Source organism: Poecilia reticulata, chromosome 13, assembly GCF_904066995.2.
Source record: "Poecilia reticulata chromosome 13, P_reticulata-male-v2, whole genome shotgun sequence".
Classification (NCBI taxonomy): Eukaryota; Metazoa; Chordata; class Actinopteri; order Cyprinodontiformes; family Poeciliidae; genus Poecilia; species Poecilia reticulata.
The window spans coordinates 29,848,230-29,969,952 of record NC_088842.1 but is presented as its reverse complement, the minus strand read 5'-3'; the positions used below and the strand labels follow the sequence as shown (position 1 = coordinate 29,969,952).

General features: G+C 39.6%; 3 protein-coding genes and 3 long non-coding RNA genes across 10 annotated transcripts; 3 read left to right on the top strand and 3 right to left on the bottom strand.

Annotated features, from left to right (window-relative positions):
* Window positions 1-1,257: 1,257 nt before the first annotated feature.
* aplp2 (amyloid beta (A4) precursor-like protein 2) lies at window positions 1,258-82,794 on the top strand. Of its 5 annotated transcripts, XM_081614243.1 has the most exons (18): window positions 1,259-1,598; window positions 40,836-41,009; window positions 44,205-44,334; window positions 50,259-50,371; window positions 55,046-55,263; window positions 58,403-58,611; window positions 59,313-59,486; window positions 61,686-61,819; window positions 62,748-62,822; window positions 63,005-63,163; window positions 63,690-63,818; window positions 66,615-66,714; window positions 68,079-68,252; window positions 69,768-69,803; window positions 73,947-74,029; window positions 75,946-76,023; window positions 79,481-79,639; window positions 80,591-82,794. In XM_081614243.1, the coding sequence occupies exons 1-18, from the start codon at window positions 1,527-1,529 to the stop codon at window positions 80,690-80,692; spliced, it is 2,319 nt and encodes a 772-aa protein (XP_081470369.1). In that variant the 5' UTR covers window positions 1,259-1,526; the 3' UTR covers window positions 80,693-82,794. The 5 variants fall into 5 exon arrangements, with proteins under 5 accessions (XP_081470371.1, XP_081470369.1, XP_081470370.1 ...); XM_081614245.1 differs by lacking the exon at window positions 75,946-76,023 and having other exon boundaries at window positions 1,258-1,598; XM_081614244.1 differs by lacking the exon at window positions 69,768-69,803.
* LOC145554472 (uncharacterized) lies at window positions 40,771-50,010 on the bottom strand. Its single transcript, XR_014090436.1, has 2 exons — window positions 49,671-50,010; window positions 40,771-41,063 (listed from the first exon to the last, which is right to left on the bottom strand). It is a non-coding gene; the product is annotated as an uncharacterized LOC145554472 (long non-coding RNA).
* LOC103475071 (uncharacterized) lies at window positions 61,168-62,167 on the bottom strand. Its single transcript, XR_535280.2, has 3 exons — window positions 62,080-62,167; window positions 61,487-61,868; window positions 61,168-61,408 (listed from the first exon to the last, which is right to left on the bottom strand). It is a non-coding gene; the product is annotated as an uncharacterized LOC103475071 (long non-coding RNA).
* A 2,522-nt stretch (window positions 82,795-85,316) lies between the features above and the next one.
* st14a (ST14 transmembrane serine protease matriptase a) lies at window positions 85,317-105,394 on the top strand. Its single transcript, XM_008426464.3, has 19 exons — window positions 85,317-85,809; window positions 89,675-89,825; window positions 93,415-93,545; window positions 94,156-94,226; window positions 94,314-94,477; window positions 94,600-94,635; window positions 96,052-96,286; window positions 98,023-98,165; window positions 98,367-98,470; window positions 98,545-98,660; window positions 98,763-98,899; window positions 98,982-99,086; window positions 99,189-99,299; window positions 99,376-99,492; window positions 100,771-100,893; window positions 101,033-101,219; window positions 102,482-102,753; window positions 103,071-103,207; window positions 104,597-105,394. Exons 1-19 carry the CDS (start codon window positions 85,765-85,767, stop codon window positions 104,753-104,755), a joined length of 2,544 nt encoding a protein of 847 aa, XP_008424686.1. The 5' UTR covers window positions 85,317-85,764; the 3' UTR covers window positions 104,756-105,394.
* Window positions 105,395-105,428: 34 nt separating this feature from the next.
* LOC103475069 (uncharacterized) lies at window positions 105,429-106,703 on the bottom strand. The gene is made up of 3 exons (XR_535279.2): window positions 106,556-106,703; window positions 106,338-106,477; window positions 105,429-105,612 (listed from the first exon to the last, which is right to left on the bottom strand). It is a non-coding gene; the product is annotated as an uncharacterized LOC103475069 (long non-coding RNA).
* Window positions 106,704-121,092, top strand: dhx34 (DEAH (Asp-Glu-Ala-His) box polypeptide 34). Its single transcript, XM_008426463.3, has 16 exons — window positions 106,704-107,844; window positions 108,959-109,270; window positions 110,435-110,689; window positions 110,766-110,868; window positions 112,281-112,498; window positions 112,570-112,744; window positions 114,100-114,293; window positions 114,380-114,481; window positions 114,564-114,827; window positions 115,979-116,152; window positions 116,260-116,365; window positions 117,077-117,183; window positions 118,441-118,698; window positions 118,785-118,976; window positions 120,068-120,212; window positions 120,305-121,092. The coding sequence occupies exons 1-16, from the start codon at window positions 107,152-107,154 to the stop codon at window positions 120,445-120,447; spliced, it is 3,441 nt and encodes a 1,146-aa protein (XP_008424685.1). The 5' UTR covers window positions 106,704-107,151; the 3' UTR covers window positions 120,448-121,092.
* Window positions 121,093-121,723: the final 631 nt, after the last annotated feature.

Below are 121,723 nucleotides of genomic sequence, written 5' to 3'. Positions count from 1 at the left end.
TATATATGTATTTTCATATTTTTTTATTTTATGGAATGCTTTTATGCTTATGATTGTGTTTCCTTTGACGTCCTGTTAAGCACTTTGGTTTGCCTTGTGTCTGAATGAAGCCATATAAATGCATTTTTCTTGCTTATAACTGTGAAAGCAAATAAAAACCTTGCAACTAATAAAAACAAGGCTGAATGAGGGCATAAGTTTATTGTCATACAGCATGAGGAGAGGACATAAGGCAGTTAAAAAAATTAAATATCAGAGAAATACAGGATTGATAGATATTTTTGTGTCACTAAGCCTTGCCAAAAGTGAAATTAAATGAGAAACATATTTGTTTTTATTTAGCTTAGCTAAAATACAGAAAACTTTGTTGTTTGTTCTTTATTTGGACTCTTCTGGGCGGTAAGATGTAACATTTCTATTGCAATAATGAATGTAAACGATGACTTTAGCAACACTAGGTTAACAAAACACAAATAGCAAGTACACTGCTACACACTATTAAGTGAGAGTTGATTTTAGAAGAAAGAGTGATGTGCAACCCTTTATAACTTTATGTTTAATGTACAAGGAAACAATAATTTGTAGTATTATTATGTATTGAATTTATAATATAATAATTCTCATTTAAAAGGTAGCTTAATGTTTTTAAGGTCTTTTATTTTAAGTCCATTCAGGGAGACAAACACCTAAATGAAAAGCTAATGACTCAATGTGATTTACCAAACACCATGAAGCAAGTTTAATGCTCAGAAAATCTGATCAGATGGACCAAAATAACCATCGTTTTGATATTTTAAGGACAAAAATGACAGTAATTTATATAAGTAACAAACAAAAAAACAAAATCAAACAAAAAAAAAGTTTCCAAATCAGCTTCTTTCAATAAAAAAACGTATAAAACTTTAACAAAAACTGCAGCTGTGTCTCTGCGTCTGGTGAATTTTTGGTTAAAACTTGTTCGTTTTTTATTCAATGAAGTTAATGAATCCAAAAATTATACTCACTAGAGCAATGATATGTAAAAAATAAAATTACTCAAGTAAAAGTAAAAAGTACAACTTAGTAAAAATATTCCTAAAAGTACATTAATTTTAAAGAACTTACTCAAGTAAATGTAAATTCTTGCATATTCGGCTGCAATTATTTGTTGGGCCGTTTTAAAAGGCAGTGAGATTACAACGCTGGCCGCCTGGTGGCGCTGTTCCCTCTCCAGCTGCTCAGGTCGGATAGAGGGGAGGCGTAAACGAGGGAGGAGGCAGGAAAGGGAGAGAGGAACCACAATTTCCCCACATTTCCACAGCAGTCCGACACCGAGGCGCTTTCCAGTCGAGCTCCGTGGTCCGAAACAAGCAGAAACCTTTTTATTTTGACCCGTTTGGTTGAGTCGGTTGGGGGGGGGAAACTCCTGAAATATCCCCGGGACCTGGTTTGTTTGCTCTTGATTCCTGCGGACGCCTGCGCGCAGGAACAGCTGAGGGGGATATAAGTTATTTCCAGCAGATCAGCGGATCAGGAGAGCCTGGAAGATGGGTTCAGTCCCTGCGATTTCTGCCCTCGTTTTGGGCATTGTGGTTCCAGCCCTGGCCGGATACATTGAGGTAAATGTTCCCGATTTATCACTGTGATTTAAAAGCACATTAAATCTGTGGAGCCATAATAATAAGCGACCGCGTCGTTTATTTGCGCATTATCTCGCTTCATGTGAACTGTATTGATCGGGCTTTTTGCCAACAAGTAGCCGATCTGATCGCCTCCGTTTGTTGTTTACAGATTTCTTACTGCGTTTTTGCTTCATTTAAGATCACAAAATGGTACGAGAGGCGGTTTAATAATTAATCAGCTCGCTTTCCAGGTCATTCTCCGCCTCATTCCTGAGCTGTGATTGCAGTTTTGTCTGCGAGTCAGTGGACAATGTGCGGCCGGGGTGTCCTATAGTAGGAGGTTGAATAACAGCAGAGTTTTGCTGCAGAGATCAAATGAAAGACGCTCAGAGGGGCCTTCAGGGGACACAATGGCTTCTGCAGCGGATCATAAACCCTGAACAGAGGAAATCCTTCACCTCGGGTCCACAATGTGGCTTTACCTGCCTCTCCAGGACGACCTCCTTCCTTCAAAGTGTCTAATTATGATTAACTTCGGCGCTATAATACATTTACGGATGGTGGGAATTAATATACTGCATAATTCAGTTTATTTATATAAATAAATGTAATTTTAACACTTAGAATCAGATCGGTCCAAACACAGACACATTTTAGTTTGATTTATTAGTCATATTCAAATGTAATCTCTAAATCAATAGACGTACCATGAAATTGCGCAAAATCAAATTCGTTTAATTGAAACGCATCAATTTTGAAAAAATCTTGTTTTTACGTTAAGATGGAGCGTTTTCTTGGATCAAAACTGCAACGGAAACACTTTTTTTCCCGCATCACGAATCTAGTGTTCAACATCCGGATGTTTACTACTTGCGAAAACAACGAAGAAGACAACCGGAAGTGGGAGGAGAATGACGGCGCCATATGACTTATCACATCAACACATTCAGCGTGACTTTAACTGTGTTTCTTATTCAGTCGAAACACCACAATTGTAAAATTGTTGAATGTTTTTAGACATAAATTTGCAAACGCAGATATTGACTGTGCAGGCATCTCTGGACCTGAGCAAGCATGTGGCGACCGTGGGAAGGCGTGACTCTCTTTTCACAGAATCTGCAAGCAGCATTACTGACAGAAACAGCAAACGGAACATGAAAGAACAATGTTAGGAATAGTTTCCATGAAAAAGAAACAGGAGGACGCAGCTGAAACCTCCAGTCAGAGATGATGCTGAGAATGTTATTGGGGCAGCCATGTTGGATTAGTATTGGAAGAAATGGTCACAATATTACTAAGTTTTGGTGGGGGGGGGGTGTCATTTTTTGTTCCAAAGTTCTTGGTACACTTGAAATAAGATAAAAATAACTTATAAGTAGCGTTTTACTTGGTTAGAGTAGCTTATTTTAAGTAAATGATTCCTTCATATTAATGAAAACGTTCTAGTTCCACTGGCAGGAATAATCTGCCTGTGGAACTAGAACGTTTTCATCAATATTAAGGAATTATTGACTTAAAACAATCTCCTAAGTTAACTGTTAGTCAGTTTTGTCTTACTTCAAGTGTACTAAAATATTTACACTAGAAACTAAACCAAAAATACTTTGCAAGATTTTGTGTTTTTGCAGTGCAGATAGCAACACAAACAAACATTTTAGCCTCAGTCAGATAGCGGCTTTGGTGCTGTGAGGTGCAGAAGCTTCTGAAGGGCAGAAATGTCAACATTTCATGTGTTTATGATCATATCTGTCATGTTATGATCTTAGGTCACGTCTGAACCTGAGCAGTTAACAAAGTCATCCTCACTGACTGACTTTAATATATTCAGCAACTTTTCAGACAAAACAATCAGAATCCGATTCGGCAAATCAGGCTGTTTAAAAATCGGTGATCGGACAGAAAACTGCAATCAGTGCAAATAAAATGTCTTTGAATATTTTACACTGTCAGAGTTATCACACCCAAAGCTGAACAATATGATTTTAAATCTAGAATAAACACAAAATAAACACGTTATTGCGTAGAAATAGATCCAATGTATCAAAAAACAAATTCTGTAACCATTTGAAGTTTGAAAGTTGATCCTGCTGTAAAATATGGTTGAATTATGGAGCTCAAAAGGTGCCATGGTTTTCTCACACGTTTTGCCAGATTGTTGTTCTGCTCTGTGGAGGAAACGTTCTGCTAAATGAGCGTTTTCTGCTCATTTAGACGAGGAAAATATAAACATTTTACCAGAAAAATTTACACACGGTGAGGAAAGTTGAGGTGGAAACAGCTTAAATTAAAATGTTTGTTTGTGAATATTTTAAACTTGGAGTGTGTGACGTTATAAAACACACAAGTTGTAGCTTTTTTTAGTCAAATTACAGAAAAAGCAGTGATGTATATCAAAACGTTAATTCAATCACATGAACACCAACTTGGTGACCCTTTAAACTTTGACAGGTGTTGCTGTGGTAAAATATCATAGAGATGTTAATTTTTTAAGAGGATTTTGTCAAAAACCCCTTAAAATAAAAGTGGAAATATTCAAATTTTTTTACAATCTACCATTAGTGAGTCATTCACTTTGTTTTAAATTTATTTTTGCCTCTTTTAATGATCAAGTGGAATAAAGAAGCAGAAATTGTTAGCTAACAAAATAATTAAAATAGTCAACTGATGGAATAGTTATGATGCTGGAAACAACTTGGGAAAATAGATACTTTTTTTCAGTCTTGATGAATAAATAAAATCTCAGTGTCCTGTTTTCCTGCTGCCTCATCACTGCAGACTCTTGCAGAGTTTCATGTGTGTCTTGGTGCAACAAAGCTGCCATTTCCACAACAAACAGCCCCCAACCGAGGGCAAACAGAATCCTTTTTCTGCTCAAACGTGACAAACATTTTCAACAAGATGCCTCCTCCTGACTCTGCTTATCAAGCTTCTTCCACTACGAAAAAATAGAAAAGTTAGCGGCTCAGCAATTTTGAGGCTGTGGAGGTGAAGATTGTGTTTGGAGGCAGCGATGCTGATTATTACGTCCACAATAAAATCCGTGTGCTGCTCTTTCAGAAAGGCCACAAACCTCCAGGTCGATGCTGCGGCTTCTCCTGAAATGAAAAATGGTGTAAAAGTCACATTACTTGTTGGCTGTATGATACAAATTCATTTGATTGTATCAAAAACAAGACTTTTTCTTTTGTTTTTACTTTCCAAGGTTATGCATTCCTTCCTTTTAATGATATGGCAGCCATTCAGCTCAGAGTTGGAGATGGTAGAGAGAAAAAATCTGATATTTAGGAGGCTTTGGGTTACAAAGTTACATGTCTGATTGTGTCAAATGTTAAAAAAAACAAACAAAAAAGCTCAAATTTAAGTTTTAGGTTGTTTTCACACTTGATAGTCCGATAGATTCAGTTCACTTGGGACTAAAGTTGCATCATTTTCGACATTTTCAGCTGGCTTGGTTCCCTTTCACACTGCAAACAATCTAAACTCTTTAAAAACCAGTTCTCCTCCTCACCTGTGGTGGCGCTGCATCAAAAACCAGTGAAGAAGACACTGAGCGCAACTTCCTTCTTCACAAAATGTAAACAAAAATGGAGTAGAGTCAGATTTTAGCATCTGTAGGATTTGTCTTTTGTCTTTGGTGAAAGACCATGAGCCATTTCTCCTGCTAGCGCTACTAGTTTGTTTGTTTTGGTTTTATTTACCCAGAATGCCTTGTGTTGTAGTCCACTTCCTGCTTTCGGAGCTGTCTCCAGGCCACCTGGCGTTCACGTATGCATTCGAACTGCACCAGAGTTGGTGTGAACGCAACGTAAGGGTGAATCCAAAAGCAGGAAGCAGATTAAATGCAACCAAAACAAACATGTGAATCTGTGAAGAAAAACAGTTTGTGGGTTTTTTTAACCAAATATAACAGATGCTAAAATCTGATGCCACTCCATTTTATTTCTGTTTCATGAAGAAGGAAGTTGCACTCGGTGTCTTCAGAGATTTTTATGTTTTTGGCGGCTGGAAAAAAAACATAAAGTAGCATTACTCCCACCACCGCAACACACACACACACACACTCACTTATACCAACTGAATAAATAATCTGGTTTTCTTTAAAAATTGAATAATGACTTATATGCGCTTACTACCCACATTCTTATTCAATTTATCTAATAAATTAACCTTTTAATGTTTTCAAAATTTCTCCTCATACGTCATCTTTTCTTTTCAATATTCATGGTTTTCATGTTGTGTCCTTCTGTGGTTTGTGATGCAGCGCCCCCACAGGTGAGGAGGGGAACAGCTTTTTCAACTAGTTTGGTTTGTTTGACTCGGTGCAGCGTGGAAGCAAACCTCAGCAGCTGAAAATGTAGCAAATGTTGCAACTTTGGTCCAGAATCGAACCGAATCTACCAAAATATCAGGTGTGAAAATGCAGAAAATATAAGATTACTGAAGCTGTTAAAAGATCCAGCTTTTGTCTGCAGAGATGTTTCTGCTCCGTAAAGCTTCAGCCTGTCGTAGATCCTGCTTTTCGGGTTGAGATTGATCCAACTTCTTCAGCTGCCTAAACAGTTTGGTTGTGGCTGCTATCTGTGAAGACCGACCTGAACTTTTGTTTCTGCAGCTGGAGGTTTTAACGCTCAGCTATGACAACATCTGCGCTGGATTTCTCTATCCAAAAAACCCAAAAACGGTGCAACAACCACTGATGTTTAGTTTAATCTGGCTTTCTTGTAGCAGCTGGATCTCTGCGGGATGCAGGCTGGTGTTGGCCATGCGGTTGCATCACTCTGAGGCATGCGGCTCCAGCGGCTCCAGCAGCCCAGACAGAACATTTGGAACGATTAATGCAGGCGGCACATTTTATTTTGTGCTGAGTTAAGCTGCCAAGGATTAGCTCCAACATTCCTGACTCTTATGCAACATAACATCACATTTTTCTGCTGAATAGTTTTGAAAAACAAATCCTCCCAACTGCTTTTTTTTCATATAAACATAATAACATCTGCAAACATTTAAAACCACATTTTGCTTCATTATGTGTTGTATCTATTGGATGATCAAGCTAAAAAAGTTACATTTCACCAATCAATCGACTGGTTTTCTTGCTTGGCTTGGTGAAAAATCACCAGATCTAAAAGACAGCTAAAATGCAAACCAAATTATTTACAAGTATCTTTTCAGAAAGATACTGGAGCTTTTTTAAGTAAACAATTCCTTGATATTGATGAAAAAGTATTGGTGACACTGTCAGATTATTTTACTGATGAAGACACATTTTTCCCATGTTTTAAGTCATATAATGTGACAGAACATTTTTTAATCAATACTAAGGAATAGTTTACATAAAACAAGATTCTGTATCTTGCAGAAAAGCTACGTATGAGTTAGTTTTGTTTTATTTTAAGTCTACTTGGATATTTGTGTTTTTGCAGTGTAGTCAGTCTAGTATGACAACAATCGGTTGCATTTTTTATTTTTTTTATTTTAATACAATCTTACAAAAGGTCAGAGGTTATGCTTTGGTGCATCAGTGACAACAGTTTTATGACTTTATTCCCATAAGTTTATGACTTTGTTCCCAAAATGTTTTGACTTTAAACACAAGTTTTATTCCCGTAATTTCATGACTTTATTCTCGTAATTTCATGACTTTATTCCTGAGAAGTCGTAACATTGGCAGGTCGGGTTTTTTCACATCGGTAATCTGCGATCGGAGCGCCCCTGTCCTCCATGTTTAGGTTTCCCGTTCCTGGTGTTGGCTTGCTCTCCAGCAGCAGAGAATCGGCCTCTCCGCCTCCTGAATCAGTAGATTAGAGCCCAAAGCGTTGCTCCCGTCGTTGGGTCGTTCTTCTGAATCCTCTTAGCAACAAGAAGTGCAGGCAGCTCATGGATTTGCCAGGAGAAAGCTACTAATCCCAGTTCCCTGATACTCCCCTCTCATTCCCGTTTTCCACTCCCAGTGGAGGAGAGCCGACTTCAAACCGGTGACTCAGCCGACATCGGCCTGATCCGATCGACACCAAGAAGGAATGTCTGATTTTAATCTGTAATCTGGCTGCTTTCATGTCTCCTCTCTGCCTCATCTAACCTGAAGTTTGTGTTTAAGATAAATATAATTTAGTTTCCCTCAGTGATTACAAACTCTGCTTCAGTAAACCATCAGGATCGCAGCAGCTGCTTCAGAGAAAATCCGGATAAAACGGGAAATAATCTGGATTTTTTTGTCTCTTTTGGCATATAAATCGTTCAGAAATATAAAAAATAAGGCTGAAAACTTTTAGAAGTCATGGATTTGCTTGTGGAGATCATCTGGGTAAAGATGGAAACCGAAGCAAATTTATGGAGGTTTTAGTAAATAAATGCCGAGACGTTTTGCCTTTTATTTATTTTTTTTTGCAATAAAACTTGTGTGTTTTTACTGAAAACACAAAAAATATATTTTTACATGCTTGAAATAACTTGTTTATGATATTGCAACATTATTCTGGCACAATTTCTATTTTATTCCTGTAATAGAGTAGAATATTCCTCTTTGACTTTCAGGAGAAATCGCTTATTAGTTGACAATCTTCTCTAAACAAGTTGTTGAATGTTAATATTTCAAATATAATGTAAGGACATTAATTTGTTGTCATTTTGATTTTATTTTTGTACGACTTAACTCTCAACTTATAACTTTATTTTCGTGATATTATGACTTGTATCGTTTTGATTTTTATTTTCATCCGACTTTATTCTCATAATATTATAACTTTACTTTCATAATACGACTTTAATCTGTGATTTTTTTTGTTGTATTTCAACAAAATTCTTGTAATACGACTTTATTCTTGTATTCCTCCTACTTTAATCTCGTAATTTGGTCAATCTGGTCGTAGCCTCGCCTTAACACTCTTGTCAGGAGCATTAATGATGAAATCGAACATCGCCTCCTGCGGCGTCTCATCGACCGGCGCGCTCTCCTCATCCTGAGGGTTTAAAGATGGCGGCCTCATCAGGCGGTCCTTGTTCTCACGACGGCAGCCTTTGTCTCCCAGCTGTGCATCGGCTCTAATTATCTCTCCAGTTTATCTGTGTATGTAAGTGTGTGTAGGTGTGTGTGTGTGTATATGCTGATGTTTTGTGAATCTTCTCGCAGCTCATGACATATTTAGTTTCTTCTTCTTCTCATCGGTGAGTCGCTGCGCGGTGGGGAAGGAGTGAGCGGGTTCACATCAGCTCATCCATGGCTGCACATCGCTTCAGCCGCCTCCTGAAAAATGGAGCACGCTTCCTTCACAAGACGAGTTTCCTGCTTCGATGTCTTCACTTCCTTCTGTCCTTTGTCCCTCCCTGATGTCCTCACTTGGGTTGTTTCTTTTATTTTCTCTTTCACTCCTGACTTTCTTCGTTTCTTTCTTGAATCCTTCATTTTTTTCCTTCAAATTATCCTTCCCTTCCTGTGTCCTACCTCCTCTACACCCTTCTTGTTCTTCCTTCCTTCCTCTCTCATCCCTCTATCTTTGTTTTCTTTCCTTACTTTTTTATTTTCATTTTTTTCTTTCTGTGCCCAAAACAGCTTTTGTGTCTCCTTTAACAATGAGTTTGTCCTTTTCTTTGTTTCCTGCCTCCTTTCTTTGTTTCCTCTCTCCTCTTCCTTTCCTCTCCTCTTCCTCTGGAGAATCCATCGCCTGCTGCCTTCCTGCGTCTCTTTCCTCGCTCAGCGTTCAGCAGATTTCCTTTAACCTCCAGAAAACCCTTCCTTCAGTCCCTGCTGTTATTGTTTTCTGTGTTGTTGTCGCCAGGTGAAACTCCGTCAGCTCTGCTCTCAGCGTTTCTCTGAGTCTCTTCGGCTCCTTCAGGTTTTCGTTCCATCAATAAAATATTCGCTCTGCTGCCGGTTGCACCGCCGCCTCTCTCGGTCGGCCACCTGCGCAGAGCGGACTTTGTTCCCACCTGGCCGTCTTGTCCAGGTGTGCAGCTGCTGCTCTGGGGAGTTTAATAACTCCGAACGGGGCGAGGCGTTTCCACCGAATTACACAAAATGGATCTGGCGAATCACAAGAATAAAATAAAATAAAAATTATAGCAAAATCTAGACTTATTTCATGTGACTGAGGTCAAACTGTTGTGTTCACAACAGACTTTAAAAAGAAACTGGAAGAAGTTAAAAGGAAATAAACAATATAAAAAAAATAAATAAGAAAGAAGTGGCAACAATTTTTCCAGAAGTTAATATAAACAAACCTCTATAATTATAATATTTATTTTAAAAGACAAGGAAAATGTCACATCCAAAACTCAGAATAACCAGAAAAACTAAAATGAAGTCTAATTTAAGTTCAGGAGTCGAAATAAATGTTTTTTTTCTACAATCCTGCCGTTAGCAGAAAATCTATGAAGATAAATTACTCAACTCTAGAGTTACGTTTACTTGTTGGAGAAAATATACTTTGTACTTTTTAGTTTTACTCAATTTATTTTATTAAGTATCTATACTCTTACCAGAGTAGGGTCAACATATAGAGGAGCACATTTCTGTCAAAAAACTCATGAGATTAATTTTTTTAAATTTCTACAAAAAATCTAAACTTTTTTTTAGTTTAGATTTTTTTGACATCTCCAAAAGTCAAAAATCTTCTAGATATAACTCAGAAAATTTTAGATTAATCTCACACATTTTCAAGAAAAAAAATGTTGGAATTTCTTACTTTCAAAATTTTAAATTTTCTAAAATAAAAAAATGTGAACTTCTGAAACTCTGAGACTTCAGAATGTTTTCAGGAAAAATCCTGAGATTAATCTCAAAATGTTCTTATTTTCCAGCAAATTTTCAACAGTTTGAGCTAAAAATTTCTTCATTTTTTCAAGATTCAGAAATTTAGTTATTCCAATTTTTTTCTAGAAAATTCCTGAGATTAATCTCAGAAATGTTCTAGAAAAAACAAGGAAACTTCTGAGCCTCAAAAGTGAAAAAAATTTGCCAGAAAATTTTCTGAAAGTTTGAAGTTAATCTAATAAATTTCTCAGTTTCAAGTCAGTTTTAGCTGTAAAGTTGAAAATTTTCAACCGTTGCAACTTTGAAATTTCAAACTTTTTTCTATTTTTGGGATTACTCAGGAATTTTCTGGGGGTTTTTTTGTTTTTTTTTCTGCTCCAGCTCAGACATTTTCACATTTTTTCCCTAGAAAATATCTGAGATTAATCTCAAACTTTCTAAGTTTTTGGACAGAAAAGTCCTCCCTTCGTTCCGGTCTATAATGTCCCCAATGCGCCGCCGTCTGTCCTGGAGGTCATTATTGTTTGCTCTTTTTATTCTTGTCGTGGGCGGAGTGATGAATGAAGCAGCAGCAGAAGATGGAAGCGCTGCAGTGTAACTGAAAACCCCCAGAGAGGCGACGGCTGCTGCTGTTTCTGCTCCTGGCGGTGATCAGGATGTGTTATTGCCCATTAGCAGCCTGCCTGATGCAGCGTTTTCTCAAGGAGAAGGTGGCCAAGGACGCGGCGCCCCCCCTCGGTCGGCTCATGTGGGACAAACGGACACAACGCCTGTTTGTCCGCCATCATTAAAAAACTAGATGGAAATGTCTCCGCTGAGCTTTTCTCCCTAATTACGTTGAAGCTCCCTCCTTCGTTCGCCACATTTTGTTCAATTATAGGTGTTGGTGCGAGATGAGGAGGCTGCAGATCTCCTCCCAGCGGCAATAAACTCGGCATGTTTTGTGCGCCGTGTAATTTAGGGAGGAAGAAACGAGAGTTTTCTCAGACTGAGGGAAATTAAAGCTGCTTCAAAGAGAAAACGCTGACAGACACACAGGATCGTTTCCTCTATAGGCAAACGTGTTGAGTTTCTCTTAAAGAATAACAGTTAAATATGGAGAGAGTATTAAAAATATTCAACAATATCTAAACAAACTAGAACGACAAGAAAGCTCAAGCCCAGGATGTGACATCTACCAGTCGAACTAAAACTTCACCAATATCCAGGAGTTATTTTCTTAAATAAAGTTCATCAAGTTAGTTTTGTCTTAATTCAAAGATGAAGATATTTGAAATTAGATAAAAAAAATACTTGGTAAGACTTTGTGTTTTTGCAGTGCAGAGCAGATGTTAACCAAGATTGTGCAAAAATAAATATGGCTCAATACCACTTGAAGGTGCAGCTGGGCGGCCGCACAAACTCAGCCCAAGGACCACAATTGGCCCCCGAGCCACACTTTGGACATCCATTATATGTGGGCCAAAATTGTAGACTCAAAAGTCGTCGCAGGCCAAGAAAAAAACAAAACAAATTAAGTAGCTCAATATGTCCAAAACTTGAAAAGGAATTTATGACGGTGCGTCAGGACCATTGCAGATGGAAAAAAAAGAGTAAAATTCTGCCAAAAACTCAGAAATTTTGATTAATTTATGAAATTTTCTAGAAAACTTTGACATTTTCTAGAAAAAATCAGAAATTTTCAAGTTTTTTTTGTAGAAAATATCTGAGATTATTCTCCAAATTTCAGAGTTTTTTTCTTTTTGGCAGGAACTTACAGCCACTTTAATTTTGTGTGTTTGATGTATAAAAAGAAAGACATCTAGTTTTCAGTTTCTTTTGGGCTCGATTGAATACATTTATTTTCAGTGGTAAGAGCAGGATCTGGGTCACTTTCTTTCGAAACGTTTGCTATATTTAGTCAAGTTTAAGAAGAAATGAAAACTGATTTGAGTCAAGTAAAGTCGGCTTTTCAGTAAATTACGTTGGCAACAATTTTTATCCTGATTACAAATTCAGTTTGGCATCTACGGGCCAAACTTGTATCATTTTTGAATTATAGTTGGGGGCCACACAAAATCAATCCAGAGGCCACAAATTGGCCCTCAGGCCACAGTTTGGACACCCCTGCTCTAACTAATGACCATATGAACGGAGTTATTATGAGCTCGTTCTCTTCCACATCCACAGGAAATGACTCGTCAGGGAGACGAGTGGAAGTGCTGTCCTTTGTCTTTATTCCCTTTTTTCAGTTTTGCATAATTTTGTCCAAAGATGAGGACGTTTTTTTTTTTTTTTAATGAATGCTGCAGCTGCACACCTCTATCAGGCATCTTGATCAGAGATAAAAAGCAATCAAGCTCTCCAGAGTATCCCATTAGTGTGATGAGATATGAGCACAGCTTGGAGCACGGAGCTGAAATCGTCTGCTGTTTTCACACAAACCCATTAAGTCATTTGATCAGCGCCGGGCTAATTATAGAGGCTTCCGAGCAGCGAGACGCCCTGACCGGCCTCAACCTCCACGTTACTCCCCTCCAAAATACTCGCTCTCCTCATAAGATGTCCTGATCGTTAACATTTCCGACTCGTCATAAATGCCGTCGTGCTGCTACTCGCTTTTCTGCATTTAATTTGCTGCTGAAGCTCAACTGAGAACTAAAAGCTCAGAAAAATCAACGTTTCATTAATGGATTTAAAAGTGACGGAAACAAAACAGAATCACAACTTGCTAAAATGTTACTTTGACATTCAGGTGGAAGAATCAGAATAATCCCTGCGGTTCGGTATTTGTTTCGGTGCCTGCTGGGTTCTGCTGGGTTCTGCTGGTGGCGTTTTTACAGAAATGGCATCAAAAATAAATCGGACAAGATGGAATATATTCAACAAGAGATGCAGATGCTCATCTGTGTGAGAATGGCAGAGATAAATTTAACTAAAAGGGCTTAGGGTTGAAATTACTATTCAGATTAATCGCGATTAATCGGGTATTGAGATAATCATCCACAAATTCAGCAGTAATTCACTCAAAACTACAAAAATAAATACATTTTGCATTTAAGATTAAAAAAAACTTCTTTGTTGATAGATATATTGTACTTGGAACTCAACTAAACGCCAGGATAATTAATTAATTGTCAGAATAATCGATTGATCTGGTAAATTTTTAAATTTGATTAATCGTCAGAATACCCAATTAATCAATTAATCATCAGAATAGTTTTTAGAAAAATCAATTCCTAGTAAATAAAAAAAAAAAAATTTTTAATGTAAAAAAAATATATATATATCAAAATTCCTAATAAATTTATGGCTAAATTATTTTCAGCTTTAAGAGTTGGATGCTGCTATTTTTGGAAATGTTGGGATGCGGTAGGACCGTAACGTTCATCCCCGGCGGGTCGCAGGAAGATGCAGGAAGATGCAGGAAGCTGAAGGAAAATTCAGGAAGATGCAGGAAGCCGCAGGAAGATGAGGGAAGATGCAGGAAGCTGAAGGAAAATTCAGGAAGCTGCAGGAAGATGTAGGAAGCCGCAGGAAGGAAGCTGCAAGAAAATGCAGGAAGCTGCAGGAAGGAAGCTGCTGCAGGAAGGAAGCTATAGGAAAATTCAGGAAGCTGCAGGAAGGTTTGACTTTGAGAACAGAAACAGGAGGGGGAGGGACAAGGTCAAGCAGGTGAATAAACCAAGTCAGTGACTTGGAGTCGGATGCCTGCGTCTTCTCCATGCAGACGTGACTGATTGGCTTGCAGCCTGGCCGTGTCTCGGTGGAGTTATGTTCCCCACTAATCTGATTGAAGCCCTTCTGTCCTCCCCTGCTGAGAGGCAGAGGGAGGCCAGAGCCGGGCTTAATAACGGATAAGGGAGCTACATTACATCCGTCATGTTGCCCCCAGTAAAGATGGCCTCCGCGTCGTGTTTCACGCTCCGCTGCTCTTTAGGAGGCGGGGATATGAAGCCGGGAGCTGTTCGATCGAAGCGCGTATCGGTTTAAAACCACCGTGGGTGGCTGTCGGAGTGGCAGGCAGTGAATGCTGCAGCTAACTCAGCTGGAGCGACAGAGGAATCGTTTTCACTGGAAGGAGTCACTGTGCAGCTTCGACTGCAGGAGGAAGAGCCAGTCCAGAAATATCTCTGACATCATTTAACACAAATTATTACGTTTCATTAGCGTGAAGTTGGGATTCTTTAACAAACGTTTTATTGAATTAGATGGCGGAATTTGGCCCATGAGAATTTCACTGAGTTTCCAGTCTGAGATTCTTCTGTCATAAATAAGTTCATAAATATTAGTTGAGTTAATTTTTCTCTTTTTTTGAAAACGGTAATCATTGCGGTTGAGTATTTACTGACATCAATGCTTTGGGTGGTTTAGGAAAGTTTCACAAAGACTCCTGAGGTTTCAGCAGCAGAAAACGGCGGCAAGTCAGAGCAGCAGAACGACGAGAAACAATGACGGCGTCGCTTCAGAAATTAACTCTAGACGTGCCATCCAACCGTCCACCCAACCATCCACCCAACCGTCCACCCAACCGTCCACCCAACCATCCACCCAACCGTCCACCCAACCATCCACCCAACCGTCCACCCAACCATCCACCCAACCGTCCACCCAACCATCCATCCATCCAACCATCCATCCATCCAACCGTCCATCTATCCAACCGTCCATCCCACCATCCACCCAACCATCCATCTATCCAACCGTCCACCCAACCATCCATTCATCCATCCATCCACCCAACCATCCAACCGTCCATCTATCCAATCGTCCACCCAACCGTCCATCTATCCAACCGTCCATCCATCCATCCACCCAACCGTCCATCTATCCAACCGTCTACCCAACCATCCATCTATCCGTCCACCCAACCATCCATCTATCCAACCGTCCACCCAACCATCCATTCATCCATCCATCCAACCAACCGTCCATCTATCCAATTGTCCACCCAACCATCCATCTATCCATCCGTCCACCCAACCATCCATCCATCCATCCATCCATCCATCCATCCATCCATCCATCCATCCATCCATCCATCCATCCATCCATCCATCCATCCATCCATCCATCCATCCATCCATCCATCCACCCAACCATCCATCATCCAAACAAATATCCACCCACCCAATCGTCCACCCAACCAACCATCCATCCATCCAACCGTCCATCTATCCATCCACCCATCCAGCCAACCAACCATCCATCCATCCAACCGTCCATCTATCCATCCACCCAACCATCCGTCCACCCAACCAACCGTCCACCCAACCATCCGTCCACCCAACCATCCCTCCATCCAACCAACCGTCCATCCAACCAACCGTCCACCCAACCATCCATCCATCCAACCGTCCACCCAACCGTCCATCCAAACATTCATCATCCAACCGTATATTCAACCGTCCATCTATCCATCCAACCAACCGTATATTCAACCGTCCATCTATCCATCCAACCAACCGTCCACCCAACCATCCATCCATCCAACCGTCCACCCAACCATCTGTCCACCCAACTGTCCGTCCGTCCACCCAACCATCCATCCATCCAACCGTCCACCCAACCGTCCATCCAAACATTCATCATCCAACCGTATATTCAACCGTCCATCTATCCATCCAACCAACCGTATATTCAACCGTCCATCTATCCATCCAACCAACCGTCCACCCAACCGTCCATCTATCCAACCGTCCATCTATCCAACCAACCGTCTACCCAACCATCCATCCATCCGTCCACCCAACCATCCATCTATCCAACCATCCACCCAACCATCCATTCATCCATCCATCCAACCAACCGTCCATCTATCCAATTGTCCACCCAACCATCCATCTATCCATCCATCCACCCAACCGTCCACCCAACCATCCATCCATCCATCCATCCATCCGTCCACCCAACCATCCATCATCCAAACAAATATCCACCCACCCAATCGTCCACCCAACCAACCATCCATCCATCCAACCGTCCATCTATCCATCCACCCATCCAGCCAACCAACCATCCATCCATCCAACCGTCCATCTATCCATCCACCCAACCAACCGTCCACCCAACCATCCGTCCACCCAACCATCCCTCCATCCAACCAACCGTCCATCCAACCAACCGTCCACCCAACCATCCATCCATCCAACCGTCCACCCAACCGTCCATCCAAACATTCATCATCCAACCGTATATTCAACCGTCCATCTATCCATCCAACCAACCGTATATTCAACCGTCCATCTATCCATCCAACCAACCGTCCACCCAACCATCCATCCATCCAACCGTCCACCCAACCATCTGTCCACCCAACCATCCATCCATCCAACTGTCCACCCAACTGTCCATCTATCCACCCATCTATCCACCCAACCATCCATCCAACTGTCCATCCATCCACCCAACCAAACATTCAGCATCCAACCATCCACCCAACCGTCCGTCCGTCCATCCATCCATCCATCCATCCATCCATCCACTCAACTCCCAGCCAATCAAACATTCATTATCCAACCGTCCATCCAACTGTCTATCCAACCGTCCACCCAAACATACATCCATTCATCCACCCATCCACCCAACTCCCAACCAACCAAACATTCATCATCCAACCGTCCATTTATCCATCCACCCAACCGTCCATCCAAACATTTATCCAACCGTCCATCATCCACCCATCCGTCCGTCCGTCCGTCCGTCCGTCCATCCATCCATCCATCCATCTCTTATCAGGGATCTATTTATCCAGAAACCCCCTGAGCCGTTCGTCTCATTTCTCATCATCACTCCTCCTCCTCCCCCCCCCCCAGATTGTCGAACTGTCCTCCGTCCAGAAGGACATTATTGTCCCTTCAGTGATTTCTGGGTCTCTTCTCAGCAGGAGGCATCAAGAAAACCGTCTAAATGTGATATTTTTATCTCTTTAACGGAGGTAGCACAGTTCCCTCCTGTCGCGTAAAGATGAGGAACCTTTCAGCCTCCATCATGTCGTCCTGCATTCAGTAAATGTAATGTACTCTCTGCTCCAGGGAGGCTCCTCTACCTTCTGGATGTTTCCACTTTGTCCTTGAATCTCAATGTCGCCTCCCACCGAGCACCTCGGTTTCCCCCACAGCTCTCCCTTCCTCCTCTCAAATTTCCAACACACTCGTCTGTTTTATATTTGTCCACAGAAACAGTTCGTCCTTCTTTATGTCGCCTCTCCTTTGTGTTTCTCACCTCACTGCCACTCCTGCCGCCTTACTTTCCCAATTTTCTTTTCTGCTCGCTCAACAATTATTTGCTCATTAACTGATGAAGTGCGGAGAGAGTCGTCAGCGAGGCCTTGCTGCGGCGCCTGTTCTTTTATTGACAACTCTGCCCGGTCCTGAGCAGCGGCTGCACGGCGCTGCATGCTGATGAGTCCAGCAGCAAAACGGAAAACCGGAAAGTGGGAGTGGGAAATCGAAGGAAGGATGTGGCGACCTGTTTGCGCTGAACTGCGAGGAAATTAGAGGAAAAGGAGGCCGAGAAAGGGAAGTGAGCACAGGTCACTTCTCCCAAATTGCCTCCTCTCAGCATGAAAGATTAGGAGACTCTGCTCACCAGCAGGCGCTGGAGAGAGACACGCTCCTACCGCTAATCCCTGCCCCTCCTCGGTTAAACTGCTGAGCGAGCAGAACAAAGCGGGGAGAAAGTCTGCGCCTGTGGGAAAACACAGACTGCGCTCCGATTAACAGCTGCTTCAGGTGATTCTTCAGAGCTGACCTGTTTGTCCAAACAGAAACACCTCTAACATCTCTTCAAGTGAAACAGATTTAACCAACCTCTTCTTTGAAGGATTGTTTTCAAAAGGTTGTGGTAAAAGTTGCGAATTTTTGCACGTTTTTATATTTCCATTTGGGTCTCAACTGTTTCTAAAAACATCCAAACACCACACAGGTTGGTAAAAAGTTTTTTTTTTTTTTTTTTTTTGGTGTCTGGAAAATGAGCCGTTTCAAAAACCTCCCCACTGTTGAGTCACAATCTACAGGTCCTGCACTGTAACCTAGCAACCTCGGTGAAGCCCAGCCCATTACCTAGTAACCCAAGCTGAGCTCCGGCATGTTTCCTCTGCTGGTTTCTCTGTGGTACAATGGCTTCTGGAAAGAAAACCCCAAGTTTTTTGTTGTTCACTTACCATCCAGAAACAACTTGCTACAGCTTGGTGGTTGCGCAGGAGGCTTCACTTCTGCTTTTCAAAGATGCTGTGTAATTACGCATTTGAAATTGACGAGTTTTCATCAAGCGAATTTAACTTTGTTATTTCAATTTGTGTAATTATATGGTCTACTTTTTACTTTTACTAGGGTAATTTTATTATGGAGTATTTCTCCTCTTGCTTGAGTAAAATGTTTGGATTTTCTACCTACTGAATGAAAAACAAACGCATATTAAACCAAAAATTCACCAGACACAGACACACACCTGATTTAGTTTCTTATATGAATTATTGTCATTTTGGTCTTTAAAATACCAAAATTTCCACTTAACTTTATATGTTGGTCTGTCTGATTATATAATTTTTAAATATAAAATGATTGATAACGTGATCAGTACTTTTTACCAAATCATTTTTTACTCCGGTACCGTTTTTGGGAACCCTGTAGTGGTGCTACTAGCTGCTCCAGTTTAAAACCTCTGGTGGGAAACCCCTGCTCCCCCAAACCTTCTTTCTTCTCAAGCAACCGACTCCTGACTCTGCTCTACTCACCGACTAAATGGACCTCCCACCCTGCACTCCCAGGCTTTTAATAAATGGACAGGCAACGGGCAATTTAATCATGCTAATGCGCATGTTATTGATCTCTCCGCTGGAGGAAACTCTGGGCTGAATCTGCAGGCGATGAAGTATAAACACAGAATCAAGTCGAGGGCAGACGCTTTGTTTGAGTCGAAGGTGAGGCCGTCTATTTTGGTCGTAAACATCTGGCCTGGTGATGTCAGGAACGTAATCCGCTCCGCCCCACGTGGACGATTAAGCCCGGATAGAGAGGGCTGAGAGGGCCGGCGGCTCACGTGGATGCGGGAGGCGGGAGGCGGCGGAGGCAGGTGGGGAGGTGGATGTGTGGAGAGAGCCGAAGCGACGGGAAATGGATTCCCACCGAGTTGCTCAGAGTGCTCGGATGAAAGGAGGGCTGAAAAGGTTGCTCGCTCGGAGAGCTTTTAGTGGACGGAGCGGGAAGAATGGGCGATTGTACCGGCAGCGGGAGAGGAACACACAGCTGTGGTGTTCCCTTTTAAAAATACAAACATTCCAGCTAAAAACAGGACCAGATGGAGTTTAACTGTGAATGTTAGACACTAAATGGGCCTCGGTGTAGAAATAGAAATGTAAAAGAGAAATGGTGGATTTAGTCCTGCTGGATTTAGGTCTTAAGTAAATCAATAACAATATCTATTGCAACACATGATCAAAATTAATAATAAATGAGTCAGAAAGGATGTAAACTCCAGAACCGCACAGCATTCTGGGAAATGTAGGGAGAGGAAAGACTAGCTGCTCAATTTCTTATGGCTAGCTAAGAAATGGTGGTGCAATCAACTAACTCACTCGCCCTTTCGTTACCTAGCAACTCATTCGTTCTTTGGTTGCCTAGCAACCTACTGAGTAACCTGCACAGCACGAGTTTAAAATTTCTCCATTGTATCTCAATACTCCTTAAAAATAAGAAACAGCGTGAAGTTAAAACTGAGAATAAAGGCCACGACACCAGTTTGGCAGCATTTCCAACATAAAAAGAAAAACTGATAAGTAATCATTGAAATCAATTAACAATTATTTTAGTAACTGATTATTCTGACGATTAATTGAATAAAAAATGGCTGTGGTTAACTGCCATTCATTTAACCATTCAAGCTTATTTTATATTAGAAATACATAAAAATAATTCAGTTTGTTTTTTGAATAAGAAAACAAACATTTTATTTTCTAAAATGAAAAAACGTGACAAGATGGTGCCGATCTGTTGATTTATTTATTTTTTTCTCAATTAACTAATTAATTGGATAGAAAAGGTTCATATTTAGGTAGACCATTACCTTTGCAGACAAATGTTTTCATCTGAATGTACACAGTCTTTGTACAGTTTTATCTTAATTACTGCTCTGAGTTTGTCGTTCTTTTAGCAAATTGTCTTTTTTTGAGTCAGAATGCTCCTGTTGGCGAGTAGTCAATTACTAAATGAGTCGATTATTAGTTTGACAATCGATTAGTCACAAATAATCAGAGTAACCGTTTCAGTCCTTCTGTTAGCTGATATAAAATCCTTATATTGTGATTCGATTTTTTTAGTTATTAGTTTTTCTGGTCCGTCTTGAATCTGTAGAAACGTGCAGAAATAGAGTCTGACTGCCCTTTATTTATTGTAATTTTTTAAAATTAAATGAAATTAGAAACAGATTTTCTTTTATAGATGCTAATTTTGCTATCCAACAGAAACATTTCGATTGAATAATCTAAATTCAGAGGTATGCATAATTTTGTGCTTCAGTGTACAGATCAGCTGATTATTTTCTGCGACATGTTTTAAAGTTAAGCTCTTCGTCATCAGCCTTAAACCTAAAGTAATTATCTTCACTGTGAAACAAAGAAATAGTTTATTATCGTTGCACCTGCTTAGTCTTTGCGAGCAACAAGCTGCAGGTAAAACCCTCGGCGGGATTATCTCCTTATCGCCTCGGCTCAACCTTCGCAGCTGCTTTTTCAGCTGATTTCCTTTAATGCACACACCTCACGCTCAGAAACGTAAAGTTTAATGTGTTGCACCATAACCTAAAACCAGCGACAAATAAAGCAACAAGTCACCATTTAAAAACACTTTTTTCTCTGCTTTTTCTCCAACTTTTTGGGGAAAACAATCTGTTGGCGATAAAAACAAAAACAAATGTTTCAGTTTATTTTGAATTACTGTAAATGTGTTTCAGTAATAGATAACAGAGGCTCTTTATACACACAGCTTTCTTTTCATCATATTTGGTGACAGAGTTGTGATAGTCTCCATTTAATTTATCTCTAAGCGTTTAAAGAAAACATTTCTGCTTCCTATTCTGTCAGACTTCTTCTTCTGCTTCTCCTTTTGTGACGAGGTCGGATTCGCTTCGATGGTTTGTAGAGGAAGACGACTCGGTTGTTTGTTGCTATTCAGTTTAATCCAGTTCAGTTCACGGTTTAATGCACTTTAACACAGAAACGGATCAAGTTCAATACACAGTTAAATGGAATCAAATTCATTCTGTGCAAAAAATACAAGTTAATCCACTTCATCCCAATAATAAAGTCATTCTTAGGCCCAATACTTTCAAATTCAGCTGAGATTTTAAACAGAACAACATTTATGTTTTCGTTTTACATCTTGATCTCTTCAGGATGGTTAGCAACAATAAAGCCAAACTATTTATTGAATAAACACAGACTGTTTATATTTGTTAGCGTTAGCTTGTGGTCTTGCTCAGCTGATTTTCAGGCCATCTGAATGTTTCTCAAATTGTTTCTTTGGACTTTTGCTGGGTTTTTTTTGTTTAGTTTGTGTTCAAATACCAGGTGATTTTCAGAGAACAGATTGTTTTCTGCCTGTTAAGCCAATAAGCTCTGCTTTAAAAAGCCTCTAGCCATAAAAATGTGAGTGCTGTTAAACTTTTAAACGCCTGTTTCTTTTCCAGCCAGGACATAATTGCTTTGACAGCCGTTTCTTTACAGTTATTCTCTATTATCTACCCTGAAATGTGATTGTTTTTATGAAATCTTTGGGATAATAACACAAAATTTTATTAAATGTATGATATTGAAGCATTTTTGTTATATTTATCTTCACATTTCGGCAAAATATGGAAATATTACCTGTTTACATGTTTACACCAGTATTTCATATCTATGATTTGCCATTTTGTCACTTCTTGCTTACTTGTCAGACCTGAAACAAACTGGTTTTTTTTACCCTATTTATGAGTTTATGTTCTATTGTAGTTGAGCATTAGTAGTTAGATATTATATTCATGCTCTTATTTTGAAGTGGGTGAAGACTGCTTAGGTAGCAGTTCCACTTCCTCTCCTCACAGAAACAAAATGGGCTCTTTGCACCTACGGCGTTGACGTCACATCTCCAGGAGCTAAAGCAGCTCACTTGTTTCCGCTTTGAGTTACCGTTACTGCTAGAAAAGACTAAGTCGTATTTTAGATGCAAAAACGCAATACTATGAACATTGTTGTCTTCCTAATATAATGAGCTTTTAAGTTTTCATTAATTTCCAAGCAATCCTGAATTAAGAAGATGGTGGCTTGTAAATATTTGCCACTACCAGTTAAAGCTAACGCTGCACAACACAAAGTTTGCAGCCTTCACTTCACTCCGGATCAGCCTAAAAATACCGGGAATACGGATGGTAAATAAAGGAGCCTCCCTGAGTTATTTCCATGGAATCACTTCTGTATTCAGCCTGAAAGAGCGACTTTATGGGAACTAGTGAGCAGACCTGAGCCAGACAGCCGAGCAACTGATCCGCCTGTAAACACCGCTGTAAACGCCGTCCTATCTGAGCTCTTCACAAGAAACATGCAAAGGTAATCAAACGAAATAACAGGGAGACCTTAAGGGACACGGTCATATTTTTCTAAAAGCAGCAACTTTGAACCTGAACAGTCAGCTGAACCAGAACTCTGACACCAGAGCTGCGCTACTGTTAAGCTATGAGGCTTGTTGTGCTTCGTCAGGCTTCGGTAGCTAAAAGCCCGAACCGTAACCTCCTAATTAGTCTCTGACACTAACGACAATAAATAAGATAAAAACATTGTCCGTTAGAATGTTTAGATACTTAAATAGCACATTTTTACAAGAACCATGTCCAAGAATATTGCCTACTAGCATAAGCTAAGGTTAAAGTTAGCCACAAAGTTTAAGTAAAACTCACCTTCGTATCAGTGAATGTATAACGAGGCGTACATCTTAAAACCTTTATCCAGCTTACTTGTTGGGGCTTGGGATCGATGTAGGCCAAGCCCTGCAAGCACCTAGTGTAAAATGATATTTTTATTGGATCGGAAACAATCGAGCCGCTTTTCCCCCGAACGCGGAAGCTGAGGTGCAAAGAGTCTATAAGAACAAAGGAGGAGGCATAAACACAATATCTAAGGATAATATAGAATATTTACGTCAAAATAAAATTGGTGCTTGATGGCTGTAGTCTTTTAAAAGCAGATTTAAGCTGAATTGACATTAGCGCTTTAGCATTAGCTTCCGCTAAGCCTGTGTTGGTGTAGTGCTTTAGCGTTAGCAGAAATTGATCATGAATAATGCTATAGGATTAGAACAACTAATTATTAAGCTAGCAGTGTCCACCACTGTAGTAGAGTTTAAGTAAATGTGCTTGTTGTTTTACAAAGCTTTATGCTTTTTTTTTTTTTACCATTCTGCTCTTGATTATGTAGCAAATTAGAGTAAAACAAGCTGATAGCTAGTAGCGATATTTGGCAGTCTGCTGCTTTACAGCTAGCTGCTTGTAGCCTGCTAGCTACATAGAAAAAAAAAGCAGAAAAGGTCCAAATATTCTGAACAGACCTTTTGGAAAATCTGACTGATAAAAAAAAAAAAGTGAGATATTTCAAATGGATTAATAATTAAAAGTAAATCTAATGTTACTGGGAATAAATTAGGGATTTATTGCTCCTGAATTCATCTTTCTTGAGTCTATGTTTGTATTTCACCCAAACATGACACAAAAACATGATCCATCTTCTCCTGGCTAACACTTGATGTTGCCTTACCCATATTTGGCAGCTCTGCCTACGAACATTCAAAGCTAATTTTCTTTCCATCCTCCATGCTCCTTGCTGCTCTGCAGATAGAAACCAATCTGCCCCAATAATCTAAGCAGGTAGGCAGAAAAAATAATCCCGTGATTGCTGTGAATGACCCCGAGAGGTGAAGGAGAGCGGACAGGTTTTGTTGGGAGTTTATGGGGGGAAATGGCTCCTCGGTTTCCTCCGGCTCGGTCTCGCTTCCCGCTCCGCTGGCTGTCAAAACGAAAGGATAATAAAACACAGGATGCAGCAGGCATCCTGATGTCGACCGTCAGCCTCTGAGTGAATGTTCACAAGCAGCGCCTCTGTGTTTTCTGTCTAACGCAGGAGAAAACAGCAGAGGGAAAGATGGTGGCAGCCGCTGCCAGCCTGACAAGATTGAGTGAAGATTTGAGTCTGCAGAAAAAGCAGCCTTTGTCCTGTGATCATTTCTGGCTCTGCTTCTCCTGCTGGGCAATGCTGGTGTTTTTAGTTATTTATTTATTACCAAAGCTGCTGGCTTTTTGTTCACTTAGACCTAACACTTGCGAAAAATTAATGGGTTTTTCTGTGAAAGACACAGGGACACATTTCTTAGAAGGCTGAGTGTACAAAGACTTCAACTGCAGTTGTAGAAATGAAAAGAAAGCCAGAATGCTAATGACACAATCTGTTTAGAGCCAAGAAATTCAGCTTTCCTCAACCTCAGGCAGCTCTCTTTTAATTAGATTATGAAATAAACACATAAATCTGTGTTTTTGTAAGGTTTACACTTTGCTGTTCCTCTGCTTATGAGACATTTGAAGTCTTAAACTCTTTTCATCTACAACTATTTTTGCCTCCTTTCCACTGAGCGGTAAATAACATGCCGTTGTGGTTTGGTGAGCTATTTTATGTCTCCACATATTTTCAGGAGAGAGTTTCCACCGGCCGTTGGACTCTCACTGGTCAGGCGTAGCATCATATAGTTACACAACAAACGTTACGCGGTAGTATGGCTGGTTCTTCTCATAAACGGTGTTATTGGAGAATCAAAATCAATCAATCAAATATTATTTGTATAGCACATTTCAGCAGCAAGGCATTTCAAGGTGCTTTACATGATTAAAAAACAAAATAAAAACAGCATGTGACATTGAATAAACGGTAACAGTGGACAACATTCAAATAACTCAATTCCAGTAGTTTTTTTTATAATCCAGTTATCTTTGTGTTGGTGTTCATACTACTATCGGTTTGATTGGGCACCAAAATTACAACATTTCTTACATTTTCAGCTGCAGCGGTTTACTTTCCCCTCCTCGCCTATTCAACCATTAAAGGAAACTACACAAAAACCTCTAAAGAAGACATGAGCGCAACTTCCTTTTTCACAAAATGTAAAGAAAAATGGAGTAGTGTCAGATTTAAATGGTTATACAATTTGTCTTTTGTCTTTGGTAAGAGACCACGAGTAATTTCTCCCTCTAGTGCGGCACTCACGCGTTTGTTTTGGTACTACTTACCCAGAATCCCCTGTGCTATAGTCTGGCTCCTCCTTTTGGAGTGGTCTGCGGTCCGTTTGGTGTTCACACATTCGAAACGCATCAGCGTTCACTTCAAACCGAACTGACACCTGGGTTTATGTGGACTGGACTTCGCTTTTTTTGATACAAATCAGACTTTGACTGCACAAGCACACCTACCCAAACAAACCAGACCTTTGAAACAAACGAACTGACTTTGCTGTGTTTTTATGGAAGTAATAATAACCATCAGCGTTTATGGATCAATTTTTAGAATTGCTGGGCAACGAGAGCCAAAAGTATTGTCACAAAATCACAGTAAGACTGGATAATAAATCAATAAAATATATAACAGTTGACCTGTGATCAATATCAATAAATATGTCTGATAGAATATTCAATAATTTCACTGAAGCCCAATCGAGGCAGAGGAAAGACTTGAAGCAAAGTCGGTGGAATCAACTGACTTACTCACTCTTTGGTTACCTAGCAACTCATTCATTCTTTGGTTACCTAGCAACAGCCTGGCAGTTGTAACTGGCGCAGCAGCAGTTACTTCTTGAAAATAAAATTGTGGAGAAAACAGAATCATAAGTTTGGTCGTTTTCTAGATATTTAAAACAACAAAAAAAAGAATCAATAATTACTGATATCAGCTGATATGAAACACTTATATCATGATACGTATTTCAGTCATGTTGTCCAGTCATATAAAAGATGAAGGAAATGTTATAGAAAGATCCCCTTGATACAAGAGAAAGCTGTTTTTTTTTAACAAAATGGCTGCTTCCTTCAACTTTATGTTAACTTATTAATTGATAACTCGCATGCCGAATTTCTCCGGAGGGTTTTACGGTCAGGCTGGGTCTCTGTGACGAAGAAGGCCAGATAACATGGCGTCTCTCCGGTTTACAGCAAACGGACAACTTTCTCAAACGGCCCGTCTCCATGGAAACCATCTACAAAAGCATCCCAGCTATTCATGCAGAGGAACGAGGGGAAAAGAAAGAGAGAGAGAGAGGGAGAAAAGAGATGGAAGAGGAAGTAGCATAGAGTAATGGAGAAGTGGATTGGGGGATGAAAGTAGGGAGATGGATCATCAGACGCCGACAGCGACAGGAGAGGAAGAGGAGGGAGGAAAAAAAAAGATTAGAGGTAGAAAATAATAACGAAGCAGGAAGGAGGCCTCAGTTATGAGAGGCTGGAATGGGAGAGAATGTGACGGATTGATGGAGCGAATAAAACCTTCAGCTCCACCATGTCCTCCTCCTATGAAAACAAGAAAACGACCCTCGGCACAAAGCCACGTCTGTCCTCCGAACAAAGCAAGCAGCGCCATCGCCATGGTAGAGCCCGTCGGCGCGTCCAGACATCCCATCACCAGCAGACTCGGATCCCAGCTGGAGACCAGGAAGTCCTCACCAGAGACTGGGAACAAACCAGTTTCGACACGCTAGCTAGCGACGCCACCCAGTAGGTGGAGAACAGGAGGATAAATAATCATCCATCATAAGCCTCTAATTGTTTCCACTTTTTGAAGACATGCCCTGAGGGGAAAAAATGAAAATTACACCTCATTTCTTTATGCGTTCTCTACAAGAAACCAAATTTTCCAGGTAGATCAAAATAACTCCAGGTCTTCTTAAAGGGGCGGTACTACGTATTTTTCACACATGGAGTGCTATTTTGTAGCACGATAAAGCAAATATTTTGTTTCAAAACAAAGTCTCCATAAAATTTGACTAAAAAGTGTTTTTTTTCTATCTTTTACGCTTTACTTCATTGTATTGAAGTCCATACTGACATATATCTAAGCTTAAAAACAGATATATGTCAAGCGGCTGGATTGCTCTGACAGGCTAAATGAAATTAAGCGAAGGCAGAGTTCTTGTTTCTGTCAGAGCGAGCTTTTCACCATCGGCTGAAAGAAACCAGCTGCAAAATCCCTTCAGCTGTCAGAGGAAGGCGGGAAGTGAGGGGACATTTTTCACGGAGATAAAAACATCACGGCTGCCAGCCAAACATGTAGTTGGAGATCTTCCACTTGGTTGATTTTTATGCTGTTGCTTGACCTTCAGTAACTTTGTGCTGCTGTTTGCAGAGCGTCTTCACTTTATCACAGGAAAGCCCTTGAAGCACCGCCACTCTCTCCCCTGCCAGTATTATATGTACTTTTAGGAGAATTTTTACTATGTTGTACTTTTTTACTTTTACTTTCTGGATGGTAAGTCAACAACAAAACACTCTTCTTTTCCAGCAGCCATTGTACAGTGCATACAGCGGTAAAACCAACTGACCAAACCTGCTGGAGTTCTGTTTGGGTTGCTAGGTAACGGGCGGAACTCTGCTTGGGTTGCTAGGTAACAGGCAGTGCCTGCTGATTTACAGAGTTGGATAGTAACTGATTACATTTACTTAGTAACCTTTTTGGAAAAAAATATTTTTAGGAGTATTTTTCCTACGCTGTACTCTTTACTTTTACTTCAGTAATTTTATTACGATGCATCTGCTCTTACTTGAGTTAAATTTTTAGTAGTCTGCCCTCTGAGTTATTTTCAGCAAATGTAGATCTAGGAGGAACTAAGACTGTAAATGTAGGAAAGTGGAGCAATTCTGGGCCAAGAGAGGAGAAGAAACGCTGATAATTAGGGCAAAGATCCTTTTCTCCCCCTCAGTGTTTCACTGCGGAGAAGAAAACCTTGCGCTAGTTTTAGGAGCCACAAGATGGGCCTGGTGCTAAATTGTCCCAGAATTTCGATAAATGATAATATTGTTGTTTTGAGACCATTTTCAAGCAATAATTCAAGAACATTCTCATTGTTTATAGTTTAGGTTTAATATAGTAAAAATTTGTGAAGCAGCCATCAGAAACTACTGCCATGTTGAAAACCTCCATCCATCCATTTTCTAACACCCTTGTCCCTCAGTGGGGTCAGGAGGGTTGCTGGTGCCCATCTCCAGCTAGCGTTCCGGGCGAGAGGCGGGGTCACCCTGGACAGGTCGCCTGTCTGTCGCAGAGCAACACAGAGACACACAGGACACACAACCATGCACACACACACGCACACCTAGGGGCAATTTAGACAGACCAATTAACCTGACAGTCATGTTTGGACTGTGGGAGGAACCGGAGTACCCGGAAAAAACCCACCATGCACAGGGAGAACATGCAAACTCCATGCAGAAAGACCAGGGCCGGGAATCGAACCCAGAGCCTTCTTGCTGCAAGGCAACAGCTCTACCAACTGCGCCACTGTGCAGCCCCACGTTGAAAGCAATTAACGCAAAACATTTCTGACTCTTAGATGGATCTTTCTGAACGGTCCAATCCTGATCTCCCCAAAAAGGTCAGATTTTAACGTTAATATTTCCATTTGTGAGGGAGTCTTCACTGAACCAGTGATACGTTTGTTCCAAACAGGGTTAAAGTCTGAACCGGGCCTGGTACCACTGGGTCACACCGCTGGTATTGGTGATTTAATTTTAGTTGAATAAGAACCAAGTTTCTGTCTGGTGAGGTTAAGGAGCCGTTGAGAGGTGATGATGACTTAAAGGAATCACCAGCTCTGCTTTTTGAGCAGCATAAGTCAAACAAAATGACCAAAACAGAACTTTCAGTACTGAAGAAAAATAAATTAAAACGTAATTTACAGGAATTTATTTTGCTCCTTAGAGGTGAGAAGAACTGGACTGTGAGCTGCGTTTCCTTAGTGAGGGAGAAACTCACTCTCAGCTTTATGTGCAGCAGTAAATTTCACCGCTTTCGGTTCTTGTGTCCAGAAAGTGGCATTTATTGGACGCCATTGTTCCCCAAACAGTGTGGGCACTTTCCACAGAGTTTGTAGCGGTGACTCATCGAATCTCAGAACGAGTCGAGATGGAGACGACAAAAAGGTCTTTTTCTCCTAATTTACTTAGAAGGAGCAGAGTGCAGGTTCCCCTCTGGCTTTTTCCCCTTCGCTTCTTTTTAACCGCTCTGTTTTTTGTCTCTTTCACCGTGATGGGAGGAGGTAGAGGTTGGCAGGAAAACGTCAAAATAACAGAATTTTGCAATTCTAGTGTTTCCATTGAATAACAAATGCCGTTAAAATCACAAGTAAATTATTTTGTTCACGTGGGAAGTCGGTAAAAACCATTCAGCGCCATCATCCTCCTACCACTTCCTGTCGTCTTCATCATTTTTCCCAGTAGTAACATCCAGCTGTTGATCACATGACCAATATCATGCAAAAAACATTATCAACAAAACGAGTTTTTAAAAAATTGTCCTGTTTCCATTGACCACATTTATTTTTGTAATTCCAGTTTGTATGATTTTATGGCCAGTGGAAACGCAGCTTTCCTCCAGCCTGTTGGCTGCTATCTGCTGATCCGTCTCTGTTCTGGTGTCAGCCACACCAGGATGGACAAACTGAGAAAAAATAAAGGTCTAGATTGGTAGAAAAGCTTCCATAAAACAACTTTTTGGTGGCTGAAGGGATAAATAAAATGATTTGCCCTTTGAGGGATGACTGGGTGATAATGGGCTTGAACATTTGAGCCACTAAAAATATGCTTTCAGTGGGAATCGCAAACGACCGCTTGGATGCAATAATTAGTAGGATATTATATTTAGAGTGTAATGCTGAGTGGCCAGTTGGTTGCCTTTAATAACACCTCTTGTATTGATACATGGGGTAATAAACACACAGAGAGCAGTGGGGCAACATGGTGTTGGTAAAGAAAGAAAAGAGAGGAATGTGGAACAACTGTAATCATAAATTCAATATTTTCCTGATATTTCGCAGCTCTCCTGTGTTTCCTGTGAAATTATGGCTCTGTCACTCCTTTACGAATCCAATAAGCATCAACAGTAAAAACAAAAGTTGTGATGTGATGCATTATGCATCTTTTGGAGGGAGTGAGTGAGGGATGTTGTATTATTTCAGTGTAAAATAATGATTACAGCAGTAAGAACAACAGTAATGGGCACATTTCTGCTAATTTGCTAATAGTGGAGCTAATTTTTAGCTTAGCTCCTTTGCTAATGTTGAAAATGTTTAGAGGAAGCTAAAAAGCTACAAATTTAGGGTAAGCTAATTTTATTAAGCTTCCCTTAAATAAATTTTCCAGATAAATTCTAAAGTGCTAATTTACTTTGTCCTTTTATAAATTTTCAGTTGAACAAAGTTCGACATCTGTGTTTACGTTTTGGTTAGCGAATGTTAAGAATTCAAGCGATTAGCTGTTTCTATTCGGTGCTCTTATTTTGAAGTGAGGGAAGCGGCTCCGTTTCCCCTATTTAGTTCTTTCTTCTTTTTTTCTGAACTATTTAAAACGAGACGCATGCAGGAGCAAAATAAAAACAGTAATTCAACATTTAACGGCTTTATAGAACATGTAAATTATAGCGTGAGGTTTGTAGTCTTTCAAGAAAGATACAATTTAAATAGAAGTTAGCGCTTTAGCATTAGCTTCTGCTAATAACCATTTTGGTTTCGCGCTTTAGCGTTAGCAAAACTAATGTTTATGATTAGCGCTTTCAGATTAGCACAGCTAACTTAATAAGAGTAATAAAAGTATTTATATTATTGTTGGTATTGTTTATTTATTATTGCAGAAGTATGAAAGTGTACACATTAAAAATGTATGTATAAGACTGAAGATGCTATATTAAAATAAAAAGTTAAGCGTTATAAAAACAGATGGGATAACACAAGCATTAAATATAAAACCTAAAGAAAGGGAAGCCAGTTTATCTGTGTTGTATGGATTTTTGTCTGGCCTGCAAATTGTACAGAATGAGCAAAATGCTATAATACGTTGTCAAAATGCATTTAAGCCATAGCGGTATCTGCAATCAATAGGACAAATAATAAAAGTCCATTTCCTTGTTCTGGGAGCAGACATGAACCACTTCAGTTCATCAAATTAAAATGTTTTTTTTTTTTGGTTTAAATGGACAGGAAGTTTAAATACCTTTCAGTGATGTTTGCATTGTTGAGTGATTTTACGCCGTTTTGTTACTCCAGCATCAGGCTCGGTTTTTTTCTGCTAATTTTCAGTCAGATTTGGAGCAGTTTTGTTTTGCAAATTCAGCCTGCTTAAAAAAATCCAACAAGAAAGTCTGGGTGGGAATTGGGCGACTGATGCAACAACCACAAAATACATGGTACATTACAGCAGCTAATGCAGAAATATTATCATCTCTTTAATTACAGTAATTCCTGTCTTTAATGTGGAAAGCAACGAGGGATCAGGACGGATTCTTCCTCCCTCTCCCTGCATTTCTCTGTTTTTTTTCTCACAGCTACGTCTTATTTAAGCGTTGGGTGCACCACAGGGAAGGATTAGCTGGATTATTGGTGCCAGGCATTTCTTTGCAGTCACATGCACCGTTAGCACATTGGGAAACCCACCGATCCTGAGCGGCGCCTCGTTTTTAAGGACCTCTTGCCAAATTTAGACCGGTTGCCACGGCTGATTGAGACCTGCGGGGGTTTGTAGCCCAGTTGACACCAGAGCTGGAGGCAGAGGAAGTGTTTTTACACAAAAACATGTCAGACATGTAAGGCCAGGTGTTGGTATTGGCCGAAAATTTCAGCTGACGGACCATTGGTTAGGCTCAACCTCAGCTGTTCTGCACATTATGGGTCTTAGATGTTCAATCCTTCTCCTGATTATGTGCAACCCTTCTATGTTCGTCGCAAGTCCTGTAGGTTGACTTCACGGCAGTCAGGCTCATTGTATTTATTCTAACAAAACAGGAAATCAAAACAGGTGGCTAACATCAATCATGCAGCTTCTGCCACTATGTGAAAGAAAATACAATAAATAACCCTAAAACTACAAGGCAACAGCTCTGAATGAGCAACAGTTAGCAGTTGTCAAATTAATCATAGCTACAGTGGGCAACATTAATAATTGTAACGGTTAAAAACGTAAACAATACATAGCAGAATCACTCATGAAACACGGTAATTAAATCTGTCTAAAATGTATGTTAAAATATAATACTAGTAAAGAAAACAGAGCTGACCCCAATATACCACAGTTACCGACGGCAACAGAAAAAGTGGGAGGAGCTGTCAGTTACTGGTTGCTGTGGTAACCACCAACTGCCCTGCGCAGCAGCTTAACAGAACTTAAAACACGAATAAATAAATGTCTGGAGAAACAACTTGTTGACTAAACAAAATGAATTCAAGGAATAAATAAACAAGTTTTGACAAACTTCACATCTATAATTTTGTTAGAATAAAACCCTGTGTGTCCTGAAATCACACCGCGGGTCGCTCCGGTCAACATACACAGACTAACACACTAATTGGATTAGCGTTTTTTGGATTATTATTGCCCGGATGACTTGTGGTAACCGACCCCGGTCCTTCCAGAAGCCTCATCAAAATCAGTGGATTTAACTTGAACAACATTTCATCTCGCTAAAACCATAAATTTAAATGTTTTGTGTTGGGGATTAGATGTGATTATTTGAAAAGTGAGGCAATATCTTGAGAAACCACATTTTGCTGCAACTGCAAATGTTTTTTTGCATTTATCTAGATTCTGACATTTTTGCCTTTTTCTTCTTACTAAAATGCGATACCTATAAAAGTATTCATTCACCCACTTGATTTGCTTTTACAAATTGGTAATGATGAATAAAACTGGGCTTTTTTTACAGAATAAATTAGGAAAAACACAGTTAATGTCAAAATAAAAAATAATTTCTAGAGAAAAATGACAATTACACAGAAAATATGGAACATAAGTGATTACATAAATATTCACTGACCTAATTCAGCAGAGGTCTGGATCAGCTGTAGCGGGAGGATTGGGTTTTTAGTCAGATCTGTGAAGACGTATTGTTGCAGTAATCAATGCGACTAAAGATGAACTTATGGATGAGTTTCTCTAGATCTTGCTGAGACATTTGTCCTCTAATCCTGGAAATGTTCTTCAGGTGTCAGAAGGCCGACTTTGTAACTGTCTTTATGTGGCTCTGAATGTTCAGATGTGAATCCAGAACCCAGATTTCTGGCCTGATCACTAATTTCCCGCTGTAATAACTGAAGCTGTGTGCTAAGATTGTTCCTCTTTATTTATGCTTTTAAATGTAAATCTAATGTGTTGTCAGACCATAAAAGATGTTTTAGTTCTCCGAAGTCAGAGCCACCGGGAGCATATTGATTTTGAACAAGTGGCCCGAGTATGGAACCTTGTAGAACCACACATGTGATACGTAATGCTTATGTTCATTATTCTCAAATCACTCAGAAAAGTCTCATTTTACCAACTAGGATAACTTTGGAGGGCTGCACAGTGGCACAGTTGGTAGAGCTGTTGCCTTGCAGCAGGAAGGTTCTGGGTTCGATTCCCGGCCCCGGTCTTTCTGTATGGAGTTTGCATGTTCTCCCTGTGCATGCGTGGGTTTTCTCTGGATATTCTGGTTTCCTCCCACAGTCCAAAAACATGACTGTTAGATTAATTGGTCTGTCTAAATTGTCCCTAAATGTGTGTGTGCGCATGGTTGTGTGTCTCTGTGTTGCCCTGCGACAGACTGGCAACCTGTCCAGGTGACCCCGCCTCTCGCCCGGTACACTAGCTGGAGATCGGCACCAGCAACCCTCCCAACCCCACTGAGGGACAAGGGTGCAAGAAAATGGATGGATGGATAACTTTGGTTTGTTCAGTTTGTCGCTGTTTATCCAGCAACCTCCATCCATCCATCCATTTTCTTACACCCTTGTCCCTTAGTGGGTCGGGAGGGCTGCTGGTGCCGATCTCCAGCTAGTGTATCGGGCGAGAGGCGGGGTCACCTGGACAGGTTGCCAGTCTGTCGCAGGGCAACACAGAGACACACAGGACACACAACCATGCACACACACTCACACCTAGGGGCAATTTAGAGAGACCAATTAACCTGACAGTCATGTTTTTGGACTGTGGGAGGAAACCGGAGTGCCCGGAGAAAACCCACCATGCACAGGGAGAACATGCAAACTCCATGCAGAAAGACCGGGGCCGGGAATCGAACCCAGAACCTTCTTGCTGCAAGGCAACAGCTCTACCAACTGCGCCACTGTGCAGCCCAGAAACAAATGGCAACAAATCAGGATAAAACGACTAAATGGTTAACTTTTTTGATTTGAGTCAGAGTTCAAACGAACCGGACTTCCTTCACAAACTAACCAGAGTTTGATTAAACTGGACTGAACTGGTTTGTTTTGTTGTTTTTGTTTTTTTTCTGTTTTTATAAAGTCCTGTTGTGACACCATGAGAAAAGTTAATTTATCAACCAAAGAGGTCCGGTGTTCCCATGTGGAGTCTGCAGAGCTGCATTTAACCGCTGTGGTCACAGGAAGGAGGGTCTGTTTGCATCAAAAAAGCTCCAAGTTCTTTTACAAGCAGCTCATCTGTGTCTCGGCTTGTTCCAAGTTTTGCTGAGGCCACACAGAGCAGCCCAGTAAAGCAAGTTTTCCTGCTGGAGGCAGACTGGGAATGCAGCAGCCTACTGGTGTGTGTTGATGGGTGAAAACAGGCTGAATGATCCTCAGCCCCCGCAGCGCTTGTTGCATTAAAGTCTGGATTCGGATGAGGATGGTGCTCGCAGCGGCTCATCTTGCTGCCGTTCGGCTCCATCGAGCCGCCTCTCCCTCTCCTCCCTCGTTTTTGTCTCTTGCAGCGTGGATCAGCCTTCACACAGCAGCAGGTGTTCACACTTACACATGATATTACATCTCAGTGAGTCAGAAACCAGAGATGAGACGGCTCAATCGCTCGCTAGGTGTGGCACCAGATTTTCCACACTGTGTGTGTGTCAGAGTAAAATCTGACCTCATTCACTCTGTGAGGAGGTCAGGTAGATATTTAGATATTTAGTCTGATTGATCCACATCCACTATGTGAATCAGTCGGTGCTAACCTGTGCACTGAGGTGGTTTGCTTTAATTAGTGTTAACAATGCAATCAGCCACTTGATTAGCTAAATGAATCTTAGCACTGCTCACCCTTAAAAACCAGTGTTGGTGTCAAATTAGAGCTAAACGCCTCAGATCCATTTTAAGATCAGTTTTAGCAAGTTATAATGGAGGAAGACGATGAAAAGAGAGAAAGATGGAGAGAGAGAGAAAGATGGACAAAGAGAGATGCCCAACATTCTCATTACTAGTTAAACTATCCATCCCTCTCATCATCCATCCCTTTAATCAATCATTAATCCATCCATCCATCCATCCATCCATCCATCCATCCATCCATCCATCCATCCATCCATCCATCCATCCATCCATCCATCCATCCATCCATCCATCCATCCATCCATCATCTTGTTCATTTGGTTCTGATCTATATGTCAAACTACAGAACTGGAACTTGGATGAAGCAGGAAACTGACAGCTTTGCCCTTTGACCCCTTCTCCCCTCCTCACAGCAGCAGAGTGGATGCTCGCCCTGCAGATCCAGCTCAGATCCATCCATGAAACTCTCCTGCCATGATCTCTGAATAAAACATTAATATTCCGTAGCTCCTTCAGGCAGTGAAGTTTATAAGGATACGAAGGTTTTGTTGTGTTGCTGCTCAGTCAGACTGTCGAGGTCTGTCAGAAAGACCGCCTGCTGCTTTTACTTACCGGAGAGGTAATGAGGTCCAATACGGCCTCATTAGTCCTGATGGACCTCTGAGAAAAGGGTCAACTTGACTGAATCAAGACAGTAAAGAGGTTTTTGTAGGTCTGGAGGGATAATTAAAGTTATTCAGAGCAGACAGCTTCGCCATGTGTGGGCTGAAACCGGGTGCTTGGTTGGTGTTTCTGGAAAGCAGCTGGTGCAGATGTTGAAGGTTTTCATGTGGAGGTTTCTTAATGTCCCTGGTTATCTCATTAGCCGAGCTTCCATAAAGTACCGAATTATAAAAAAAACTAAATTCTAATTGGCTTCCTCAATTTTGCAAAATAAAAAAAAGAGGTAATTTGTAGCTACTTGTTCATTTTAGGCAATAAAATGTCCATGTTCTTGTTTAAAAAGGAATTACATTATTTTTAATGTATTTCTAGAAAGGCTCAAGTGGTTAATCAATTTTTAAAAATCTGATTAATCAATTAATCATCAGAATAATAAATAGAAGAAACGCTTACTATGTTAATTATTCGCTGCAGCTCAAATGTCAGTCTTTACTGGCTTTCTGCTCACCAGTGGCTGCTGAATGAGGCTTCACATTTTTAGTAGAGATGATATGACTGAAAAACTCGTCACGATATCAGCAGTAGATAATTATTGATTAGTTTTTTTGTTTGAAATATATGAAATGCTGCCAAACTGGTGACGGGACCTTCCATAATTTATCCACAGTTTTCTCTCTATGCTGCTGTTTTTTTTTTATTTTTAATCAGTTATGAGGCCCAGTGGGGAAATCTTAAACTGCTGCTGCACAAGTTACTCAGCATGTTGTTGCTAGGTAACCAGAGAATGGATGAGTTGCTAGGCAACCAGAGAATGGATAAGTTGCTAGGCAACCAAAGAGAGCGGGCTAGTTGACTCCACTAACATTTCTTAGCTAGCCTTGAGAGGTTGAGTAGATAAAGTCTTTCCTCTTCCTACAAACGATTGAACACTTTTCAGATGTATTACCTGTCGATATTGATCACCTGTTTTATCACGATGTATATTGTTGATTTATTGTCCTTATTCATTTGATTTCATTGTTTGAAAGGGTGGAAAACTCTCTCTGCGTTGTGTCCTGGTACGTGGACATATTTGCACCTATACTTTGGGGTTAATGACGTCATAAGCTAAACTGTATCACTTTCTCTCAGGCCCTGTTTGATGAGCCTTGCTGGATTTGATGAAAATATGCTTCAGAAATAGCATCACTGCTACACTGTAGTTCAAAAGGCCTCGTTTCCAACTGCAGGGGAGGCACATGACTCCAGATTAAAGTCAGTCCTCCCCTTTTTCCACAAGAGGAGTTAAAATTCTTCGAGCCCAGCTCTTGAGTTTTCACGCTTCGTCGTCGTCCTCCTCCTCGAGGCACCGCCTCTCAAACCGCCCTGTGAAAGAAAACACAGGAAGCAGAGCAAACAGGGCTGTTTGTTTGCTGCTTAATTGGACCTCTTTTAATTGCTGTTTATCTTCCCGAGGTCCATTTTCCTATAACGGAAATATAATCGCTGTTTGCTCTTACGCAACGTTGAATTCCACGAGGGGCAGAGATGGGCAGAGCGAGGACAGAGGAGGGGATTGTTGTGCCTTTTGGACTGAATTCAGCTCTTGATTGTGGGTTTTTTCTGAGAGCTACACGCTTCTGCAGCTTGTATTTGTGGCTGCAGCTCATCACACACAGCAGCCAACTGCTGATTACGCAGCACTTGTTTTGTCCGCTCTCCTTTTGTCAGCGACGCTGAATCAGGCAGAGAATTTTGTCCAACGTTTACCAAACCTGGAAAAGCAGAAAACTGTTTGTCCTTGATCACTCCTGCGATGTCTCTCTAAGGGTTTGAAATTTGTTTTGATGATCTGATAGCATCGAGATCAAATGTCTTCCAAACCACTTCCTGTTGTCTTGGGATTCAGAGCCGCTTCCCTTTAAAAGTTAATTAGAGACTCAGCAGAAGGTCGAGTGTTTGGCCGCCGTGACTTATTGTGCCAGATAGAAGCTGATGCCAGCACATCAGTCTTCTAAAAGCTGATTAGAAATGTCTTTTCTCCTTAAAGAGGATCGAAGAGCCAGAAACCTTGATACTCATCCTGATTCCTCCCTCATGCAGAGTTCAGTAAACAATGGCAGGGGAGTAATAGATTTCCTCCCCTGTACAAAGGTTAAGATGGTGAGTCGGTCAGGATGGAGCAAACAGCTGAGGGTTGTCAGAGTCACGTATTATTTGGTAAACCGAGACTTTTCTGGGTGATTTGAGAGAAATAAATTAAACGTCACATGTGGGGTTCCACAAGGCTCCATACTCGGGTTGCATTTGTTCAAAATTAATATGATCTCAGTGGCTCAGACTATGGAGTACTAAAACATATTAGATTTATATTTAAAAACATGCATTATATAATCTTTATGTTGGTCTAAAAGGCATTGAATGCTCTTTCTTTTTGAAAATTGATGTTTATTTTTAACTGCATAATTTATCTTTTTTTCTGTTTGAATTTTGACTATTAAAAATGTCTTCTAAGGAGATTTAAATGCTCCTACAGATGGTTGTAAATGGCATAATGAGAAGCATTGTTGTGAAGGCGGAGTGTCGGAAAAAGCAGGAGCTTCTTAAAGAGACAGGCGCAATACATTTCAGGGCATTACATTGCAAAGTTAAATTTCTTTTAAGTTATATTTAACTTATTTGCTTCATTTTACAGCGACTGAAGGTTACATGGTTACTTGATTGTGGTATAAAATGGCACTATGTGCCTGGAAATTTTAAAATATTTGGTCTAAAAGACACTGTGCCGTCTATTTAAATATTGCTGTTTATTTGTTTTAAGAATTTATGCGATTTATCATTTTGTCTTTCTTCATCACGTTTGAATTTTTTTCACAACCAGTTTGTAAACGGCATAATGAGAAACATTGTGCTGAAGGTGGAGTGTCGGAAAGAGCAGGAGATTCTTAAAGAGACAGACTCCTAATTTCAATTTTTATTTTAATTGCGAAGTGAATTGCTTAAAAGTTATTTACAGCACTTCTACAACTTAAGGTAACATAGTTATTTGATTGTGCTAAACATTGTGCTGTTGTGAGATCAACATTCTTCTGCGCTTGCTTTGGGGTTGAACAGTTCACACTGACGTTTGAGCCCGATCTCAATGTTACATAAAAAAAAGAAAAAGGAATTGAGCATCAATTTTTTAGCTCTTAAATTCCTTTTTTCCCCCTTTATTTTATGCATAAAATGTGTTATTTTTGTTTAGATAGCATGGTAGAATCTCTCAGCCTCGTTATTTACCTTTAAGGATAACGGATGCGTCCTTCGTGGGGAGACTTTGGTCCCAGGAGAGGCGAACCAGCAGAGCTCTGCCCCAAATATGAATGTCCTGTTTTATGAAACAGTACAAACTGCTGCTATGTTTCCAGCTCTGTGAGCTGAAACCGAGCAGAAATGAGATCTAGAGTTTTGAACACACTATCCAAGCAGACTTTCATGTCAACTTGGCAAGATGTTCGTGTTTCTTTCCATTTGTGTCCTGTCTGAGCCGCTCTGCTCTCTCAGCACTGCAGCATTGAGCTGCTCCATAATATCTACTGCAACCGATGAGCTGAATCTGCTTCATCAGGCCTGACTTCTCGGCACAAAAGGTGCTGCTTTTGGACAGAAAGCAGATAATTACTCAAATCTGACTGCGTAAGGGATGCAAGTTATCAATTAACGAGTTAATCTAAAGTTGATCTTATCTATCCACCAACATAAAAAACAGTTTACTCTTGTATGAAAAGGACCAACTGTCTTTTTATTATATCAAGGGGTAAATTTCTCATAATATGCCAAATAAAAAATGGATTATTTTTGTGTCAGCTAGTACTAATTACCTGAATAAACAGAAAATTGTGCCTTAGTCATATTATTAAACCTATCAAATATAGCAAAACTGAAGCATCTCTGGTGGTTGAATACAACAATAAAATATGTTATTAAATAATAAAATATATGAAACGGTGAATCCCCAGTGAACAGAGATGTTTTTAAATGAGTAGTCTGTGGTTGCTCTTGAAGAAATGTTAAAACTTCCCTCCACGAAGCGCATTAACACATAAGATGCGTTATGTTACAATTTATTTCTGTTTTGGCTCTGCCTTTCTGTCGCGACATCCTCGCCTTTGTAGCGCGTCATTAATTTTTGGTTGAGAAGTTTGACGCCATTTCGTTATTCGGCTCGGTTGCATGAACACTGTTAAAGGTGATAACTTAAGAAGTTTGTCGAGTGTTTATATTTCAGAACCGCTTCAAGTGCATTTTCCATCCCAAACCGGACTCTGTTTGGACTGTTGCTATTTGTTATGCTATCACCCCGCCGCCATCTTCGATTCAGCCTCAACGGCTCCGCTTAAGGGTGACCAGCGTTGCCCTCTGCTGGATGGCGGCCAAACTACAACATTAAAAGCCGGTCTAAAACGGATGTCACTAGTTAATTGATTGGAACTATTTTTGTATAATAAACTATTAATTGACAATAACAGCATTCGAAGCTTTTATTTGGTTTATAATGACACTTTCTTCCTCTCTCTGCAGGCTCTTGCTGCCAACGCGGGAACAGGTCTCGCTGCGGTGGAGCCACAGGTGGCCATGTTCTGCGGGAAACTCAACATGCACGTCAACATTCAGACCGGCCGCTGGGAGCCCGACCCGTCAGGAACCAAAAGCTGCGTAGGAACCAAAGAGGGCGTGCTGCAGTACTGTCAGGAGGTGAGTCACGGCGACACAGACGCCTCATGTCAGACTTGTGTTGAAATCAGACACCTAAATAAAGGAAGTGACAAAGCAGATTACCATCGTTAACTTAAATTATGATATGATTTTATCAGGACGTGAAGGAGGATTTATTTGGGTTTGGTCATTAAAGTTACTTGTGCATCTAAATATATTACAATATAATTAAAAAGTTAAATTATTTCAATAATTCCTCTAAAACTATATCTGATTTTGCTTTTGTGGATACAGAGATGACACAAACCCAATATTTATACATTTTAACTTATTGAAACCTAATGAAATGACAGTATTCAAAACAGATTTGTGAAAAGAGAAAGCAAATATTACTTAAAACTAACAGATTTTTAAATATTTAGATTTGGAACGACTATGATACATTTCAATTCAAGATGTCTATTTATGGAACAATTTTGACTGAGAAAAAACAACCCAAATCTCTTTCAGCATTTAAAATAAATCATTATGATGAAGCAAAATGGCACTGAATAAGATGATGTTTTGTTGTGTATTTGAAATATATCTGTGATAGTCTTCTGAGTTGAATAAGCTAATTTTCTCTTTATGTGGATAGCGGGCAGATATAAGTTTATACTTGTTAAATTAACTATTCATATTTATTCAGTGAATTCAATTAAAAAATTTAAATGGGGTTATAGATTTATTTCTCACAGGGTGGTATCCTGGAAATATTCCATTAATAATTTTTTTTTTAGGGTTTTGTGCTGCATTCGGTGCTCGGTTAGGTCTCATTTTGCATGACTGTCTCAATACCGTACAGCCTGGAGGTGAACAGCCTGAGGCTCTACTTAGGTGCCAGTTTGCCTTAACAGCAGCCTTGGGCTTTCCTTCATCAATACCCTTCGTCTTCCTCTTGACAATACAAATCTACAAGTTTTAGACCTCTTACTAGAAAGTCAGTAGTGCTAATCCTACCACATTAATCATAAACATTAGTTCCACTGATGGTAAAGTGCTATGCTAACATGGTACTTAGCAGAAGCTAATGCTAAAGCACAAACTTCAGTACAAATGTCTCCCCTTGAAAAACACTTATTAACAAATTTAATTTAGAATGTTCTAATGTCTGAAATGAAGTTAATGAGGAAAAATAGAGAAAACATGACGAGAGGAAACCGAACTGCTGGCTTCACCCACTTCAAAATAAGAGCGTAATAATTATTAACTACTTGAATAATTCTTAACAGTCGATGACCAAAACTTCAACACAGATGTTTTATTTATTCAACTGAAACTTTACAAAACGACCAAGTGAGTTAGAATTTTCAGAACTTATTCAGAAAAATGCGTTTAGGGGAAGCTAAGTGCGCTAAATGTTTTCAAAGTTAGTTTAATCGCGACACGAAAAATTGTCTCCGGTATTAGCCGAAGCATTCCCACCGCAGGTCATGTAGGTTTTTATTCTGAGTCGCTCCACTTTTCCCCAAAAGTCTTGGGTCTGGATTTCCAAATTTTAAGTTTACTTTCATATGCAAGTGATAGTTTGAAACAAAACAAAGTCAAACTTAAAGTCTGGATGTGTTGAAAGAAAAAAAAAAGCACATAACAGCTATGTGCATGAAGCTTCTCTTTAGTTGTCACAGATGAAAGTTACATTAAAAATTCCTTTAAAGTCCAGAATAAACTAAATGGAAATAAATTTTACATCTATTTCCAATTGGTTGAAGGTATTTTGGTTCAGGTGAGGATCTGGATTAGCTGGAAAGATTGAATACGTTCCTTTTCATTTCATGGTGATTTGTCCTCAGAGACGCCATTAAGCTCTTCCTGGAGGACGGATGTTATTGTAGTGGGTGGCATTTCAATTACCGGAGCCTCTACCTGTCATTTCCTGGGCTTTGCCTGAAATTAAGGAGGTGTTTCTCCACAACACGGATTTCCTCATTCTTGTCTTGGCCTGTGTCTGTTAGCAGCGCATTGTAATCCTGCTGGGAGGTTTTTAGGGAGGAAACGACGTCCTCAGATGCTTCAGTTGCATTTTATAGATGACATTTTCATGGCATTTAAGGAAAGTGCAAACCTGTGCGCTCTTTAACAGTTGAGCAGGAGCCAAGCTGGTGGGTATAAAGCCCAGATAAAAGGATCTATTAAAGGGGATGAATTATGTCCAAACTTTTTTGAAGAAACTAGAAGGATAAAAAATATATAAAATTAGACAAATAAAGTCGTTAGATTTTGTAGGAAACTGATGTTGGATCCAAATCATTGAACAGATTTTTCACGTTTGCTGTATTAAAAGAAAGGCATCTAACTTTCAAATCTTTTTTGGGCTTTATTAAAAAAAAATCTCACTTCTGAAGACGGAATTTGGGTCTTTTTCTTCCAAAATGCTCAACATATTTAGCCAAGTTTAATACATTAAATTAATTCAGAAAAAGTCTCTGGATATTCTACTTATCATAAAATCTTGGTTATGTACTTAATATTTTTTACTATAGGAAAATTACATTGGTGATCATGTTTCCCTGATTAGAAATAAAAAGCCTCCATCTGCATTAATCACCTATACTGGAAAGTTTATCGTGCTTGAACTGCATTTGAGGGCCACAAAAAAATTGTCAAAAGGGCCACAAATGGCGCGTTTTTCCATATTTTTGTTCTTCCATTTGTGTCTTTACCGTTTCTACACACACCCAGCCGCTTTTTTGGCAATAAGTTAATATATTCTGTTTCAAAAACCTTCCGGATGTATCATCACAAAGCAGCAGGCACTGACATAGCAACTCCAGCTTCTTACCTAGCAACACCAGCGGAGTTCTGCCCGTCGCCTAGCAACCCGAGCTGAGCTCCAGAATGTTTGGTCAGCTTGTTTTACTGCTGTAAAATATTTTTTATTTTTGGCTTCCCATCCAGAAATCACTTGCTGCATTCTTGTTGGTTGTGCAGGAGGCTCTACTACTGCTTTTCAAAGATGTATGGTTGTTTAATTACTAGCTTACAATGTCCAAATAGGCAGAACTGACCAAACTAAAATCTCGTTAACTAAGAACAATTTTGAAAAAATAAAAAAAATGTAATTAACATGTTTTGTATAGACCATAGACTTATCCTAACCTGTTCAATGAAGCATAATAAGTCACATTTAAAGCTCCAATCAACCATGAACATAAGATGTGTTTAATATCTGCTTCTGGTTTCCTTTTCCAACAGATGTATCCAGATCTCAAAATCACCAACGTAGTGGAAGCCAACCAACCTGTCCGCATTGAGAACTGGTGCAAAAAGGAGAAGAAGGTGTGCAAAGGCCACGCCCACATCGTGGTGCCTTACATGTGCTTAGGTAAGCTAGTAAACGCTCCTTTAACTCAGCCCCTCTCCTCTGCTCCGCTCTGTGCTGAAAACGAAGAGCTTATGAGTCATTTCAGCCTTGGGCAGAGGTGACATTGAGTGATATTGGATTCGGTTCACTAATTCTGGCCTTTAGCTGCAGCCTGAGCCGATCCGCGCTGGATGGGGAGTTAATGTCTCCCAGAACGGATGGCTGATGGGGGGAGGATTTTATTGCTGGGGAGGCTTGTTGAGCAATAAAGCACAATCTTATTTGCCCCCTCAGACAGCGGTCATAAACTCACGCTGACACACAGGGTCAGCGGTGGAGGGCTTGCTTTATTGCATCTCGTACCGCCGTTTGACTGCACTGTCACAAACGACTCCCGTCCTCCACTGTTCCCGGCAGGATCACGGTAATCTGCAGCGGCAACATGGCCGTATTCTGCTGCATGAAATGTCACATGCAGAGCCGGATAAAGAAAAAAAAGACCGCAGCACGCTGCTTCTCCCTCCCAGGGATGAAGGAATATGAGAAATGGATTCCTGAAAACAAAGACTCTCCCTCCAGCTATAAAAAGAAACATCTTTGTCTGAGCAGTGGTGTCTCCAAGAGGGGGGCCGAGGGAGGCCATGTCCCCCTTGAAAAATGCGGGATATATATACATACACACCTCCATTCACAAAATTAGAATATTACAGAAAAAAACATTTATTTCATGAACTTTATCACTAAGTGAAACACATTATATAGGTTAATTACACACAGATGGATGTTTTAAAGCCTTTATTTCTTTTAATTATGATGATTTTCTACTTGTGGGTAATGAAAACATGAAGTTTAAAATTACAGTATTACATCAGACCAATAAAAATGACCTTTTCTACTTCATAGAAATATGGATTTAATGAAAACAAGCTGCTGTACAGCAATTATTACCAATGAAAGCTATAAAACAATCATAGAAAACGATTATCTTTAACCATCTAATATTCTCAGTTAATGAGAAACCCAGTCTGTTTGTGTCTTATAGAAAAGCCTAACAAAAATACAGAAATGCAAAGCCTTCAGCTGCGTGTCTGACTATAATAAAAACAGGAGACGACAGACTGTCTGACCTGAGGAGGAAATGAAAGGTTCAAAATGTCACATACTTGAGGGAAGCATATGCTGTAACAGTCAGATTCACTTAGTCGCATTTTACCCGTTGGCAAAAAGCTTTTTATCTAAAGAGGTGATAACATCAAGCAAAGGCAAAATCATGGCTTTTGTTTTCTCCCATCCAGTTTTGTAGGACTTTGGATTTGGCTGCTACACATTTAGAGACACTTATCAGACCATTTAGGTTCCAGAGTTTTTTATTTAGCTTTGATCATCTCTAATAATTTGACACAGCTAGCTAAAGAAGCCACCACTAGCTAAAAAGTTAGCTACACAAACCCTAAGGCATTGATCATAAACATTAGTTCCGCTAACATTAAAGAGCTTCACCAACATGGTATTTAGGGGAAGCTAATGCATAAATTTTAATTTTAATTTTAATTAGAACAATTTCAACAAAGATGTTAAACTTTATTCACTTGAATGTTTACAAAACACCCGAGTAAATTAGAGCATTAGAATTAATCAGGAAAAATAAATGTAGAGGAAGTGAAGGGTGCTAAAAGTTAGCAAGAAAGTGCTAACTAGCTTAGTTGTTAGCATAATATCAAGGAATATCCATCGCTGTAGATTAATTACAGTTTATTAAGGAAGAAATAAAACCCCAAAGCATTGATGATTAACATCAGTTTCACTAATATTAAAGCGCTACAGTCATATTTAGTGGAAGCTAATGCTAATGTGCTAATTTAATCATTTTGTTACTAGAAAAATTCAACAAAGATGTTAAACGTTACTCAACTTAATGTTTACAAAACAGCTAAGTAAGTTAGCGCTTTAGAATTTATCCATAGGAATAAATTTAGGGGATGTGAAAGGCGCTAACAATAGCAAACAAGAGCTAATTAGCTACGTTATTAGCTTAATATCATGGAATAATCATCGCTGTACTGTAACTATGGTTTAATAAGGAAGAAACAAAATCCAGAAGATGGCCTTGAATGATATGATATGATTGTTCTGAACTGGTATGAGGTTATTGGTTTTAGAAAAATAAAATAAGCTCCACAGAATTAGCTCGGTTTAAAATTAATGCACAGTTTCAGTTCCTCCATGTTTTCTCTCCCCAAACAAAATCTCTACAAATTCAGGTGGTTTTGTTAGAAAATGAGATGTTTCTAATTGAGAAATATCTGTTAATTGTTTCTCCATTAGCAGATGATTTTAATCTGTATTTGTGAGACTTGGTTTGTCTGAGATTATTAGTTTGATTGGAACAAAACCTTCTGTGTATTGATCATCCTTTAAAGTCTAATTTCAACCAGATAATGTGACTAAAGTATAAAATATGCTCCTCCAGAAAACACAGTTTTATGGTAAAATCTATCTGGTCCAAAGAAACATAAAATATCAATTTAAAACACAATTTGCACAGTCTGCCTTTATACATTGTACATTATAGCACCACTACTTTTTATTCCCTTTTTGTTTTATTCCAGTTTGATATTGATTCTCTCACAGAAGCCTTTTGTCTTTTATTCTCCTTTTTGTTCAGACTTATCAGGGGGAAAAAGCCATTTAAATAATTCTCTTCTTCTTTTGTTGACTAAGCTTGTGGGTTTTATAAAGAGCAGCGTCCACATTTACAAACCATCAGAAAGGCGGAGTGACGGCGGCGCCGATAACAGATTGGGGCTTGTTTCGGAGCGCCGCGCCTGAGGTTATTGCATTCCTGCGTCTCTTTGTAAATTTCTCTGCACCGAGCGTTAAACCCTGAATCATAATAACCTGCGCCAGACAATCAATCACAATCACAGAACAACGAGCCGGGGTGGAGGAGAAGGAAATAACAGCGTCAGTCGGGACTGGTGGGTGAAGATAAAAAATGCTGAAACAGGAAAAACGAAGTTGTGTGTTTGAGCTGGAAGGTGAAACCTGGAGTTTATAAGAAAATATTTCTGTTATGAAACACTGACTTCCAGTTTTTTCCCCCATTGCTTTAAATGATCCTGGTGGCGTGATCAAATTTCTGCACGGTCTGTGATGCAATGCAAACAAACACTGTGCAGAAAATTAGAGGAGGAAACTGAGTGTCATTGTTTACTGTGTTTTACGGGAGGAAACGGCAATATGCTGAATTATTCCTCCAGCTGATTTATTTGCTTCCTTCCAAAAGGAGCCTCTTGTTTTTGCCTCTGTTTTTAGGTATAAAACCTAAAAAAAGTTTGAAACAGTTCATTTGATTTAAATTTAAACAATCGTTTCTCTTTAATCGTTGTTTTGATGTTTTTTTTAAACATTGACACAGCCTGTAAATTTAGTTGCAGTAAACATGGATTTGCAGTATTTGCTCTGTTTCTGATTTGTGTTATTTTATCAAACTTCAACGTTTCAGATCATAAAACAAACATAAATGTCAAACAAGGAAAACCTCAGGAAACGTATTAGGAAGTTTTCAGGCTAAGCTAACTAAACAGACTTTATCTACTTCAAGGTCGGATAACTTGGTGTACTTCAAATAAGACAAAACTAACTTAAAAGTAACTTATCAGAAGTAATTATGCTCGTTTTTAGTCAATAATTTCTTAATATTAATGAAAATGTTCGTTCCAGTGGCAGATTGTTTAACTTTACTGAGTAAAATGTCTTGTTATAAGTGAAATAACCTGGCAGTGTGGTTGGTCATGTCATGTCTGCAACCTAAAATCCGGACCGCAGCGGGCTGGTGGCGCTCCAACTGGGTTACTTTAAAGCTCTTGGCTTCGCTGCTCTTCGTGTCCTGACGCTGTTCTGACCTTAATCAGAAGGATTTCAACCAGCAGCTGCAGTAACCTGCGCTCTCCTGGCTGAAAAATACATCGTATCCACATTAGAAAGGGTTTTAAGCAGCGGGCCGAGGGGAACAGCACACACCTCCAAATTGCACCAGGGCTAGAATGTGCTGGTTGCTAGGAGATGGAAGGATGTTGTTTTATTTAAAAGGGAAGTATGATGTGAAATTCACATTTTGCACAACTTGGTTCTTCCATTTGAGTTTCTTCTGCTTCTTGGAACAGCGCAAAACAAAATTATCCAACCGTTTCTTGGCGATAAGCTGTTTTTGGGGTTCTGGAAAATTAACTGTTTCAAAAACTTCCAGATTGTTGAGTCGTTACCTAGCAACCCAAGCGGAGCTCCAGCACATTTGGTCAGCTGGTTTTACCGTTGTATACCCTGTACAATGGCTACTGGAAAAGACAAGTGTTTTGCTGTCGTCTTATCATCTGGAAACCACTTGTTGCATTCTTGTTGGTTGTGCAGGAGGCTCTACTTCTGCTTTTCACATATGTACTGTTGTGTAATTGCACATCTGTTTGCAGCCATTTTAAATTGCTGGTGTAAACGTTGATGACCCGTTATGCTCCCTTGAACCGGTTAGAATAGGTTTGCTAGTTATACAAACATGTTCATTACATTTTTTGCATAAAATCATTCTTGCAAAGAGATTATGTGAAAATGGCTGCCAACAGATGCACAATTATACAACTGCACATCAACCAACCAACAAGATTGTAGCAAATGGTTTTCTTGAAAGAAAGTCAACAATAAAATCTCTTCTTTTCCAGCAGCCTTTGTGCTTTTTACGCTTACTTAAGTAATTTTATTATGAAGTATTTCTACTCTTACTTGAATAAAATTTCTGGATTCTCTGCCCACTAAATGAAAAGTAGAAGTGGAGCCTCCTGCACAACCAACAAGAATGTAGCATGGTAAGTCGACAATAAAACATTTGTCCTTTCCAGCAGCCATTGCGCAGCAGTAAAACCAGCTGACCAAAAGTGCTGGAGTTAAACTTGGGTTGCTAGGTAACAGCTGAAGTTCCACTGGGGTTGCTAGGTAACGGTGCAGTGCCTGTGGAATGTGACTTAACCACTGGGAGGGTTTTGAAACTGGTCATTTTCCAGACACCAAGGCACATTTACCAATTTCCATAAAACAGGGTGTTTTTTTTCTTCTTTTCTTAGAAGCAGTAGAAACAAAACTGGGAGAAAAAAATGTGTAAAATTAGACTTTTTCATAATGGGTTCCCTTTCAGTGGTGAAGCGACCCGTTGTGCGGCCGACTCCAGGTCTAAATGTTTTCTGTAACTGTACCTCCCAGACGGAGAGGAGAAGCAGCTGCTGAGTCTTCTGCTATTTCCAGCGCTCTCCTCTTCCTTTCCTACCCTCTCATTTTCCAAAACACTGCTTTTCCCGGCCGCTCCTTACCTCCAGCGGCGTTCCCGCCGTCCGAGGTTATGGCGAGCCGCTAAATGAGCTGGATCTCAGCCAACTCCGCCAACCCTCTGCCATTTTCTCCTCCGTCACAATGCCAGTCAGGCGTTTAATCTTCATCAGGACCCCCGACTCCACATTTAGATCTGCACGGATTTCAGCCTGAAACTATTCATAGAGGCACAAGATGCCTTTCAAGCCATTTATTTCCTCCGGATCCGACTTCCTGCTCCATGAATAAAACATGGCTGAATATAAATCATCAAGCAAATGATATCATTGAGACGCAGGAAGAGTTCACAAGTGTGAAACCGATTTTCTCCTTTGCAGCTAAGCAGATCGGATAATCCCTTTTTTTAGTTTAGGGGTTCACACAGGTGCAGATGTCAAAGGCCGCCTTTTTACTCCCCCATAGAGAAAATTAAAGGACGAGGCAGCTATGAATTATTGAATATCCTCATCTCATCTTCCTTTTTTAACTCCAATCGGCTGATTTATTGCCTCCAACCCGGCCGTGTTTCAGAGGAATGGCTTTTCCTGGACAAATCGGTGCTGCGACTAACGGCCATCTTTCTCTTTCAGTGGGCGAGTTTGTGAGCGACGTCCTGCTGGTTCCAGAGAAGTGCAAGTTCTTCCACAAGGAGCGGATGGACCTGTGCATCAGCCACCAGCAGTGGCACGCCGTGGCCAAGGAGGTGAGGACGGATCCGCTCCGCAGGATTACCGCCGCCGTCGTCACAGATTCCCTGGTGTGATGGACCGGGCAGTAAAGGAACAGCCAGGCACCAGTTTTAAGTCAAAAATAATTGTTTTTTATTTAACCCAAACAACACTTGGGTAAATAATAGAAAAAATGACAAAAATTGGGCCCATAAAAGAGGTCAAAGTAACAGACATCAACGCATAATAACTCAAACTGACCTCACTAACACAGACAAAAGGGGAAACTTAAATACTGGCTGATCAGGCCACATACAACACACTAAGGGGAAAATACACAAAAACCTAACTGAAACTAACATAGAAAAATCCCATTCCCCCCCTCTGGATGATGAGTAGTGGTATGAACCAATTTGCAGTCTCAGCTGGCTTGCTCCACCCCATCTCCACCTCTCTGCTCTTGGAGCAGCCAGCCCTAAGGAAACTCAAAACCAAACAAAGGTTAAATCAAGCAAAACACAACAATGTAGACTAAAATGTGCGCACTTATTCCAGAATACAATGCCATGTGTTGCCTTCTAAACAAAAACCAGTTATTCTGTAAATTGAATCCTAGACTTAAAGAAACCCAAATATAAGTGAGGTGAACCCATTTGTAGTGAGAATGAATGTGAACCTGTTGCGTGTGGTGAAAGTGAATGTTACCACATTTGTGTGGCTGTCACTGCAGCCATCACACCTGGTCACGCTTTGCTTAGAGGAGACGTTTATACGCTTCCCGAGAGTCTTAATAAAACGACTTGGTCAAAAATTCAGCAGGATTAAATCCCTTCTAAGCATCTTCCAACGTTTGAACTGAATTCTTCTTCTCTCCGTTTAATATTTAGGAAGTTTTATAAGAATCGGCAGTGAAGTTTTCTGACTGATTTTTAAAAAGATTCGGATTTTTCTCTTTGTCTGAAATGTGGCTCAAAATAGCAAGAAAGTCACTGAGTTGGTAAAAGTAGAGTGAATATTGTCCCCAAAAAGTTTGCTCAAGTAAGAGTATCACTACTTCAACTTATTTTTACTTAATAAAAGTAAAAAGTATCCGTCCATGAAATTACTCAAGAGTAAAAAAGTATTTGATAAAGAGTTTACCGAGTAGCTGATCAATTTTAATATTATATAAAATGTAAAATTAAATGGAAATTTTGGTATTTTTCAAATCAGTTTTTTTCAGTAATTAACTAAATTACATTTGCTAGGTTTACTATCCGTCGGATAGTCGAACCTCGGATTCAGGAAGAGCAGTGTGGTTCTGGTTCTGGTCGTGGAACACTGGATCAGCTCTACACCCTCAGCAGGGTCCTGGAGGGTTCTGGGAGTTCGCCCAACCAGTCTACATGTGTTTTGTGGACTTGGAGAAGGCGTTCGACCGTGTCCCTCGGGGGGCCCTGTGGGGGGTTCTCCGCCAGTATGGGGTACCGGGCCCTTTGATATGGGCTGTCAGGTCCCTGTATGACCGGTGTCAGAGTTTGGTCCGCATTGCCGGCAGTAAGTTGGGCTCGTTTCCGGTGAGAGTTGGACTCCACCAAGGCTGCCCTTTGTCACCGATTCTGTTCATTACTTTTATGGGCAGAATTTCTAGGCGCAGCCGAGGTGTTGAGGCAGCGTCTGCTGTGAAGCGGGCGCTGTACCGGTCCGTCGTGGTGAAGAGAGAGCTGAGCCAAAAAGCGAAGCTCTCGATTTACCGGTCGATCTACGTTCCCACCCTCATCTATGGTCATGAGCTTTGGGTCATGACCGAAAGAACGAGATCACGGATACAAGCGGCCGAAATGGGTTTCCTCCGCAGGGTGGCTGGGCTCTCCCTTAGAGATAGGGTGAGAAACTCGGTCATCCGGGAGGGACTCAGAGTAGAGCCGCTGCTCCTCCACGTCGAGAGGAGCCAGTTGAGGTGGCTTGGGCATCTGGTCAGGATGCCTCCTGGACGCCTCCCTGGTGAGGTGTTCCGGGCACGTCCCACCGGGAGGAGGCCACAGGGAAGACCCAGGACACGCTGGAGGGATTATGTCTCTCGGCTGGCCTGGGAACGCCTTGGGATTCCCCTGGAGGAGCTGGAAGAAGTGGCTGGGGAGGGAAGTCTGGGCCTCCCTTCTGAAGCTGCTGCCCCCGCGACCCGACCCTGGATAAGCGGAAGAAAATGGATGGATGGATGGATGAAGGGCATTTACTAGAGTAACTACTTTGGGGGGGAAAAAAAACAAACTTTTAGGAATATTTTTACTACGCTGTACTTTTTTAAAATTATTTTTACTCTTATTTGAGTAAATTTTCTGGATTTTCTACCCACTGAATAAAAAACAAAAATGTTTTAACCAAAAATCCACCAGCTACAGAAACACACCTGCAGTTTAAAGTTTCATCAGTTTTTTATTGAATGAAACTGATTTGGAAACATTTAACTTTGTCTAATTTTTGTATTTTTTTTGTTACTTATCTGAATTATTGTAATTTTTATTCTTAAGATATCAAAATCTCCACTTAACTGTATATTTTGACTGTAATTTTAAAATCTTAAATGATTGATACCCAGTACTTAAGTAAACTTTTTACCAAATACTTTTTCTTGAGTATAATTTGTAGAAACTAAGTTAAAATTACTTTGTAAGACTTTGTGGGGGTTTTTCCATGAAGATTATTCCAAATCTTTGATATTAAACCCAGGAAAAACATCCATAATACGGTTATTTTAAAAAATATTCCCTCCTCTCTGTGAGTGTGTGTGATCAGACGTCCTCACATTTCAGCCTATAATCAGATTAGTGCTGCGGCTGCTAATCCCCCTCAGGAGGCTGCAGAGTTAGTTTGACCGTAACTGAAGCTCTCCTCAAACATTTCCTCACCTTCTAGATTTTCTTCTTCTGTGGACGTTTAATGCAAACTGTCAGTCGATTTGAAACGTTTCCAGTGGAGAAAATGAGAGGAATGACTTGGAAAAACGCAGGATGTTGTTTCTCAAGCTGCTGCTGAGATGTTAAGCGGGGCGGCTAATCCGTCTCTGCGCCGGTGGAGTTTCAAGCCGAGTTCGTATCCGATACCTTCCAGCTGCTGCAGGGGGGAAGCGTTTGGGAGAAGCAGGTCACCTGCAGGACAGCGTGACTTTGGGAAGATGTGGAGCGCCTCGCTCAAACTCGCACTCAAAACTTTACCGCAGTACGACCACAAACTTTAAAGTATTTCTCTGGGATTTCCAATGAAATACCAACAGAAATTAGTTTTTTTTATTTTTTTTTACTTCTAGTAAGTTTTTCTTTGGGCTGCACAGTGGCGCAGTTGGTAGAGCTGCTGCCTTGCAGCAAGAAGGTTCTGGGTTCGATTCCCGGCCCCGGTTTTTCTGCATGGAGTTTGCATGTTCTCCCTGTGCATGCGTGGGTTTTCTCTGGGTACTCCGGTTTCCTCCCACAGTCCAAAAACATGACTGTCAGGTTAATTGGCCTCTCCAAATTGCCCCTAGGTGTGTGTGTGTGTGTGTGTGTGCATGGTTGTGTGTCTCTGTGTTGCCCTGCGACAGACTGGCGACCTGTCCAGGGTGACCCCGCCTCTCACCCGGAACGTTAGCTGGAGATCGGCACCAGCATCCCTCCCGACTCCACTGAGGGACAAGGGTGAAAGAAATTGGATGGATGGATGGAACTGCAACAAACCTTTGAAATGGCTAAGAAAGTGAAATTAGAAATAATCAAACATAGAATTAGACTGAATAGATCTGCCGGATATCCGATCTGGACTCTTTTGTCAAACCCATTTTTTTCAGAAATTAGTTGTTCTCTGGAGAACAAGCAGACGGGTAACGGATAAAACTGTAGAAAATTTTAAAGCATGTTTATTATAAAAAGGAAAAACAATATCCCTGTTCAATCCAGAAATGGGAAAAAGAGCATTTGTTAGAGACTCAGCCAGGTCAGCCGCTGGGTTGGGCCAACAGCCGATTAGCAGTACTGATTTTTATTTAGCATTAGAGTTCCCTAAATTGATTTCAATATAAACTGATTATTTTAAGAAGAACTGGAGAGTTTCTCCTCCTTTATTTTTGAATTTTTGCTGTTTTTTTGTTTGACGATTCATCAACTTGCATGGAAGTTGCAACCAAAAACGTCAACATTTAGATTCTCAGTGTTTAAAATTGCTTAGCGCTCTTAGCTTCCCCTAGCTAAGTTATTAAGCTGCTACTTCTCCAACACAAGGTCGTTTTATAAACTCAGTTGAATAAAGTTCAGCATTTGTGCTGAAGTTTTGTTTTTTTGACTGTTGAAAATTCTTCAAGTATCCATATAATAAGAGCATGGCCATATGCAGTTATGGTCATGCTCTTATTTTGAAATGAGTGAAGACTGCAGTTCTGTTTCCTGTCTGCACGTTCTGTTTTATTTTTTCCACCCAATGATGTTATTTCACTGGCTTTATAAAAGATAATGTCAAAATTAAACTGGTATCACAGGGTTGTTTTTCTTTCAAGGGCAGATATAATTTGAATTAGCGCTTTAGCATTAGCTTCCATTAAAAACTATGTTTGTTCAGCACTTTAGCGCTAGCAAAGCTAATGTTTATGATTAGTGTGTCGTGGTTAGCGCAGCAGCTTTTTAGGCAGCGGTGCTCCCCTGTGGGCAGTGGTACTCGGGTGGGAGAATCCGCTGACGGGAAGCTGTTTGGTGTGACCCGCTCAGGCCTGCTCCAGGAGCTCCATGATGCTCCACAGCTACGGCATGCTGCTGCCCTGCGACATCGACAAGTTCCACGGCACAGAGTACGTCTGCTGCCCCGCCTCCCGCTTCGCAGAGTCCCCGCCGCCGTCCCTGTCCTCCCAGGAGGAAGACGACGACGAAGACGAGCATGTGGAGAATGAGGACGTCGCCCCGGGTGACGATGAGCCTCTGGAGGAAAGGTGAGCAGATCTTTGAAACTTCACGCAACAAGAGAAACCTTCTGATCGTATTGTGTAAGTTTAGTCTGTTTATTTCTTAGTGTTTTCTCACCCGGTAGTTCGGTAGATTCGGTTCGATTGCGGAGCGAAATTACAACATTTGTTACATTTTCAGCTGCTGCAACCCAAGCCCTTTGTAAAACCTTTTCCCCTCCTCGCCTGTGGGGGCGCTGCAGTATTAACCACTGCAGGAAACAACATGGAAACTTCTGAAGAAGACACTGAGTGGCATCGGATTTTAGCAGTTTTAGGATTTCTCTTTTGTCTTTGTTAAAATACAACAAGCCATTTCTCCTGCTAGTGTTACGTTTATGCATTTATTTTGGTTGTATTTACCCACAATGCCCTGCGCTGCAGTCCACTTCCTGTTTGGTTTTTCCACATGCATTCAAATTGCACTGGAGTTCACTTACACCAAACAAAGATTGAGGTTTGTAGGGGGACCAGATTCACTTTTTTGGTTTGCATCAGAGTTTGTTTACACATTCACATCTCACCAAATGAACCAGGAAGTGGACTACAGCCCAGGGCATTCTGGGTAAATACAACCAAAACAAAGAGTCTAGAGCTAGCAGAAGAAATTTATTTGATCAAAGACAAAAAAGAAATCCTACAGCCACTAAAATGTGATGTTACTCCATTTTTGTTTACATTTCATGAAGCAGGAAGTTGCGCTCAGTGTCTTTTTCAGAGGTTTTTGGTGCAGCGCCCCCAGAGGTCAGGAGGGGAACAGATTCTTCACTTAGTTTGGATCGTTTGACACAGAGCAGTGTGAAAGTGAACCGCAGCAGCTGAAAATATAATAAATGTTGCAACTTTGGTCCCCAATAGAACCGAGTCTCCCGGGCTATCAGGTGTGAAAATTCTCCAACTCATGAAATCCATCGTCCAGTTCTCAAAAGCTACTTTTAGGTAGCTGCTGCTTCTTCTCCTCCTCACCTGAGTCAAATGAGCAGCTCATCACTACTTCTCTGCAGAGCTGAATGATCTGCTGTGCTGATGAGGAAATTCATCCGTTTTATTCAGACCTGTTGGAGCATCTAAAACTCAAAGCGTTGCAGCTCTTGAGGACAGAACCGGAGCACCTCTGCTCTAAATCGTTTACTTCCCCTGTTCCAACCTCTCCAAGGTTGTTTTCTCTCAGCTCAAGGATGTAAAGGCTTGCAGACTGCTTGTACAAACATTTTTCTAACGAACGGGTCGCTCTCAGGAGCTCGGTGAATTCAAGCATGGCAGTGTGAGAGGATGCCACCTGTGCAGCAAGTCGAAACATTCAGCGATCAACTGTTAGTGGTATCAGCAAATAGGAACAACAGAAACCCAGTCAAGGAGAAATAATGGTGAGCTGAAGCATGCCGAGCTGCTCAGTGTGCAGGAATCAGCTGTGGGTTAGAGATACAAACCAGCCAGACAGAGAAAAGGTTTTTTCTTAAAGTTTTGATTTAATTACTGCTCTGCATGTGTTGTCTCTTAAGCTATTAGCTATTAATCAAATACTAAATTAGGTGAGGATTATCTCAATAATCAATTAATCACGATTAATCCGATTTTTAATTTAACTACCTTGGTTTGTTATAAATGCATTAAAAAGTGCAAAGAAGCAAATAATTCAAGTCCTCTTTGTAAGAAGAAAATAAACTTTTTATTGCCTAAGAGGTAAAAATATAGCATTCCTTTAGGAATGCTATATTTTTACAAAGATTATTGAATAACAAAGTTATTCAATAATCTATTAATCATGATTAATCGTTTCAGCCTTAATCGTGATAAAAAAATGTAATACGATGAAAGATACAATAAATCCCCACCATGACGTTTCTGACCGTCTTTTACCAGGTTAACTAGAGGAAGAACTGAAGTTCAAACAGATCAAAGTTCATAGCTGCACAGCAACGTTTTTCCATTCAGACGTAATAATGATGTATTTACTGGTCAGTTCTAAAAGATATAAACACTTTTTTTCTCGCTCTCTGTGCTGGCTACGCTACACAGACTCGTATGCATAGCAACCGACAACAGCGCCACTTTACCTGTCACTTAACCTGTACTCAAACATTTCCCTCACGGAGAACAGGGCATTCAGGGCGCCACAGTTCTGTTTTTAGCCTCGATGTTTATTTTTCTTTTATTAAGTGGTAGATTAGCTACTGCTGCTATTAGCTAAGCTAACACAGCAGCGGTAGATTAGCTGTCGCTGCTATTAGCTAAGCTAACACAGCAGCGGTAGATTAGCTGTTGCTGCTATTAGCTAAGCTAACACAGCAGCGGTAGATTAGCTGTCGCTGCTCTTAGCTAAGCTAACACAGCAGCGGTAGATTAGCTGTCGCTGCTCTTAGCTAAGCTAACACAGCAGCGGTAGCTTAGCTGTCGCTGCTCTTAGCTAAGCTAACACAGCAGCGGTAGATTAGCTGTCGCTGCTCTTAGCTAAGCTAACAAAGCAGTGCTTTATTAGCTAATTCAAACACTTTCTCTACCGATTATTTGACTATTACTTGTTGATGTGTTGAGGTCGCCTTTTTTATTTTTGTAGCTGAACAGAAACATATTTCCACAACACATCTACATGTTACTGTTGACATAGTCAAGCTAGCAGAGCGGACCTACTTCTCCCTCCTTTGCTACTTTTTCTTTTGTATTAAAACTTTCTCCTGACCATCTGCTCGTCATAGTGTAGCAAAGCACGCTTTTGCTTTTGCATATCGGGTGTCCGTTAAGATTTATGTTGACAACTGAAGAGCTAAAACCAATGCTAGCCATCGTTAGCTAGCAGTTTATGGCCCTCCTGCAGGGATCCATATTACAGGTTTTAATGTAGCTGCAGCTGCAGGCCGTGCTTCTGTTTTTAAATACAAATTAAAATTTGTTTCTAGCTACCTGAGACAAAAATATGTTGTCACAGAGAGACTTAAACAAGACTCCCTGTGTTTATGCAATAATACTGGCTGAGGTTGGTGGGATCGTTGATCTGAGGTACCATTAAATGTATTTAAAAACAATTAAAATCAAGTTTTGTTGTAAAAGGAAGGTATGTGTCAATGCTTTGGACACTGATACACGGGTGGAAAAAGGCGCTAATCCTATTTCATCTTTCTCATCTCAGTGTGACTAAAGCTAAACAGGAACCAATTCAGAGGGAAGAGGCTGTGGACGAAGATGAAGATGAGGAGGAAGAGGAGGAAGATGAGGACGAGTACCACTACGTCTACGGGGATGAAGAGACAAAAATGAACGCAGAGGAAGAAAAAGAAGAGAAAGAAGAAGAAAGCAGAAACCGACCAAAGAAAATCAAACCGGACACTTTCCCTTATGGTAAGGGTAATATTTTCTTTAAGATTATATTATCCTGCATTCGTTTTGATAGAAATATTAACGATTATTATTTACTTCGGTTTATAACTTATCAGCATGCAGATCATTTTATTTTACCTTAAAGTCGCCATGCTGTTCATAACACTCCAGCAAGAAACTTTAGAAATCAACCAGTTATTCTGGAGATTAACCGAGTCATCACAGAAAAAAACAAAACGGAAACAAAACTTACGAAGCAGACAAGAAAGTGTTTTCATATCTGATTGCAGACTCGGCTTAATCATTAACTATTGTTTTGATTTTTCAGACAATTGATGGATTAACCTGTTTTTTAAAAATGGCAGACACTGGCAGATTTTTTTATATTTTACCACATAAGGCCTTTTTATGCAATGTTAGAAGTAAGTTAAAAAATAAAAATAAATTAATAATTAACTGGTTTTACAAAAAAAAAACATTTAAAAATTGACTATTATTTTAGCACAAAAAATATATATATTTTAGCAATTAACCTACAGATGCTCTAGAGTTCACTAAAGGGAGCTAAAGGTGCTTAGCTATATATATATATATATATATATATATAATTTTTTTTTTTTTATATATATATATATACAAAGGTTTTATTTATCTTAAATGCAGAATGCAGTCGTTTTTTACAGTGTGTATACTACTCAGATTAACGATTAATCGTTTCACAGTGAACATTGAGTGCACCCTTCCGAGTGAGATTGGTCGCTGCCGCGCCTTATTGCCTCGATGGTACTACGACATGGTGAAGAAGGGATGTATGCCATTTAATTATGGCGGCTGCGGCGGCAACGCAAACAATTTCCTCACATGGTTTAGTTGCTTCCGCAGGTGCATTTTCCACTGTAAGTCTGATGTGTCGGAGGCCGGTGTGGCTGAGCCGTCCGCTGTCTGCCTGTCGGCCTGAAAATCTATAACAAGCATCACTTTTGTTTCGTTTCTCTCCAAAACTTCCTCACTGCTGAAATCACCTCACAATTTTATTTTTGATTTCTCTCCGTTTGCCTGTCATGACTTAAAGGGAACCTGTTTTGCAAAATTCACATTTTGTATGTTTTTGTACTTTCACTTTGTCTTCACTGCTTCTAAAATTAACCCAAGCACTTAAAAAAACAACAACAAAAAAAACAACACCCGCTGCTTTTTTGGCAATAATTTTATGTTTGGTGTCTTGTTTCAAAAACCTCCAGATTACTGAGTCGCAATGCTTCGTTACCTAGCAACCCAGGCTCCAGAACGTTTGGTCAGCAGGTTTTTCTGCAGGACGCGGTTTACAATGGCTGCTGGAAAACACAAGTGTTTAGTTGTTGACTTATCATCCAGAAATCACTTGCTGCATTCTTTTTGGCTGTGCGGGAGGCTCCACTAATGCTTTTCAAAGATGTAGTATTGTACAATTACGCGTCTGTTTGCAGCCATTTTCACGTTAACTTGGGGGCGGGGCCAGCAGCAGATTATTTGGATTTAAAGGGACAAGACGCTCAAAACAGGCAGAGCTGAGCAGACTGAGATGATTGTGTGCTGAAAATGTCATGAATATGTTTTGTTTAGGCCATAGATCCATCCTAACCTGTTCAAGGTCGCGTGTAGAGCCCTCAGTCTGAACAACAATAACTTAACAATTTTTACAAACCACTAAAAATTATTTCTGATTAACCTGTTCATGTTTTTCATGAAATTATGCTTCTTATTTTGCTCCTTTTTTCTAAACAGTTTAAATGTCTTTATATGAATAAATGTCATGAGGACGAGTTGAAAAGGGATGAAACTTTCCTACATTAGGAAATTATTTGTTCTTAGTATTATTTAAATAAGACTAAAACAAATTGTTTTATTAGATTATTTTAAAGAAAAACATAATTATGTTACATATAACTAATTATAAATAATAATAATAATAATTAATCAATGACTGTTTGTCTTTTATTACTGAAGTTAAACGGTTGCAAGAAAAAACTCAGACATTTTAATATTGTCAATTTCTTTAGGAAACATTTTCAGGGTTCGAAAAGTTGCAAATTTTGTCTTTTGTAGTTTATTCTTACCAATTTTTTTTACTTTTAAAACTCAGTAATTTTATGCGTTTTTCCTACAAAATTTTTGAAATTAATCTTTAATTTCTAATTAAATGTTTCACACAAATTTAAAACTTTTGGACCTCCAGAATTTTATTTTATTTTTCTTTTCTAGTGAATTTCTAAGATTAATCTTAAAATTTCAGATTTTTTTTTAACGCAAATTCTCAACATTTGGACCTTAAAAATTTTTCTGATATTTTTTTCACGAAAATTTATGAGAATAATCTCAAAATTTCTGAGGTTTTTGGTGGAAATTTGCTCCTTTTTCCCAGCTACTGCGCTGTCGTAGAAAACATCTGAGAGGAAAGAACTGTTATATTCTGAGTGTAAAGGCCAGAACTCTGCTCCCGTCGCTCATCGGGTCGCAGCTCGATATTAAAAAGGTTTTTCTCTTCCTGCTTTTATTCAGCTCGTGTTTTTGTCTCCATATTCGTGTTTGCTTTCTGACATTTCTTCACGTTTCTTCGTTCGTCTTCCCACAGTTTATTTTTAGAAACCCACCAGGACGTTTAAGTTGTTGTTTTTTTATTTTCGCCTTCATCATTCCAAACGGTTCAGAACCTTTCCAACTGGATCTTGTGACATTTATAAAATCCAGGCTGACATAAGGAGATGAAGTCGTGGCGTGTATCTTTGTTTTGATGCTGCAGCGGCATGATGAGGTTCCCCTCCTGCTGCTTTGGTGACTCCTAGTTAGAGAGGAAACTGAAGAGTAAAAACTAAAACAGGCCACCCGGTTTCACCAGCTGTCAAACATGGAGTCAAACCTGTCAGCTGAAAGCCGATGAGGGGAAACTGAAACGGAAAGACTGTCAGGTTCCCTCAGATTTCTCAGCCTGGCTGTGGGAAGAGGAACGCCGCCGAGTAACAAACCTTCCTCCTGTTTCGGCTCCTTTCTCTGCTGCTGCGCCTCGACGCTTTGTCTCCTTTCATTTGACCGTCTCACTGATTCCTACTGTCTAATAGTCCAGTCTGATCGTGTGGCCTGGTCCGACGATGTGGACGTCTACTTCGAGACGCCGGCGGACGACCAGGAGCACGGCCGCTTCCAGAAAGCCAAGGAGCAGCTGGAGGTCCGGCACCGGAACCGCATGGAGCGGGTGAGCGACCAGAATCTGCTCCTCCTTAGTTTTTGCTTCTGCTGTTATCCTGTTAGATAACAGGAGTTTAACGGTTGATGGTAATGCAGGCGATGCAGTGAGGAACCTTACAGAAACGTTACTCTGGAAATCGTATATTAGCAAATAAAACAGGTTTTCCTCTCATCAGTCGCTTAAATGTCCTGTGAGATGATATATTTACCCATGTATCCATAACAACTGCAACTTTCTATATCCAGCAAGTTATTTTCGCTATTTACCGTCTATTAAACGAGTGCCGCCCGGATTAATTACACTCTCTGCTACTGCAGCTGTGAAATTACCGTATTAACCCGATATTGGCTGGTTCCAACGGTTTCCCCTTTCAGAAACCGTTGGAATTTTTTTAGATAGCGCCACGTGTGGCGGAATTACGGTACTGCAAATTTAGATGTGTTGCCACCGACACGTTCCGGTCTAGAAGGGTTAAAACCCTTTTACGCCTACGTTTCAAATGTCTGCCTATATATTTCTTATTTTAATTGTAAGTAGTTCTTTAAATGCCCCGTCCATTACTGATATAAATTTGTTATAAAAGTATTACTGATTGCACTTTAAAAATTAGGTCACTTTATGTTATTAAAGGTAAAGTTTAAACAGTAATGATTTCTTGGTTAATGTTAAGTTGTCATAACAAAGACATTTTGAATAATGTCAACTTTGTATTAAAAGTGTCATAATTTCCCGAATGACGCTTTATGACAACAGTCATAAATATTCAGGAAGGCTTATTCATGTTAATAACAGGTGTTATGACATGTTTATGACAGTCTTATTCACCCCCCCTTCAAATAAAGTGTTACCAGATTTGGTCCGATAGTTTGCTACATCCTGGTGTTTTTGCTCCGTTTACCTGAAGAAAAGGTAAATCGTTGTTCGTCTCTTGCAGGTAAGGAAAGAGTGGGAAGAGGCGGACCGGCAGGCCAGGAACATTCCCCGGGCGGAGAGACAGACTCTGGTCCAGGTAAGCCCTGATCTCTCAGCAGGTCTGTAATTATCTTCTTCTCCAGCTGCTCTATCTTTACTCGTCTGAGTCTAAATTAGGATTTAAACGAGTCTCCCTGGAGGCTGGAGGACTGAAACCGAGACCTAGATTTTTATTTCCTAGCGCCGCTCTGTGTCGTAATCTGAGTGTTTTGTTTCCAGCACTTCCAGGCGATGGTGGAGTCTCTGGAGGAGGAGGCAGCCAGCGAGAAGCAGCAGCTGGTGGAGACTCACCTGGCCCGGGTGGAGGCCATGCTGAACGACCGCCGCCGCGTCGCCCTGGAGAACTACCTGGCCGCGCTGCAGGCCGACCCCCCCAGGGTCAGCGCAGACCCACTAATTACCACCATTAAACACAAACCACGACTTTTAAGGCTACATTTATGACAGAAAAAGTCAAATATTTGAGAGTAAAGGTCATAAAAATATGAATCAAAAATATACATTTTGAGTTTTAAAGTCATATTTACAAGAGTAAAAGTCATCATTTATTTTTATAAAGTCATATTTATGAGACTACATATCATAATTTCAACTTTCCAGGGTTATGATTATGAGATTATAAAATTTGTTGGATCAAACCTGCTTTAAAACGCTACATGACTTTTTGTTGGGCTTTTATTATTTTTCTTTATGGCAGTAATGGACTTCCATATATATCTGAGTGAGAGCAGTGGTTTTATTTTGCCACATCCAGGTTTGTGGATTGTTTTTGCAGCCGGTTGTTTTTGGTATTTGGCTCCGGCCTTCAGCTCATCTTCCTGTTCCTTAGCGTGACCCGGTGTAGGTTCAGGAAGTGGGAACCCGGTTCTGATGGCGTTGTCCCGCCGCTCTGTGTCTGTTTCAGCCCCACCGCATCATGCAGGCGCTGAAGAAGTACGTCCGAGCCGAGAACAAGGACCGGCAGCACACCGTGCGCCACTACCAGCACGTCCTGGCGGTGGACCCGGAGAAGGCCGCGCAGATGAAGTCTCAGGTCGGTGTCTCCATCCTGCCAGCCGTCGCTAACGGCAACGCCAAAATGGCCGAATCCGAGCCTCAGGGTTCATCAGAAGGAGAAATTTAGTGTGAGGTCGTTGAGATGTCGCTATGAGGAAGGAAGGAAGGGAGCCAAACGGAACCAAACAGAACCAAACAGTTGGTTTAACCGTAGCTGGAGAGACCAACTGATACGGAGCTTCAGTTGGTTTCACCATTGATTAACTTTTTTATTTAATCTTAATCCTCAAACTGTTTTAACTAAAATCTGTTCTGATCAATCTGTAAGCGTCTCCTCCTCCTCCTCCTCCTCCTCCTCCTCCTCCTCCTCCTCCTCCTCCTCCTCCTCCTCCTCCTCCTCCTCCTCCTCCTCCTCCTCCTCCTCCTCCTCCTCCTCCTCCTCCTCCCCCTCCACTCTATTCTCTTCCTCTTCCCACTCCTCCCTCCCCCTCCTCTTCCTCTTTCCCCTCCCTCCTATTCCTCCTCCCCCCTCCTCTTCCTCTCCACCCTCCTCCCCTCTTCCTGCTCTCTCTCCTCCCTCCCTCCTCCCCCTCTTCCCCTCCTCTTCCTCAGACAGAGCAGGGATAATGATGTCTCATCCTGCTCCTCTGCCCTGTTTGTAAGTGTGTGGGCGGCAGAGAGAGCAGAGAGTGTTTCATTCACTCCAGCCTGAGCTGCAGATTAACACGCTGCAGCGGATCGGCGCCGGACCCTGACCCGCTACCCGCTGGCGCTGGGATCGGGTCGGACTCTCTGGGTTCATGTCTCTGAGTCACACAGTCACAGGAAAGATTGGCATAAAAGATGCAACAAGTCAGGCTGGCATTTCCTCCTCCAGTTTGTTTCCTTCTGTCATTATTTGACTCATAATCCAGGATAATCTGCTCTTTATTACACTTAACTTTCAGTTTTCAATAACTTTAAATATGTGTAGTGAGTGCGGCTGCTTAATGCATCAGTTTCTGCTCTGAGATGTGAAATCCCTCACGATGAGGATTGTCAGGAAGGAGCCGCAGCGCGTTGCTGACGGTGCTTTACTGCCCCCTGCTGGTCACTGGAGGTGCAGCAGGGGCCTGAGGTTTGATTCCCCACCAGAAATCAGACGCAAAAGTTCATTTTTCTGATCATTTTGTGGAAAATGAGACGTTGCTGTGAGCTAAACAAGCTGGATGGAAATGTAGGGAGAGATTGTTTCTTTAAGTTTAATGTTTGAGTTCACAAAATGAAACCAATTTCTCTTCATTCGGTCAGAGGTCAGAGGTCAGACTTCCTGTTGATTCATTTGTTCCAGAGAAATCCTGGAGGCTCCAAAAAACAATTTAAATTTTACTTTATTTCCCCTCAGTGGTCGCCATGGTTACAATAAGTTACCAGCTCATCATCCATCCGTCCTATTTATCCTTCCTTCCTTCCTTCCTTCCTTCCTTCCTTCCTTCCTTCCTTCCTTCCTTCCTTCCTTCCTTCCTTCCTTCCTTCCTTCCTTCCTTCCTTCCTTCCTTCCTTCCTTCCTCCCTCCCTCCCTCCCTCCCTCCCTCCCTCCCTCTAAATGGTCTAGTTAAAGCAGGAGAATGTTTCAGAGTTCTGAGGAATCAACAGGCGGCGTTTAACTGCTGCAATAAATAAAAACGTTTTTTCTTTCCATCAATGCAAAGAAGGTTTGATGATGACAAGCCATTTTTCAGGATGATGATGATGATGATGATGATGATGACTACACATCATCATCATCATCATCATCATCAGGCAAAGAAAGTTCAGATTTTTCTTCAGGAAAGTCAAATCAACTCAGGAAATGGAGCAAAATAAATGTTTTTATTTGGTTTCTTTCTCCATAATTTCATTTTTTTTCCTTCAATTTCATTTAGCTAAGATGTGATTAATCGCAAAACCAACTGACATTAACAAAAAATTAAACAAATGTATGTTGATTTTGAATTCTGACTGAATGTCCTCCAAGAGTAGTTGGTGTGTATCTTTTTATTTTATTTTGATGAGCAGCTTTTTAAACACTGCAAATACACAAAATCTTAAGATTGTTACACTTGAAATAAGACAAACTAACTTAAAAGTAACTTTCGGGACGATATAGTAGCTTGTTTTAAATAAATAATTCCTTTATATTCATGAAAAGGTTCTGGTTTCACTGCCACATTTTTTCACTTGTAACATAGAAAAAATGTTTTGTTACAAGTGAAACTATTCGCCAGAGGAAATGTTATTTCTTTAATCAACATTAAGGAATTATTTGCTTATAACAATTCCTAAATGTGGTTGAAAGGTTTCCTATTTTAACCCTCCTATTATGTTGAGGGTCAAATTGACCCGTTTCAGTGGACATAAAAAATGTAAATCCCATTTTTTATGTCCAAATGAGTAATTGAGTAAGTTGTCGTCATTAATCCTTAATTTCTGAGAAATAAAAAACATAATTGCACAAATTTTGATTGAGATGGTTAGTATTAGAGTTAATAATCAGATAAAAAAATGTTTTGGAGGAATTTTTTGGTTCCTGACACTTGCATGATAAAAATCTCCCCGGGTCAAATTGACCCACGAACATTATTGCTATACCTCAGAAACGAACATAATAGGAGGGTTAAGTAATAAGATATTTGCACTAGAAACTCGACCAAAAAAAACGTAGTTTTGCACTGAATGCCTGATTTAGATACATTACTGGAAGCCTCTTCACCTGGGTTTATATTTTGATTTGATTCAAGATGAATAGTCCGTGTGAACTAAATGATCAAACATCTCCAGAGTGACTCTAAACGCTTCGTTTTCCTGCTGTCAGGTGATGACTCACCTGCGGGTGATCGAGGAGAGGATGAACCAGAGTCTGTCTCTGCTCTACAAAGTTCCCTACGTGGCCGAGGAGCTGCAGGATGAAATCGGTGAGTCACGGGAGAATGAAGTGAAATGGAAAGATAAATCCAGCACATTTTGTTTTCTCCGCCTTTTATTTCTATCTGAAGACTCTGGAGAAATGAAAAACAAACACCAGCAGGTCGGTTTAAATGTCTGACTGCGACCCAGTTATTCAGACACACGTCGTCTTATCTTCAGCTCCTGGTGAAAATTTTAACAAAAGTCCCTCTCTCTGGGTTTTCAGGACCAATCTCTGTTTTCACGCTTAGCTAGTTATCCCAGTTTCGGGATTTGAAAATGTTCTTCTGTTTTCTCTGGTTGGTTTGAAAGGAAACGTGGTGTGAAGCTGAAGCATAAATTAAAGTTGAGTTGCTGTAATGACAGAACTGGGTCGCAGCTTTCACTGCGCCGCGCTCGTCTGAGATCTGCAGAGTTATGAGAAAACCGGCTTTCAGAGAAATGCTAATTGGTGGTTAGCAGAAACAGAAGCTGTTGCTGTTCTTAGAAAATGAGAAAGCAGGAAGAGGTGACGCTCTGCCTGGTTTATAAACGCTCGCCAGAAGCAGATACACTGCAAAAAACACAAATCTTATCAAGTGTTTTTGGTCTAGTTTTTAGTGTAAACATCTTAGTACACTTAAAAAATGACAAAACTAACTTAAAAGTTACTTTTCAACAAAATATAGGAGCTTGTTTTAAGTCAATCATATTTTTTAAAAAGTACTTGTTCCACTGGCAGATTATTTAAACTATAACATGACATGTTTCTCGTGTTATAAGTGAAATAATCTGACAGTGGAAACCAGAACTTTTTCATTAAAATTAAGAAATTATTTACTTAAAACAAGCTCCTGTATCTTGTCGAAAAGTTACATGTAACCAGCGGCTGGTAGAGAAATCCTACTAAAACATATTTTTACTCAAGTAAAAGTAAAAAGTACTCAACCAAGAAGTTACTTGAGTAAGAGTAAAAACAGTTAAGTTTACTCCAGCACTGAATAACTGATCAGAACGTCAATCAGAAATATGAAGCCGTGTGAAAATTCTGGTACTTTAAAGACTAAAATGAAAAAAACAAAAACTAATTCCTAATCAATATTTTCAACCAAAAAGCTTGTGAAACTAAAAAACGTGTTTGTTCTTTATTCAGTGAAGATGCAAACACTGGGCACCCAGAAATTTTACTCAAGTCCTTCCATTGTTTTTGCCAACAGTTAATCAAATAAATGTAACTAGTTACGACTCAACTCTGCTTGTAAGTTAGCTTTGTCTTATTTCAAGTGTACTAACATGTTTGCACTGGAAACTAGACCAGAAATACTTGGTGAGATTTTGTGTTTTTGCAGTGTGACTGATGTTTTGTGATTTTTTTTTTTTTCTTGCTCTGCAGACGACCTGCTCCAGGAGCAGAAGGCCGACATGGACCAGTTCCTGTCCTCCATCTCTGAATCGCAGCCTGACGTCACCGTGTCGTCGGAGGAGAGCGTGGAGGTTCCCGTCTCCGAGGGCAAACCGTACCGACCCATCCAGGTCACGTCTCTGGGGGCGCGCTCAGAGCCGGAAGGTACGGCACAACACGACACACACTGGGCAAAACCTTTAAAAGGTGGCCTGTTGCTTTAAATTCAAATCGGCTGCTGCTGGCCACGCCCCCCAACGCGACATTTTTACACACACACACACACACACACGTGTAAATGGCTGCAAACGGATGCACAAATGTACAACTGTACATCTTTGAAAAGCATTAGTAGAGCCTCCTGCACAACCAAAAAGAATCCAGCAAGTGGTTTCTGAATGGTAAGTCAACAAAAAAAACACTTGTCTTTTCCAGCAGCCATTGTACAGAGCAGATATTGTTTTATAATGGTGAGATTGTCGTCTCTCCCGTTGGGGTGGCAGCATCAGAGCCAGGGAGCAAAGAAAGCTCAACAGCCTGATAAAGAAGGCTGGAACTGTTCTGGGGGCGACTGCGGAAACACTGGAATGACGCAAGGAAGGATTTTACATAACATCAAGAAAATAATCAACAATCCTGAGCATCTGCTTCATGAGACTTTCATAGAAAAACAGCATCTCTGGTCAGAGGCTTCTTCAAATTACCTGTAATATAGACTGCTATGGGAGATCTTTTCTGTCAACAGCTATCACCATTTACAATAACCCTGAAGAATTTTTAATTAATATGAGAGTAACACCTTCTAGTCATTGTTTTCTTTCCTGAGTTTTGCAACAGTTGGAAGCCTGACCATAAAACTCTTCCAACTGTCGTAAAACTCACGATCGACAGCAGTGACTCAAAATTGTGTAACGTAAGTTAAAACGACGTTCAATTTCCGTTTTGGACCAGTAAACTACTTTTGAATTTGAAAATCAGTTGACCAAATGTTCTGGAGCTCAGCTTTGGTTGCTAGGTGACGGGTGGGGTTCCACTGAGGTTGCTAGGTAACGGCCTGGGTTTTGCTGGGGTTACTAGGTGACGGGCAGTTCCTGCTGATTTGTGACATTACATTTTGGAGGTTTTTGAAACGTCTCATTTTCCAGACACCAAAAAAAACATTAAATTGTTGCCAAAAACAATTAAATTAACATCGCTGGTTTCAACAATTTTTGTTTTGTTTTGTTGTTAGAGATTTGGTTGTTTTCAGAAGCAGCAGAAACCCAAATGGAAGTATGAAAATGTGAATTTTGCATAATAGATCCCATTTATCAGAGCTCCACTGTTCAGATTAAGCTGAGCTGCAGCCAATCGCTTCGGGGGGAAACGAACGTCAAACTGGTGCCAAACAAAAGACTGAATCCTTAAGGAGAAGTAGAAATGATGGATGGAATATTTCCAGCAAGACGGGAGGCTAATTACAGTGAAACCCCAGAGGAGCGTTTTGAGACGCCAGCCAGCGGCCCAGAGGGCTCAGTAAGGCGCGCCAGCTCCGATTCTGGTTCTGATTCTCCCGTTTCTGCTCAGTCAGTTAACAGAGCTTGATAATCCTGCCGTTTCTCTTCTCACCTCAGTTTTCTCTCTTCTCTCCGTCCCGTTTTCTGATCTTCTGTTTTTCTGTTGCTCATTTCTAACGTCAAGGCGACCTATCAGACTCCCCACGTGCCTTCAAGAAAGGTGGGTGCCTCTGTTGCGTCTTGTTTTCCTCTCACCCGACTAAAACCATCCCCATTGTTTTCCTTTGCTTTTCCTCTCCTTTCCACCCTTTCTTACTGATCACCCTGGTTTCGTTGCTTATTTTTTTTTTGTTTTTGTTCTTTTTTTCTTCGTCATATTTGGATTATCACCTCATGCTTTGTAGAAAAGCTGGTAGCTTTTACTCGGCAGTCTGTTGGCTCTCACCAGAATTATGGGTATTTTTCTCACCAGCCGTCTAGTTTCCGATAGGAGCTGTGAAATGTAGCGTATACGCTGCAAAAACGCTAAATCTTACCAAGTATTTTGTTTAGGTTTTAGTGCAAACGTCTGAGAACACTTGAAATAAGGCAAAACCAGCTTACAGGTAAGTTTTTAGCAAGATATAGTAGCTTGTTTTAAGTCAGTAATTCTTTAATATAATAATAAAAAATCTTAGTCCAACTTGTGTCAAGACATTTTCCCATTTTACGAGCTTTTTTATATAAATTATTGACTTAAAACAAGCTGCTATATCTTGCTGAAACGTTACTTGGAAGTTTTATTTTACTTTAAGTGTACTAATATATTTGCACTAAAAACTAGACTTGGTAAGATTATGGTTTTTGCAATATGAAACTACAAAAACACAAAATCGTAAGTATTTTTTAAAATCTAGTTTTTATTGTAAATATCTTGGTACACTTAAAGTAAAACAAAACTTACTAGTAACCTTTCAGCAGGAAATATGAGTTTAAGTCAAAAATCCCTTAATATTTATTAAAGTTTTAGTTCCACTGGCAGATTATTTAACTTATTAAATGGGAAAATGTCTTGTTATAATTAAAATAATCTACCAATGAAACTAGAACTTTTTCAAATCAATATTAATGAATTATTGATGACACACAACCTCCTATATCTTACTGAAAAGTTACCTGTAAGTTGGTTTTGTCTTATTTTAAATGTAATTGGATATTTGAACTATAAAACTAGACTAAAAATACTGGATTAAATTTTGTGTTTTTGCAGTGTACCTCTCTGAACTCTGCGTTCACCCAAAAATAAACTAATAAATTACTCCTACAAGTCCAGAGATTATGGCGTGTGCAGAGGTTTTAAACCGCCCCCACCGTCTTTATGCTGTAATCCTGAAACCTTAAGAGATTATAAGAACGTCCAACACCTTGAATTTGTGATTCCATGTCCCTAATGTCTCAAACTAAGAAGAAAAAGTTCTCCACTTAGGTTGACAGTGGGATCTTTTACCATTTCTCCTACTGATTACCTTTTTATTTGTGATGTGAAAGCGGCCATTTTTGGACTTTCGGCACAGTTTGCATCCCAGACAGGAAAGAGCGTAACGGACTCCTGACTGTAGATGGAAAAGTTTTCTGTCAACGCAGTTTTACATTTTTAAATCTCGCACTAATTTCTAAGTGTAAGTGCAATATGACAACTGTTTGCTGTTTTTATTTTAAAGCGTTCATCCATCCCAAACGTTTTCGCCGATGGAAACACAAAAAAGTGATAACTCCAAAACACACAAACACAAAAAACAAATGCAACCAAAAACGCTGTAAATGTATCTACATCAACATCGGTTTCGGCTGATATTATTAATTTTTTTAACGTATCGGTCCGATAAATAAATTTAGGTAGATATGCACAACCGGTATTTGTTTTAATCTTGTTGCCTTTTGCTTCTGTTCATTTTTTAAGTGTTAGAGCAGTAGAGAAATATTCATGATATAATGTACAGTAAATCAGTAAATATCGGTTATTTGTCATGAGATTAACATCAGATGTCGATATCAACCCAAATTTTTGTTTTGCTGCATCTCTAGCAAAAACCTACAATCAACAAAATTAACACTAAACAGAAGACCTCCAGACCACTAGGGGGAGTCTATAGTAGGTAGTTGCCTCTGTAAATATGCTGTTGTTCCATAATGTTGTGAAAGACTGCGTGTTTGAAAGACATGAACTATAGCACATCTTTTATTTCTTCCGTCCCGATAACCATGACATCCTGTCTTTACTGAGGTTCTCGTCCCGTATAAGTTATGGGTTGACTCCCCCTTGTGGTCTGGAGGACTTACATTTGTGCTTCCATTTCCAGTGGTTGCATAATTTTCCATTTGCAGCATTTGTTGCATTTATTTTCTTTCATGTTTTGGGATTTGCATCATTCATACGTTGGCACCTTTTAACCCCCGTATATTTCACATTTTCCCGTGTTACAAGCACAAAAATCCATATGTTTGATTGGCCAGGGCTCAGTAGTGCATATTTATGGATAAGAAGGGGTAAAAAGATAATTTTTAACTTTTTATACAGATTAAAATCTTCAGGTCCGGCATTCATTTATATTTTGTGCCAATAAATCTTTTGCTACAGTTGCAGCCATGAGTCTATTTCTCTTTCCAAAAAAACTCTGTCTGGTTGGAGGGACAGCAAAAGTGGACATCAATTTTTATGTCTCACCACAGTTCTCAATTGTATTTACTCTAGACTTTGACTGGACCATTGTGACACATCCGTTGTAGCTCTGCCTGGTTGTTTATGGTTGCTGGTTGATTGTATTTAGCTTCATCCATGAGGATGAAGCTGTTTTGTGTTTTTATTCTGATTTTAAATCTCACATCGCTGGACTTTTACTAATTAGATTATTTTTGATGCAAATTTAAACTTTTTATTCTTTTAAAACCGAACAGTTAGAGAGGTGGGATTACTCCCAGATACAGTTTTACTATTAAACTTTGGTCAACATTCCTATGGAGTGTGAAAAGTGTCAAATTACAATAAATAAAAAACTTCAATTAGAAACTCGATTTCTAATTGAATAAAACCATAAATAATTATATCTACACTAGGTCAGGCAAGATGTTGAATTTAACCATATTTCTAATAAAAGGAAATAAAGTATTAATTTTATTATTAATTTAATTGACGGACATATAATTAATTATATGCTAAATAAATTATTTCATTGTATATTTAAAGATTTATTGACATATTGAAATTCAGACTTAAACGATTAATCGGACTAATAATGATTAATCGACAACTAAAATAATTGTCAACCAGTGTAGCAGTCGATTAATTAACTGGAGCATAGAGGCTCAAAACGAGGCCATTTGCTGCAAGGGCAATAGACGCAGAGCAGTAAGCTAGTCAAAGCTGTTCAAAAACATTAACATTTCGCATTTAAAATTAAATAAAAAAAACTTTGTCTGCAAATGTATTCTACCTAGAATTTCTCCAGTGGTATAATTGTATCTTCACCTGCTTCAAATACTTAAAAAATATATAAATTATTCAGCTATTCCTAAAAATAATCAACAGATTAGCCCTGAACTGTACTAATGTTAAATGAAACAGAGCTTTCCACATGTTGATGTGTTTTTTTTTAGCTGCAGATTCATCCCTGAGCATCTGCAGCTCAAAAAGACTAAATGTTGTTGCATTTTAGCCAATGCGATGTTTATTTTCTCATTTAAGAAAGTAATTTAATTGTTTAGTTGCATTGTTTAATGTATTTCTAGTATTGTATGAACACAACTTTTTATCCAATTAATCGATTAACTGATTAATCGATTAATTGTCTGAGTAGTGGATTACTAAAATAATCGTTGGTTGCAGCCCTAATATTTATGAGTTTTTTTATTAATCGTAATTTGGCACTCTTCACTCTTGGTGCAGACAAAGATTGAATAAATAAATTAAAATACTTGTCCCATTTTTCTACACGTGTTGTTAGTTGTTTAAAAAGCTGCGCCGCTGCAGCTGCCTGCCATGCACACCCTGCAGGGACAGAACCTCCTCAGCTTGTTGTCACATCATCGTCTCATTTATTTCACATGAAGGTGTAGTTACAGAAAAATGCGTCTGTTGGCGAACAACAACGATTGTTAATGAAAAATTGCATGCGTCTGGTTTGAGAGGGCCTTTGTGGGAGAGTTCACAGTCGTGTCTCTGTGCTGAATGGGAGAAAGGGTTTTGTTGTCACCAGCGCACCGAGGAGACTGATGCAACGATGTGACGAAATAATCTGCTGTCCACCAACATCACCACCCGTGTTTGTCTGTTTTGTTTTGCCCGTTTTCTGCGCGTCACTGACGGATCCGGTTTTACCTCCACCAGGCTCCGCCATGGCTGGTCTGGACGGCCTGATCGGCGCCGAGGAGAGAGTCATCAACAGCAAGCCGAAGATGGGAGAAGACCTGGTGAGTGCCTGACGCTTCTGTGCAGCCAACAAATATTTTAATTACCAATTAATCGGTTGATTATTTTGACGATTAATTGATAATTGGGTTTTTTGAAATGACACATTCTGCAGATTTTTCATTTAGGCATTTTATATTAGAAAAACATTGAAAAATACAAATAATCCAATTCCTCTTTAAATAGGAAAATGAACATGTTCTTACTTCAGTTAATGATTAATCGCTTACTAAATTAGTTGATTATTATTTCAATGATCGATTAATCACAATTAATCATTTCAGTACTAATTTAACGTCATTAATTTATTAAAATCTGAAGGGTATTTTATCTTAAAGAAATACAAAATGCATATATATTTTGGCTTAATTACAGCTCTGAGTGTGTTGTTCTTTCAGCACCTGTGTACACCAGTTAATGATTTATTGATTATTTTAATAGTCGATTCATCCGATTAATCGTTTAAGCCTCTGTGGCCTGAGAGCAGCTTTGTTGAGGATAAACACAGGGCTGACTGTCGGCAGGTTGATTTCACTCGGCGGCGGCTGATTGAGATGAATGAGGCACCCCGGCGCTTTCTCTTAATTTCAGTTTTCACTGTGACGGATGATTCCAGTAACTATGTTGTCATAGTTACATCCGTCTCGCTCTGGGCTATTCGCGCGTCCGTGTGTGGCTTCCTCCAGCCGGCCCTCATGCAAATCGGCTCCACGCTCTGTTCGCCAGTCACTGCATGGCACATTTCCTCGCCCAACTCGCCAGGCCGCCGCGAGGATTTTCAAACCATGTTTGCCTCCGAGTGCGTCTTGAGTTTTGCATGTCAAGCCAACACCCAGCTACCAAGCTGCATGTTTGTGTGCATGAGTTTTCTGTCTTTTGTGGGGTAAAGCTGTTTTTCTGAGATAGAGCAACCTGGCAGTGAAATTATCCAATGAGACCTAAAAACATTTTCTTGAGTCAGATACAGAATCTGGATTGGTCTCTCTAGAAAATGCAGGGTGTCACTTGTTTCTATCTCCTAAAAGCATCGTCTTTACCCTGGGACTGTGCAGTGAGCAGATGGATGCTGATGGCCTGTTCACACTAGAAGAGCGACTGAAAATAATTTACAGTGGATATAAGGAATGTCAACACCCTGTTAAAATGCGACATTAAAATATCCCAACGTTTTTCACATTTAATGTGACCTAAGACCTGGGGATGGATGGATGGATGGATGGATGGATGGATGGATGGATGGATGGATGGATGGATGGATGGATGGATGGATGGATGGATGGATGGAGATCTGACTGAAGGTGGAAAACCTGTAATAAATTGGCTTCCTGTTGGATGAAGGGTGTGTAAACTTTTACATCCACTGCATGTTATTAAAGCTGCTCTCTCTCTCTCTGTGTCTCTCTCTCTCTCTCTCCTTCTCTCTCTCTCTCTTGCTCTTTCTTTCCTTCCAGTTTGAACCAGAAAACTTCAAGCTTATCATCACTTTAACACTTTGCTGCACATCCACACTCTCTTGCTTTCCTGCCTCTCCATTCCTGTCTAACAAAAAAAAAACAAATTATTCGTCTTTCTTTCTCTCTCACACACACACAGACATGTTTTCTGTTTTCGTATCTTGTGGGGACTTTACATTGACTTCCATTCATTTTCCACAGCCCACTCCTACTCCTGCCCATCACATGAATAACCAAAACTCTATTCACACCTTAGTCCTAATCCTAATCCCCCCCAACTCAAAAATAGCTTTTCCTCTCATGGGGACCAGGATTTGTCCCCACAAGAAGCAGCGGTCCCCACAGCCCCACAATGTAGACAGACATAGGTCCCCACAAGCATATAAAAACCTGGTTACACACACACACATGCGCACACACACACTGCTGTGAGTGTAACCTGGGCTCCCTGTCTGTGTTGACAGGTGATTGATGAGTCTCTGGATGTTAACGAAGTGGTTTACAGTGCTGAGAGAGTCAGCGTTATGCATGGTGATGAGCTGGTGAGTACAGCGACGCCCTCCTCTGGGCTCTCTGGGGAACTGCAGGCAGCGGGGAGACGGCGACAGTAGGAGAGTGTAGGAGTGTGCAACCAAACTTTACGTACCCCCCTCTCTTCATGAGTTAAAGTTTTCTGTTCAAGCTATAAAGAAAAAAGAAAATCGTCATTCCTGCATGGGAGCATGTTTGTTATGTGAATGTACCTGAATGTACACGTTGGAAAACAGATCAGCAGAAACTGACGTGGCTCAGTTTTTGTGTGGGAATGAGCGGTGAAGAAATTCCCCAGCAGCTGTCCACATATGATCAGATTGTGTCATATGTGCCAAATTACAATGTGAATGTAGAAAAGCGGGTTGTGACGAAACGTCAGCTCAGATACGATCAGCTGCAGCATTAAAGCTTTTTTTCTTCTTCTTGAGTTTCCTCATGTTTTCTATGTGAATTCTCAATTAATTTAGGATTAGAAGATGAAGATTTAGAGGTGAATTTATCATCTTTATCATTTTAGACCATAAAATCCACTCAGCAAATAGTTAAAAAATAAATGAGAAACCAATGCTAACTATTACGTAATGATAAACTACAGATTACTGTTACACAATAAACAATATCAAAGGTTATATAACTTAGCACTAATTATCTAGCTATAAATATCTTCTTGCATTCTGACTGCAGCTAATAAATTGGTAGCTATTATGGACATTTAGTTTGATGTGAATGAGAAACAAATCTGTAGCTAATTGCTAATGCTAATATAAGATATTCTAACATTGGCTAATGCTAAGTTTTATTTATGAAATGATTATTTTGTTAAGCAGCTGATAATGAGACAGTTGCTAATCAACATTTAGTCCTTCCTTTATAACTCTACAGTTTAATGTTGCATTTGCCTCTTACTTTGTAACTGAATCAGCAAAACTTAAAACCATTAGCCCAAGTTGGCATTAGCATTAAGAGCCTAATTTGTTCCTTACTGATTTTAAATTAAAAATACAAACCATGAAAAATATTTAGATATTTAATGTTTGAAAAACAGTAATTGTTGATCATTACAAATAATAGCAGGAAAATAACGTATTTATGAAAAATATTGAGTGGTTTATTATTAAATACACAACTAATTGTGAAGATTAATTATAACTTACTGTAGGTATCAAATTACTGTCTATGAATATTTCTAAACCATGTATTTAATACTTAAAGCTTTGGTTTGAATGAGCAAGAAACAAATTGATTTAGTTGTCGGTACTAACTGATTAGCACTTAGCATTAGCTAATACATGCTAATGCTAACTGGTAATTATGAAGGAAAGACTTTGTTAAAAAGTTTATAATAAGAAACTCTGAATAAAAAGTTTTATTCAGTGAAGTAATTGATATTCTGTGATCGGTCCGCCATTCATTGCTTTCCAAATTAATGTTGGTTATCTTTCACCTTTTTGTAATGAAGAGTTTATCATCAGTCATGAGCATCAGCCAGTTTTAGCATCTTCATTTAGTATCTGATTGTTTGCTGCTTCTTTTAATATAATAATTTATTATTCTGACCTAATTTCTAGCTATTTATTTCTGTTGGACAGATTTGGAAAAATATAATTGCGGCAATGATTAACTGATTAACAACTGATGATAAACTGAGTGCTTTGTTTAATGTCTAATAGTGTGGAATCTCATCAGCTGCAATTACTCTTTGATTAGTTGCTCTCCAAATTCTTGTTTTGATTTTCTAATCCTTAAAATTAGTTAATAAGCAAAACACAATCAGATGTTTATAATTACCTATTAGCATCAACTGCTATTAGCATAAGCAGCTAGATGTTTATTTAGTCGCTGCTAACTTTCAATTGATTGTCAATAAAACATTTCAGATTTGTTTAAAGTATTTAGGAAAATATGATCAGGATTTAATTTTAAATTAATATTTACTTAACTATCAGCTCTTTATTAGCGTTTGAACAGAGATTGATTACATAATAATAATAGTAATATTAAGTAATACACAAACAATATCCAATCTAGTCATTGACTTTTTCAGAAATTGTGATCAGAAGTTGACAATTAATGTAAAATTATTTGGTTTCATCATAAAGGAATAATTAACTCACATATGTCAGAGTAATATTCTTGAATTATTACTTGGTAATGTTAACTTACAAATAATAATTAGCAACTAGCTAGTAGCTAGTTAGCAAAACATGTTAATCATTAATATAATGGTTAAATAAAGTCTAGTTCATTATTAGCTTCTCATCAGCCAAAACTTAAAAGATTTTATTTGAGTTCAGTTTGACTGAAGCTATTAGCCTGATTAGCTAACAGCTAATTGTTTGAAGCTCTATGGACAGCTAGTAGTTAGTTAGCCATTTACCAAGTTTTGATCCACAGTCCATTGTTATGTTGGTCTTTCAGTAATTAAATATTGCAATATAAACAGCTTACTAAATTTTCACCAGAATTTGACCTGGAGTTCATCATTAGGTATTGGTTAACAGGCAGTTTCCTATTGAATTAGCACAAGTATTTATGAATGAATGTAAGCAGCTATACTTAACCAATCCTTGTTTAGCTCCTCATGGGATTCTATGTTACTAAGTGAATTTTATTGCTTTTTAAAATGAAAATATTCCCTTAATAGCATTCCTCAAGGCATTTCGTCACTCAAGATGAGCCGCGCTGTCTGGCAGTGGTTGGATTTTTATGGTTATTGAGTAGCATTAAATCAGGTAGTTTGTTTTTTTCCAAAGTAACATCAACGGTATTTCAGCTTGTAAATAAGTTGATTTGGTATGGACTTTACCTATTGTTGGTTTTAATGTGAGAAGTTTGTGTAAATTGAATTGGCATTCTGCAAACAGCATTTGCATGTTGCTCAGACTTTGCACCCAAGGGGGTGTTGTCCCTGATGCACAGGGAAGCGAAACTCCTCCAGTCGATTGATTTCCACACTTCAAAGCCACTTCAAGGAACTTTGATCTGTAAAGTCATATTTCCCACCATCTCCTTTGAATATTTTGATTTGAATATTTTTCAGATTAAAGCTGAGTTTATATGCAGAGACTAAAAAAAAAAAACAAACTTTATCCAGCAAACTGAGTTACTTTTAAAACTTTAATAGGAAATTCAGGAGTCCCATGTTTTCCCTTCATTACTATTGATCATCATGATTTACTCAACACCTCACCTGCTGAGATTGGAGAATAGAGCCTGCAGCAGAAATTGCCGTATTGATCTTGTTGCATTGATTTGGGGAAGGCAGTAGCTACAAAACCTTTCCTGTAAAGTAAAAAATTTAATTACTGGTAATAACTGCAGGCAAATCTGTATTCGCTTGAACGTGAACACTGAAGATCTTCTGTGGGCAAGATGAGGCGTAGCAGACTGGAGACGTTAGATAAAAATATTTATAATTTGTTATTTTAAACTGAAATCTGTAATTTCCTCCTCTTGTTTTGTCAGCCCTACCGCCCCCTGGGAGAGGACTTCAGCATAGGGTACAGCAACACCGCGCTGATTGGCCTGCTGGTGATCGCCGTCGCCATAGCAACTGTGATTGTGATCAGCTTGGTTCTATTGAGGAAAAGGCAGTACGGCACCATCAGCCATGGCATCGTGGAGGTAAGACACCAACGACAACAAGGACTGCCAACATGAGTCTCTGAATCCGAGGCTGTTTCTAACGATTATTTTACTAATCGATTAGTCTGGCGATTAATCGGATTAGAGAATGTCGTATTGTAGGATTTTTCATTTAGCCGCTGTCCTGAAAATGCCCTCGGATCCTCCATGGTGAGCTGGAAAGTGTTGCTGCAAGACGGAAGAGCAGTGAATAGATGAATATTTGATATACCAATTAAAATGTTTGTTCTTTTGCATTTTACAAGTTGCATTGGAAAATTTTGACTTGAGTAAGTTTAGAGATTCAGTGGTTGAAACACATTGTGTGAATTTTATATAAAGGCTTATTTGTTTTTAGGGAACCGCTCACCAGTTGGGCTGCAGCAAACGATTATTCTGACGATTAATCAGATAAAAGTTAATTTGGAACATTCAGCAGATTTTTCATTTAACCATTTAACCTTATTGTATTAGAAATAGATTTGAAATAAAAATAAACAATTTGATTTGTTTTTTTTAAATAAGAATGCAATAACAGCCTTACTTTAGTGAATGTAAAGGATCCTTCGACAGCTAAAAAACACTTATCAGTGTGAAAAGCTCGACCCTTTCTGCTTAGATAAGAAAATGCGCTTAATTGGAGTTTATTTTTTGACAGAATTTTAACCAGATCAAGCCAAAACTTTGCCAGCTAAGGAGTTTTGTGCAGAACATATTTACAGACTAAGGTTCTTTAAAATTTAAATATTTTTGAAAAGTGTTGGCTTAATAGCAGCTACGAGTATATTGTTCTTTCAGCAACTGGCTTTTTGAGTCAAATAGTAAACAATTAATCGTGATTATTTGTGATTAATCCGATTAATTGTTTTAGCCCGACCTGAATTAGCTGAGACAGAACGCTCTGCCCTCTCTGCGTTGTCTTTCTGATGATGATCTGCATCTTGTTTGCAGGTGGACCCCATGCTGACGCCAGAGGAGCGACACCTAAACAAGATGCAGAACCACGGCTACGAAAACCCCACCTACAAATACCTGGAGCAGATGCAGATCTAACTGAGAGGGGGCGCCGTGGAGCCCACAGCGGGAACATACTACTGACCAATAACACATGATGCTATTGTTAAAATCCTTTGCGTACATCCAAACTCCATTTACTGGTTTGTTCAAAACAATCCTTAAGTAATGCTACTACTTCTACTACTGTTGTACTATAGAGCTCTTTTTGATCACATGTCTGTTTCTGCCAGTTCGCAAAATAGAAAACAATTTATCTGTAATTATCAAGACGGATCAAGATGTATAACATTTCTTCTGACATTTTTATTATGTGAAAAGCAAATCAAACTAATGTTTTTTAGTCATCAAACTGGCACTACATTTAGTTTCTCCATCATTCAGACTCTGATGGGTTTCATTAAATAATTGGTGTTTTAATGTGTTATTTTTAATCAATAGATTGCTTGTATATGAAGGTTCTTTGTACCAATCAAAATGTTTAGTGATTAAAAAACACATGGGGGGGGGAATAAATCATGGTTTATTTCTTTGCTTTGTTATAATAACAAATATACATAAAATGTTTAAATATACATAAATATATATATAATTAGATGTTTTTATTCTACCTTTTCCCAAAGGAGGAAGAGATTATGAATTGGTTTGGGTTTTTATTTTTTGTCCTTATTTTTATTCGGTGGTTCGAATGTTTGCAGGCGTTGGAAAAGGTGAGCACCTGCGCAGACCTCCAGCTCAAACATCATTATTGACTGAATCTCCACTTTTCTAATTATTTTTTTGCTTTAATTGCTCAGATTTTTCTATGCCATTAGTTCATTAAAGTCTTGTGCATCAGGACAAAATATATATATTTACATTCTGATCTGACACAGCAAGGCAACCAGACAAACTGTTTAGCTAAGCGAAGACAAAAAGATTCATTATAAAAATGAATGTCTTCATTTACCACTTCATTCGCACAAACTAGGGATTCAAACGACTATTTGTCGATTAACGGTTTATAGATTAAAACTGGTTCCAATAGATTAATAATATCCGATTAGATCTTTTAGTGTTGTAGTTTGGCCTCCATTCAGCAGAGGGCGCCAGTGGTCATAAGCGGAGCCGCTGAGACAGAAACAAAGATGGCGGCGGGGCGATTCCTGAACGAGGATTGTTAACGGTACAGAGTCCGATGTGGGATGCAAAAAAAGCGCTTTACGCGGCTCTGTTTTGAAATAAACACTAAAGTTTTACTTTAATAGCCTGAGATGCCGCATGGTGGCGCAGTGTCGGCATATTATGAAAAATTTCGCCCCTTATGGAGAGACTTGATAAGAGAAAACTCAGGTTTTTAAGGAAATGGCCGCTTATCAATTATGCGATCGATAAACTCAATCAACTTTAGATTAACTCGTTAGTCGATAACTTGCACCCCTAACACAAACACAACCCTTTTGCTAGTCTAGTAGCTGTAAAAATCCATTGTCCAAATGGTACATAGCTGAATGTATTTCTCCATACTATGTATATGATGGGTTCCCTTGAAGCTTTGCTCTTTTTTATTTTACATTTTGCACAGATTATCCAAGTCAAACAATTAACTCCCAAATGTTCACAGATGGATTTGTGGATGTTGCATCTTGAGCTTAGCGCTTCTGGAGACCCAAACCGGGCTGAGAATCAACCCTGAATTAACTGCACAAACGTTTAATGATGCGATGAAACGATCTGGAGGTCTGCGCAGGCGGAGAGCTGGTTGTGTGTATTTTTACAGGTAGAGAATGACACGAAACAAGTGAAGCCTAATCCTTTCTATCTATCTCGGTATCGTCTTTGTATGCCTGTATAGTTGATGTTGCTATCATGGCTTTTTTTTCTTAAGAGGATTTCTGTGGTGTGCATTGTTCTTATATGAAATCTGTTTTTAATTTTATTTCCCAGTTTCTTTTTCCTCTTTCTGTGACAGTATATCTGTATGTGACTGTCTCACTATGCACCCAAACAGCTTCGATCTCGTAACTGCCTGCTTGACTGTGGAAGAGGACCAGGGGACATCGATTATATTATGCATATTAGTGATTTAAAACTGATCAACACCAATGGAAACAGATTTATGGTTACAAGGGGTTACACATCAATAAACTCACAACAAACAACTGACCGCGTCATTTTTTTTTAAATTAAACTGATGTTTGGAAAAATTTACAAAATCATATATAAAAATAAAAAAATGGTATATATATATATATATATATATATATATATATATATATATATATATATATATATATATACAGTGGTGGAGAAAGTACTCAAAAAATGTACTTAAGTAAAAGTACAAATACACAGACAAAAATGTACTCAAGTAAAAGTCAAAGTACCACATTAACATTTTACTTAAGTAAAAGTAAAAAAGTACTGGCTTTTAAAAATACTTAAGTATTAAAAGTAAAAGTACTTGCTGAATGCATTGCCTAATCACTAATATCATTAAGTGTACTGATATGCCACAGATAAAACATGTTTTTATTGCGTTTACTCTGTAACATAGTTTAGACTTAGATATGTGATTCTATGCATCATAATTTCAGGGATGGAAACATCTCGTCTCCTGTCCTAACATAACATGAACTTCACTTTTTTTGCTACATATTTATTTTGAAAGAAATTCAACTGGCAGAGGAGGACATGGAACCAAGGAGCCACATAGCAGAGTTGTAGTCTGGATCACTGAACCCAAGACCAAATCAAAACCAGCACCCCGTGCTATATGACAATAACATTTAGTGCACCTATCACAATTGCTTCTCAAATTGATCTGAAAGATTCACTTTCCCACCTAGATATTAAATACTTAGAGCTGAAATAAATGTAATCAGTATCAATTCAAACTCTTCTTCATTCTGTTTTGCTTTCATCTCTGTGCCACAATCCACAGAGGTCTCCTGCCATCCCTAAGAAAAATAACGCCCTGTGCGGTTGCCCATATTGCCAATGTCAGAAATAATAATTGTCTGCACCATTAAACATAGCAATTAACAACGCTCAGCTATGAACACTGTCCAAGGCCCAATAAGCAAGAAGTAACCAAGCAGGAGGAGCACCGTGACTGTTCTCATCCTCCCTCCTGCTGCAACGTCTTCCACCATGACAGGTGAAGAAAACAAAGAGCAATGAGCATGCTCTGCGTTCCTACGTTCTTGTTTTATTTATTCACCAATTAAATATAAATATATTTTAATGAAATAAAATAGCTACTGCAGTGTACGCAGAGCATTACAAGAACAAAGAACGGCTCTCACTGAGGCTTCAGCACTATAGGACTTAGTCAAGATCCGTCCAGAAGAATCGGATCGTCCATGAATGTCATATTACAATATTGCACTTTGGTCACAGTTTTGTCCCATATCTGCGACATGTCAGTCATTGCAGATGCAACATGCGTCTCAGTCAATACAGCTAACTTTGCTAGCATCACGTCCACGGAGCTTACCTTTCTTTAAGCTTTCCTTCCAAGTGACGTTAAAAATTGGACAAAGTTCCACCGTCTGTGAAAGCGAAGCGCTGCTGATTTTACATGTCGCCATATCTTATGATTTATGCAGCTATTATATTACTGACGCTCAGAGGAAACCACTGCGCATGTCTGGAGCTCCGCGTGCGAGTAAAGGTGGAGCCGATGGGTGACAACAGACACTAAGTCACGTTATTGCTTGGATTTTACGGCGCCACCTTAAATCCCTGAACTTCACATTTTAATGGAAAAAAAACCACAATGCGACTTGGATGTAACGAGTAACGCGACAGTTTTGTAGAAATGTAGTGAAGTAGAAAGTACAGATACTTACTGTAAAATGTAGTGGAGTAAAAGTAGAAAGTATCCATTATTAAATCTACTTAAGTAAAGTACAGATACACGAAAATTGTACTTAAGTACAGTAACGAAGTACTTGTACTTCGTTACTTCCCACCACTGTATATATATATATATCAGTGACGTGCGGTCAGGGGAGGTCATCAGTGGCGCAACTACACATCTATGTTTTGTTCTGTGTGCAAAATTCTTGAATGTTTTTTGGTGTTAAATCCTAAAACATGAAGTGGCATTGTTGTCAGTTGCTATGGCAACGAGTCTGCGGAGCTTGGTGAATACAGATCACTTTGCTGTGGATCATAGCTCGAAATTAATACCTACATTTTTAAGTTTCACTGAGTTAACGCGGCTATGGATGACATGTAAATGATTAGTCTTTTTGCCCCCCAGCGTTGTACGCATGCGCGAAATTTCCGTAGGTCCAATAATATGGATGGTGTCTAAGTCATAAGTCAGTGCCTCACCAGCAATGAACCTCACCGCACGTCACTGATATATATATATATATCAATTGTACTTAGATATTTGAAATAGAAACTAAATGGTAAGTTTGTGTGTAATTATTTCTGAAGCGCAGAAAACAAATTCTGTCATCAGCGTGTAAACTGGACATTTCCCACCCTATTGCTTGTTTCTTTTACGTTTCGAGGAAGACGATGTTTTGTTCACATGAAACTCAGAAGTGGATATGAGTCATCTTTCATAAACCCAAAACTGATCACGTGACCGCATAACCAGATCAGACCGAATGAGAACCAAGCCACAGGTAAACATTTAATGTCTGAACCTGGCAGCTAATGCGGATCAGAACCGTGTCCAGAACCAACACATGTGTTGTTGTTTAATAGTGACGGGGAAAAAAAACCCGGTTGTGTTGTTGACGTCGGGTTTTGCTCGCTCAGGTAAACAGGAAGACACGCCCTCAGAAACTACGGTCCCGGAAGAAAGGAGTCTTTTTCCGAGCCCGTCCCTCCTTTAAGGCGAGCAGGTGGACATTTTCAGCTCAGGTGGAAACTGACCGACATCTCCACTGGACCCGCAGCCGTATTTTATTTCGCTTTTTGAGATATTTTAGACATTTTTTAACGCTTAATTTGTAGTTTTGTCGATAAACTGAGGATTCACCTGCTGTTGCTGGGCCTGCAGATTCACCTGGGAAGCAGCCTTCGGGCTCCATCTACTGAAACTCACACAAAGAGGTCAGAGGACTGAAAGGAGACTTTTGGGGACGTTTTAAAACAAAACTAGCGACATGGCGGATCCCATGGAAAGTGGAATAAAATACATGCCAAAATTGGTAAGTTTTTCTATGTTTTTTCCATGATTTTCTGAATATTAAACCCCCTAAGCAATCGGAATGAAGGGAATTAAGATGTTTTTTGTGTGTGTTTATTGTATACAGTCAACAAACACAGTGAGTAGGATGGGATGAGGGCTGTTATCAACTGGTATCTTTCATCAGCAAACTTGTTTCACTCAAGATTAAAAAAAAAAAAAATTTCTGAAATCAAATGTTGCAGTTATCTTGAGAAAAAAGGGAAAGTAAACATTTTTGTTTTTGACTCTAAATTCCTAATTAATGACCGTAGTATCTAGATTGTCCTGGTGTTAAGTGGGTTCATTGAAAAAGAAATGAATTATGGTTACATTTGTAATCTTAGACATAAAAGTATTGTCGCAATAAAATGGTAACCTGATTTCTGTAGTAGAAAATGTCTTCAGGAGGAGAAGCGGAAAAATATCCTACTGAACCTGAACACACCTTTTTCTGGGATGTGTTTTCCAAGAACCCTGTACAATAAAAATTTAACCCTGGACTCCCTTCCTCCTTCAGAGTAACACCTTTCAGACCAACACCAATGTTTTGATTAAAACAACAGTTCAAAAGTCAATGGTGGTAAATTCCTGCAGGTTGGGACTTGATACGGTTTGTCCTCAATAAAATAACTTCAAATTAACAACAACATGGAAACTAACCCTTCATATTTGGACAATTTGAACCACTTTTTTTTTAGGAATAATTTGATTGCATCGTGAGAATAAAATCCAGATTTGTTACATTTTGAGCTGCATCAACCTGTCGGAACCAAACGGATCGGAATGAAGATCAGTAGGTCAGATTATGAAGGCCCCACCCAGCTGCATGCACTTTTTTATCTCAGCTTAGTGAAAAAAAAAAACAGACCAAAGTTTCAGGATCTGCTTTTGATTCATAAACGTGGATAATCTTGCCGAATGTATTTTATTCTATTTAAATCAAAATTAGTAACTGAGAAGTTAAAGAAAATTAGACATTTCTCTCTGCAATAAATTCTCCACTTCTGATTTTTTCCGCAATATTTTGAAAATAATGGGGAGGTTTTAGGATCTCTGCCCTTCCAAGAAGGAGCTTGGACTGTATTTGACATGACGTATGTAAATGTGTGATTATGGTCCGAATGAACATTGGGAACTTGAAGATGATTTAAAACGTGCTTCTTGCTGTTCAGACGGGATTCTTGAGCTTTGGCCTCAGGCTTTGCAGTACAACGCGTTCTTTCGGTGCAGAAGTATCGAGTGTGGGCAAACTGAAAGTATTTCTGTCCTTACAGCTGAAACTTATGTCACAGTTTTGGTGACGATCGTTATCAAAGCTTAGTGAGGTCTAAAGTTGGAGTTGATCGTTTTTATCTCAGACAGAATGAGTCTTTCTATTTGATCTGTTGGGTAAGCTGTACACCCGGTTGTTTTTCAGTTTCTGCTGCAGTAAACACTCAGGAACTTGCCAGTTCGCGGTTTGCTCCCAGCAGGTTTGACAGGATTGTGAAACCTTTGTTCTTCCTCCCCCGCCCCAATCGGTGGAGAACGTCCTGAAAGTTGCCACTCCGTCACTCTGAGTCAGGCGTTACGGTCCCACCTAATGGCTCTTTATTCAGTTATGAAAACTAAATCTTACCAAGTAATTTGTCTAGTTTCTTTTCTAAATATCTCGGCAAACTTGATATAAGATCAAAGTAACTTTTAGCAAGACATAGGAGCTTGTTTTAAGCCAATAATTGATTAAAATGCTAGTTTCTTTGACAGGCTATATTTCACTTATAACATGGGGAAAATGTCTTATTAGTGAATTAATCTGCCAGTGAAACTAGTTCTTTTTGATCAATTTTAGAATATTATTGACTTAAAACAAGCTCATATTTCTTGCTGAAAAGTTAAGTTTTATTTTTCAAGAGCAGTAAGATATTTGCTCTAGAAACCAGATCAAAAATGGTTGGTAATATTGTGTATTTGCAGTGAAGGAGTTTATATGTTAAGTTAAATCAAGATAAACAAAAGTGAAAAGTGATGCACACTCAGGAGAAACTATTTCTGTGGGCAGATTAAGGTGTAATTACTGTACTTAAATGCATTTCACCTCCTTAAAAACTTATTTATGCTCTTTTTGTCACTTATTTATTTCCCAATAACTTTAAATACCAGATAAAAATAACTTGAGTGAATACAAAATGCTGTTTTTAATGATTTTATTTATTGAGGTGGGGAGAAACAATCCAAACCAACTTGGCTCTCTGTGGAAAGTTTTTCCTTTCGTTGTTGAACTGTGACGTTGCTTTGTATACTTTTTTTTTTGCCGTTTCGTTTCACTTGTCACACGCTCCCCTCATTGTCGGCTCTGCAGTGTTACTAAATCACTTCACTGAAACCTGTCTGACGACTCCAAGGAAGCAAAAGATCTTAAACCAATGAAGTCAAAGGAAATTCAAGAACTGATGACAAAGTCGGTGACATCAGTCGAGGAAAAAAAACTTTCCTAAAGCTTTGCTGTAATTATTGGCTAATAATATGGCTGCAATAACTATTATTTTAGTCACTGAGTATTCTATCGATTAGTCTGATAATTAATTGGATAAAAACATTGGCACATTCTGCTAATTTTCCATTAAACACCCTAAGCCTTCTTCATACAATAATTCATTAAAAGGTGCAAATAAACATTTAAATTCCTGTTAAAAAGGTTATTACCTAAAATGCAGTGACAAAGCATAAGTGTAAACCTGATCATTATAGCCAAAGATACATTTGGACCAGGGATGCAAATGATCGTTTATAGAGTTTAAAGTTTATTGAGCTTATTGATCGACAAACGATTAACTGATGAGTGGCCATTTACGTTTTGTATCAAGAAAAGCGTAAAACAAACGGCTACATTGGTCATAATATGCTGACGGATGCGTTGAGCGCTGTTAAGATGAAGCTTAAGGAGTTCTCTGAGTGTTTATATTTCAAAACAGAAACGCATGAAGTGGATTTTCCAACCCACACCGGACTCTGTTTGGACCCATGTGTCTTCCGCCATCTTTGTTTTAAGTATGACCAGCGGCGCCCTCTGCTGGATGGCTGCCAAACTTCAACACCAAAAGATCTAAGGATTAATTGATCTATTGGAACTAATCTTAGTCTAATAAACTATGAATCAACCATTAATCATAAATTGATTGTTTGAATACTGCATAACATCAACATGTGCTTGACTAGACATCAAAACGGCGTAATTATTGGACAGCAAAACGTTCAAGATGATACAAAATCTGGACCAGGTGAAGCTAAAACTATTTCAGTTAAGAAGTTCTGGGTGGAACAGATTCAAATGAAAAATGTATAATTTGTTTTACACCATTTTGACTTACTTACTGCTCTGAATATGTTTTCAGAATTTTAAAAAAAAATTTTTGCCCATGTACTTCAGTTAATGATGAATTTGATTATTGAAATGACAGTGGGAATCGATTAATCATGAATAATCCAATTAGTCGTTTCAGGCTTAATGCACTCTAATGTGGCTGAAATGAAAACAATTCTGCACAGAAAATTCCTCCAAAGTGACGTGAAAGACTCATTCTCACAAACCGTTGAAGTGGGACAGATGGTAACGAAGTTTAGGGGGTGATTACTTTTTCACATAGGGTCAGATTGGTTTGGAAAACTATTTTTTCCCTTAACTAATAAAATAATATGAAGTATTTCATTGGATATCCTCGTCTGATATTAAAAAGTGTTAATTTAAGTGGCAAAAACCTTTAATGTGTTAGGAGGTCAAGGAGTATTTTACTTTAAAATTCTCAGTTATTAAATCTTGATGCTGAACTGCTTTCCATATTAATTAATTTACTTTTGTTTTCCAGGATAAAGAGTATGAGTCTGTGCAGTTTCTGCAAACGGGGGATAGCAAAAAGCTGGAGAAGGGTCCGGGGAAGACGGGCGCTGTGATCGGCGTGGTGATCTTCGCTGTTGTTGTTGCTCTCATGACCGGACTGCTGGTCTGGCATTTCCACTGTAAGTAGCTCCTCCAGCTTTAAATAGTGAATGGTTGTAATCAATCAATCAAATTTTATTTGTATAGCACATTTCAGCAGCAAGGCATTTCAAGGTGCTTTACATAACTAAAGAAAAAATATAAACAGCATGTGACATTGAATAAACGGTAAGAGATTTTGAAAAAAGATTAAAAAAGATAAAAACATACTTTTGTTACAGAATTTAAGCGCCTGTCGTCGCCGGACTCCGCCGTCCGTTTATCACGGCTGTTATCCAGGCCCTGTTGCCTAACAGGACGAGGTCTCCAACCTTGTAGCACCAGGCTCCGTCCAACTGTCACACAAATTTTTGCGCTAGGACTTCGCCGTCCTACACGGATTTTTGTGCACTGAGTCTAGAATTTACAGGGTTTTTCTGTGCGCGCAATGACCCTCAGTCACTCGCCACTTTTACATCATTAAAAAGAAGAATAAAAAGAAATTAATAAATGGATAAAAAGTAAAGATAAAAACATCGAAGACATCAAAACCCACACTCTAACCCTAATTTAGCCATAAGCAACTCTAAACGGGTGTAATGGGAAAAGCTGTCTTCTGCACACATAGGGAATTTAATCGCTTTAAATTACCTTTTTAAGGTTATTTTGTCGATTTTATAAATGATTATTGTTATGAAAATGAAAGATTTTCCCAAGCAGTTTGATGAGTTAGTCGTTGTACTAAATATTTTAGATAAATTGGTATAAAAATACTAAAAATCAAAGAGCAGATTAGACTTGTATGGTGATTTAAAGCAATATCAACAAAGAAAGGCGCTGCAGAAACCGAAACCTGTTCTGTTTGTGTCCTTCCTTCATTAATTTCTTCTTCCCTTCTGCCTGGGTTCTCCTACCTTTTTCATGTCCTTCCTTCCTCTTTGCGTGCTTCACTCCTTCCTGTTTTGTGACCTTCCTTTCCCGTTGGCGTCTTTATTTCCTTGTTTCCTTCCTTTCTTATTTGTGTCTGACTCTTCAGAGCAAGACACAAAGAGGAGTTTTTAACGGATGATTTAAATGAATCTGAGGGTAGAGGTGGGGTGTTTCTCAGCGGTCTGAGCGATGCCGGTAGGGTAGAGGTGGGGTGTTTCTCAGCTGTCTGAGCGATGTCGGTAGGGTAGAGGTGGGGTGTTTCTCAGCGGTCTGAGCGATGCCGGTAGGGTAGAGGTGGGGTGTTTCTCAGCGGTCTGAGCGATGTCGGTAGGGTAGAGGTGGGGTGTTTCTCAGCTGTCTGAGCGATGTCGGTAGGGTAGAGGTGGGGTGTTTCTCAGCGGTCTGAGCGATGCCGGTAGGGTAGAGGTGGGGTGTTTCTCAGCGGTCTGAGCGATGCCGGTAGGGTAGAGGTGGGGTGTTTCTCAGCGGTCTGAGCGATGTCGGTAGGGTAGAGGTGGGGTGTTTCTCAGCGGTCTGAGCGATGTCGGTAGGGTAGAGGTGGGGTGTTTCTCAGCGGCCTGAGCGATGTCGGTAGGGTAGAGGTGGGGTGTTTCTCAGCGGTCTGAGCGATGTCGGTAGGGTAGAGGTGGGGTGTTTCTCAGCGGTCTGAGCGATGCCGGTAGGGTAGAGGTGGGGTGTTTCTCAGCGGTCTGAGCGATGTCGGTAGGGTAGAGGTGGGTTGTTTCTCAGCGGTCTGAGCGATGCCGGTAGGGTAGAGGTGGGGTGTTTCTCAGCGGTCTGAGCGATGTCGGTAGGGTAGAGGTGGGGTGTTTCTCAGCGGTCTGAGCGATGTCGGTAGGGTAGAGGTGGGGTGTTTCTCAGCGGTCTGAGCGATGCCGGTAGGGTAGAGGTGGGGTGTTTCTCAGCTGTCTGAGCGATGCCGGTAGGGTAGAGGTGGGGTGTTTCTCAGCGGTCTGAGCGATGCCGGTAGGGTAGAGGTGGGGTGTTTCTCAGCTGTCTGAGCGATGCCGGTAGGGTAGAGGTGGGGTGTTTCTCAGCTGTCTGAGCGATGCCGGTAGGGTAGAGGTGGGGTGTTTCTCAGCGGTCTGAGCGATGCCGGTAGGGTAGAGGTGGGGTGTTTCTCAGCGGTCTGAGCGATGTCGGTAGGGTAGAGGTGGGGTGTTTCTCAGCGGTCTGAGCGATGTCGGTAGGGTAGAGGTGGGGTGTTTCTCAGTGGTCTGAGCGATGCCGGTAGGGTAGAGGTGGGGTGTTTCTCAGTGGTCTGAGCGATGCCGGTAGGGTAGAGGTGGGGTGTTTCTCAGTGGTCTGAGCGATGCCGGTAGGGTAGAGGTGGGGTGTTTCTCAGCGGTCTGAGCGATGCCGGTAGGGTAGAGGTGGGGTGTTTCTCAGCGGTCTGAGCGATGTCGGTAGGGTAGAGGTGGGGTGTTTCTCAGCGGTCTGAGCGATGCCGGTAGGGTAGAGGTGGGGTGTTTCTCAGCGGTCTGAGCGATGTCGGTAGGGTAGAGGTGGGGTGTTTCTCAGCGGTCTGAGCGATGTCGGTAGGGTAGAGGTGGGGTGTTTCTCAGCGGTCTGAGCGATGCCGGTAGGGTAGAGGTGGGGTGTTTCTCAGCGGTCTGAGCGATGCCGGTAGGGTAGAGGTGGGGTGTTTCTCAGCTGTCTGAGCGATGCCGGTAGGGTAGTGTTTCTCAATCTCCTTTGTTTTAACTGAACTCGTCTCTGAACGAAGAAGAACCTGCTGGTTGACTGCAACGCTCTGACAGGGGATGGCATGTTGACAAGATCAGCCAGAAACGTCCTTCCTCCATCCCTTCCTCTTGTCCTTTTTGTGTCCTTCCCTCCTACCTACTTTGTGTTTCCTTCCTTCTTTATGTCCTTCCCTCCTACTTAATCTGTGTGCTTAATTCCTTTCATTACATCCTTCCTTCCTGTTGGTCCTTCCCTATTACCTCCCTTGTGTCCTTCCCTCTTCTTCTTTACATTGTATCTTTCTTTCCTATTTTATGTCCTTCTCTCTTCTTCCTTTGTGTAATTTCCTTCTACCTACATATTGTGCTTCTTTCCTTCCTTTATGTCCTTCCTTCCTTCTTTGTGTCCTTACCTCCTTGGAGAAAGTTCTTCCTCCTGTCTTTTTTTTTCTAGCCATATTATATTCAAAGCTAAATGTAAAGGAGAGAAAACTTTGGAAAATTGTACCTGGAAGTATTTTACTTTATTTTATTTTTTTACTTTAATGGAAAGTGAATCAGAGCCTTGATGGTCTGGATTCTAAATAGCTGGAACTCTTTCAATTAGCGCACAATGAGTCTCTGTGTTTCATAACCAAAATAGAAACAAACATTCACAACATTTTTTTTCTTGCAAGCTATAAGAAACTATTTTTCCCCTTTCAGCCAGCTGGCAAGCGGTGCAAGGCAAAACTGGGTTATTCTTCTATTCAATCAGCTGGAGAAATCTTGAGGGACTTCCACACACAGCTGTATTTGACACTGCAATGTTTTGTACCCTTACAACGAACACTTCCTCTTGTCAGTAGAGCCCAGAACATGCGGCGCACTCCACTGCTGCCAACTGCTAGCCAAAAAACACTTAAGCTGCCGGTCGATTGATTGACCTGAAACGGTAGAGAGGTGCATAAACACACTTCTACTGTTTGAGTTATGTGTGCTTTTTTTTTTTTAGTCCGTAAAAACGAATACGCCAAAAGGATATACATCGGCTCAATGAAGATCCAGAACCAGGCGTTTGACAACGCCTATGAGAACTCGGATACACCCGAGTTCAAGGCCTTGGCTGAAAAGGTGCAGCAGCAGGTAAGACTGCCGGGTTCGCTGACCCAATACATGAACACATTTTTCTATTTTTATTGTTTGAAAGTGAATAGGCAGCAGAGTAAAAGGGATCAAGTGTTAAATTACTTGGACTCTTGATATTATCAAGAACAAAGGGAATAATGAGGAAATGCCAAATAACTGTTTTGATGTGGTGCATGATATTTATTTTGTAGAGAAGCTAACTTTTTTTATGTAGCTTGAATTGAATACATTTGAGACTGTGTGGAAAGGATGTTTGAATTATAATAAATCATTAAGGTTGTATTTTGAATGAAAATAATTATCTGGTTCTCAACCCTTCAAGGTTTTATGTTTATGTGGGGTTTTTTATGCTACCGTTTTTATTTATTTTTTTGCTTAATCAAAATGGGTTTTCTTTTCTGATTTCATTTAAAAAGAAAAAGAAGGATTACAAATTGGAAGTTGTAAGATGGCAACATGATGCCAAAATATCGAGTACTAGACATTGTATGTGTTAACTGTTTGTTCTATGAAGTGTAATATAATTTTTTTTAAAAGAAGAAATTTCATTTTTTAACCAAACTTTCCTTTGTGATTTTTAAAAAAATTATTTCACAACCTTTTTCAGCTGAAAACTATTTACTCCATCGATCCAAAGCTGAAGAAATACTACGTCAACTCGACAGTTAACGCATTCAGGTATAGAGTCCGTAGAGTCAAACCTCTGTTCCTGTTGACTTAATGTTGAGTATTTGCTTAACGTGGTTGTGATGTGTTTGTCTCCAGTGAGGGTGTTGTCGCTTACTACATGTCTGAGTTTAAAGTGCCTGTGGGGGAAGAAAAATCTGTTGACGGTGCCATAGCTGTTTTGAACCAGCAAGAAACGAGAGGATTTCCAATGAAGGGGAAATCAAGAAGCAACCTGGAGTTTACAGACATGAAGACCTCTGGTAATTGTCACTTACTCTGCATCTGGATTGACGTGGTGCATGAATCTTGATATGAACAAGTTAACAACCACAACTGTGTCCCGTTTTAATCTCATTCTGTCTGTTTTTGGTTTCTTTCACAGTTATAGATGCCAGAATGTCGCTAACAACATATAAGAGTAAGTACCGAAGTTACATATGTTTTTTGTTTTTTTTTATATATATATTTTTAGGAACTATTTTATAAGACATAATATTTTGATTAACTAAAAGTAAAGCATTTTACCCAGAGCTGCAGCTTCAAACAATAGTTTGATAGACTCAGTTCAATTTGTTACATTTTTAGCTGGTGCAGTTCTCTTTCACACTGCAGCGTCAAACAAACCGAAAACTTTGAAAAACCTTGTCCCCCCTGTAGCTTTTAGTTTTTACTTATTACTTGGAAAGATATAGAACCTACACATAAAGAGATTTAAATTTGGGGGAATACAGGAAGTGTAACGTTTTAAGTTGAAAGCAGTTATGTAATGATGGTAACACTGCAGCAAAGTAAGCTGCCACAGGAAGTTAGAAAAGAAACTGCTTTAAATTATCATGAACCATGTTTACACCAGACAACAGTATGACAAATAAATTTAAAAAACTGTTTTAATGATCATTTCATTTAGTTCAGCTACAAAACATTGTGAAAACCAGCTTAGTAAAAATGTAATTACTCCCTTTTAAATTGTGACAAACAAAAGTTTTAGAAAAGCATTTCACTAGGTGTGATTACTCCATGATGACCTGTAGAATCAAGAAATCATCGAAATAGAGCCTGGCTCACAACGTGAAGTAGACTAAAGATGCAGAAGCAAACCAACCTGAGACCGTGACACATGAAGATAATGATAGAGATGATATGAAATGTGTTTGGTGTAAAGCCACAGGGCAAAGATACTATTACAAACATGCTCAAAACTTTGTCAGTATTACGCTAATGTCGAAAGACTCAATTTCGCAATTGCAATGTTTCCATTAAATAAGACAGAATTAAAATCGCACTTAAGTTTCTTCGCTCTTTAAGTCATAAAAAATATGCCAGTCCATGATCCTCCCAGCCACTTTTTGACGACTTCTTCATGATTTGCATCATTGGCAACATCAGGTGGTCGATCATGTGACTCCTGTGATGTGAAAAAAAAGTCTTTCCATTGCAGTTTTGCGAAATAAACCAATCGACCAATTTTGATGAGGCGCGAAAAACCACCTCATCCTAGCGCCAAAACTTTTCATCAAAAAAGAGTCTTTGGGAAATGGCCGTGCTTCCATTAAGCAAATTTATTTTTCAAATGGCATATTAAATTCAACTAATGGTGAACATTCAGCTGGCAGAGGAAAATATTGCAAAACCTCTCGAGATCAAACTACAGTAAACAAATCTGGCTGACAAGGAAGAAGCAACGGCGACAGAAAAAAAACAACAACAAAGACTCGTTAAGATTTCACTCACTACTAATCAAAGGCAAGATTAGAACAAAGCATGTTCTGGTTAATGTGTGATTGTGACTTACTAAGTAAAATTTAATATATTGCATTTTATGTGTGTTTGTCAGATCAAGCAAAGTTTAAAATACACACAGAGCCCGACAGGAATGTTAAGATCGAGACCACAGGTTTCCCCGCCAAATCGTATGAACCGAACACCTTCACACAGTGGGAGCTGCGAGGTGACGAAGGAACCATCATCAAGCTCGAGTTTGACGCCATGTATCTGGAAGAAAACTGCTCTAATGACTTTGTGAAAATCTATGACTCCCTGGTGCCAATAGAGAACCGCGCTTTGGAAGAGTGAGTATATCTACCGTTTTTGGTGTACCTCAGGGCTCTGCACTGGGCCCTCTGGGTTTTAGTTTGCTGAATACTTCTTAGCAGAAGTAGTTAACATCATTGGCTGGTTATCCACTTTGTGCTTCACTTTCCATGTAGGTAAAACCGTTCATTTAGAGTCGATAGAGAGCCAGATGTTATGGCAGCATGGGGAAGACTGCCAGCAGTATTTGGGTAAAATAATGGATGCACAGCTTGTGCATTAAATTTATGAAATTTACTTTAATCTTAACATAAAATAGTACAATTTAAGACACACATGTATATGGAAAAGTATAAATACCACTATGTTCACCTGGACAAGTGACTGCACAGTAAAGGCGTCAACAGGAAGAGACTGAGCGCGCTGTAGTTCTTGAGCAAGTTTAGGTTATTCAGTGTTTGTTGCTGTAAGATGGGGCAGATTTTCTAGAAGAGTGTCATCTCTTCTGCCATCATCTATTGGAGTAGCAGCATCAGAGCTGAGGACTCAAAAAGGCTCAACAAGCTGATGGAGAAGCTGGTTCTGTTCTAGAGACAGCTGGGGAACCGCTGGAGGCGATGCTGCAAAGAAGGATTCCTTATAAATTCAACAAAAATTGCTCTTAGCACGCTCTCCAACAACAGGGCGTCTTCAGTCAGAGGCTTCTTCAGAAATTGGATATGCTATGTTATCTTTTATAATACAAGTTAAATTTATGCGGTGTTGACGAGGTATTTCTACCCTTTTTTCGTTGTCACTTCTCGTCTCTCCAGGTTCGTAGATGCCGGATGTAAAAGTGAAACTAAGACAACAGTCACTCTTCAAATTCACAATCCACCAGAATTTTATTCAATCAACCAAAAGCATAAAACCAGACAAACGTTTCAAAATCATCAGATACCAAAATCACAAAGAAAACATTAATCACCTTTAAAAAAAATATGAATACGTCTTCGGAGAGCACTGTGTGGACAGTCAGCGATCTGACTACAGGTTTTAGCTCAGAGATACTTTTATATCGTAGTACATCTAGGCGGTTCTTTGCTGTCATTCTGACGTTACCGTTCAGAGGTGGACTCTTCCAGCGTGCAGGCAGCACGTGATGATGGGCTACTGCTGCACACAGGAAACGTGATCGTTTTCTACCTAGATGTTATTTTGTGCTGAAACATTTCTACTCAAGGACGTGGGACCAGCTATCTGGCGCATTCCTCGAAGCCATTACTCCCTATCCCTCTAAACTGCTTCAGACCAGTTTCTGAGACGCACTTTGCTCTCCTCACCCCTCCTTACTACGTTAAACAGCACGTTTTGATACAAAAGATTAATACACATCACGTATGATATTTTTCAAACTTGCGTAGAACAACATAGTTTATTATTAGTACGTATATCATGCTTGAGCTTTTCTGATTTTTATTTACTGAAATGAATCTTGAAGTTTTATTTCTCCACTGAATATATGTGGCCTACACACCTCTAAGAATTTGATCTAATGTAAAACACCCTACTGATTAGCTAACCTGTTTCATTTATAGTTTAAAGTCAAACATCGTTAAAAAAAACTAGCACAATCAAACTAGCATCTCCACTGAGATTATAAATGTCAGATGCCACCAGCCTTGGAAAAACTAACACCTATTTAGGTTAAAATCAAAATTATTTGGGTAAAACCGAATCTTTTGCACTCCGGGGTTATGAATTGGTTGTTAAAACGCATGACTGTCTTCTACAGGTTGTGTGAACACTATTCACCCAGTGAACCTCTGACGTTTTATTCTTCTGGAAATGTCATGCTGGTTACAATGGCCACAAACGACAAATACAACTTCCCAGGATTTCGGGCATATGTTTCACAAGTGCCACCGGCAACTTTACGTAAGTGTTGACTCCTTTATTTTATTTACATATCCAGATTGCTGTGAAGAATTACTTTGACAAATGGCAAGATTGGTTTGGAATGTACTCTCATTCCCATAAGGAACAAAGTCATCCTTGGAAAAAAGCTTTAAGTTCTCAGATTTTGTCTATTAAAATTAGTTTTGATATTTAAAATTATTTATTTAACTGTCTACGTAGGTAAGACCTGCAGTACCAAACTAACGGGTCCAAAGGGGACCTTCTCTACTCCCAACTTTCCAAACTACTATCCTCCTAACATTAAGTGTGATTGGGAAATAGAGGTGAGTTTTCCTCATGGACACATTATTCAGTGATACTTGTATTTCTGTATGCTTACTTATCCGTTTTCTTGAAGGTGCCAAGCGATAAGGTGGTGAAAGTTACATTCAAAAAGCTCCTGTTGGCTGAGCCAGGGCAGGAAAACGGCAAGAACTGTGACAAAGACTACGTGATGATTGATAAAAACAAGAAGTAAGTTCAACAACGATGAGTTTGGGATTTTAAATTGATGTGAAATCAGGTTTGTAGAAAAAAGTAAATGGGTTTTTCATTGCTTACAAATCTAATTCTCAGACTGTGTGGAGACCACCAGGATGGGAATATATTTGAAATCGGCACAACCAACAAAATGACTTTGGAGTTTCTCTCCGATCACTCCTATGTGGACAGAGGCTTCCAAGCAGAGTACGAGGCCATTGACCCCGTAGATCGTAAGTAATGGAGCTAAGTTTAGGTTTACTTTCCTCCTAAAGGTCTGACTTTTATTTTTCACGCTCACTGTGTCGTCCACAGCTTGCCCTGGTAAGTTCCACTGCAGAAATGGTCTGTGTATCTCCCAAAACCTCACGTGTGACGGCTGGAACGACTGTGGAGACATGAGTGACGAGAAGAACTGCAGTACGTCATTTACTGACATTACATTTGAACTATTTGTTGCCGCCACGGTTTTATCAGTGAGTCAGTATAACAAACACCTGTTCTAAACATGTTCTCCTCCAGAGTGCAAAGGGGACTCACTCTTGACTTGTGGAAGTGGGCTCTGTAAGCCCTTGTTCTGGAAGTGTGACGGCGTGGATGACTGTGGAGATGGGACAGATGAGCGCGATTGTGGTAAGAGCCACTGGCACTGGAGATTTCTCTGGAAGGATTTAAGACCAGTTTTTTATGCATCCTCTTATTTTTAAAGGCGCATGTGAAACTGGATACATCACGTGCACGAATAAAAAATGTGTCTCTGAGAAGAAACAATGCGACGGAAAAGACGACTGTGGAGATAATTCAGATGAGCTCAACTGTAAAAAAAGTAAGATTAGTGGATTTTCTTTTGTCACTTAAGTTGTTCCTGTCCAATAATGCAATGCTATAAACTTAAAGATTAATCTGTAAGAGGTCACATTCATTTTTCAATTGGCAAAAGTGGCGCTACGGTAAGCCGAATAATCAAATAAATATTTAAACAAGAACTAATGGGTAATAGAGATGCAAGGGCGACAGTCTGATTGTTATTCCTTCAATCAGGTTGAGTTAAATGGGAGAAGAGATCGGCAGTATTTTTGCAATTATTTAGGAAATGAAAGGAAGGTTGGGAAGGGGGCAGTGGTAGCGGTTGTTCTTGGGACCATAACCACCAGGATTGGGGTATTGAATGGAGTGACTGCGATTGTTTTCCTAATTGCCAATATAGCCTTGGCTTCTATTTGTTAACGGGCTAATTTGTCTCTACACCTAGTTGGAGCTCATAGACAGCTGTTTTTACAAAAGTTGGAAATGGCTGGCTTAGAAACTGAGCCAGGTTTCCTCCCACCTGACATGTTTGTTAATTCGCTCAAATCGATGACTTTTCCTGGAATTTACACCATGTGATTTTTACCACTATACCACAAATGGTGTTTCACCTTACACTAGAACAGACTTGAACACACACAACTCTATATGCTAACTAGTTTTTGGTACATGGTAGGCTACATGATGGTGGGGCCTTCTATTTGGGGTTTCTATGAGAAGACGCATACCTCCTAAATAATGCGATATTTGATTGCATCTTACCAGTCTTATTATGAAGTATATGAATGTCTGTGTCCTTGCCTTGTAAAAAGTGTTTGCTGCTATTCTGCAAATACATTGAGGGCTGCCAGTCCTGGATGGCTGCTTCCCATTCCCATAATTTACCTTCTCAAAATAGAATCAGAATTGAAAATATTTTGTTACAGAATCGTACAGATTCAAACGACGTCAAAACTTAATTATTACAGCAAAAGACTTGCTGCTTTAATTGCTACAAAAGGTGGGTCTATAAAGTTTAAACAGAGTGCTGAATATAAGTGGTGTACTTATAGGATCTTTAAACATAGACAGTGTTACAATTACCATTTTATTTTACAAATTTGCACAATTGTTTCATCAAATGGAACCCAATAAAATGCATTGAATTATGTAGTTGTAATGTTGGGAAATTGTGAAGAAGTTGGAGTATGAATACTTTAGCAAGGCATGTTGCTAATCTAGCAGAAAATGTTAAATACCCTGTTATTGTTGTTATCTGATTTAAAAGGTGGATTCAAAATTGTTTTCGTTTTCCCAGATTCTGAGGTACAATGCACAGAGTCTACATACAAATGCAAGAATGGCAAATGCATTGATAAGAAGAACCCAGTATGTGACGGATCGTCCGACTGTGAAGATGGATCTGATGAGGAGAACTGCGGTATGTTGCAATTTAAACATGTCTGAGATGAAACAGCTCCTGCTTATCTTCATCTTTTGAGTTGAGCCTTTCTAACCAAACCGGTTTTAACATAACAAGTTGCCACATGTATACCTGTTACCATCCGTTTGCTTTTCAGCCTGTGGAAGGAAAAAATTACGGTCGTCGACACGTATTGTGGGCGGAGAAGACGCCGCACAAGGGGAGTTTCCGTGGCAAGTCAGCCTTCACTTCCAGACTTACGGACATGTGTGCGGAGCGTCCATCATCAGTGAAAACTGGCTGGTCACTGCTGCCCACTGTGTGCAAAGTGACGCTAGCCATAGGTAAAGCAGTTTGATCAGTTTATGCCTTTTAAAATGCAACATACCGTGTTTCCCTGAAAGTAAGACAGTGTCTTACTTACTTTTTATCCCCAAAAGCCCCACTATGTCTTACTTTCGGGGTATGTCTTATATTGGAAAAAAATTGTCGAATTTTTTGTTTTAACCATAAAATTAACATTTATTAACAACCTGAACAGTATTGTATTCACCACAAAACAGTTTTATAAAAGGAAGTGCAGGGGACGGCGCGGTGACGTATGGAGAGGGGGACGGTGCGGACGTGGGCAGGAGGCGGCGCGCAGCTAGATGAGAGGGAGGCGGCAATATCCCCGTGTTTCCTTTCGGGGTACGGCTTATATTAGCCGACCCCCCTGAACCCCCGATACGTCTTACAATCAGGGGTGTCTTACTATCGGAGAAACGCAGTACTTCAGCCTATGAGCTTTATGATAAACATAGCAGTTAAAAGAAATGAGATGTAGTTCTGGGTGAAGAATGTTTTTTTTATTTTTTTGCCCGAATGCATTTGCGCTCTGATGCAAATGCAGCCCATTTACATCAGAGTGCAAATGGAAAATAGGTAGTATTTTCCAGTTACTTCAGTTGCTTAATTATTACATGAACTTCTATACTGTGTAAATATTCAAATGCCAGTTCTTACCTTTTGAAATTTTGGTAGCTTCATCAATTCATACCGTCCAGAAAAATATTTAGCATCTGCTTTTAAAGTAATTTTCTATTATTTATTCAAAGTCTGCCATACATAACGTAAGGTTTAATGGCTTCAGTAGATAACATGCACCATCAGAAGGTCTTTTATTAATTCTGGTTTGAATCTAATCTGTTGAATTTTAGAGCCAGCAGGACCAAAAAGATCAAAAATGGGGAAAGAGTTCAATATAAAAGTTAAATGAGAAACTTGAGGATTTAAATAGCCATTTTTCCCCCCCATCACTCATTAATGTCAACAATGCAAATATACTTGTACATCATGGTTTTGGTACAAAATGGTTGGTTTGTAGGTTAAAAATACCACTAATGTAAATACTAAAGTAGATCATGGCCAACAGTGGATTTGAAATTAATGCACAAATTGACATGGAGCCTCGCCAAATATTCAGTTGTTTTCAACTGAATATATGAATATTCATATACTCCGTCTGATCTAATAGCATAACTTTTAACTTTCTGTATACAGATGTATCTATTCTTTTCCCATTGAATCTGATCAGGAATTAATCTGCTTCCCTGTTTGATCTCAGATTCGGAGAGCCTGCGAAATGGGAGGTTTACCTCGGTCTTCATGACCAACGGAAGATTGAGTCGTTTGTTGTAAAAAGGAAGCTGAAGCAGATCATATCTAACCCTAACTACAACCCTAACACCTTTAACAACGACATCGCCCTGATGGAGCTGGACAGCCCCATCAAATTCTCAGATTACATTCAGCCCATCTGCTTGCCAAACAACGACTACAAGGTTCCAGTCGGCGAAACTGTGTTCATCACAGGGTTTGGAGCAACGAGAGAGGGAGGTGAGTGTGCAGGAATACATTTAAGTGTGACCTCAAACAATTCCCCGTACTCACTAGAATATGTTAAATGAAATGATTGAACTTTAAGGGCGTCAGATTATATATCAGCAAAAGCTGAAAAACATTTTAGGCTTTTTCTGATTGATAAAATGTAGGATTAATATATTCTTTTAGGCAATTGGGTTTTAACGTTTGTGTTTTACATGTTTGAGGTTATAGTCTGCTTATATTTATAACATTTTAGTGTTTAGATTATTCCAGTGCAAATGATCAGTGACATGGTTTTATGATTCTATTGATTGTTTTTTATTATTCAGGAACTGCTGCGAAGGTCCTCCAGAAAGCTGAAGTCCGAATCATAAACTATAGCGAGTGTAATAAATTAATGAGCTATCGTCTCACATCCAAGATGTTTTGTGCTGGAGTCCTGACAGGAGGAGTGGATGCTTGTCAGGTTAGGAGTTTATTTTTCCTTTAGACTTTCTTGGTCTACTTTTCATCTTGCTGTGTGTCCCTTTCTTTATGTTGCATCTTGAATTTTCCTTAATTTCTGTTTATGAAAGGCTTTTAAACAGTTCTACAAACTTCTCCATAATGCAGCCCACTTCTAGATATACTTGGGATAATTGTCCTGCTTGATTTATGAGGCAGCAATTGTCATTAAAAGTACAATTTAGTGGTACACATTTAGATGAAAACCTTGTAATGGGTTCCTTTAGGTATTTAAAATACTAAAAGCTTGTATGTAAAATATGTATAGCACACAGCTCAACATTTTAGAATTTAGCCAATAAGCAATTTTAGCTTCGACTCTAAATGTCAAACTGTGTTTTTTTTTTTTTCCATTTGCTTTCAGTGTAGAATAATCTAGTTCAACCAAGAGGTGATCAAACGCCATCCTTCAAAATAGGCTGAAAGCGATATGAATCTATAAAGCAAACGCTAACTTAAGTGTTATTAGCAACAAACGGTTAGCAATGTGGCTTCATGGTTGCCAGGCAACAGGATATACATCGCAGTTTCGGCGGGAATAAAGGCTACTTACATGCGGTCTTCGTGGTCGATGACTGACCTCCAGAGCTACGATGACAGGTTAACCTCTTTACGCTGCAAAAGTAAACTGATCAATTTAGCATTTAGGCTTAGGAAGATCTGGTTTAGATGGGGACCCAGAGTCAAAGTTTTTTTATTTTTTAGGTGTCAGACCGGTTCCTGATCCCAACCCAACCCAGATCTCAATGCTGTAGGTTTTATCTGTGCCTCTGTCTTTATATAAGTACAGAGAGATGTCAATCACAGATTGTCAGAGCTGCATGCAGTCTGTGTAAATGTCTAATGGGACCAAAGAACGGGCAGGGCCGTAAAGTGGGGTGGAGGGCAATGGCCCCCTGCCCCCCTCTGTTCCAGCGCCTATGTTCCCCATTAGCCACTACCATAACAACGGCTATTCTTCCTGGTGCCAATATCATAAAAAAAGCCTTTAACAGTTGCGCACACTTAACATATTGCTAGAAACATAAATTCATAATGTACAATTGTAACACTTTATATAATAAAAATAATTAAGCTATATTAGAAACAATATATTAATTTAGAAATGCATGATTATGTATTAGTGATGTCATATTTTTGCTGTAGTTCTAAAAATCCAAAATGAATATTTCCCCTGCCTTGCTCTCCCTTTTTGTCCATCATGAATTAATAGGTTTTAGAACAACACTTTGAACAGAACAACCCAAGACTTTCAGCCTGTGAAATATGCAGAAATTGACTGGTTTTTGTTACTCTACCATTGCCTTTTTGTTGGATATAATAGTTTCATATCTGTGTTTCCTTCCTTCAGGGAGATTCTGGTGGACCTCTGAACATTCTGGAAGGTGATTATATGTTACTGGCAGGAGTGGTCAGTTGGGGCGACGGCTGCGCTCGTAGGAATAAACCAGGGATCTACACCACAGTCAGTGAATTTCGTGGCTGGATCAAGGAGAAGACTGGAGTCTAGTCTAGTTTAACCTTATCGAACGGATCATTACGGATATAAACTGCTGACTTTAAAAATGAATTCAATGAGACTCCAATCTGACAGACCATCCAGCGGATTCAGTGGACTTGACTTCTGGCTGTAGCGACATTGGAAGATGAACAACTTTTACAGCAAGTGCTTTGCCTATTAAACTTACTGTGATTGTTTTTTGTTGTTTTTTTTTTTTACCAGGATGGTGATTGGTTAACTGTTTTAAATGTAAATAGATGTTTTATTTTTGTGTTTTTATTATTTGATGGAGTACAAATGTTATATGATGCATAGGACATAGTTTTAAGACGCACTTGTTACACAAAATTGCATTCAAGAGCAAACTGAGTTGTGTAAATGAAAGCTATTTGACTTCTTTTGATCTTATCCTCTATATTTTATTTAAGCTCATTAGAAATTCCTTTAAAAATCTGTCATCACTTTTTCACGAATTCCCATCACTGACATTGTTTTATTTCCAGAGACACAGATTTTCATGTGTTTGGAAAAAGTTAAAGGTTAGTTAAAAAGTTGTTAGTTAAAAGTTAACAGTTCTTGCAGATTAGTCTAAAATTATTGTAAATGTGTATTTGATAGCAGATGCTTCTAATAAAATATTTTAAATTACCTTTTGTGTAAGCATGAGTTACTTTGCTTCTGGTCTGTTCATAATGTATTTTATTTAAACAAAACTAATTGTTGAATCAGAAGCTCCATTATAGTGAGATGCTGTAAATAATATTGGGAACCTCAGATGTTTAGGTTGACTCCTGGTCCAGGTTTCTGGATTGTGCACCCCTGGTTTTTACCCTCTGATGATCATAAGGTGGGCAAAAGTTGTTGCTCTGGAAAGAAAAGACAAAGTTTTAGTAATTTAATTTCCATCCTGGATTAATAAAGTATTTTTAGATAAAACAAATGTATAATTTCCAGTAGAAAATGTGATATTTCATTGAATCAGAACAATGATTCATTTGTCAAATGTGCTTCCAGTGTTTTGGTCATTTTGATTTTACTTAAAATTGTGTCTTATTGTTCACATTTAAATTCTTAACTGCTTTGTCTAATGCAAAATATTATGTATATATTGTTTTGTATCTTAGACTTTAGTATTGAAGCATCTGTTACTATGCAGTATGTTTATTTTCTATCATAGTTTTCAGGTAGAAGCTCCTCCCTAATTGTGGAAAAAAAGCCATCGCAACTGTGCCTTGAAAGGTTGATTTATGCTTACTAACGATGAACTACAGAGTTTGACATAACAAAAAAACATCAAAATCCCCCTCCCAACGATGAATTTTAGAGAAGTGTAAGAAAATCTTTGCAGCTCCATGAAGGTTCATCATTCAATGTTGAAATTGGCCACGTAAAACGACATTTTTCATATATATACAAATGTTAGTCACCCTTCATCCCATGTGTATTATCTACTGCTGAGGTACTGATCGTTTAAAACTTTAAAATATTTCTTCCTTTTGCAACTGCATTTGAAAGATCTCTTAAACTTGTTTACACCACATGGAACCCTGTTGACTGTTCAACAATAGTTGAATGATTGTCTCTAACTTACTGTTGGTTTGAGGCTGAAATTCGCCCTTTTTATGAAAAATGTGGGCCTGGTGTTTTCTTCTCTTCCAGTCCCCATAGCAACCAGTGACTCAGCCTTTACTGGGTCTATGGTTCAAAGAGCTCTCAGTCACTACGAATACGCTGCAGAAAATAGTAGTTTAGAGCATATTAGAACAAGTTTAGATTTCACGTGAATAATTAAATTAGGTATTTTCTCACCAGATCTCACCAGCCAGATTTCTGACTTTAATCTCTGAATTGGGACTTTTTTGTAACCGATTTGGAGTTTTTGTTTGTTTGTTGTTGTTGTTTTCTAAATTCTGGGAGAAAGGGGTAGAATTTTGAGATTAAAGTCAAAATTCATAAATTTCGAGATTTTTTTCCTTAGAGTTTGGATCAAAAACACACATACAATTTTTTTTTTCCGGTGGTTGGTATATTTGTTCCGAAGTGCGACGGATTGTTTTAGGGAACGGACCGGAAGATGTCCTACCGTATTTTTGTTCCCTTTTGGTAGCGGTGTAACTTGTACGCTTTCGTTTTTTATTACCTAGTAATTTTTTTCACATAATCTATTATTTTAAAAATTTCGGCATGTTCACATGTAGAAGTGTTTGGCAGTGTTACGGACTCGACTTTGATTTATTTGGAGTAAATAAAAGTTAAATATTTCGAAATTATTTCCTTGGAAAGCTCGTTAGCCTGCCGTTCAATGTGATGGCTTCAGAAGGTGTTTGTGTTTTCAGACCTGATGCTCATCATAATCAATCTACAGTTGGTCTGCTGTAGTTGGATGCTGAAAACTTCCAGTAAACATGGATCGGGACAGGAGTAGAGACGCCCGGAGCTGGGACTGGGGCAGCCCGCAGAACCGAGCTCAGATGGATGAGATATTTTTCCGTGAACAGGACTACATCCAGGCTGGCTCCACCGAACATAAAGAGTTCTGGGCTTTCTTTGACCGTTTCCAGAGATTCAAAGCAAAGCGGGAAATGTCTGGTTCTGGAATAAGAGATGATGTCAAAGAAAAGAAAAGGTCTGGTTCTGAAAAAGTGGATTTGGGGCTTCCTAAAGAGTACGACGCTCGGTACCGGATTAATGTCTCCGTGTGCACCGGGGATATCGAGAAGCGACTGGGGAAGTCCGATCCCAGGAGCAGGCAGAGATCGTCGGGACCAGGTCCGCAGGAGGTCTCGGACTGCCGCCTGGCTCTGCTGCACTTCCTGGACTTCAGTCAGAAACAGAGCTTTGGAAAACTGGCCAAGCTCCGCCGGGAGCAGAAGAACCTGCCTATCTTTCAGTACCGAGATCGGATCGTGGAGCTGGTGCGGCTTCACCCGGTGATTGTGGTGGCCGGGGACACGGGCTGCGGGAAATCCACCCAGGTGCCCCAGTATCTGCTCTCGGCTGGCTTCAGCCACATCGCCTGCACCCAGCCCCGCCGGATCGCCTGCATTTCCCTCGCAAAGAGAGTCAGCTTTGAGAGCCTCAATCAGTTCGGATCCAAGGTTGGTCCATACAGAATATACATTTAAAAACGCCTGGACGTAAGGGAGATAAAAGATTCTTAACATGTATTAGATTAACAAATAAGACACGCATTCCGGTTTCCCCCCTGAAAACTTGGTAAGCCCGGTGGTAGGGGTGCTAGGCAGTTGTCTGCCCACCGCGTTTTTGAGTTAAAATTATTAAAGTTGACAGGAAACTTGAAAATATAATGAGGTAATTATGTGTTATTGGAAGTAATTGTTAGCAGTACCTAAACACTAACTAGAAAGTATTAAAGGCAAACATAACAAAACCTAAAATAAATAAATAGTATTTAGCCTGGTGGCCCGCCAGGCTTATAACCTTGAATTATATTTACTCTCCCATTTATGATGTAGTTTGTATTGTATTGAAACAGTTTGGAATATAACCAGGGATATACAAAATATTGAAACTAACATCAGTATCGGCTGATAGTCTTTTTTTAACATATCAGCATCAAACCAATATTCATAACTGCTATTTATTTCAATCTTGTTGTTCTTTCATAAACTAGTTAAAGAATCCAAACACATGTTGAATTGATATTGCTGACTTTAAAGGGGAACTATTTTTGCAAAATTCGCCTTTTGAACATTTTTGCACTTCCATTTGGGTCTCTACTGGTTCAAAAATAGTCCAGACATTTTTTGGCAATATGTTCATGTTTTTTGGTGTATGAAAAATGAAAAGTTTCAAAAATCTCCTGATTGTTGAGTCACAACCCATGGGCACTGCCTAGTTGACTCACCATCCAGAAACTACTTGCTGTATTATTGTTGGTTATGCAGGAGGCTCCACTTTTGCTTTTCAAAGATGTACGGTTGCATAATTGTGCATCTTTTCGCAGCCATTTTCATTTGAAAGTGTAAATGTTGAGTTGGCCAGCTACAACTCATTTGGATTTAAAGTGACAAGACGCCTAAAACAGCTCATTCTGAAAGGATCTCGAAATAGGCAGAACTTATCAGACTAAAATCTCATAACCCTAAGAATTATTTTGTGCAAAAATGTAATGAACATGCTTTGTGTAGCATATAGATCTATCCTAATCTGTTCAAGGAAGCATCACCTAATGTATTCCTACATTTCCAGGTTGGGTATCAAATCCGCTTCGAGACTTCTCGGACATCTGCCACCAAGCTGCTCTTCCTGACCGAGGGGCTCCTGCTGCGTCAGATCCAGCAGGACAAAATGCTGGATCAGTACCAGGTGGTCATTGTGGACGAGGTCCACGAGAGACATCTCCACTGCGACTTCCTCCTCGGCGTCCTGCGCTCCCTGCTTGCTGATCGGCCGGACCTCCGTCTCATCCTCATGTCAGCCACCATCAACATCAAGCTCTTCTCTGAATACTTCCGCAGCGCCCCGGTGCTGCAGGTACCAGGCCGGCTGTTTCCCATTCAGGTAAGCAGCAGACAGTCAGGACGCGCAGGGATGTTCCAAATATTTCCTCAAATTTGGTATTTTTGAAGCTGGATAGTTTTATAGATTGGGAGACTATTTTTATGCCTCCAGTGCAGTATAAAAAGATTCTATGCAGTTGTTATAAGTAGATTTCATACAAGATATAACCGTAAAAAAAAAGGATTTACAATTTACTGTAAAAGGGGTTGCAAAAAATATCAATCCATATTAGTTAACATAAATTTAAAAACGATGCTAATACAGTAAGAAAACAGTTGAAAAGATTTTTTAAAATGTTATTTTCTGTTTTATTCAAGAACAGCTAGTAAGCCTGTTATGGGATCGAGTGGTAGTGACTTCGTCCTCCACTAGGGGGCAATCGCGCTCTGTCCCCGTTACATCAAACTGCAAAAGTAAAAAGTAGCCATCCAAAAATTACTCAAGTAAAATTGAAAAATGTGTTTGGTAAAAAGTTTACTCAAGTACTAAGTAATTGATTAAAACATAAATCATTTAATATTTCAAATTTGCATCACAACCTGGACCAAAACATGAAGTGAAGTAGAAATGTTGGTATTTTAAAGACCAAATGAAAATATTTTATATAACAAAATTGAACAAGAGAAAATTTTCCACATTTGTTTCTTTCAATATAAAACTTTTGAAACTAACAGAAACTGCAGGTGTGTGTCTGAGTCTGGTGAATTTTTGGTTAAAACAAGCTTGTTCTTCATTCAGTGAAGTACAGTAGTTTTATAGGGTGCTTGTTGGTAGAAAAAAAATTGGGGGCTTGGAAAAGTAACATTTTCTAGGTTAATCTCATATTAATCTCAGGAGAAAGGAGGAAAATGTATGAGCTTGAAAAGTCAGAAATTTGGTAGAACAAAAACGCTCATATTTTGAGATTGATCTCATAAATGTTTAGAAAAAACTTGGACATTTCTGAGTTTGAAAGTTGACTGTTTTCAACTTAAAAAAAAAAAACCCTAACCCACCTCTGGCGATACTTCATAATAAAATGACTCAAGTAAAAAAAACTGCATAGCGAAAAATACTGAAGTAAATGTAACCAGTTACAGCCCAACTCTGCTCGTTACTGAAACAAGGTGTCGGGTTGGAGTAACGCGTTACAGAGAGAAGTGATGCTCTGTTTCCTGCACCCAGGTCATCTACCAGCCCATCCCCCCTGAGGAGCAGCCCTCTCGCTCAGAGAAGCTGGATCCCAGGCCGTACCTGCGCATCCTGCAGGGCATCGATCAGCGCTACCCTCCAGAGGAGCGTGGGGACCTGCTCCTCTTCCTCAGCGGCGTGGCGGAGATCTCCAACATCCAGGAGGCCTGTCAGGTTTACGCCACACACACCCGGCGCTGGATAGTCCTGCCGCTGCACAGCACCCTCTCTCTCGCTCAGCAGGACAAGGTGGGCGCCAACGGAACATGTTTAAATAAAGGAGATCATTTCTGATGTCCAACTCTGAACTGATGACGTTCCTCAGGTGTTTGACGTCGCTCCTCCTGGTGTAAGAAAATGCATCATCTCCACCAACATCGCTGAAACCTCAGTTACAATAGATGGGGCCCGGTTTGTTGTGGATTCAGGTATTTAACTGTCCCTCCTCTCAGTTTTCACGTCAAAAGCTACGTTCACAGGGCAGGGCTGTATTAGCTACAGCTAACAACATTAGCTAGGGCTAATAGGCCCTTAGGCCTTTTCACTATTACGTCAGGCAACTTCCGTTCTTACTCGATGCGGTATGTCGGTACTTCCGGTGTGATTTAGCCTCGGGAGACCTGTCTGGAAAATTCACGAATACTCATCATCTTGCGAAAGTTAAGGTCAATAATATTAGCCGCACTGACGTTTCAGTTACCTCGGAAGTGAGAGCTATAAGTTGACGTCAGACCCGAAATTTATTATATTGTACTTTTGAGAATATTTTTCGTCGTTATATTTTAAAGTAACATCACAGGAAGGGGTTGGAGGGAGGGAAATACGTGGTAAAATTATTTCATTTTGCCACACGTAGCCCGTCAGTCCCAACATGGCGACGCTCACAAATACTGTTTTGCAAAAGCTCTTACACATATAATTTTAAGCGTTACATTCCACAAGTGAACACCACTTTTAATTTGTTCAGTTCAGAGTTGCAGGCGCCACATGTAACGTTGAATTTAGACGCACGTTTGTATGTGTTTTATAAAATAAATATGTTTTCACAATTGCTCACTACTGTCGATGCGAGGAGCGGCCATATTGAGACAGGGAGTCGGCCTTACAAGTTGGAATTTTCCAGTTCAGAGTATAACTGGACACATTAATGTTCAGTTCTGATTTTTTATTTTTTTTGCTGAAATAATTATTTTTTTTCGTTCTTCATGTCCGACTTTTGTGTGAACGGTTTCCGTGCCCAAAGCGAGCCGCATGCGCAGAAGAACGTTAACGTCAGACGGCAGCGAACTGTTTACAGAAGTAATAATGGACGCTGCTTTCATTTGCAGTTTCCAGCAAGACCAAAAAAACTTAAAAATAAATTGAGGAATCACAGTTAATATCGATGACTTTTGTGGACCTTTTTTCTGCAATTTCAAAGAAAAATCTGTTTGGATGTTTAGTCATAATATTATAATATTGTATTTGATTATTTTGAACAGACAATAGAAAAAATAAGCCAAGTAGACATTCAGTTTTACACAATTGACAAAAAGAAGCAGGTAGAAGCTCAAATATCTTGTGATTTCCTGCTCCTCTCATACAGTCATTTAAGTCTCCACTCAGTTAAACCTTCAAAGTATTCCCATATTAAATGATGCTTAAACCTCACATTTTCATCACTGACTGTGCAATTATTTACACGTTATTAACATAATTCTGGCCTTTAAGACACCCAAATGTCAGATGTAGGTCGCATGTGGGCAAAAAAAAGCGGATTTGGGTCGCTTTTGCATGCTGTGTGAACATAGCCATACCGTCTGAACTGTGCCTTTTCAGGTTTTTGGGTTTTTGTTTTTAGGAAAGGTGAAGGAGATGAGCTTCGACCCGAAGGCTAAGATGCAGCGCCTGCAGGAGTTCTGGATCAGCCGAGCCAGCTCCGAGCAGAGGAAAGGTCGAGCCGGTCGCACGGGTCCTGGTGTTTGCTACCGCCTCTACTCGGAGTCGGACTACAACGCCTTCGCTCCGTATCCCGTCCCTGAAATCCACAGAGTGGCTCTGGACTCCTTGGTCCTGCAGGTGGGAGCATCCTGATACACGTGACGATTCACGTTAGAGTTTGTTTCAGTAACGCATCGGTGTCCCTGCAGATGAAAAGTATGGATCTGGGAGATCCGCTTTCTTTTGTCTTCATTGATCCTCCTCCAACGGCCAGTATCCAGACTGCAGTTACATACCTGAAGCAGCAGGGGGCGCTAGACAGTCATGGTGAACTAACATCCATTGGTAAACTTCTGGCTCAGCTGCCTGTTGATGTTGTTATAGGTAAGATTGTCCACACAAGACTGTTCAGTTTTTAATGTTTGCATTTGAGTTTTTAGCTTCAGAAAGAAAAACCTTCGTGGTTTTAGTTTTGCACGTTTATCAGACTTTATTCTTCAAACATCCTCATTTTTCCTTGGTTGTGCTCAAATCTATGGCTGCAATGATTAATCAGATTGATTATGATGAACCCTTTATTGAAATTTACAACTAATTTAGCAACCAAATAATTGTTAATTGAAGTATATAAACTCAAATAAAAAGGACAGTAACTGAAAAAAAAAAACGTGTCCAGAGTAGGGAAAACCGATTCGGACCACAAAGGTAAAGGTAATTTTATTTATATAGCACATTTTCATCAACAAGGCAATTCTAAGTGCTTTACATGAATTAAAAGGAAATATAAACAAAGTAACAAACCAAAGGAAAGTTCCTAGTTATTCTAATTCTGATTCCATTTCTGGGCTGTATAATATTGATCTAAATAGTGCGTACTCCACAATTTCTGATATTACTAATAATCTAAAATAATCCTTTTCTGTGTTATTTTTGTTTGGTTCTAAAACAAAAAAGAGGAATGGACACAGTAGGGCAGGTGGCAACATTCAGACAAAACAAAGGGGCAAAACAAAGACACGAGTGAAGGCGGTGACAGGACAAAAACAGAGCAAGCAGGGCAGACAAGGGCCTGGAGGGAGCAGAGGAAAAAAGCCTCCGCATCATCGAGAGCAAGAGAGAAAAGAAGCACAAAAACAAACTCTGGTCCGCCTTAAAGCCGCGGTCTTGGTTCGATTGAAGTGAACTCTGGTGCACAATGCAGACTGGAGACCGCTCCAAAACCATTAAGTGGACTGTAGCGCAGGGCATTCTGGGTAAATACAATCAAAGTAAACGTGCGAGTGGCAGAAATGGCTTTTGGTCTTTTCACCAAAGACGAAACGGAAATCCTACAAATCTGACGCCACTCCACTTATGTTTATATTTAGTGAAGAAGGAAGTTATGATCAGTGTCTTTTTCAGAGGTTTTTATGTTATTTCCTTCAGTGGTTCTTGATGCAGCGCCCCCTCAGGTGAGGAGGGGAACAGGTTTCTCAAATATTTTGGTTTGTTTGAGTCAGTGCAGTGTGAAAGTGAACTGCAACACCTGAAAATGCAACAAATATTGCAACTTTGGTCCCCATAAGATGTTGTAAAAACATCTAAATTTGAAATGGTTAATCGGATAGAAAATACATCTTTGTCCATCAGACATAAATCCTCTGGAGAAGAAAATGCATAAGTTAGTTCCAGGAGAGAATATAAGAAAGGTTTTTTTTTTTTCTTCTTCTTTGCACAAAAACTAAATTGTCATCCTGCAGGGAAGATGTTGGTTCTAGGTTCTCTGTTTAATTTGGTGGAGCCCGTGCTGACCATCGCAGCCGCCCTCAGTGTCCAGTCGCCGTTCCTGCGCAGCTCACAGCAGAATCCGGACTGCAAAACGTCCTGCCAGCCCCTGCACAGCAACCAGGGAGACCCCTTCACCCTGCTCAACACCTTCAACGCCTGGGTGGAGGTCAGTGCGTGGAGACGCCACATGCTGGTGGCTTCCTGACATGAACAGGTTGAATGTTTGGGGTGACTGAGGCTTGACCTCAACAGGTGAAAGGAGAGCGAGGCGGCGGCTCCAGGAAGTGGTGCAGGAGGAGAGGCCTGGAGGAGCAGCGGCTGTATGAGATGGTCAACCTGCGCAGACAGTTCAAGGCACGTTCCTCCTCCTCATCATCATCATCCTAATGATTTTAGTTAACTTCCTCATGGATAAAGCTCCTTTGGTGGTTTGCAGAACTTGCTGAGAAGCCACGGCCTCGTGGAGTCAGAGGACAGGGCTCCATCTAGTGGCGACCGCGAGCAGCGCAGGGAGAGGTTCACCGAGAGGAAGAAGCTGCATCAGCTGAAAAGAGACCATGAGCAGCAGGAGGGGACCAAACGTAAAGTCCTGCGGCTGGAGGAGGGCCAGGACGGAGAGCTTTCCTCAGGGTCGGACTGTGAAGACAGAGGCAAAGGCAGGAAGTCCAAGGAGGGACAGGGACAGGAGGTGGACATCCAGGTGAGCATCTGTTGTTCAACAGCAGCCACAGTCAAAAACATCAAACTTACAGGGGACCTGCTGTGCAAGACTCACATTTTGCACATTTTTGTACTTCCATTTGTGTCTCTACTGCTTCTAAAAAAACACCCGGCTGTTTTTTGACAGAAAGTTCTTGTTTTTTTGTGTCTGGAAAATTAGCCATTTCAAAAGCCTCCTGAATGTAACTTCATAAATCAGCATGCACTGCCCTGTTATATAGTAACCCAAACTGAGCTCCATTATGTTTGGTCAGCTGGTTTTACCACTGTAGGTGCTGTACAATGGCTGCTGGAAAAGACAAGTGTTTTGTTGCTGACGTATCACCCAGAAACTGCTTCCTGCATTCTTGTTGATTGTGCAGGAGGCTCCACTAATTCTTTTTAAAGATGTACGGTTGTATATTTCCACCTCTGTTTGCAGCCATCTTCATGTGAGTGTAAACGTTGAGCTGGTGGCGTAGCAATAAATCAATTAATCACATGATAAATTAAAATGAACTCAATAATTTCCATTTGCATGATTTATTATTTTTCTATTTTTTGTCTCTCTCTACTAAACGATAACAAAAATTTCTTGTCTGGTGTTTTGGTCTCAACTAGTCGTTTTTCTGAAGGACATTTTTGTTTACAGAGAATTATTTATTTTATTTGTTTTGTTTATTTATTTTGGATATTTAAAATGTCTTCCAGCTCCAGTATTAAATGTTCATTAGAATGTAAAGTTTGCTGATCTTTGAGAATGTGTTGTTGCATTATTATGTCATTAATGTTATTTGAAAATGGTTTCAAAATAATAATATTATCGTTTATGACAACAACTTCTGGGACAATTTATTGTCCATCAAAATGTGTTATTGTATCAGCGACCAGCAGCAGCTAATTTGGATTTAAAGTGACAAGATGTTCTGAAACAGCTCAAATTAAGCAGAACTGACCAGATTAAAATCTCATTATCTAAGAACGATTTTGTGAAAAAAAGTTTTGAACATATTTTGCCCATAACCTGTTCAAGGAAGCATAATATATGTCACCGTTAACATCTTTTTAAAGCTACAGCCTGAAGATATCAGAGATGGAAATATTTGGGCATTCCTGGGAATCTAAGAACTTTTTCTGTTTGTCTTCAAATAGGAAGTGAAGTTTAAATTACGCCACAACGTCTCAGAGCTGCAGGAGGCCGTCGGCGCCAGTCAGGACTTGTCCTCGCGGCACCAAGCTTTGCTCAAGCTGCTGCTCTGCCGAGGACTCTACCCTCAGCTGGCGCTGCCTGATGAGCACAACACCACCCGGAAAGACTCGGATCAGGTCCGGTTTCCTGGTGCTCCGGCGAACGGAAACCTCACAGTCGGACCAGATCAGTCTGAAATTTGGTTTAAGAAGTTTGCATTTATTTATTTTTTGACTGTTGGTAGGTGTTTCACACGAGGAACAAGCAGGGTGTGGTGATGCACCCGACCAGTGTGTTCGCCAGCGATCCGGAGGTGCTGCATGTTCCCGAGGACGAACCCAGAGAAACAGGTGAGCAAGAACCCGAGAACACAAAGATGTCAAAGGTCGTTTAAAAAAGATTTGAATCTTTGATTTAAACCACAGGGGTCCAAACTTCCTGTCACAAAATGGTTAAGTCAGGATTACTTCTGAGCCAAAAAATACATAATTTCTAAAACAATTTAAAACCAAATGTTACCTGCTCAACAATAAACTTAACAATAAATCATTGTATCCCCAAAAATTAAAAAGGATTTTGCCCATGTGCCTTACTAAAAGAAAGGCATCCGATTTGTAATTTTTTTTGGGGGGGGGGAGAAACTCAGATATAAATAAGGAATTTTTGTCATTTTCTGGATCAAAGTTTGGTGTATTTAGCCACAATTAATAGAAAAAATAAAAGCAGATTTTGGTGTACCAAAGTAGACATCACTAAATAAATGTGTTCTCACGCATAAAATGATGATGCATCAAACATTTTATGTTATAAAAACATTTTAATTTGTTTGTAATAATTTTGCCGTAACATATGGTCCCCAATTTGGACAGCCCTGATTTAAACTCTTCTACCTTCACACACACTCTACAAGTCTATATGAAGCTTTAAGTTATCAATAAATTTGATCTGTTCTTTAATCTCTAGGATTTTTTTAGTGCATGGGAGGCGCAGTAAATGATGTCTTCCACTACAACACTATCTAGTTCTCCTTCTCATTGAAAGCCCTCGTCTCCTGTTTGCAGGACCGGACAGGAGGGACAGCAGCAGACATCAGCTGTTGGCCTTCGTCACACTGCTGGAGACCAACAAGCCATATTTGTCCAACTGTGTCCGGGTTCCAGCCCTGCAGGTCGGTATCAGCGGCGGGACGACCGAAGATCAGACCGCTGTGCTGCTTCCTGATTAATTAAGATCTGAGAAGTTTCTGGAAGTTTGTGACTCTCAGACTTCAAGGAGTTTCATGTGACAAATCAACTCAAAGTAGCGCATTGTTGTAAAGTGGAAGAAGAAGAAAACATTTTTAACATTCTTTGGAAATAGAAACCTGAAAAATGCGGCACGCATTTGTATTTACCAGATGAAACTAAATTAAACTTGCTTTGCTTTTATGCAAAACTGAGTGCTGGAAAAGTAACACTCCATATACATAAAACTCTTTTTTTGTATAGTTTGTTGTGTAAACATCTTACTATAATTAAAATAAGACAAAATTAACAAGCAATTTTTCAGCAAGATCTAGAAGCCTGTTTTAATTAAATAATTCTTGAATGTTAATAAAACGTGCTAGTTCCACTGGCAGATTATTTCACTTATAAAAAAACATTTTACGGAAACGGAGAGTGGACGTTTCCACATATGCTTGTATCAAGAGGGCAGACCGTGTTAAATGTTTATTATATGCTCCATTACAAAGAAAACCATCATTGACCTTAAACATTTTGTTTCAGGTGAATAAAATACTGACAAATTGTGGTTTTCTCACACTATTGAACTTTGACATATTTATAACATTTTACAAAACAGGAATCTCTTAAGTTGCCGAATAGAAAATTAAAAGATGAAACGAATAAAATATGTGAAATATTTAATTCCTAATGAACAGAGATGTTCAAAAGTAGCCTGTGGTATTTTTCTATGTATTCTGCTCTGCGCTTTCCTGCCAACCCAGCCTCGCCTTCGTAGCACATCAGTAATATTTAAATGATAAAGTTGGCGCTACTCCGCCATGCAGCCCTGCTAAATGAAGCGCTGTTAAAGGTGATCACTTAATGAGTTTGTCGAGTGTTTATATTTCAAAACAAAACCGCATAAAATGCATTTTCCATCCCAAACCGGACTCTGTTTGGACCGTTTCTCTTTACCGTTCTGGAATGGTCCAGCCGCCATTTTTGTTTTTGTCTCAACGGCTCCGCTTCAGGGTGACCAGCGGCGCCCTCTGCTGGATGGCGGCCAAACTACAACACTGAAAGAAGGTCTAATCGGGCGTTATTAGTTAATTTTAATATAATAAACCATTAATCAACAATTAATTGTAAGTTGATTCTGTGTTGCTCACAACTTGATGACCTTAATTAGAGTTGGTGAAATCTGCTGTATTGCTAACCAGGCTCTGCTGCTGGTGGCCAACTCTGTGGACACAAATGCCGACTGCACGCGGCTGGTGGTGGACGGCTGGCTGGAGCTGGAGGTCCGGGAGCCCGAGGAGGCCCTAAGGGTCCTCTCCAAGGCCCTCAGTCTCAGGTCTGAGTGGGAGCGTTTGCTGAAGGCTCAGCTTGGACAAAGCGCCACCTCCGGACAGGGAGTGTCCCGCAGAGACATGGAGAAGCTGAGCGACGGCCTCGTCCGCTTTCTGCTCTACACTGAGGTACAAACACTGAGATCTCAGTGAATTACAACCTCTGCTTTTCTTTTACCTTCATGCTGTTTTCTGTAACTACACCTCCTGTCCAGGTCAGCTACAGCTTTCAGCGACTGACGGCTCTCCAGACCCAGAACCTGTACGTCGGACCTCAGGCCGACCCGGACTCGGTTTACTCTGAGCTTCCAGATCTGAGCCTGCTGTTTCCAGGAGCAGAAGCCAAACCAGATCCAATTAAAGGAGGCCTGAGAGTGACCAGCTTCTTCACCTACAACTGTCTCGCTGTGAGTTCGTCCAACACTCCAAATGAAGGTCTCAGGTGTTAGAAATGAATGAAATGCATCAATTATTTCTCTACAGTTTATTTACAAACAGCCACAGATTCTTCAAACCTTTTTAAAGTGGACTTGTCAAAAGCGCTTCCAAAGGTTTTCTCTATTTTTTGGCTGCTTTTTAACATTTTTCCAGTCATTCGAGGGCTAAAAAAAAATGGAAAAGCTGGAGTTAATCTCCAGCAGATTAACTGTTATTTAAAAATAAACATGAAACCAGAGGTGAGATGTCCATCACCTTTTTAATTTTTATGATTAATATTAAAACTTTATGATGGAATCAGGGAAAATGTGTGAAGTGATGGTGTTTACTGCTCAGAACCAACAAGGAAACTTGATTTAACATCTGTCTTAAAACTTAACCTGTTTTAAGACAGGTTTAAGATTTAAAAATTTGATGGTTTGGGAATTTAGCAGAATATTTGGTAACATTTTATTTGACTGACATAAACATGATGGAGTCTTCATGAATGTTTATGATTGTCATTTGGTTAATAACGATATTTTTAATGCAAAGTTGCTTAAAATCTTTCGTTAAAAGTCCATTAAAAGTTTTACCTTTGCATTAAATGTACTGAATCACACTTCATGACAGTCGTAAACATTTCTGAAGACTCATTCATGTTTTCATGTTTATGACAGTATTATGTCAGTCTTATGTTATAAAGTATTACCATTTTTTTTTCATTTAAATTTAAATGAAAACACCTAAGTGTTGCCTTGAAATTCATAATGTATATGAATTTATATTTAACTGTTTCTATTAATTGTGGTATCTTTGTTTGGGACGGTCAGCATGCTTGTTGAGGTTATTTCTTAGAGTAAATAATTTGTTGAGGTATAAATTGTCACCAAATCAGTTGCAAATGGAGGCGTAATCCATTCGAAACGCCTGAGACAGACGACGACTTTTCACGTTTGGAAAAAGTGATTAAAGGAGCAGCACCTTCCTGAGATCATCAGATCAGAGGAACAAAATCAGTCTATAAAGTACTGGAAGAACTTTATAAAATAAACAAATGTCCTTCTTTAACGTCGTCCAGGATTCGAAGGATCTCTACAGCGAGTGTTTGCGGAGCTTCTGGAGCTGCCCGAACTGTGACCTCTACATGCCTCTGACTCCGCTGGAGCGGATGCATCACGAAGCTTCCTGCAGGCCCGCCGGAGAGCGGCAGGAGGCAGAAGAAGGTCAGGAAATTCATTCAGCTGATTCCTGCTTCTTTTACCTGACGCACCTGCAGATAACAGCAGCATGAGACTAATTATGGGTCTGTTTCTAGAATCAGGAGATGGAAAGTCCGGCTCATCCGGAAAGTCGAGTCTGACGAGGGTCTATCACTGTGACGTCTGTGATGAGGATCTGAAGCTCACATCCACGGAGATCCTCAAACATAAAAGGCAGCACATGTTTTCAGCAAAGTGACTGGACTGCAAAAACACCAAACCTTTATTTGTGCTCTAATTTCCGGTGTAAATATTTTAATTCACTTGAAATAAGACAAAACAAGTAACTTTTTAGCACGATATAATTAAGTCAATAATTCTTGAATATTGTAAAAAATTATGATTTTTTTTTCACTGATAACATGGAAACAAATATGCTAGTAGAACTCGTTCATTTTATCAGTATTAAGGATTTATTGACCTTAAAACAGCTCCTATATTTTGTCTTATTTCAAGTGTGTTAAAATATTTGCGCAAAAAAGTAGACCAAAAATATTTTGTAATTTTGCAAAAGGGTTTCTTCTCCTTTGGACTTTTGAACCCATTAATCTGCTTTTACAGTCAGGTTTTACTTTTTCTTTACGGGGAGAAATTTGTTCCAATATTATTGCAAGCAAAAAATGCGTTTCAAAACTAAAAAAAAAAAAAAAGCATTTCAAAAATGAAACTTCGAAAATTTCCCAATCAAAAAATAAGTATTGAGAGTCATTTACAATGTGTATGCAACAGTTGAACCAACTGTTATATTTACTATTTTTCAGAATCTAAAAATGTCTTTGGAAAAAAATAAAATCTTAAACAACTATTTGAACAAATACATTCAAGAAAAATAAACAGAAAATATTTTTTTTTAAAAATCAGGGAAAATAATTTTAAAAATAGAAATCTGAAAAATAATTTGAAAAACTACAATCTGAAAAATATTTTTGAAAAAATTATATCTGAAAAAAATCAAACCACATAAATCTAGGTTCATCTATTGCATATACAATGTAAATTACATCAGAACATATTTTTTGATTGAGAAGTTTTTCAAAGTTTAAATTTTTTTACATTTTTTTCATATTTAAATTTTTGAAAGATGTTCTTTGCTTACAAAATTATTGGACCAAATTTCTCTCCATATCTCCATCGAGCTGCAAAGATGCAAAAGAAAGCTTCTGCTGAGAGAAGAATAAATATGCTATTATTGTACTGGATTGAGCATAAATCTTGGCACTTCAGTGAAATGTTTGAACTTTGGGTGTTTTTGTCAAATAATGATGAATGTAAGAAAAGAAAACTCAGATTTAAAATATAGAGTGAGGGTTTAATAATGATACAAACCCACGATATGTAACACCTCAAAGCAGCACATTGGCACAAAGTCAGAAGTAAGACAGCACAGAAGATAAAAACCTGTCTCAAAAAATAAAGAATCAGAATAAATATCTCAATAAATAAACAGGTCATATCTCAATAATTACTTTGAAACT

Coding starts and splice junctions, on each gene's coding strand:
- dhx34 (XM_008426463.3), top strand. CDS start 107,152: ATGGATCGGGACAGGAGTAGAGACGCCCGGAGCTGGGACTGGGGCAGC. Junction 114,828..115,978: donor GACAGGAGGTGGACATCCAG/GTGAGCATCTGT, acceptor GTCTTCAAATAG/GAAGTGAAGTTTAAATTACG. Junction 118,977..120,067: donor TCACCTACAACTGTCTCGCT/GTGAGTTCGTCC, acceptor AACGTCGTCCAG/GATTCGAAGGATCTCTACAG.
- st14a (XM_008426464.3), top strand. CDS start 85,765: ATGGCGGATCCCATGGAAAGTGGAATAAAATACATGCCAAAATTG. Junction 99,300..99,375: donor GACAGATGAGCGCGATTGTG/GTAAGAGCCACT, acceptor TTATTTTTAAAG/GCGCATGTGAAACTGGATAC. Junction 102,754..103,070: donor TGGAGCAACGAGAGAGGGAG/GTGAGTGTGCAG, acceptor TTTATTATTCAG/GAACTGCTGCGAAGGTCCTC.
- aplp2 (XM_081614243.1), top strand. CDS start 1,527: ATGGGTTCAGTCCCTGCGATTTCTGCCCTCGTTTTGGGCATTGTGGTT. Junction 44,335..50,258: donor GGTGCCTTACATGTGCTTAG/GTAAGCTAGTAA, acceptor TTTCTCTTTCAG/TGGGCGAGTTTGTGAGCGAC. Junction 61,820..62,747: donor ACCGGAACCGCATGGAGCGG/GTGAGCGACCAG, acceptor CGTCTCTTGCAG/GTAAGGAAAGAGTGGGAAGA.